Raw genomic sequence first — 143,753 nt, 5'->3', positions numbered from 1 at the left:
CTTTATGTGTTAGTAAACATGATGACGTTTTTCTAGTGGGCGTGGCTTAGCTGGAGGCAAAACAATCCACAGGAATACGTTAGCTAGTAGTAGTTAGCTGTTGGTGTTGACTAGTTTTTGACAAAGGTGGAAGAAAACGCAACTGGATAAGTAACCTACATCTCGTAATTTGTCAACCATAAAGTTAATTACATACACGTTATTGGATAGTTATACAGGCTAATGAATATGCCATTGGAGGATATCACACAGGCTAATGGCTAAGAGGCTAATGTTGTTAGCGGTTATATGTTTATCGAAATGTGAAGTAAATTGTGAAGCTTGCTATTGAAGTATCACTGTTAATGCTGATGTTCGGTAACTTTCTAGTAGGGGATACAAGCATTTTTGATGATCACCTCACTCCGATCCTTTGGTCTAATCGCGTTTAACCACAGGTTTCTCCAATCTTTTTGACTCGGAGTAGCAGCTGGTATACAATAAAATTTTAGTTTGGAGCTATTAACCTTATTCCTCCGATTGTGGCACCCTACAACACAGCAAGATGGCATGTTGATAAAGGTAGCCTCTGTGGTTTTTGCTTCCACATCACGGCAGTTAGCTGGAGTAAAGACTTGAAACTGGGAAAACAGCTGGCCTGGTTCTGTGCAAAGTCAATAAAATCTACCTATCAGCACCTCTAAAACCCACTAATTTACATGTTAAATGTGTAAAAACACCAAGGTGCTGATCTGCAGTTGACTATGTGCCAGACTATCACTTACTGGAGTTTCTGCAGGTTGCCTGGCAACTATGGCTTACTTAAATACATACGGTAGTCTCAAACCCTGTGCAGCTATACATCAGGGTGTGAACGAGATGCAAGCTCACAGAACAGAATACTGGGCACATACATGCACACGGGGGGGGACCCCCTGAACACCCGAGCACCAGCCCTGCCATCACACTGCACACTAAACCTGCACTGGTCAGGTGTAACATTATGACCTTATATTGTGTAGGTCTCCTTGTGCCTCCGAAGCAGTTGTGACTCATCAGAGAATGGACATGGGCCTTCTGAGGGTGTCCTATGGCCCGTGGTGTCTGGTAACAAATTGTTGTCAGTGGGGGCCTTTGTGTGGATCAGGCTTGTTCCAGTGCATCCCACAGATACTTGATCAGTTTGGGATGCAGGGAATTTTGAGGCCAGGTCAACACCTTGTGCTGTTTTTGTGCGTGTGCCTGTGTCAGGCTGCATCCTGCTGGGGATGGCTGCTGCCATCAAGGAGTGTCATTGCTATGGGGTGGGGGTGCCTGGTCTGGTCTAGGTGGGTGCTACATGTCTAAGTAACATCCACATGAATACCAGGTCCAAAAGTTTCCCAGCAGAATACAGAATTGTCACAAGATGGTCAATGTTATTCTTTTCTCCTGTCAGTGGTTTTAATGTTGTGTCTGATTTCCCTATTTTGACTGATAGTGACTAGTGTTCATAGACCACCAATTTAAAATCTGAACAGCACCTTTCCACTACTCAGAAGGCCCAGTGTTGTGACATAATGTGCCGTCCAGTGGTGATACTATTTGTTAAGGACTGAAACATGCGAGTGTTTTCGTCTCAGTCTGGCCTCAACTCCTTTGCATCCACGTCACCTTGATGTGTACCCCATGGCACTCCATTCATATTGTCATGTCTGCCAGTGTAGTTAACAAATGCCAACAGGCTGCTTCAGTGTTCTTCAAAGTAAGTGACAAGAGAACATCTTGAATGTCCTTAAAGAGGCTTGTTCGGCGAGACACACAGCGTGATCAGCCGCTAATGTCCTCAGGTTTCCTTTCAGCGTTGCGCCTGATAAATGTCAACCACTCCGTGCTGGAAAGCAGCATTGTGCTGGGTTAAATAGTCCTCTATCCATCTCTCAGTGTTTCTGTCTTCTATCAGAATGATATATGAATTTCTTATACTTTCACACTTGCGTTCTCATTGCCACGTCCTCCCTTTCCTCTCTCCCGTGGACAAACTTTGTTCTTCCTCTGCCGCTGCCATCCCTCTCTGTCACCAGACTCCCCCTCTCGCACTCTGTTTATCTCTGTTTCCCCTCATTGTTCTTTATCTTTTCATTGCTCTCCATCTGCTGCAGAGTCCATCTTTTCCCCGTACTGCTTGGTTCTTCCACTTAGTCGCGTTCATTTTTCGCCCATTTATTTTTTCCTCGCCGTTTCTCCAGTCGGCGTTTCCTCCTAGTTGCGCTCCATATTGATGTTCTCCCTGACAGTATCCGTATTTAGAGCTATTAGATATTAGCTCAGTCAGCTCAGTTACAGAGAAGCTTGTTTTTAACTCGATTTAAAAAAAGCACCAGTCACACTCTAGGCGTTTGTGCTGTCACGCCGTATATTATGCATAAGATAATGTCTTATCACAGCTAATTTTGCCACGGTGTACTGAAAACAGTCTGAATATTTTATTAGCAGAGTTAAAGTTGCAGGCTTTACAGAATGCGTGTGAGATAAAATGTTAAACACCAAAAATCGGCTGTAATTTCCAAACATACGCCTCCTAAAGTGAGAACATTACAAACAACCCCTGCTGTTGACGCAATGAAATAGAGGCGATAATCTGAGCTGGATACAGAATACATCATGACGCAGCTTGATACAACACCTCTCCAAGTACTTTCTCGGTCTTGCTATGAGGCGTGTCTCTGTGGCACATTCGGTTAGCGTGTTTGGCTGTTAACCAAAAGGTTGGTGATTCAAGCCCACGTTTGAAATTAAAAATGCAAAAGTGAAAGTCTAGAGCAAAGGCATGGCTGTCATGGGAACTAACTATAGGGTTGCGTCCCTCTAGACAAATATAAAAATTCTAATGACACATAACTATAGGGTTGCGTCCCTTTATGTCCATGGCTGAGGTTGACTGAACAAGTACCCAACCCCCAAAACACTCCACAGGTGATGCACATGTGGCAGCACACTGCAGGCAGTAGGGTTAAATGTAGGGAAAGAATGTCCCCATGAGAGATAAACAAAGGACATCAGACACCATGCAACTTTATTAAGTGGCATTTGTTTGCAGCACATGTGACAAAATCTTCCAGTCCTCGCTAAGCTAATGTGCCGTTACTGTTACAAACAAGTGAGTCACTTGCAATAACTGCTTGACTAACTTTTGCTCGTTAGCGTCATTCCCTGGTCTTGGCTGCTGTAGAGTGTAGGTGTAGTCTTTTCTACAACCTGATTTCATGATAGGAGCTTACATCGTGGCCCCGGTGTGTTCAATAGGTAGTTAAACTATAACTTCTGTTTTTTATGGAAAATAGCTAACATGGTTCCTCAGGTTAGTTATATTACCATTGTGGGTTTACTGGCCTCCCTTTTCGTGCTGAAGTAGTTTATCCAGCTAGCCCAAACAATAGAGTATGCCCAGAAAAGACTCACAGACCAGACAGGTGGCATTGTCTCTGACCTTTACTGAAGAACATATCTTGACTGTGAAACTGCAATACAAAATATCCACAAATACAGGTTTTTAAATATATAGGAAAATAATAATCACAGTGACTGAAGTAAGTACAGACAACATACGCACAAACAGAGAAAAGGTGTAGTACAACACTTCACAATGAATGAACACGCAAAACAGCACAAGGTGTTGACCTGGCCTCCAAATTCCCTGCATCCCAAGCTACATGGCTAACACATTAACAGATGAGCAAGTCTGCACTATTGCGCCTTATTAAAATGTCAGTTAGCTTGATAGTTCAATATATGGCCATCAGAGGCCATGACAGTGTTTTTGTTTTTGTTTTTTTTTGTTTTTTATGACACAATTCCCCTACGGTCACTGCATTTTTTGTGCTTCCCAATAAGTTCATACAATCTGCTGTGCCCAGATGCCTGCCTTTAAAATCCACGTTGTGTTTCCAATCTCTACTTTCTCTGTCATAGCTTGGTTAGCTTGGTTAGCGTCTATAGCATGTGAAAGCCAAGCCAACGTTCACTGCAAAGCCGAATGCTACGTGGCTCCTGGGTGTTGTTTTTGTCTTTACAACTTGTGTGAAGTGACGTCATTAACATAGTTCTTCAACATTATTGTATTACTGTGTTATTTAAGTCCAGTTTGTGCATCCCAGTAAGTTCATAAAATCAAAAATGGGTATGGTTTTAACTACTTTGTGCCAAACGCTACTTCCTCCACCATATCTGGCATAGCATTATCAGTGATCATAGACTATACATGTGAACGTTGGTGCACAATTCAAAGCAACGTTGCTCCTGAAAATCAACTTTAATCAAGCTATAACTACTTGTGTTCTGTCACTGCATCCATGCAGAATCATTCACATCCACGTTAAGATACATATTAAAAATGTCCATACCTCATTTGTTAGTCTGCTAATATACAGCCTCACAGTGCCATTATCTCTGTTTTCTATACTTAAATCTATTCTTAAGGTTCTGGGTATGTGAACCTCTTATGAGAAAAGATTCCTGCCACCTCAGAAACCACCTGATTCCATCATGTTTGTAGGTGGCCCAGTTTAGCCCCCATCATCAGTCTTTGCCACTGGTTAATGTGAAAATTAGTGACACAGATGAGCCACAATCTATTACAAAGGATCCTTTATGCACTCCTTCCTCCTCAGCTCTGTAACTAATCTCTGTGTCTCAGTACAGATGATAGAAGTTTTTCAAGGCCATACCTCTTGAAAGACACTTTTCAAAAAAAAAAAAAAAAAAAAAAAGTGCGAGGCTGCAATAGATCATTCCGTGTCCTGTTCGGTGTAATTTGTCTTGACCTGTCTTGTACCATTAGACAGCTACTGTACCCTGCCGCGACCTGTGTTTTGTCATTTTCTCTGCCTTGTCTACTTCAAAGTTCCCCTGCACAGTTTTTAGCGAACGCTGACGTGACATGATAAACATGTTTGTGTGTGTAAAATATAAAAATTCTAATGACACATTTGTCAAAGCTGATATCCGGGAGTTCTGCGTCACCGTTTATGTAAGTACCCTTCAGAATTAGAAAAGGAAAAATAATCTAGTAATGATAGCTGGACTGAAAGCAAAAGACAAAATTAGAAATGTTTGTCACTGATGCGTCATTTGTGGTAAAACCTCGGTAATTATGTCTGTATTTGTTCCTGAGGTGACACTCAAACCAAAGCTGGTCCTGTCCTGTTTAATTACAGACTGTGACAGCACAGCAGAGAAAAGGGCAGGTTATACGAGGTTGGGACATATAGCTGCAGACAGAACATGCAGGAGACAGCGCCATCTCAAACTGGCGGGTTTATTAAAATTATAATCAAGCCAGCGTCACACGGATAAATACTGTAAAATGATACTGATGTAAACAGTGGTCCAAAAGACAAAGGAACCTATACACCCGATTGCATTTTTCCCCAAACGCATGAATAAATCAGATTGCCTTTTAAAGGTTGAGCAGTTCTCCCGTTCAACAATTTGCATACGGTTCCGAAGTTTAATAGTTATTTCAAAATCTGCATTTTCAACAGCTTAGGGTCTGAGGTTGTGGAATTCAATCCCCAGTAATTTTGTGAACTTTTCCCTCTGAGCTTTCTGAAAAGCATTTTAAAAGGTTGGTTTACACTTCTGCATCAAATCTACGCAGAGCCTTGTGCTTGTGTGTGTCAGCGTTGCTCGGTAATTGTGCCTCCTCACCGTTGATTTCCATGCCGCTGTGCCTAAACTTCAGCTGATGGTGGCTGGATCTGAGTGGCTCATATTGAACTGATAAAGTACAACGGATACTTTTGCTGAAATTACTGCAACTGTGCTTGTCCATTGTTGGCCACACGTAAACCTTAAATTTTTGAGGATGTGTAAGTCAGGCTAGGGTGTAGGGCAGTGGTTGGCAAACTACGGCCTGTGGGCTGTTTAATCTGGCTCGTGAACGCATTTATAAAATTCATTTTGCCTTTTTTCTGCAATACGTGCTTTTCAAGTGATTCCACAAGATGCCGTATTCCAAATACTACGGCCTTTGTAAAACCCAAGTCTGTCGTCTGTGTCACAGACTGTATATAAATATGGACAAGCGTATCCACTTCGTTCCATTAGTCAGACTGACGCTAGAATTCCAGGGATACGGACAGGTCCATCTTGCGAGTATGGAGCCAGAGTCTGCGCAGTACTCAACTTATTTTTCCAACTCTCACGGCCCTACAGGACCACTTCATGGAGGGCTTCACTTTTAAAGGGGCTGTCCCGTTGTCTCTACTCACATGTAACTTAGATGAATTTATTAATATATAGCCCCCCCATTATTAAGAAATGGTCATTAATTTACATTTTTAACAGTACTGTAATTTTGGGTTTGACAAGATACTTGCATGAGCCTCCAAATATGAGAAGTGATGGTGCATGCCTGCTTAAATGCATCACTCCAGTTTAATCATATTCAACTCGATAACCTCAGTCCTTTGACATATTTGTAAAACCTACCTTGTTGTCCTCTTTTCAGCACTCCGGTTCAAACATCTGTTTAACAGTCTGCTTTCTTATTGCGACCACTAACTCTGGACCCATAAATGTAACCACTCTACCTTTTATTAGTCGTCCTTAATAATTGAGCCCTTTCATACGTTGCACAGCAGTTTGGTCTTTGTTTGCAGATGAATTCTCGTTGAAACACACTGAATGGAACCTCCCAAACAGAGCAGACACAATGAATCGAGACTGGCAGGTCGCGGGTGAACGATAATTGCTCACAGCTCGTTTTAACATCTTGTAGCAAAGAGTACCAGACAGCCACACAACATCTGATTGCTGGGGCATCAAATTTGAACTGCAGGCAACACAAAGCACCAGTGTGAGGGAGGTTTGATTCCGTAGTTGACATTAGTATCATCAGAGGACACAAAATAGAAAGTTGTGTTTTAGGGTGCAACAACTGCGGGGTTACTTGTGCAGTAGGAAAAAAAAAAAGCATTTCATGTTTTTTTTGTTTTGTTTTTTTGACAGTCCAATGGTCCAAGTTATTAAGATATCATCCTCCTGTAGTAGTGACATTGTATTACTTGTGTTTTATCAAACCAGAGGGATACATTTATGCTCAGATGTCAGTAGTGTCACAATTCACTTCATAGACAGAGGTGGAAGAGTACAACTGGCTGAATACTATGTGTATTTTCTCTTTTTTCTCCATGAAGGACTTTACAGCCTCAAGTAGAAACGTCAAACAGAGCAAAGCCCCATTGTCAGCTCACTATAAACAGTAATCATGTTATGACAAAACAATGCATCCATCTGCATGATTTTTATTTCGATACTCTGGTTTCAGCAGATCATAATGGTCTCTTGTATGTTCTGAATCTTCAGCTCGGTGTCTGGCGCTGATCATATCGGGAGATGTGAAGCACAGGAAGAGGCGGGATGTAGAAATCCTCAGCGGGTCGATACACAAGCCACTGAATTACCTCAATGGTGCTCCCTTTTGAAATTGAATAGGCTTCCTGAATGATTTAAGGGCCGGCTTTATGGGAATAATGGTGAGCAAGTGCGGTAACACAGTGCACACGGGGCAACTAGCACCAGACGATAAACAGAGACGCAGAAAAACATAATGGCAAAACTTATAAATGGATATATCCACACGTAAGCATATGTACTAAATCTTATAAATGGATGTGCATGCACATGTGTTGTTTGTACATTTGTGTTTGCATTCATTTAAGGCTTACGATGGGATCATGGCATGCAATCACTCTTGCGACATGAAGTGTTTATGCTGCTCCAAATTCGACTCATTCTTCATTTACTACGTCGGTTTTACATGAAGAGCGGGATTTCCTGTTTTCTGATCTGACAACCCCTGGCAACAAGTGCGTCCTTACATCGTCCCAAATGTTTCCAGCAGTATTCTAACCCACAGAAATCCATCATTTCATTCACCGTAGTGGTGCATTTTATTGTGGTCATCCTTTACTTTATCTAGTTTCTACAATTTCCAGGAAAGCTAATGTGTATGCTAACACACTTAACATTACAATAACATTCAACACGGAACCTTATCATGATTGTTGTGACCATGCATAATACCGCAGGGCTACCCCACAAATTTGTGGCATGACATTAGTTATATTAGCTACATAAGTAGCAAACTCTAATGGGAAGTTAGCAAGTAACACAACATTAGCTAACATGACTTGTGGCCACTTAAGAAAGAAATTACATAATAAAACTAAGGTGATAAAATTTCAATACATTAAAGGGGAATTACCATTTTTTACAACCTGGACCTTATTTCTGGCATAAAATACCATCGTTTACTCACCCATATAACTTTGACGTCATTTTGAGTCGTTAGGACGATATTTAGATCCTATAGTGGGAGTGACTGGGGCACCGAAACGCAGCCTCTAAATAACGCATTATTGTTGTTCTTTGGCCAGCCGTTCCTCTCTCTGCCTCTGAATCCTCCTTTCAACGAGCTCCTTTCCCCTTTAACTCTTATCATTGTCAATGGTGATAAAGGCTGCTCGAATGCTAATTCTCAAAGTCATCAATCCAAATATCTTGTTATTGGTTTAACTGAGAGACACCGAGCAGCAGTATTTTTCCAATCACCGAAACGTATTAGGGTGGATTTTCCCCATTTATTTTTGCACAAAGATATTTTTTTAATGTTGGATGCAATGTTTTTAAAAATGTCCTGTTAGTATGCTCAAATTTTGTCATCGACGCCTTTATGAAATATTTCTAGCTTCAATACGGGATGGTGAGATTTTAAAGTAATATTTTTTAAGCTCCCACTACATCAGCTAAAAGTACTTGATTAATGTTAGAAAAAGATGAAGGAGACCGGACACAAGCATAATTTATTTTTCGACCCGTCTATCCACCCCAACATCCTCTCCTCCTTAAGAGCCTTCAAGGCGTAACAACATATTTGGAAGATTATAGTAAACAAAGATGAATTGCTTTTAGTTGTCTAAACACTAATATTGTCATTGCTATTTGAAGACCAGTGCCATGTGATGTATGAGTATGCAACACTCATACAGTATGCAGCACATCTTAAGTAAAAGTAAGCTTTTATTGCTATCAAGGGTATCAGGAATCATATTAGCAAAATGTATTCAGACCATAACTGGAGATTTTTCATTAGTTTTAAATGCTTTGGTTTTTAATGTAAAATTTAAAACTGACATGTGAGCACTTTATATATATGTTGTGCTTTTAGGAAACTGTTCTTATAATCAACTGTTATTGTATACAGGAGACCCATCCATCAGCCCTGATCTCCTCCCTCAGAGGTGTTAAAGCATTGGCACATTAACAGCTTAAGGAAAATGTTCTAATAGTTGCCTGTTAGCAGCATTCATTTGGATATGTTTCTGACAAAAATAACCTTCCTTTTAGCTCTGCTTTGGTCTCTGCCAGTGCCTCCAGGAGATATTTAGCTATTTAGCCTCTAAATACGTGTTTGCTTGTCGGTTGTTGGCTGCCAAACAGGTGCCAATACAGTGAGTGCCTCATTGCTTTTTCACTGCAAGCGGCTGCCTGCTACGAACAGTGATGAGACTGACCTTTAAGTGGCAGGCCCAACAACCACAACAGTAATTAAATAAACCAGTGAGACACTCAACAGAGCTTAGTAGAACTCAACAGCAAGGCGATAATCTTCTATTTCTGGTACTGCTATGAGCAACAGCCATCGCTTCACACAAAGTTATTTGACCAAATATCCATATGACATAATACTCAGAGCGACTTCAAGTACAAAAGGGGCAAAAGCAGATGACATTCATGTCAGTTAAAGACAAAACGTCAGGAAAACTAACTTTTTGAGCAACTCTTTAAAATGCAATTTCATTTCATACAGTTTGATACAAAATCCCTTCTCATGTGTGATAAGGCTGATCTAAGGTCATGGTATACCATATACTATGTTTACAACACTGTGTCATTGAGCCAACCAGAGCAGTTTTACAAATATGGTCACTGTGGTGCTGAATATATAGCTATATAGCTGTGGAGACAGCCTTGAAGAAAAGTAAGGCAGAGCAGCTTTTTGACCTCTTTGTTCCAGTTACGTTTTTCTACCATTAACCTGCAGTCAGTCTGATCTTAGACCCATTCTTCCCTGTATTCACCTCTTTTATAGTTCACACTCTTTCAGCTTAAATTTTGAAACAGGCTCTTAACTCCGGAAAGGTAATTTGACATTTACAATGGTTTCCATTAATGTCTTGCTTTGTCAAAAGCCCATTCTTCATCTTGTTTCTCATCATTCATTCCCACCTTCCGCCTGTCTTCACCCTTTTACCACAAAACCTTCCCAAGTTTCTTTTTTCTTCTTTAAGGCTTTAACTTTTAAGAAACACCACCGCTCAAGCCCATCGCCGCTTTACATTTTTCTCCCCTTGCACTTTTCCCTTTTGTCTTTCAAACCGCTCTCATCCTCTTTCGTCCTCCTCCCGTTCTCTGTCTTCACTGAAGGGTGCACGGACGGACCATGTAGCAGCTGTATTTTTGACAGGACTAATAAGGCTGATATTTTACCTTGAACGAGGGCCGAGGCTGTGTTATACCTACGTTGCTCTACAGCTGCTGAGCAAGTGTAGAGACACTGACACCCAACTGTGAAAGCCTTACATGTATTACTGCTGTTTCAGAGAAGATTCACTACACAAACCATTTGGTAGCTGCTTTCATCGCCTCTTGCTGCCATGTGGGTGTACAATTTTATCGCACTCGGCCACAGAGGGAATCAAACCACTAACCCCGCTAGTGTTACTGTCACGCTTTACCAAGTGAGCTATACAGAGAGCTTTCTACTTGCATGGGATTATTCAAAGATATTCTGCAGCGCAGGGCCCGGTGCCGACACGAAATTCCTCGACTGCCTTGCCACTTCACGAGTTCATAAAAAGTTGAGCACTTTCCCCATTTGTCACGCCGCCTTCAAGTGCGGCGCAGCCTTTTGGAGCGACCAGCACCCAATCACGGCCCAGTCAAAGGAAATGCTAAACCTGATGATTGGTCAGGAGTGGTGTGTTTTCAGTGGAACATTTTTCACTTCACAGGCCGGGGTGAGGAGTTATGATTCGTGTGAGCGGTGATAATTTTCAGGTGTGCACCGTGGAAAATACAGGTGTGTACTCAGAGGCACACAAGGAAAGCTTAGAATGCCAAAATGTAGCTTTGAACAGTAAACACTTGAGAAAGCCAGAGTAAGAGGGCAGTCTGTGTGTGTTTGTAGAACTAGAGTTTTAGTGTCTAATCATTGTTATTTAAGCACTTAAAGTTTTAAAGGGTCACTCCATCAATTTTACACATGGACTCAGTTTACTTATCACAAGGACCACTGCAGCTTGTGTAGAGAGTTATGGGGTGGAAGGAACTATTTTCTTGTTTTGTAGCACCATAATCCATTTGCCCCATTGACAAAGTAATGGAAATTGTTATGAGCACTTTCATAAGCACTTGGGTTTGGATCGCCACGAAGCAAAACGCCTTGATTTAAAAAAAAAAAAAAAAAAGTAGACGCATAAAGCACATGTGCATGTAACGCTTGTGGTGGACGTCCACTTAAAATTCTGCCACCACGCTAAGAGCAAGTGGAAGCACTAACGGGGCTTAAGTGAAACACAAACTGCATTTAAGAACAATTCGCTTTTCAATTCTCTGTCACTTTTGGATGAATTCAGCAATTACGGTAGCAACTATCAAAGATGGGTACAGAACACCTAATTCATGCCTTTAATCGGCTTTTTCGCTACTACAACGGTACAACGAATACTGTAGCATTGTGAGGTGCTGTCAAATCGATTTCAGAACATGAATCACACTGGGGACCAAAAGTCATGATCGTTCTTCATCTGCTGTTTCAATTTTGATTTAGTTGGTTACCCAATTTCGTAGAGGGGCCATACTAAATTGCTGAAGTGCATCTTTAACTTCGCTCAAAGGCACATTAAATCTCATCTTGGTATTGTAGTTTCTAATACTTTTGTCTTTCACCTGTTGGGTACTGTATAAATGAAAATCAGTGTTAAAAAAAAATAATGTGAAGCCTTTTTGTTTACTCCCATAGCATCTCTGGCACTTAGTCTGGTCACCTTATCACTGGGATGATTGGATTTGTGCCAAGCGTGTGACTTTACTTGATTCGATGGTGTTGTATTTATCAGAAACGCTGAGCTGCGAAGTCATTACAAAAGGCAAAAAGACGAGTCTCCAAGTTTTATAAAAGAGGACAAACGCTCACAAAATAGCACTCAATGAAATAATATCAACAAAAAACATTTAGGTAATTGCCGTTGAGGACAATTTTCAAGCTGCATTCAGGTTCTATTAATCCTACTCTGTTGTCTGGTACGCCTGGCCTCAAAAATAAATACCACACACAAGAAAACATTCATCTCTTTTGAGTATCCCTCCTTTCTTTTTTGTATTGTCTTTCCTGACATACACACATATTTATTGTGGATATAGTCAGACATACAGACATATGTGAGGGTGGAGCTGGTTCTCTTTGCCTGGATGCCTCCATAGGGTAAGTCTGCCATCTACTGAGAAACTTATTTTACATCTCAACCTATGCATATAGGAATTTCTTCTTGTCAATTAAAGTTGTATTGTTTTACCTGTAGGCTACAGTTGGTGGGTTAACAGCACACATTTTTAAATAAATGGTTCGAATTAGTTAGCATGACTAACACCTGTAACGAATTATATATTTTATTTTCTGGTTATTTTGAAGCATCAAAGTTGTGTTAACCCCTTTAAACTCAAATTCTAGAGTGTTTTCTCCATACTAACAGAATGCTAACCATTTTCTGTTGCTATGGTAACAGAATGCTAACTAGCTTTTTGTTGTTAGATGAAGAGAATGCTAACCAGCTTTCTGTTGGCGTCATTTATTCTGGTACTGAAGTTCTACAGAATGCTAATGGAATGCTAACCACCTTTATGTTCCTATGCTAGCAGAATGCTAACCGGCGTTCTGTTAGCATCATTTATTCTGGTACCTAAATTCTGCAGAATGCTAACCAGCTTTCTGTTGGCTATGCTAACAGAATCCTAAACAGTTTTCAGTTAGAATCATTTACTGCGATGCTGAAGTCTGTCATATATAATAATGTTTTATTACGTTACAAATATTGATACATGTTTTGAAAGGTAGCTGAATCAATACACTGTTAGCTTTCGTTTAACATAGTTTAATCATTGGTTCAATATTTAATATATTAGATGAGATTTTTAAGAATCCTTTAATTCCGCTTGATATGAATATTAACTATTTATATGGATATTATTAAACTAGCTGCTCGGAGGGGGTTCATGTCCAGTGGCGCTACAAGCAGGAGCTACAATACATGCTAATCTTAGCCTGCTAAGATTCCAACAGTGGTAGCATGCTAAAATATTCAGTAAGTGTTCACATGTTTGCATTTTAGTTTAGCGTTCTAGGATGCTAACATTTGCTAATTAGCAATGAACACAAACGGCCGCTATAGGCCATGTTAAAGCACATAATGAAGCCAGTGCAAAGGTCAGAAGTTACCGCACCTATTCCAAAGGAGATAATAATCTGTCTAATCTAATCAATATGAGAAATGTCAGGGGGGAAAAATCAGTGGATCACCAAACTCTGAAGGATTGTAGGATTTATCCTCTAGCAGATGTCTTTCATGACAATCCGTCAAGTGACAGATCTTGCCATCGCTGTAACCCTATAGCTAACTCTGGGAAGTGATTACACCAAGAGACAATATTTATTATTACAATGTTTAAATGTGTAAAAGGAGTTCACACTCCAAACACAGACACTTTCAAAGTGTGATGGTGTTAATTGGTGCTTGTACTCCTTGTCTTGTAAAGCGGAGACGTGGAACAGAGAGATAGTGTAACTGCCTAGTTCAGCTGTCAAGGGAAAGACTGACCACAAAGGTCTTTAACTGGGATCAAGCACATTTTATCTTCAGTCAAGCGAGGGCGTTGTAATGTTTTCTATATCCAATTTGGGTTTTGTTCACATAAATAACTATAATGGAATTTAAAATAATATAAATATAGTTACAAATTATTACAAATGTGTAGACTAAGGAATGATGGAAGGAGGAAATTAAAGATGATCTCTTTACATAGTCGTTACAGTAAATTAGATTTGCAGGTAATAAAGATCCCTTTGTGCTTAGGTGAAAATTTGTACCTTGCCACTAGTTCCTGAGATTGGCACATCCTGTATAAAAGCATGTGTAAGCCTTCACCTTTGTATAGTGGTGTGAGGAATTATTTATCCAGGTTTGTTCTGGCTGCCTGATGCTGACAGGTCAACTTGATTTCTTTTTAATGTGGAGACTCGCCTGGCTGCTGACAGTGAACTACATTTACATGGACAATGTTTCTTCAACCGTACTGGAATGATTCCAACTCAACGGTTTACACTGACACTTACTAAAATGACCTGGTTGTGTATACAGAATTGGTTTACATGTCCCCAGAACAGCAATCGGAATTAAACTTGTTTTTTGCAGACAGAAGAAGAAGACTCCCTCCTGCTTTATTGACAACACCGAATTCATTCAATAGAAGAAGATGACCAAGACAAAAATGAGTTTTAAACAGCCTTGCCCACACTGGTTCCAGCTCTTGCTGCTTCCATGTTTCTGTCCCAGCTGGAAACTTGTCACCTGATTGGTACCCCGTGTGGGGCAAATTATCACAATGAATTTTGAACAATAGAGAAACAATCAAATCACAAATCAATCTGACTCAAAATCACCTTTGTTCGGTCCAGACTGTTCTGATTGTTGTGGTTACATGAAGCATTTTTATTCCGATTATTACGTTAACCTGTCAAAAAGGTGATCATTCTTACCTGGCATTAAAGGATTCAGATGTATAATCCAGGCAGTTTATCAGTTATGTACATTTAACTACATTAAATGGGGACTGTTTGCATTTATACCTGAGAGTTTCTGTAAAACCTAATGTTTTTGCTGTTTTACACGTGTGTCGACTTCCTCACATCAACCTCCTAGCTCTGTGACATCCGGTGAAGCCTGAGGAGCTTACAAATAATAGTTTCGACAGACTGCAGGAGAATAAGCGCAGAAGAGATCCGGTGAGAATATGATTTTATTACCTCTTCCTTTGGCTTAGAAGCAACTTGACCACCTACGGTAAAGCCGCTCTGATGCTGTAAGTGCGCTACAGTGACATTAAAGAGAAAAAAAAAGTCTTCTGCTGCTTTCAAAGCTGCTAATTCCACTTCTGACTGATAACTTTAAAAAGAATTAAACCTCATTTAATTTACTAATTCGATCCCACAGCAGCATTAAATGTCACACGTAGTCTCAAATCACAGTGAGCCTGCAAGTGAAACTGTGGATTAAGGGAGAATGTATATCTTGTATAACTCCCACACAGTCTTCTTAATCCCCCACATATCCAATTTTTGCACAATTGGAGGGATTTACACAAGTTGTACATGACAGAAATTGAAGATCGACTCTCTTTATTCTTTCTGTTTTTCTTTTCCACCGTGTGCGATGCATCATTCATCAAAAAGCTGATCTAAAGTCAATCTCCTTCGCCGTGTCCGCGTGTTGCACCTACCTCTATATCTCCAGCGTTTGTGCAGTTATCTCCCCCCGTAGCCAAAGCTGAAGATATACAGTAGAAACTTCATCTTTTCTGTTTCATCCTGCGCAGGGGTTCCTATACTGTGTCACCACCGAGCTCAAAGGGGGAATCTGTGACTTGATAAGTCCGGGTAACATCAAGGAGAAGAAATGTTTTATTCATCGCCGCAAAGCTCCTGAATTCACTCAAATCAAATTCGCCCGCCTTTGTTTGAGAGATCAAGCTAGAGGTTTGACACATATAGAAATGATTGGATTTCTTGGAGTTATAAAAAAATAAAATAAAAAAAAAAAAAAGGAGGGGAGAGAGGAGAAAGTTGTGATTGCAGGAGAGAAGAAGAAGAGAGGAGAGGGTGATGTTTTGTTAAAGTTTAACGCAAGTATTTTTTATTTCACCAACTCATGGCCATTATTTTAGTATCCAAATTTTTCAGCTTTCGCGTCGTCTTTTAGTTCTGTCACTTTTCTCGCACTGCGGCAAGTCAGCCTCTCTCAAATTCAGGTGACCTTGGCCTCCCGCTGCTTCACTTGTTTTGTTGCCGTTCTTTCATCCCCGCGCGTTCCCCGCTCGCGCCGCTCCCCCTTTCAGATTCCATTTCCCTCTCCCGCCTCTCTGTCCCACTCTGATCTCCCGCTGTCAGAGAAATTCAAATACTTTTTTTTTTTGGAGTGGCGCGCACCGGGGTCAGATGAGATTTGCAAAAAAAAAATAAAAAAATGTAAAATTTGTTTTAGTTTCAGAGTGGGCGGCCGCCAGAAAAGCCCCATCTCTCGATAAGTGCACGATAAACCCAAGCAGAGCCCTGCAGGAATTTAAAGTGATTAAGAGTGAATTTTTATTAAGCACTTTTAGGTTTTTATCTTTTTTTTTAAGTTTTTTTCTTTTGTTCCAGTTTTATCCTTTGCCTTGTTTCACCGTGTTTCATCAACTTAAGTAAACTGAAGTTAAACCCAACCCCTACCCCCCCAGACTCACTTCACGTCGAGTGTCATCTCGGCTCATGGCGGGATCCAGGTCACCGTAGCGATGCCACACAGTTAAAGTGCAGCCGGTTCCTATGCCAGGTTTAAGCCGCCTCGCATTGCGCCACACTTCAAACTACAGATCTGTGTCGGTATTAACCTAAAAATCCTTTTTATTTCTTTTTTTTCAGTGAGACCTGGAAAAACGCGGGACACCAAAGCGATGAGCTGCTCCTTTGGATGTTTTATTAATAGCTTTTGCAGTTATAATTCATACCGAGGAAAACACAAACCATGACAGAAAACGGTGGAAACTTTAATTTGGTATTCAAAAAACTTGAAACGTGTCTAAAAGTTTGGATCTGTAGAGCATATTTCCTTATTTTAGAGACTGAGCCAGTATCTACAGGATTAATAGCATGCCATAATTTGAAACAATGCTTTTATTTATTTTTTGAAAGTCTTGAAATCTAGTCCTCCAGGATACATACTTTTATGTTTTTGTTTTTTAAAAAAATTGAGATTATGATTCAGAATTTTAAACCGGAGCTCCCAGAAATCGCCTGTCAGCTCAACAACTGAACGTGGGTGTTGTTAAAGTCAGCTCTGAGAGAGAAGGGCGATACGAACGCTGGCAGTCTTTTCAGGTTCCACATCCTCAGCAGTTTACAGATCAGACCTGACGAATGATGCCCAAACTGAAAACGTGAAGAGATTTGGATTTTTTTTTTTCCAGACATTCCAAACATTGCTCAAAACTTAGTTCAGACAAGCAGCAACTTATCGGATCTGAAGTTTTCAAACACCTAATTTCAACCTTTCAACTTTTTTTTCAGCGAGCAGTGCAGAAAATGATTGAAACAAGTGGATCTCGGCGCTGTCAGAGCTTTCATTTTCTCAAAGAAAATGAAATTCGGGCTTTTCAATTCGGGCTCACGTTCTCATTACTGGACCCAGACAAGTATCCTTTTTATTAAAGTCAATATTCAGCACTGAGGAGTAAATCTGAGTGAAAACAAGGGATGCCTTAAACACTTCATTCTAAACTCAGTAATGGGTATTTACAAAGGCCTCTTTGTTTGACTTCCAGACTGAGCGACCGCCAGAAAGGTCCTGTCTCTCGATAAGTGCACAATTGACCCAAGCGGGAATTTAAAGTGATTAAGAGTGAATTTCTATTAGTGCTTTTTTATTTTTATTTTATTTTGTTTTTCCCTTTTTCTGGTTTTATCTTTTGCCTCATTTCATTGCGTTTCATCAGCTTTAGTAAGCTTAACTGTGAAAATGTGTTGGAGAAACTGTTAAAAGAAGAAAGGAAAACTTTTAATATGAAATAATATTTGAAGAGATTTTTTTTTAAGACATAAATTCTAGTGGAGAAAAATTGTTTCCTTCAATTCAAGCTCACGTTACTGGACCCAGAGAAGTATGCTTTTTAATAAGAGTTATATTCAGCACTGAGGAGAAGATGCATCACACTAAGTTGTTTTTACTGCATGTAATGTGCATCAGCTAGTTTCTTTATATCGTGGATATATATGCTGCATGTTTTCTTCCTCCAGATGTGTCATTTCCCTCTTTTATTCTGTCTCTCTATTCGTCCGACCTCAAAGCAGGTGGGTCGTCCCATATGAGATCCCTCTCGTTCCTTCTTGTAAAAAGGGAGCTTTTTCTCGCCACGGTCGCCTTAGTGCTTTCTGCATTGTAATTAAACAAAATTGACACGTGTTGAAGCGTGACATTTTTTAACCTCAGGTCAGTTTGGGGAAAAAAAAAAATAAAGAATGAGCCTCTAAATGCTCAACAAAGTGGGAGCACAGAGTAAAGTTCCCTTAAGACTGGCCTCTGAAGGCAGCGTCCGCTTGCATCCTTTCAAAGCCTCCCGGGGAGACGCTGCGCTTCCCTCTAAGTGGAACTGTCCTCGTTAATCTAATAGGTGCCGCAGTCACTCATCGGCATGTCACATCTGTTGGCCCTCAGCGTGGCTCAACGCTAAGTCTGTTTGGACTCCCTGTCCTCTGACACAGTGTTGACAATAACAACAAGGTAATTGCGCCGGAAAAGATCTTGACGCCTATTAGAATACTCTCCCTTGCTAGCAGCTGTTTTTTTTTTTTCTCTCTCATTCTTGCTCGAGGCTTTTTTTCTGTAACTCGTGGTGTCACTTAAAGAGCTTGACTGTAACTATCAAACGTAATTTAAGGTGACAAGGGAAAAAAAAGGGCTTCAATCAGGAATGTGAGTCATCAGTGGGAGCACCGCAGTGGGTCTAAACGGGTGTGCACAGCAGCAACTCTGATACTAACCGGTTTTCTGTGTCATATAAAAGAGTTTTAAATACTATTATTAATGAATAAAGCGATAATTGGTTTAGGCTAATTTGATTCCCTCTTTCAAATGTTACTTGTACATTTCTATATCGAGTTTTAATGGTCTTCATGTTATTTTTGCCCTAATCTTAAAATATTTCATCTTACTGTCGACCCACTCTTAACTCTCCGGCTTTTAAATTGTGTATTTTGGGGTCACATGTGGCTGGACAGGCAGGGCAGTTTAATTCACATTAAATATGGACACACTCATAATCCTGAAATGGGTTTGGGGTAAAACTGCCCCGCCTTTGTCCTTACAAGTGATTCAGGAAGTCTGCCCACTGCGTAAATCTTTAGAGCCGTGTGCACGTTGTAAATTAGAAATAACAGAGGGAGAGGAGCCTCTAACGTTCATCTGATGTGATCGCTGTGATCACCTGCGCAAATCTGATTAAGCCCCGTTTAATCGCGGCGAATCAATCAGAGCGGTGTCATTCACGTCGGAAGGCGTTTTAGACGATTCCCAACAAACATTTTTGCCACTTGTTCATTTATATTAATGAGGTCTTTGATCTATTTCGGATGCTTTAGGGGCCAACAAATTAAACTCCTAACTGCTTCATAAAAGGATGCGCGCGGCGCTCCAGTGTGGCGATATTATTTTTAGAAAGGCTTTTAATCAGGCCTACCTTTGCTGGAAATTGAAACTGAGAATTTGTTCACACTTCAGTGTGGCAGAACAAAATGTGCAGCAGTATGTGTTAGATACTGAATGTCGTATGTGTCGCCCTGATAAAGTAGCTAATTTGATGAAAAGATGACTTTTGGTCACAGGACTGAGATGAGACTGTATCAGCTTGAACCATCTTTTGAAGCTACAAATATATTTTTGGTACTTATACCAGATTCTTTTATCGCCTGGCATCTTTTCTAAAGATACATTTTTCCCAGCTTTGTCCAGTTAAGCCGTGTTAGCATGATTGTCTTATATTTCTGTTTCATTTGTTTGATGGGTGTCTACTTTAAGGACTTTAAGGATGTTTTGAGTCATTTTTATGTAGAAATGTAGAAAATTCTTATTTCAAGTACATCAGCATTTTAAAGTGTCAATATTTGTTGCTTCTGGCGCCCCCTATGTCATTAAGTAGTAATTGCAGGTGTACTTTTGAACCGCACATCTACAATATCCAAACATTCATTCATTCATTCATCTTCTGTAACCGCTTATTCCTGTTAAGGGTCGCGGGGTCTGCTGGAGCCTATCCTAGCTGTCATCAGGCGAGAGGCGGGGTACACCCTGGACAGGTCTCCAGTCTATCGCAGGGCTAACACAGTGAGACAGACAACCATTCACATTCACACCTACAGCCAATTTAGAATCACCAATTAACCTAATGAGCATGTCTTTGGACAGTGGGAGAAAGCCGGAGTACCCGGAGAGAACCCACGCAGACACGGGGAGAATATCCAAACAATGTTAGCAATATCTCTTCAACCAGATTGAATTCATTCATTCGTTTACACAGACACTAAATAAAATGATATGCGTATGAAAAAGGTATGCCCAAGTTAGGAAGAACTTTTGTTATTTTGCACTAAGTGGTTCAACCCACTGTAACCTTATAAATCTGACATGTTAGCAGACATGAAAGAAATGTTAGAATTTATTTGGGGTCATATATTTTGACAACTGGTGAATTAAAAACCAATATTAACTGTTTGTTTGCTCTATTTTGGTCTCCACCACCAACTGAAGGAAGTATCTTGCTTATTTATTTAAAATAGCTCATTAAAAGTATTCCTCTTAGTTAATCGCTGGTAACTATGGCTTCTGTTTTGGCGGGAAAAAGTTGCCTGTTGCAGGAAACAGTCATGATGAGAGTGTAGAGAGTCAACCAAAAAAAATAAAGGGCTGTTTTATTTTTTGGTTGACTCTCTACACTCTCATCATGACTGTTTCCAGCAACAGGCAACTTTTTCCCGCCAAAATACAATATATGCCATCCTCTTATACACCAAACAGAAGCCATAGTTTGCAGCGATTAACTAAGAGGGGCTGTAAAACCAAAACTATGAGCTAAAAAATAGTCTGTAGAGCTCACATTGCAGATTTGGGTGATCATTTTCTGTATGTTTGTGACTATATGCGAAATCTTTCGCATTGCAAATAGTAAATTTCTTGATTGCTAATGTGAAACTATTTCTTGGCGCAGCTTTAAGTCTTCACTGTTTATCTACAGTCAAACTCTAAAGATGCGCTCCGATGGCTGTCATTGTTCAAACCCGAACGCCGCTCCCTAAATCTCTGGTTTGGCTGAGCTCTTGCAGACAGAGGAACACCACGGTCCCGGCTGAAATGCCTTCATTATACCACAGACTGGCTGCAGGTCTCGCTGGCAGAGTTTTCGAGCAGAAACGTTCATTTGCACCGAGCACGTCTGGTTCCAAAGCTGACTTTGTTCGTCCCAATCTGGGTAAACATGGCAGCTATCGACTCTGACTGTCCCAGGCTGTTTGGGGTTGACTCTCTGCTGCTGTTTGTTATAATGGTTGTCAGTGTCTGCATCTGCTCTGGCAGTCCATCGTTCTGAATTTGGCAGGGCGATCGAGCATTTCCTCCTTTATTGTGTCTTCATTTGCTTCATGCTTTAATTATAATTTCGTTCCTGAAATTGACGCACCCCCATTCGTTACTGCTGCCCCTTTATACCTCGTTCCTGTTCTACTTCCCTTTTAAAAACATTCCATCTTTTTTCTTTTTTTCTTTTTTTTTCGTGGATGAAAAAGGTAGACTGCAAGCCCCAGTAGGTCACAGTGCATTAAGCACACTAATAAACCCATTACACTGCCATGGAATGGGATCCAAACGAGAGGGAGAGGGAGAGTTGAGTGATGGGGATAAAGAAAGGAGAGATTTTGGCAGAGTGGAGTGGTAGACTGAGAAGGGGGAGATGAAGCGCAATGGCAGGTCGGGTAAAAGCCTCACTGATACGCAATCACTTTGCGTATGTGTGCCTTTAAGCCCTCTATCTATTCATTACCTTTTCTAGCAGCATTCATTAAGGGGAGGATCTGCCATCTTCTGCTCGCATACGCCGCTCCTCTTTCTGAGCATTAGTGTCATTGTGGGGCCAATTACGACACTGCAGTGCCGTTCGGGGGCCATAAATATCCGCAACGGGTCCCCAACCTGCAATGTTCCTGTGAGGATAGAGAGGAAGCAGAGAAGAGGAAAGTAGGAGGAGAATATGGGACAGAGTCTGAATGCAGCTGAAAGCAGTTGCTCTAGAATCAATTCATGTTTTGTTGCGCATTAAATCAATTTATCTACCCACCCACCCACCCACCCACCCATCCATCCATCCACCCATCCATCCATCCATCTATCTATCTACATACAGTATATTGTCCACATACTTTTGGTCATAAATATAAAATTATACATGTACCCAAACATGAATGTAAATCCAGTTTGCTGGAAAATTGTGGGCTTAAAGTGTTCAAAAGTATGTGGACGTGTATGTTATTCTTCTCCACTATATATATTAATATACTGTCCACATACTTTTGGACATAAATGCGGCCAAAATTTTACATGATACACAATCATTACTCACATTTATGAATATTATGTTTGAAAATGAAAATCTGTGCTTCATATAGCAAGAAACGCCATGTGGCCAAAAGTATGTGGACAGTTGACGCTGTATTCTTAAACTGCTACTGTTACAGGCTCAGCTATTCTGAAAAGCTATAATATCCAGGGCATGCCCTTCATATTGCTGCAAGAGTGGATGCACACTACTGTATGTTATGGCAATATGATTTACCATAAACTGTCCCAGACCAGACACACAAATTGTTTGTCTATTGTGCGTACGTTTGTCGAGTTTCTGGTTTGTACATAAAGTAAACCTGAGCAGTAAAGAAGTAAAATGCCAAGTTACCAGCACACAGAACAAATACTAAGATAAGCTGCAGTACTGAGCACATTCCTTTGGTTGTGGACCTCCAGTGTGTCCATCACCAACATGCAGCCTCTCAGCACATTTCCTCATCAGGGAGTGGCCAGCGAGGCCGTTTCCTCTGATGCTCTGCTGACACCATGCGGCCACGCGCAGAAACTGCACCTTCCAGCGTGAGCCAATGAGGCCGGTGTGAAAGGTTGGGGATTTGTTGCTGTGTACAGAGGTGCCCAAACAACATTCATCACCAGCAGATGCCCCCACCCCTCCTCCCCCACCTCCCACTCCTCACCCGGTGCGCCGAATTGATGAACCATCAACACAACTTTCATCACTTCATATTGATAAAGCAATCGTGCATGCTTCTCTCCTGTGTTTCACCGTGTCCCAGCTCCGGAGACGAATGGGGTGTCAGAGTGATATTCTTCCCGGCACTTAATCTGCTGTGAGGAGGGTCAGGGTGGTTTGCTCTTTCAACTCGGCTGGATTGCTTTCACAATGTGGGTGCGGTTCGGTTCAGAAACACTTTGGGTGATTAAGATGTGTTAAGAGAAAAATGCTCCATGACGCACCTTTTATTGATTTGAATATCAATTGTAAATGTTTAATCTTTAGCTGTGGTCTAAGACATGTCCTATTTTTAAAGGGGATTGTTGTGATATAGTAAACAAATGGTATTAACTGCAGTGGTTGAGATATTCTGACTTTCAGTTCTTTATAATGCAGCTTAAGTCATTTATTTAGGCCAGTCCCACCAGGAAAACCTTATAGAACCAGCTTGTTGAGCAGGTTTGCTGTTGTAACAGTTCTATTCTCCGACCTCGAGGATCTAAATTTCTCAAGTTTGCAGAGATGGCCTAGATCAGGGTTACTGTTCCAAACTTTATTTACCTGCAGAGCCACAGCTATAGCGCTAACACGCTAACAACGAACTAAAACACGGTGCTGCAAACACGACTCTGAAACGTCTCGGGTGCTTCCATTTTTTTCTTTTTTATTAATTCTTCTACAGTATACAAATATTCACACACAAATGTTCTCAAAAAAAAAAAAAAAAAACCCTAATGTCTCGTAAACATTCATGTTCTCCTTGGAGTTCCGTCCTCCGCTTCCTTCATTGTCCACAACCTTCCTAATATATTATTATATATATATATAATCTTTTTTTTTCCTGTTTAAAAACAGAGGCCCGTCCTCATCATGTCCTCCCAGACACACCTCGTACACGGCATCACCCCTCCCCCCCCCCAGGATCCAGATGAAGGGAAGAAGCTGGAAATCACAGTGTGAAGCAGGAGCTCTTGACATCAGTGCGCTCGGTGCGGGCCCAGAGGTGAGGATCGGGACCGTATTGCATGGGTCGGCTTCGAGCGTAGTGTGTGTGGGGGTGGGAGGGGGTGATGGTGGCGGTGGGAAGAGGGGGGAAGGTCTTGGTGTACCGGTCAGATCTGGATCAAATGGTTTCTGAACAGATAATTCTTAGTGTTTATCTCACAATTGTCTCATTCTTCCTGGCACCGTGGAGTACGGGACCCCGGCCTCCGCTCGTTCTCAAGACAGTTTGATCAAAATCTGGTGGTGACACCGCAGTTTTTTTTTTTGTTTTTGTTTTTAGGAGGGGAGCACAAGACAAAAACTGTAAAATGGAAATGGTTTATGTATGGCTACAGGATGCAGTTAATCAAGTAATAAGGGGCAGTTAGAACACAGGGAGAGTGACAGGTGTGGGTTAAATCTGCATAATCCGTAAACTTTCTTCAGTTCAGAGGAACCCTCACCGCTTATTTCAAAACATCTACAAGAACATAATAATGTGAAAACAAAAGTATATATATATATATATTTATATATATCGAGAAATCCATTAGCAGCGGCAGTGAAGACGCATCAGATCATTTTGGCTCTAGCGTTAGGTGCTGCGTCTTCACTGCGGCTGCCCATGCGTCCCTCTCATCTCTGTATCTTTATTCAATATTTACTCCGCAAGCAGCGGCTCTCTTTCCCACAATACCAGGAAAGCAGTAGTGCAACGAACTTTAGCAGGATTAATTCATCAAGTACATGAGTTCAGGACTCGCAACACTTCACAAGATGCAGTCCGCCACCGTCCGATGGGGGAGAAGCAGCTCAGACACTTGAGAAAGAAACTGTTGAAAATATGTTTTACAAAAATCTTCTTTTTTTTTTTTTTTTTTTCCGCTGCTGTTGCGACTGAAAGACTTCAACGCGTTCAGCAGGAACAGCAAACCTCAGCAGTGGAACACTTGACGTCGTGTGCTTACAACTAAACGTACGGACTGCACCTTTTAGACCCTTTGACATTAGTGGCTTTTTGGTTCAAAATTAAATTAAGAGAAGACAGTGACCTTTTGTTGACTTTTTCCTTGACCTGTGCAGGTTTTCCCTTCGAGGCTGTGAGTGAACTAAATAAAAAGGCATTATTGAAAAATAAGGCTACCAGCGTGGAGGGCGTTTAAAGGCTCCCACGCTGAGCTACATTCCATCTGTGATGACAAAAAGAAGAAATTAAGAGAGAAAATGAAATGTTTTAGCTTACAGTGACATCCTTTTTTTTTCATTTTTTTTTAGTATTCAGGCTAAAACCACTCTTTATATTTTATTTCTCTCTCTCTCTCTCTCACACACGCACGCATCTCACTCTGGAAGTTTTATTTTTTCTTCTTAAATAAGCTTTTGATTTTCGAGGAGGAGCGCTTGATTTTCTCCCCATTGTCGCTGGAGTCCTGGGAGGACGTGCTCTGGAGCTTGGACTCCCTTCCCACGCTCCGGCCCTCCGAGTCCAGGGAGGTGAGAGACGGGTAGCGCCCCACCTTGGGGAGCATGCTCGCCGGCAGCTGGCCAAAGCTGTACGACTTCTCCAGGATGCCGTTGTACATGCCTTTGCCCGTCGGGGACGTGGCGCTCCCCTGCGAGAACGGCGCGCTCTGGGACTCGGGCATGATGCGGGTGAGGTCGGGCGAGCCTCTCTGTGCGAACGGGTGGTGCTCCAGGGCCGGGGAGGGCGAGGTGGAGGGCGGGCCCGACGGGGTGGTGGCCGGGGTGGGAGGCAGAGGGGGCGGCGTGGAGTCCCTGAGACTGCTGCTGCTGCTGCTGCTGGTGGTGAGGGCGGTGGAGGCGGGAGCCTCCGGGCTCTGGCTGAACAGCAGCAGCTCCTCGCGGGAGATCTTGCGGTAGGGGGTCTCCGAGCCCGAGCTCTGCAGCTGCTTGCGCCCCATGGACGAGCTGAGGGAGTCTGTGTCGGAGCTGCCCTCCTGAGGCGCCTCCCTGAGGAAGAAGAGCACGAGATCTCAGACATTGAAAACATTTGCGTAGATATGACGGCGTTAGCCAAGCAGCTAGTTTTCTAATGATGAATTGTTACTGTGATGTTAGCTGCAGTAGAATAAGAGTTGTTAGTGTTGTTGCCATGGTGATGCGGATCTGTGAATTTGGGGGTACGAGCTTCTGATTGAGAATTGAGAGAAGTCGTACAGCTTCAAGGTTCAAGAAATGAATGACTCCACCTTTAATCAGTCACTTTAGTCAAATAAACATATTTGATTATTCTGGAGCTGGGTTGTAAACCATCAGCTGATGTAGCTGGGGGTGTGGGCTGTGCTCACTTTCATCCAAATTCGGCAGTGACTGCAGTTTTTTTATTTTGCTAAAGGCTTAAGTGTTGAGTTTTTACCGCTACACTAATAAAGCACTTCAGGGACTGAGATTTGATCATGTGAAGTGATTATCTTATTATCTTGTGCTCTCTTCAGTGGAGCCCAGATACCGGCGCGTCCTCCACAGACTGCAGCAGTCGACACCCAGTCAGAAAAGTTACCGTTTAGCCCCAAGGTTAGTGCATCAGTGTGAATGTCTGGATAAAACACCTGTGAGTCCAAACTGTAAAACCATTCCGCGGCGTTCCGGCCACCGCTACATACCCCCTCCTATCCGAGCTGAACATGATATGTTCGTCGTCTGCCTCGGGGTGATAGGAGAGGGACGAGCCGGCCATGGACAGCAGGTCCGGGTCCGGGGACATCAGCGTGGACTGCGGGGAGCTCAGCAGGCTCCGGCGGGAGCGGCACAGGCTGCTGTTGCGCGTCAGCGAGGGCCGGATCAGCGTAGCCGCTGGGAGGAAGAAGAGGAACACAAAAAAAAAAGAACACGAAGATGTTACTTTTTATCTCAGGAATGCAAAGAATGAAAACCGTCCGGTTCCTTACTCACTTGTGAACTGTGGAATGATGGGAGGCGTGTCCTCGTCCAGGTCGTCCACTCCTCCTGCGATGGGGTAGGGAGGGACCGAGACCCGAGGCATCACCACCCAGCTGTGGTCTGAGTAGAGGCTGGCCGTCAGGCTCGGCAGACCCGAATTATTGACGACGGGGAAGCCGCAGAGCTTCTCGATCTGCTGCCAGCGGTGGAGCCGCTCCCTCAGGCACGCCGTCACCTCTGACAGGGATTTCCTAAAAAAAAAAAAAAAAGGCTAATATTAATCTGATACCGCTTTTGAATACGATTCCAATTTTTGTCAGCGCCTTTACAAAGCCAGCTTTGCTTTGATTCGTCAGTTTTGGCTCACGAGCCTAGGTTTGATATTGGACTTGTGCCTAACAAGTGGTCACACAAGATTTTACTTCAGTTCTCGCTTTCACGTAATATCCTTGGCTTTTGAATACAAAGACGTTCAAAACCTCAGTACCTGGATTATACAAGAGCTCAGAAAGTACTACATGCCCCGATCAGGCATAACATTATGACCCATGACCATCAGAGAATGGACACGGGCCTTCTGAGGGTGCCCTGTGGTGTCTGGCAACAGGATGTTGTTGTTGGGGGCCTTTTGGTCCTATGGGTTGAGGGGAGGGGCCTCTGTGGATCATCCCACAGATACTTGATCAGTTTGGGATCTAGTGAATTTGGAGGCCAGGTCAACACCTTGTGCTGTTCTTCATGTTTTTTTTTAGTTGTTCCTAAACTGTTTTTGTGTGTGTGTCTGTGTCAGGCTGCATCCTGCTGGGGATGGCTGCTGCCATCAAGGAGTGTCATTGCTATGGGGTGGAGGTGCCTGGTCTGGTCTAGGTGGGGGGTACATGTCTAAGTAACATCCACATGAATGCCAGGAACAAAAGTTTCCAAGCAGAACATTGAATTGTCCCAAGATGGTCAATGTTATTTCAGTGGTTTTAATGTTGTGGCTGATCGGTGTAGATATTCTGGTGTTTACATAGAAATATAAAAGCATTAAGTGCGAGTATTGTTCCCAATATGCAGCGAGCTCTCTGCTGGCTTGAGCAAAATATTTGATATCCCTGACAAATCAAACTGATCCAAAAAAAAAGCTACTATCTATCTATACATGCAGTTCTCAGTTCATTAGGTACTCATGGCTGAAACCAATGCAGTCTAATAAAAGAGTCCTGCAATAAATCTATCATTCATTCATGAAGATTCCTGGCTGCACTTTTCGTCGAAGCGGTCTCAGAGAGGTGTTGAATCAACTTTATGATCTCTTTGGAGAATCCAGTTTATGTTGCTGTGCAGAGAGGTATGTCTGTACCACAGAAATACCTTGAACAACAACCCAACAACACAAAGTTCTTTTTTCAAAATACCACCTCTCTCAAATGGTTCTTTCAAGGATCCTGATGGGTGTACGGGGACGGATAAAACGGTGTCAAAATTCACTCATTTCAAGCTCAGTGAGTTGACCTTCTAGCCGCAGAGCTGAGGTTTTCTTACTTTGCTTCTAGTATCTTGTGGTCCACCTCGTCCAGTGATGAACTGTGGGCTACGTGAAGAGTTCCAAACACAGAACTCCTCTTCTTTTTTATTTTCTCGGCCTGAAATACAAAAAAAAAAAATAAGTAGATAAATAACATGTTAAAAAAAACTGTTTAGAGTTGGAGATATATTTACATAATGGTTCTTGTTCTTGTTCTCGGGAAAACCCGCTGCACCGTCGTCATTAAAATGTCCGACTTAAATTAATGAAAGGTTTGTTAGCCAGCTTCAGACGGGACTGGCTGAGAGTACACAGCAATGAGTCTGATGTCAACTCATTAATCAAACGGCCGTTTCATGTCCGTTTTAGGCGGAGGCTGCCATCAGTGGGTGCACCAGCCAAACAATCACAGGCCTGCCAGGCTGGCAACGCACTGCTTTTAAATAATACTGGCTTGTCCACATGAGAGCAGTGTGACGCTCTGAGCGTCCTCTGTAGCGGCAGTAAACACGATTTACTGCTCTTTTACAAGCCAGGGAGAAAAAGACTGGAGCTCTGTGCCAGGGAGAAAAGGGTGCTTTTGATTTGAATGCCTGCCAGTCAACGCTCAGGGATTAAAGCCTCAATGACAAAAATCTGAAGTCAAAACTTGATTTATTTTTATTTTTTATGTGTGTTTAGAACAAAATTAGAATAAAATGTACCTATTTAAAGTTTTAAAATAATAATCAGTTCAAATACTGTACAAGCAAAATGTCCCAGGCTGCCTCGCCAGACCGGTTACCTCGTCTTTGGCGACGCACAGCTGAAACTCGGCGCTCTGCTTCTTGATGTTGTAGTACTGAACTTCCACTTCGTGCGTGAGCTGCAGCCACTTCTGAAGAGCTTCCGGCACCGAGCGCTCCGTCTGCATCTCCTTCTCCGCTCGCTTCAGAGCCTTCCGCACCTAGAGGAACGGAGTGCATCAGGGTCCAGATTCGGGTGCCTGCCAAATGTTTAAGAGCTTTCCCCCCTCGCAAGACCGTAGATCAAACGCTTTACAGTAAGTGAGGCCTAATGCTCGCTGAATCCCAAATGAACTGCGTTTACTGTTAAAATTCTGAATTTGCAAAAAAATGAGTCCACTCCTGCCTCGTCTGCGAGGAGAGAACTCATTACCGAGAGGAGCCCTTAGATATATTAGCGCTGTATTTTTATGTGAGGGCAAATCTTGAAGATATGCAAAGTAGGTATTTTGTGGAAGGAATGAAAATTTAATGTGGAAAATATGAGATGTATCTTTTCATTTCAAGGTGTTTGAGCCAGACTAATGAATACATTTACATCCAGACACTAGCCCCTTTTGAATAATGAAGTTTTGAAGAGAATATTTAATTGTATATTTTACATAATGATAATCTAAGATGACTTTACGAACATATGAATGCATCTAATATTTGTCATATCTTCATTGAAGCTGAAATTAAATCCCGGGCAGCGACTCAGACATTTCATTCTCTTATCTGACTGATAAATTGCGTGGGCAAGGAACGTTCTGGGGATCTCTACCTGCACGAGCTCCTCCTCTGCATATTTGAGCCGGCTGAGCTCACATTCGGCTCCCTCTCGCAGCTCTCGGAGCCTGTGAGCCTCCTTCTTGGCCCCGGTGATCTCGTCCCTCATCTTCTGCTCGAGGTTCTGCTTCTCGACGGCCACCGTCCGGTTCTCCTCCTGAGCCTTTTCCAGTCTGAGAGAAGACGGGAAAGGGACAAGATGAGGCCACAGCCAGTTTTGACGCAGTGTACATTAAGCCTAATCTGGTTTTTGGACTGTAGGAGGTGGCCGGAGCAGAGAGAAGATCTCATGTCTGTACATAAAGGCCTCATCTTCTGTGTGCAGTACCTCAATATGCCACTAGGGGGCTCCAAAAACGACTCAATCCCCCTTGACCTCCAAAATGTCCAACTTCACAGCAGAAATAAACATGTTTACATCCAGGTACAAACTCTACTACTAATTGCCCCGTGTGTTAATTATAAATACTTAAGGGTGTGGCTTCTTTCGGAGTCACGCACTGATTTGATGCAACGAGCCACTACGCTGAACAAAACTGCTCTTCAGAAATTCTACGGCTGATGTCAGGTCTGTGTTTGTGTACTGTCAATGTTTTGAGCACTGAGGCAACACCGTTGAACCCTGCTCCGCCGAGCCACCCTCCTTCCACTTCTCCCATTCTTACCGACTCTGCAGGTCGAACAGGCTTTGCTCGGCGTGCTGCAGGCTCTCCAGGTCCTTCATCATCTGAGAAATGTGCACCTTGCTGGACTTGTTCTGCACATAAGCAAACCAGCAGCCTCCGACGCCGATCACTATGGAAACCATCAGGACGAAGTCTTTCATCCAGTTGTGTTGGGGGCCTGAGGAGGAGAAGATTAGTGGTTTACATACGGGTGATTTATTTTTTTGGACAATCTGCATCGGCTTTGTTTTAAAAGTCCGTGCATACTTACGGAGAGGAGGCCCAAACAGCACCGCATCTAGCGCCTTTAGGTTTAACTTCTGTTTATGCCGCTGGTCTAATATCTTTAGCTGCATCGACATAAACGACGGTTCATTTGCCGCTATTCTAAAACAGAGAAGGAAAGCAAAATAAAAATCATGAGACACTCAGTGCACATTAACACAAACTCTCTGTGTTCAGTTTACTCAACATGTGAACCTGTCCTTCAACTCTCACATTCAGAGTAACACACACTAGGGCTTGTGTGGATCACTGCGCCCACTTTAACCTTTGAGACACCATCATCTCATCTCAAGGGGCGTACGCCGCGTACCCCCACCATCTTAACCGGCTCAGACAACATGGCTGCAAGGGGAAACTGTAACCCCCTTGGTGTGACATCACCTCGTGAGTCAGGGCCGATTAGCTCCGCGACGAAATATGAAACCCCTCAACGACCCGCCGCCCTCCCTCCCCTCCGGTCTGCTCATGCAGCACAAGCAGTTTGCGGCCGGTCACATTCCACCGACGTCTTGAATTTCTTCCGTAATGGCGGCACTCATATGACAATTTCACATTCAACAACTCTCATTTCTTGAATTTAACAAGCTGCACGTTAGAACATGTAATTAAAAGACATTTGGCCTAGAAAAAATTCCTACTAGTCCTTTGAAACTTCTCAACTGACTCTGGAGTCCCCCCGTGCTGCCTTTTACAACCACCAGTGGGCAGCATTGAACAGAGTAATGAGAACTAAAGGTACCACTGGGTACTGTAACAAAGATCCTAATTATGGCACTCTTCATAAACACACCTCGCTGGTTTAAGCAAGACCAAGATCTTATGTGCTTTCATTATTTTTGTCTTAGTGAAGCCCTGCACAATCACACTCTTGTTTGTGTTGATATGCAGCAGTGATCTTGGGAGAGATGACTTGACGCTGTACTAACCGAGGTAAAGTGTTCCCCGTCACCCGGAAGTCCCGGAAGTTCTTCTCGTACTGCGGCAGCTCCACGGACTCCTTCAGCCACTGCACCGTGTGCTCAACTGTCCAGTTATGGACTGATAGAGGGGAACAGACAAGGGATGTTGTTATCTCTTTTTTATCATTATTCAGAGCAAAACAGAAAATAACAGAAGAATAAACAGGAAACACTATTCTCTATCAGATTCTATTGTAAAGTGACAGTCCAGAAGTACTGTGATACTAATATCTGGTGGATGTGGGGATTGTTTAGGCAGTTTTATGCAGTCGCTCCAAAGAGTGGATAAATATGAGGTTTAGTGGTGATTTATTAGCATGAAAGAGGCCGGTTTATGCAGCGTTTTTGTGCAGACTCCCGAACTGAAAAGCCACCAGAGGTTTTAATTAAATGTGGCTGACTGAAAAGTACTCGACAGGCCGACTGTGAACACTGCGGGGGACCGCTTTCAGTGGAATTCAGTGCAAACTTCCCCCGATCAAAAAACGCTAACCGGCCACAAAATAAATAGTTAATGTGTGAATGTTTAAGTGTTCTAACGGTTTGATTTATCAGCTTTGCCGCCACTTCGAGTGCTTACTTTAGCTTGGAAGTGTCGCAGGACGAGCAAACGATTTCACCGCGCTACACCTAAACCGAAAGCCGGGATGTTTATTTTGTGCAGCGTGCGCTCTTGTTTGAGATGCATGTGAAGGACTTGTTCTAAAACCACTTCGCTCCACAGATAAACAAACACTGGCACGTACATGCTGACAGATTGGGTGTACGTGTAGAAAGAGCGGAGGAAAAAAAAATAACTATTTAAGGATGAAGTAATTAGGCTTTACAAACTTCGCCGTTTACAAGGATTTTTTTTTTTCCCCTTTCCCAACTTGCTCTCAAGCAGCTTAATAATTAAGATATTCCCTGTGAACGATTGAAACTGCTCAGAATTACAGAGGGCTTTCGTGAGAGAGAGAGAGAAAAAAAGATCTGTTTACTTTGATTTCACTTGATATTCTGAAGTGTTGGTTTTACAAGCACGTGAACGTGCAGACTCACGAGGCGGTGAAAACGATGTCGGACCTGTCCAACGCTTAAGTAGAAGCCACACCTGTGTCATGTGATGTGTTGAAGTTAAACTGTAAAGTGTGCAACGTCTACGCAGCCTGAGGGAGGACGGTGAACGAGCAAGTTGTTGTCAAGCAGTTTCATTTTTCCTGGTCTGTTTTGTGTTCTGTAATAAACCAAAAATGTTAAGCGATAATGCTACTCTGTATAAACAACATTAATATTTTACAAGGATTTTAACTGTGACGGCACGCAGCGTGTCTTCCAGTGGTATTGCCAGTCTACTGAGATGATTGTGAGAACAGAAGCCTTCTCCCTTATATTCTTTCTGTTATCTCAGATGTAAATAGTTAATGTTACCTTCAGACGTCTTCCAGCCCCTCCACAGCTCCTCCACAGTGATGTGCTGGTCTTCACGGTGCAGGTTGCTGTGTTTGTTGGTTTGCTGCTGCTTCATGTCTTCTATTATGAACTGGGGAAACAAGAGAGACACGTACACATGTTAGTTAAAAAATTAGCAGTTTTTACGAATGATTTTAGGGGAGGTGCAGGGTGCCTGTGTGCATGTCCATGTGTGGGTCTGACTGAGAGAGTTGGCTTTTCCTCAAAGTCTGGCACCGGATCACACGCACACACACACTTTCTTTTTGCTCCACTTTCTTCCTTTTAGGGACTTTGAAAAGAGAAAGAGACACATGGCAGAGGCACCACTTCCACCTTTGTGTAACTGTGCATGTGTGTGTGTGTGTTCAGCTTCCGGCCGTCCCTCTTTGCCCCTGCAGAGAAAGCCATCGCCAACAAACCCGCCAAAGAATTGCCAGGACAAAAGCAGCATCAACAAGGGCCGTGGCTGGACACCAAACACCTCAAAGCATTCATCTCAGGGCACTGTGGCTGCGTATGTCTGTGTGAGTGTGTGTGGCCTTGGCATACAGTAAAAACATTTGTCTAATTCGTACACCTTACCTGTTTTTGATAACTAATAAGTCTTTGATATTGCCGCAGTATGTTTTCCTGCAAGCATGCACTAGATCGCTGAACGGCTGCTGTGTTCAGTCAGTCAGTGTTTTCCCATGTGAAGCTATAATTAGCTGAGTATTAGCTTTGTGTGTAGATTTAAGATGGGCATTAGGAGAAGCACTAAAGTTGCATTTAGGATAGCTATATAATAAACTGCATGTCACTAAAACCTGAAAATTAAAACAAGACTTCCCTTCAAAGTGTGTTTTTTTTTGTTTCAAAAAGAAAATATGCATGTCCTTGAATTCCTGATATACCATGGTCTGGGGGAATACTTCACACTGACTGGCTGCAGAATGTGCAATTAATCCTTGATTTTGGACACATACTGTTCTATTGAAACAGCCTGTTCCCCGTTCTAAATGAATGCCATTGGCTCAGCCATGGTCTAAAAATGTGAGTTATAGCACCAGGAATGCAGTCAACGCCTCCATTGACTATTTACTGAATAGCGTTAACAAGCTAACATTTAATTTTTCAGATCCTCGCTGTCCCTCTGGATCTATTGATGGTTTGAATACGACATAGACGATGAGCTTGCATCCCATTCACTATTCAACTCGCTACTTCGGGCTGCAGCCGACAGAACAAGAGCTAGGTGTACTTGTGTTCAATATACGGTAAAATTATATTTAATGTTTGTCAACTGCAAGCAATGTTTATGGCTCTGAATCGTCTTAGCGTAACGTTAGCTCGGCTAACGGTGGTGTCAGAAGGTTCTGGCCTCTGTATTGCCCATTTATTCCTGCTGCTATTATTCATGCTGGTGTATAAAACCAATTTACTTTATGGATGCAGGTAGCACATGTTCATATTCTTGTAATCCTCACCTTAGCAGCTATCCTAAATCCAGTCCTAATTTTGTGCAAGGAAAGAAGCTGCTACCAGAATTAGCTTAGCATGGACACTTTACGCGGCAACTTTATGTAAAACTACCCTGTAAAACTAAAGGTTGCTCGTAGTTACAACAAACAAGTTTGAAGTTAGCTAGGCTAACTGTTCCCCCTCATTTCCTGTCTTATGTTGTAAAGCTAGGCTAATCACTTCAAGCTAGCAAGAGAGTTAAAGTACAGTAACAAGCGTATTTCCAAAATGTCTACCTCTTCCTTAAATTCAATTCCTGGTCCACTTTAGAAAGCCTATATTAAGGCTCCAATACACTTGTAAAAGGTAAGACATCTCACTACGTATTGAGTAAACATGCCTCAGTGATTTTTGTATATGCATGCGAAAATCTTATACGAGTATGTAGGTTAGCAGAAACTGGCCAGTGTGAAACCAGGCGGTTTTAATTGAGGTTAAGGGACAGATAAAGAGGAGTAAGGATGCCTCAGCAAAATTATAAATGTAATGTTTTCAACCTCGGTGTGGTCAGTGGTGAACTCTGTGAATAACAGTTACTTCTAGCATGAACTGTTTGTGCCCGAAAGCAGCGAATAAATGTGCTAAAGACTCTCCTTTGGACTGATATTCAGGAGAAAATTCATCAGTGTTGCAGCCACAGCTGAGAGTGTTTGACATTTCACACTGTTATGAATCATAGTTACAGATCAATGAGCTTCACATCTGATTTGATAAGGGATAAAACGGCACAACCAGATTCTAACGCAGCTTGGAAAATATCATATCCTCGCTATAAGACAGACGTTATCATCAATGCATGAATGCACCGAGCTCCTTTGAGATGGCCCTAAAAGCTTTGGATACATCTATGAGCGACTGTCTTTATCATGACACATACGTATGCTTGACACGGCAGCCATCAACCGAATCTACCAGCGCTTTAACACATCTGTGTTGTGTGCTCAGACAGCCTGAATGAGTGCCGTGAGGTTGACATTGAATACACAATGGCTGTCTGGTAGATGTCGACTACAAAGAACGAGAGAACTTGAGGCATTTCTCCTGTCATACAAACACAAAATACTGCATCTCGGCATAAAGGTACAGAGACTGTGAGTGCTCTTCCTCTATTTGGCTTAATTTAAAACTCTAGGTTGTGTCAACACCAGTGAGATTAGGGTGTGCCAGCCGCTGTTGTAAAGTGTGTTTATCAGCAGTCCACCTTCACACGCAAGCCCAGTGTATCAAAGGATATTAAACGCAGACTTGCATGTGATTAATGACGACAAAACATAGCCAGCTCAGTCCAGACAACGGTCCACAACTGGGGTTCTTCATTTACAGCTAAAACGTAGAAAGTGGCCACGATGTAATACATGTCAATACAAGTGCACAGTTGTAACTGATAAATATGTACATTGTTAGTCAATATACTCAAAACCCTGTTTACCATGCTTGGTTTTTAATGTATCCTGGGGTTGGATCACAAGTGAACAGCGCTAAATACAAGTAAGCAATCACTAAAACAGGAACGTCACCCGATTGTTCCAGCTACTTCCCGAGGTAGCTTTGGTGATGAACGTTTTCTTAGCTAGCGTTTGCAACTGTACATTGGATCCTTTGAGCTTCTAGTGGAAGGCACGTAGGCAGTAACACGGTATGAACACAAGTGGCGAGCTCAGCACGTTAAAAACACATAACAAAAGGCGTGGATGGCAACGTGACTCTGCTGACCGCTTGTGTTTGGATCAGAGAAATGCAAGCGTGAACAGGATCTTAAAGGGTTAGCTGCTCCGAGAGGCTGCACCTAGGGATGACGCTAATGCTGCGGGTGTTTAGTACATGCCATGTCCATTAGAATCCATGATAAACACAAACAACTCGTGGAAATGTCAAAGTTCCACATGTATTCGGGTCATAAACAGAAGTATTGGGCACAATTTGAATTAAAAGATCTGAAAGACATCACTAGCATTGAAGAGACCAGAATCTAGCCTAAGGACTCAATATGAGAGGTACAAGAGAAAGTTTATGCCATGGTAAAACCAAAAAAAAAAAGCCTGGATTTGTATCTGAGTACAATAATCCTAGAGTGGCGTAGTTTACTTGTTGAAGCCTGTTTTGTTTTTCTAGGATTACCATTCGGTCCATGAACAGCTCTTTCACCACATCAGCAGTGGCCAAAAATCCTCCGAGAGGTCTAAAAAACTTTGCACGGCGGTTCCTTCTCTTCCTGTTCTTCTTTCACAATACAAATGCAAATTGTTTTTTTTCTCAGTGACGTAAAAACCGGGCACCAAATAAGGGAACCAACCGCCTGCTGAGTCACTGGAGGGACCGCAATGTGTGCAGTGCTCGTACGAACAAATGTCTTGCAGAGCCTTTAATGCCGACTGCTTTATGGGACAGAAGAAGAAGAAAAGAAGCACTGCTGGCAAAGACGCCGACTTAGAAAGAGACCGTTGAATGGGCAAATATACTTTCAGTAAAATTTATGGCCCTGAGAGATGGTCACAGTTGTCACTACTGGTTTTCTTCTTTAGAATTCAACACCACATGCTGCAAGGTCAAAAAGCTGCTTAATCACCATATTGAGTTGGTTCCAATGCTACGTCATGAACCTATTTGCAGAGAGACTGGCAGAGCAGCTTTGCATATGGTGAAAGGCAGCTTTACAATCTTTGGGACGAATATACAGTAAAGATAAGTCTTTGCGTGGGAACCTTGTGGCTTCCGTGGTTGAGAGTTAAGTTAGCCTGATAGCTGTGACAACTAAAGCCATGGCAGCCGGTTAAAAATGTGAAAGGAGAAGACACTTTGGCAAGAAAAAAAAAATGATCAAATAGTCTTTATGTTTACAGTTGATGACAACATGATGGGATTGAAAGCCTCGACTCTCCCCGAGGCTCAACAGTCAGTCCCGAAGAGACAGTAATGTGTGTGCACACAGAGGCCTAGCACAGACACAGTGACACATGGTCATACTGCAGCAAACAAAGACGTATTTGTTATCCACTTTGGAGGGAGTTGAGTTGGAGTCTTCCCATGAGCCTCTGCTCTCTCGAAACAGCGCCGACTCACCCCTGCTATCTACTCTATCAGCCCATCTGTCCACATCTAATTTACTGAAAGTTATTACAGCCATCGCTTATCCATCATCATAACCCTAAGTGATGATATTTCTACTCAACGACATACCTCAACATTAATCTAAGCCATCAACCCTGCAGAGGGAGGATAATTAATCTAATTGTTATTAATATGTCAGAAATTTGGGACAAAAAGTATGGTGGCTGTGATTTATTAAAACGGGCAGCACAGCTCGTTCATCACCGCTGACAGCCGGGCAGACTCAATCCATCACTCACATGATAAAATCATCCTTCGTTTTTGGCTCATTGAGGCCTGTTAAAGATAACCTGCGAGTCTTTGCCTAACAAAGTGCTCTGTAGTCGTTATTAATTTCTAATGTAGTGTTTTTCTGGGAGCATGTGACACATGATCTCTGGCTTTCGTCTCACCACAGTAGAGGCTGGTACTTTTTTCACTTTCGAGGATGAAAACTGTCATTAGCAGAAGGTTTTTTTTTTTTTTTTTTTTACACATAGCAAAATAAAACATTTTGGTGATCTGGAGGGTATTAAGGACATTACTACAACTTCCTTCTTTGGTACGAAGAGGAGACGTTTTCCTTCATCTCTACAACCAAAGTCTTACCACTAATAGACGGTTAAACTTCTGCGTGAAGTTGGCTAGAGCGACAGCGCAGAAACCTACGCAGAGCTTAACGCCATAGCTGACATGCACCTACAGAAATGTAACTATGCTTTGCGGCGACGCACACTGCAAGAGCTGTGATTGGTCTGTTTGGTTGTCGCGTGTTTCCGCTTTAGTATTTCCGGAAGCTTCTCCATCTCCGCAATTTCAGTCAAAGTTTCAGTCGCCACTGTTGAAAGTGAAGCAGGAAGCAGGAACAAAAATTAATCTGTGCCAAAAAAGACACAGCGCCGACTAGTGTTTGGGTGGTGTTGTTACAGAGCGAGCCAGACCGACGAGCGCACAAGTATAATTGGCTCGCATCGGCATTGGCTACGTGCGTAGGTTAGGGCGTCTAGGTCCCGCCATATTTTAAAAGAGCCTTTACCCTAACCCTCTTCCTTCCCAGTCAAAATACAAAGTGGACCCAGTGTTTTTCCACTGCTACCTTTCTTGGGTCTGTGCATTAAGGATGCAGCTAGAAGTAGCTTTGCTTAGCATAACGCCAGGAAGCAGAGGGAAGGTTTTCACATGACTTTGTCCCAAGTTCAAGAAATACACCGGTTCATCTCATTTGTTTAATCCTTGCACAAACAAAACCCAATGTACTGCCGGGCTACTAGGACTACTTTAGGCAAAGCCACGGTGTCATCAAAACTCCTGGAAGTGAACATCTAATCTGATGAGATGTGAGTTACTGCACTTGAGAGGTGTTTGTAGGAGTGCTGAACCACGCACAAAAATGAGAACAGTATCAAACTCTAACCGTGGCAAGAGATTAGATAAGATATTTAGCCAACCATTGAACACACTGAACACTTTGTCTTTTCTGATGTTTAGGTTGTAAATAAACTCTAGAACATTCTCAGACACATCAACAAACAAAGTCAAGAACCTTCTTTATATAGATATTCCACAGCCTCCTTGAGTTTCCTCCTTTCATAACAGGCTGAACGCAAGTACGACGTATATATCCACGGATGCAGAACTCGCATGCAGGCCTAATTTTTTTTCAACGATATGTTATGCATGGCCTGTCAAGTACTAATAAAGTACACACAGCAGAACCATTGGCCCTTGCTGTGACTTGAGTTGGCTTCACGCAATTTCAAAGTGATGCAACACGATCCAGCTGAACATCTCTTTGGCAGACGGGCAGCGCGCAGCTCAGCACCCCGAGGCGAGGACGTGCACCTGCCGTCCCCTGTGGCTGTGCTCAGGAACAGACGCCCGGACGTCACTCAAAACCCCCCGACAACACCCAGACTCAGAGTAACGAGAGACGGGATTATGTTTAACCGGGTTGGATTCATTACAAAATTCATCCCCAGGAGTCATCTTTCACATACTCCTGGAGGAGCGTAAAATAAGTGATTACTTAGACATTCTATGTGCACGTCATATGTGAGCACATGTGAAATAAGAGTCAAGTTAAGGCTAAAGGGACAGCTTGCTTCTAGGAGATATGTGGGAACAGATTACAGACATGTTTTATTTGTACCCAGCTTCAAATATCACATAACCATGACAGGGCAATCAACGCTAGTACGCCTGTAGTTTGCAATGTACTCTCATCATGCCAAGTGATTCTGACAAAAATCTGCTTCCTGGAGAGCTATTTGTGTTCTGCGACCACTCTCCGCTCCAAATATGAACTTCAAAAGCTGCCAGAGCCTTTCTTGTTCATCATCCTGACTGATACCTCAGTGACGTGAAACACGGGAACTGACATACTTGTTGACCTCACCGCTTCCTTGATTGCTCTCAAAGCTTCACTACTCCACAGCCACTGTCAATATGTTTAAGTACACCTGGCAAAGGGAACTTGACATTAGTAAAAAATCATGGGAAAGAGAAGAGGAGTTACTGTAGGTTTTACTATACATCGACTAATATAGGCAGGATTTCGTTTTCAACTGATCGATTGTCTGTACGTTTTATGTCGGTAATAGTGTTGAGTTGTTAAGTTACCAAGGAATTTTACAGCTAAAGCCAATCTTGCTTTCCAGCTCTCCCAGGTAACCCACGAGTGACTGATAAGGCCACCTTCTGTTCGGTTACCGTCTTTCAAAATTATATTGCATCTCCTGTGAGCTAAAACGAATTTTATGACATGATGAGACGCCGAGGCATAGATTCTAAACACATTTTCGAACATTGACTTATGATAGATCAACATGCCGGTGTCTGGTTCTTGAGTCACTTGAAGGTCGACGAGCCGAGCTGCCTACCTAGAATACCACAAATAAGTGTGAAACCACGTAGTTTGAGGCCAAAATACCTGCGTAAGCTGAAGCTGTGTGCAACTGTGAAACAAAGCGGCTACATTAACACATGAATAGTCCATCTAAACCATGGGGATATGAGGGATTGTAGAAAAGAGCTATGTCTGTGCAGACCCAGTTTGCAATATCATGAAATGGCGAGAAATTTTTCTATAAACTTGCTTCAGTTTCCCAAGAGCATTCGCTGAACCATTTACTGTGATTGTTTTCTGACACCAACGGTCCAAAATCCAAAAGGAAACCTAGGTAAAAAAACAGCTGATATTCACATTTGAGAATCTTAACATAACATTTTTGCTTAAACCTGCAATGGCAGATTTTTTTGGCCTCTTAGATATATCAGTCTTTTTAGCCAACAGTCGCTTATTTACACAAACTGGGAGAAAAGTCTATGAAACAGATTTGGCTAAAAATTCTCTGCAGGTTCATCTGTAAGATTTTCTTATTGAGGATTAATTTTCTGTCTGGACCATTGGGCCTTTATAGCATCGTCTTTGCCTCTTACCCTAAACCTAACCCTGCGCAACAGCTTTGTGCAAAATATTCCGAAATGATTCCCGTAATTGATCAGCACGTCTACAAAAACCTAAGCAGGTAAATACCGTTCCCATATAACGCTGCTGCCCCCAATCAGATTTCATGTCATCTTTATTGCCTCATAAGAATCTCTGAAATGCATGTCATGAAAAACAAGTATGCTGACCACGGCTGTGACATTGCAGATATGCCCGCCTTGCCCGCCTTCTCGTGTTAGTCATCCTCTCAAATTTTGGGATAAAGGTAGCGGGGGGTGGGGAGAGAGTGGCGGGAAGTGCCGCGGGGATATTTGTCGGAGGTGTGGGGTTTCAGCCAGGTGGCAAAGGGGCGGGGGGGTGATGATGAGGTCTGCGCAAAGGCCAGATGCGGACTGACATCCTCCGACCCCACACTCGTCGGCCTCCCTCGCGGCTCTGTCACTCCTTTCAACTCGTCGCTGCCAGGAAGAGCCTCACACGAAATTATAAAACCGATGCCACAAAAATCCCAAACCAAACTCGATCAGATCAAATACAGGCACCTGATTTATGATGCCCATGTTTTTCAGTAGGGCAAATATTCCTGAGTCAGTACAATCTAGCAGTGCTTTAGCTGGTCCTGATTGTATCCAAACTACCCACAAAATCTAAAATCAGAATGTACAGCAGCTGCCTGTACGATTAAAATAGATTGATAACTTCTATTGCATATATGGGATTAGCCAAAGATTAGTACATGTCTGACCCATATGATCCTGAGACCCTTCACTAGTGGCCTGTTTGTAAAATCCAAGAGGAGACTGTACTCGTCGTCTTCCGCTTATCCGGGTCCGGGTCGCGGGGGCAACAGCTTCAGCAGGGAAGCCCAGACAGCCCTCTCCCCAGCCACTTCAGCCAGCTCCTCCGGAGGAACCCCCAGGCGTTCCCAGGCCAGACGAGAGATATAATCCCTCCATCGTGTCCTGGGTCGGCCTCGAGGTCTCCTACCGGTGGGACATGCCCGAAACACCTCTCCCGGGAGGCGTCCGGGAGGCATCCTTACCAGATGCCCTAGCCACCTCAACTGACTCCTCTCGACGTGGAGGAGCAGCGGCTCTACTCTGAGCTCCTCCCGTATGTCCGAGATCCTAACCCTATCTCTAAGGCTGAGCCCGGGAACCCTACGAAGGAAACTCATTTCGGCCGCTTGTATTCGCGATCTTGTTCTTTCGGTCATTACCCAAAGTTCATGACCATAGGTGAGAGTTGGAATGTAGATCGACCGATAAATTGAGAGCTTCGCCTTTCGGCTTAGCTCTCTCTTCACCACGACCGACCGGTTAAGCATTCGCATCACTGCAGATGCCGCTCCGATCCGTCTGTCGATCTCTCGCTCCCTTTTACCCTCACTCGTGAACAAGACCCCGAGATACTTGAACTCCTCCACTTGAAGAGGAGACTGGATTTTAACAAATGTTCTAGTCCTGTGATTTTAATAACTGTGCATTATTTCTAGCCCACTGTCATCTGGTATTTCTTTGTAAAGCTCCTATAACCTTGTCTGGGGTATCTCTTTCTCAGTTTGAATGATCTAGTACACTGATCATGCATAACATTATGTAGATGCTAGTATTGTCTAGGTCTCCAAAACAGTTGTGACTCCTCAGAGAATGGACATGGGCCTTCTGAGGGTGTCCTGTGGTGTCTGGCAACAGAATGTTGTTAGTGGGGGCCTTTGGGTCCTATGGGTTGAGGGGAGGGGCCTCTGTGGATCATCCCACAGATACTTGATCAGTTTGGGATCTGGTGAATTTGGAGGCCAGGTCAACACCTTGTGCTGTTTTTCATGTTTTTTTGAGTTGTTCCTAAATATGAATGAAATGCCAGGTCCAAACGTTTCCCAGCAGAACATTGTACTGTTGCAAGATAGTCAATGTTAAGTAACACATGAATGCGGCAACTAGGCTTTAAAAAAAATCCTCCATTAGCAAACAGTAGCCTCAGAACAAAACATGGGACTAGTCTGCATGCAATGTTGTTATAACCACAGAACTGTGTGGTGTAGCTATACCAACAGGTGGCCGGATAGTACATCAATTCAGCGTTGCTACTGGTGGTGCGAATGCAAACCCTTGAAGGTATATAGCTCCCGGGAGGTGCCAAATGGGTATTTGCCTTCAGAGAGTCCACAAATCTGTCTGGTCCTAGTGACTTATACGACCCGGTACCCGCTATATTCTGACACTGAAGAAAGAAATTACAAAACATTATGTTCACTAGTTATTTTATCTTAGGTCACATACTGTACAACATGTCAGGTGGATATTTTGGGGAGAAATTCGATTCACCGTGCGAGAAGCGTGAAGTCACTGAGTTTTTCATGACCTCCTGGTATCACATGAAAAAGTCACTTTTGAAATGCACATCCATCATGTTACAAAATGCAACTCCGCCTGCTACCAAAGCCCAGAGAAGAGGACTGTGAAGGGCATTGTAAAGTGCAAAAACAGACGAGAGGGCAGTTTGCTACATAGTCTTAAACTGTACATCAAGGCACCATGAGCCATGCACATCCACCTCTTAATGCGGGCCGGAATCCAGTTCTGACAGTCCATCAGGCTTCCTCAGACGAGACTCAAAACACTGTCCGAGTATTCACTGAGGCGCCACCGCAGGGCTGAGGGGTATAACTGTTTCTCACACCGGCCAGTTAAAAATGACTCCTGCCAACATACACACAGAAAACGTGACCGTGGTCCCAACTGGTTTCTTTTGAACGTAAGAGGTCGTTCATTACCAAGAGACGTACAGGGCACGGCGGGTCAGAGCGCTCTCGGGTGTCAGTCGTGCCCCTCTAGTCACTCACAGAAACATGTGGCCTCTTTGCCCACATACACAGTACTTTCACCTCTTTAACTGCATTATTTGCTTATTTACTCACAAGCAAAGATAAAATATCACTAAGTTAGGAACAATGACTCAACCGTCTCCTCCGACAAAGAGAATAAGTGCTAAATATTAAAATGATTTGACTCTGAAGAGCAGCCACAAAGCCTGACCCACAAGCATAAGCTGTTACCCACTATTAGCACTGTAAGCTAAATATTTACTTGCATGTGGCGATCCACTTTCAGACGTGAGTGTCCTTGTATCAACACTTGAAACACTTACAAGCAGTTCCGTTTAGCTAACCTAGCAACCTACAAAATACAGGATTTCAGCTTGAGTATTGAAAATATGAGAACCACGGCATGAAAACCAGAGACTTTCCCACAACGACGGTTTTGCTGCTTTGTTGTCTTCCGGTATCTTCTGCCCGGTCCTATTACCTTAGGACCGGGCTATTTAATTGGCGGCCCCCGGGCCGGGTCCGGCCCCTGAGGAATGTTGTACCGGCCCTTACAGTGTCGTGTAGTTATTACATATGGATAGTCTAATACAGCGCATGACTATGGCTAATTGTACATTCTCACGTGCAGTAGGAGATGGACCTATATTTATATTTTGAGGGACCGCACATGACCAATCACAGTCGCCGTTCGCCGCTCGCGCTCGAGTGCAACGCTCTGAGCGCTGACTGTATAAAGGACTGGCTGTGACCGCTCTGACTTCTTTCTTTCAAGCACGAAGGTTGGCTAACAAGACAAAATATCTCTCTCTACTTTCAAAAAAAATTAGTTCAGTAGTTGTCCATATGAATCGTCACGTATTGAGCTGAAACGGGACGCACTTTTCCCATATTACCGTGAGAATCAAAAATAGTGTGTTAAATGTCAATGGAATGAATGAACAACAGGGCGCTTTATATGAACATTTACGGTAAACTTATTCCCAGGCGTCTCCTGCTCTGTGACCTGACAGCGGGAATCCCGCTCATCTCATTGGTCGAGGTACTGTTGTTTGCGAAGAAGATACCGGAAGACAACAAAGCAACAACTTTTCCTCACACTTTCTCTTTGAACTTTTCTTATTGCACTATTACAAGAGGAATGTTCTGCTTTCTGTTGTTTTATATTAATTTATACAGTTTTAAGTTAAGCAGGACAGGTTTCTGTAAAATTTTTTATTTTGTATCAAAAATAAATGTTTGAATAATAATTTGTTTTGCATGTGTTCATATCACTCAAACATATGAATCTAATTCAATTCAGGTTTGAGTCAAATAGTTCAAAAATCGTTTCACACACACAAAAAAGCTAAAAAAAATTCACCATTCTGGGAAGGGCTGGCCCTGCCAATGAGGTGTCCCTTATTTATTTTTCAGGGAGTTGGCAACCCTTTGTGCATATGTTGTTCTGCATTTACAAAATAGAACACACTGACTCCTTCGGTATGTTGTTGTAATTTCTTTATTTGTTACCGTGATTACTTTTATTCTCTGGCCCCTTAGTTTGCCTCAGTTTCATGAGCTGGCCCCTATTCCCCATTAACTGAATAGCCCTGCCTTAGGAGATAGAGAGGCCATTTTGCTTTTAACCACTTGAAAAGAAGCAGTCTCAACCCTTCAACACAAAGTACAGCCTAGTGTGAACTAAGGGTTGCACGACTTCATTATTTAAACTCGACCGTTACGCAATGAAAGTGAAGTTGGAACCGACTAGTCGCTGACAACGTCACTAAGAAAAACACAGTAGAAAGTAATGTTGCTGATATGTACAGCCTGTATAAAAACAGGCTGCTACTCAGCACCATCAATATCATTTAATAGTACTCCACAACGGGTTGTAAGATGGGATCGTGGGTTTCTCCGTGTGCCGCAGCTAAAGGTCTAATATCTTTGACAATTAAATTCACCAACAAATTGTTGATCTGCAGCCTCCTTCTCTCTCTTACCACAGGACGTTTGGTGAAGTCATTAATTGACTGCTGTGGAGAGGGTTTGGACTGTTCCTCTGCTAACGTTAGAGAAAGCCCTTGCAGGTGATTGTGCATTGCAGTAGTACTTTTGATGTATTTCAGGACTGACTTACATATTTTGTATGTCACGGTTGTATGGGAAGCTTTCCCACACACTTGATGAACCGCTGCTGGCGTGCTGCAACGACCCACTGGGCTCCTCACCCGTCTTCTCGGACATGATGTTTTAAGTGGAGTGGACAAACTGACTAACCTGTACAACCCTTAGTGTGAACATGTCAATGGAATGCCGTTAGAGCAGCTAAAACTAATTTTCCTGGGCGAAACGTTGAAATAAAAAACAAAACAAAAAAAGGATATCCTGACTGTCCTGGCTAAAAAAACTTAAACACTTTTTGCCCCTGGTGTTGTTTGAACTCATCCGCCTGGTCCCATTTCCTCAAGCGTCGCTCTGCACTTACCTCCACACTCTCGTTGACCTCTATCCCCCCGTCGTTGTCGTCGTCCAGCTGCTTGTGGATGTGTCGCAGCGCCTCCAGGCTGAAGCGGTCGTCGTCGCCAATGCACGGCGGCATCACTATGAGACAGGGGTCTGCGGGGGAACAAAGACTTAGACTTAGTCGGGCACACCTTCCTCACGTGGGCCGGTTTTCGTGCGGCCTATTGAACGAACCAGCTGTTAGTTCAAGATACTTTCAAGGAATTGCTGCTATGCGATTCATTAGAAATGGCAGACTTGGCACACGGGTACGCCACTGAATGGTGATTGCATTCCAGACCAAACTAAATAAAGCATGCTGACGCAACTTCTATTTCAGTAGAATGAAATTACAGCAGCTTCAAAGAATGATAATGATTAAAGAATATCTGTTTGTATTGTTTGTTACTCGGCTGACACACCGAACAACAATGTTGGCATTCACTCAACCGAGACTGGGTTTAGGTACATCTAAATGCCGGGTGTCTCCACCGGCAAGATATGTTTCAGGGAACAAGCAGTTTTGGCACAAAAATGTGTGATAATAATGTCTCTTGTGTGGCTTTTACGCACAAAATTATGAAGACAAATATTAAGTGGACAAATATTAGGTAAAAAAACATATTTGTCCTCCTGCCTGCAGCCATGAACATGGTTCAGCCTGCCCTCAGGGCCTGACCACACCCAGCCACTTAAAATTTAAATGCACTCTTCTTTCTTGTTTGACCTGCAATAAGAAATATTTAAGCATATGGTTACGCACTAATGGCAAGTTAGGCTTCAAGTTTGATCCCAGAACACTTTACAATCATCCCTGCAGCTCAGCCTTGAAATTTGTTGTTTGCGAGACGCGGTCGTGATCGATAACTATCCCAAACGCTGAGCTGACGACAACGCGCGAAGCCGCTCGGCCGTCCAGCAGCAGCAGCAGCAGCAGCAGCAGCGCACAGACAAATCGGCGCTGCTGCTGCTGGACTCGTGTGCCGCTGTCATTCCTGCGGCGTCCCCAGGCATCCCCCCCTCTTGTTTTTATTCAGCCCCCACTGGGGAAATGAGCCCATTACTTCCAGCCTTCCAAGCGATGGACAGTCGGAGCTGGCCGGAAGCCAAACTGTCTCAGCGGAGCCACAGAACACACACACACACACAGGGCCAGATTTAAACGGCCGCACAGACAGCGGCCCGTGTACAAACACACACACGTAAACAGATAAATTATCAAATTCAATCCCCGGTCCTAACGACGTCCATCAATACACTACGTACGCGTGGGTGGTTTTTAAACTGAAAGCTGTCAGTCTAAGTCAAGCGCTTTGTCCAGGCCCAACAAATAATGATGTGGCCTGTTGGCAGCGGTTCCAGACCAAACAGACCACACAGCAACCGAGACCAACACAACAACAACGAGGCGGTAACGCACACCAAAGCCCATATATCAGATAGAGTTTTGGCAACAGATAGAGTTTCAGATTATGGAAAACAAGCTACCAGAATATTCCAAAAATGCAAAGAAGAGATGGTTAAAAATAGACACTGGTGGGCCGGTGATGGCCCAGATGATAGAGAAGGCTGGCGGTTCAATCCCGGCCCCCTGCACATACTAACTGCCCGGACAGCAGGCACCTTGCTAATGTGAATTAGCTGCACAAAATGTAACTGCATATACGAACAAGGAAATGATGTGACTTTTATTTAATGAATTTTTTTGCAGAAGCATTAAGTAAAGTTACAAATAATCTTGTGACATTAGATAAAGAGTCTGTAAGCTTGACATCTCGGGAAATGTATTCTTTAAGTTTAGCATAAAGAACACTACTTCCACCGTCAACCATGTGGCTGCTCCTCCAGCTGTGTAGATACTGTAGGACAGAGTGCAACTTAGCCATAATAAAGTCACCTATTTTGGACGAACATTCAAAGAATAGCACGTATGCGGCGTCCTCTGTTGGTTTTTGATGTAGGATCTGTTTAAAGACTATGGAATTGCCACTTGGCAATCGGCTAGACGAGGCAAAAGGAGACATTTGATTGGACGCGTGCCCGTGCTAAGTTTGGACCAGACCGCTCCGGGGAGGGACCAATGTGTCAGAATGAGGAACCAGCCCTGGACTTGGCCTCGGCCTCACGGCTACTGAATCTCAGAGGCAAAACGATGCGGCGGCAGAGGTTAGGTAACACGGCGCTCATTTGTTCTCATGTAAATAGACGCATTAGTTCAGAGGGGAAGAGGGGAACCACAATGCACCGAAACACAACATTTAACTTGTGTTTACACTGAGCGGCTGCCCTCACCAGCTACTTCCTGGTGAGTGCACCGACCAAGTCTGAGCAAAGTGTTTGTATGTGGACATGCACTGACAAGAACAGGAACAAAACAAACAGAAAACACTACTTCCGTCAACAATGTGAAGACATCAGGTTAGACAGCATCTACCAGTATCAGGAAGTTGCATTCAGAAGTGTCTCTGTTCTGTTCAAAAAGATCTGATGCTTGAGAACAAGGTTACATAATTCATTTGCTTAGCTCGCCGGGGAAGTTTACATAGTCTCTTGTTTGCATAGCATGCATACCTATTTGGCTGTTTGGTTATTTAAAGAGGCACAAAACGACTTGGTTTTTACATAGACACACACACACACACACAGCTGCGCGGCTTATTGTTTTTGAGTCCCACTTTTAATTTTCTTTGTTTGCAGGAATGTCAGCACACTTTCACAAATAACTTCCTAAGATCTTTTTCGTCTGTCACTTCCCTCTATACACCTCCCGTGGCCTAATTCTGTTCCGCATGAGAGGATGGATTTATCTTCTGAAGCTCACGAAGGATAAGATAACTGCCGAGACGGGACAAATAAAACCGCTGTCACACACAGACGGGCGTTTGGCCCGGGACACCTGGTGGGGTGTGTTTGATTCGGAGATGTGACAGCGCAGGCCTTTCCGTCCCAGGTGTCCTATTTTTGACTACTACGTTTAGGGAGAGTTTTTAGCGCTACAATGAGGAAGCATGCGACGGGAAGCGGCCGTCTGCGAGCCAGAGCGTTCCTGCGCGTGGAATCAAAACAGCTGGGACAAGCGGTCCCGAAAGACGGCAAAATTGGAAAGCACTGGGCTATTTTTAACCTCTCGGGCTCCCAGTTGTCAGGATGTGAACGCTTAACAATGGCAGAGGTCCCCCTTCCTCAAACGCGTGCAGAGGTTATGTACAAACACAAGTAGGAATGCGGTTGTACAGTAACTCACAAACTCACGTGCGAGCTGTCAGAGGACGGCACGTTTGCTTCAAAAGAATTTTGATAACAAAAGCATTTAGCTGTCAGCTGCTTCCTACAAAGTGAACGCCGCAACTTAAAAACAGTTTTTTTTTTTGTTCACTGTATGCATATCATTAAGAGGCTCTCGTCTTTGTCTTCACAAAAAGCCGTTAAGTAAGTGACAGGTTAAGCAGACGGGGAGGGCTGTGTGGTGTGTCTTTGATGTGTTCATGGTGACTTTTTTGGCGACTTCCTCGAACTCGGCCTCTGTGGCGTTTGTCAGTTGTGTTTGCACGACTGAGCCGATGCAACGCTTCTTGTCTCAGATAATTATTTTCATACGCAGGTTTGCTCGCTGCTCTTTGGCCCCTGCAGTGGTTTGATGTGTTAATATGACAGAACTGACAGGCTTTCTATGCTCCTGTGCTTTTAAACCTCGAAAGTCTGCGTTGAGACAGAACTTTATCCTTTGCTAATGCAACTGATCTGAGAAGATTCCCACAGAATAATTCTCTTTTCACTTCCTGTGTGTGCCCCCGGCCTGGAGCTGCATGCTTCTGATCTGTGATCCTGGTCCCCCCAACCTGCCCAGTGTTCATTGCATCAGTCTCTACCTAAATGTTATGCAAAACGGCCTATGACACTTAAAATATGCATTCATGACACCAGCCTATTTTTACCGGAATGACTATAACTGGCATAGTGTGCTGCCTCAGACTTGTCTTCATAGCCTGGCTGCCTCAGTTAGTAGAGCATGATACTCTTGATCCGTGGGTCGTGGGTTCTACCTGGCCAGCTTGAATAGATGGATTCCTCCACACTAGCTGATCAAGTTTTTTTCTTGTTCCAAGGGAGTTTTTCCTTGGTACTGGTGCCTCATAGGCGGTTTAGGCTTCTGCGTCAATTAGCTACGGCGACAGCACAGAGCGTACGCAGACCCTAACGCCGTAGCTGATGTGCACCTCCCCAAAAATGTAAGTACTCGCTATGGCGTCGCAGACCGCAAGAGCTGTGATTGGTCCGCTTGGTTGTCGCGTATTTCCGCTTTACTATTTCCGGCTGCTTCTCCATCTCCGCAATTTTCCAATTGATTGTTTTGGATCAATAAAGAAAGAACACATCAAGGAAAGGTTAACTGAGGAGGATCGGCGACACAAACATTGGTACGACTCGTCTTCGGCGAAGTTTCGGCGACAATTTCAGTCGCCGTTGTCGAAAGCGAGGCAGGAAGTGGAAACAAAAATTAACCCGACTCGCAAAAAAAGACACAGCGACGACTAGCGTTTGGGTGGCGTTGTACAGTATAAATGGCTCGCAACGCCGTAGGTTACAGCGTCTATGTCCCGCAGAACCCAAAATGAGCCTTTAGTTCTCGCTCTGGGTGTTTCAGGCTTCAGTCTCTGGGTTCTGTAGAGCGCCTCGAGACATTTTGGATCGTAATTGGCGCAATATAAATACAATTGAATTGACTGAATTGAACTAAATCCTGCATTGTAAAAACGTACTGATATTCATTTGTATCCAAAGGAGTATTAATTTGCAGCTGAAAATGCTCCCCGACAAATGCATTATATGAATGCAGCTCATTTGAAAAGGTTTAGATCTTGTGGCCAGCATTGCTTTGGTGCACTGACATAAAGTCGAGGAGGAGAAGTAAAGAAGAGGAACCGGTGGATGTTGTCTAGCCGAGTTACAGGAACCATTTTACCTGATGGATACAACACAACGAACTAAAGGTCTACACATACAGAAAATCATGCAGAAAAATACTGGCTCAACTATTTCAGCAGTGTGGTTTGGTCTCATAGAAGGAGCCAGCATCTTTTTCTCAGAGCACCATCAAGTCAGCACCCCGCAGCCCGCAGAGTGAGATCTCCACCTGAGAGACAAACCCCGTCCCCAGCCCCGTCTCGCTTCAAATCCGACGGTGGACGAGGGCCCACATTCAGTGTAAGAGTATCTGGGAGCTAGCTGGGTGTGTGCACAGGCAACATGGAATTAAGATAGCAGGATATGATGGGTTTGACATGTGACTCCGCTCCAGATTTCTCAGTGTCCTCAGCTATTTCCTGCTCTCACACACAACAGACACCCGCGCGTCGCCTCCCTCCCTCTTGTAGAGCACAGATGCGGCAGGCACACGCATCAAAGGCACACGCGTCAAAGACACACACACACACACACACACCTTGCAGACACATGCAACACACAGACCGTGAGGCGTCTGAACGGCAGACTCAAAGAACAGACCAGGATAAGGTAATGAGGATACAGATCAGAGAGCAAACACGCTACAATGGATGACGGTGAGCCTCCAGGCAAACACTAAAAGGGGGTCAAAGAGTCTCTCATGTGAAAACCTAATTAGGTAACACTTAGTTAAGGCTTGGCCTCTTCGGTGAAAGACTGCAAATTGCTGCTGATCAGGACTGAACTTGGCATGTTAGCCCGTTGCCATCATCTTGACAGCGATTGAGAATTTACTGTCGTATAAGCAACGTGTCAAGGAATTAAAGTTCACCACCTCGCAAACATGGATGCAAACATTCAGATTGTTTCTCCGCCTCCCCCCGAGAATGTCCGATGGAAAACTTTGAATCTAAACACGTCAGGACAAGTTGGGACAGTTTGCAGGAAATCTCCACGGTGCTCCTCGAGGCCACTGAATTACAATCTAGATAACATTTACAATAGCTTCCGCTGGATGAGACAGATAAGCTCGCTGCCAAAGTTGGCCAGCGCTAGCTTGCAGGAGAAATCTCGGGATCTCGCAGCTGGTGGAAGGCTTGATTTCAACTTCATCCAAAGTGAGGAGCAGTGTTTTTTTTTAAGCCACCGCGATGAAGAAGATGTCAGGAATAAATTGCAGCACACTTAACCTAACTCCAGTCTTGCTTACGGACAGTTCAGCAATGCAGGCCCCGTCTTCTTGAACACGATACTTCCACTCCCATGATTCGCTACGTGCACAGTACGTGACTCAGCTACACAAGGAGTTCAGGTGACCTCCTGCCTGGGTGTCACTCAGCTCCCTCCTGCCACTCTGCACACCTTTCTCCTTACAGTATATTAGCACAGTGTCAGCCGTGTCAGCAGTTCATTAGATGCACTGGCGCTGCACCAAGCTCCTCTCAGCTTTCACACATTAACACACGCATGTACCGCGTGGATGATGAACGACGCGTTGCGCTTATTCTTATAAATTCCTGCATTTTATTGACGCCCTGACGGGATGCGAGTGGCGGCTGACGCCCTTTGAGGCACTGTTCGCACCGAACAATCCCACGTCCCTGCGCATGTCTCGTGAGCGCGACAAACAAAACGCATTCACTGCACAGATTACATGCTGCAAATTGTGTGAAAGTGAGGGCAGGAATGCGACGTCAGAGTGTACCAGACTCGTCCTCTGGAACCGGTGTCCATATGGCAGTGTCATAAGTCAAGCTGACGGGTCAGTATTAAAGGCGAGTAAATAAAGCTTCTGGAGAGTCTTCCATTTCAGCTCATCAGCAGCCATTAATAAGACACAAATATCATTAGCTGCCTACAAATGCCACCAGCGAGTGCAGCGAGAGCGAGAGAAGAAGAAGAAGAAGAAGAAGAAGAAGAAGAGAGGTTAAAGAGGAAGGAACAGGACATGCAAAGTGTCTGTTGGTTACTCTCAGCTTGCACAAGTTGTTAAAATGGACACGTCAAGAGTGCATTTTTGGTCTTCATGCCCTTGCAAAATAACATCTTAGTTTTTTTTTTATTTGTTTGAGCTAATCCTGTGCAAACACACAACATGATTCAGATTTCTCAAGAACCACTAACGCAGAGAGTCACGCATCTCTCGCCCTAGCCCTAGCAACACCACACACTAAGCTGCATGGGTCCAGGCCCCACGCATTTCAACAAGTCTGAACTGAATCCGACCCACCCTGAACTGGATTATCTTCGTTGGAACTGCTGAACGTGAGAACATAGATGTTGCAAACGGTTCAGGCGGAGGTGGATGAGCTCAGGCAACCACACACTCCATAAAGTCTAAAGGTTTTTGACCGGAGTTGCATTGTTTTTATGAGAGGAGCCCAGTTTTGTTCATGGAAAAGGCTGAATATGAACACAACCTTTGTTTGTTTACAAGGAATCTCCATAAAGCACATTTAAGTTTGCATGAGTAGCCTCCAAAACGGTTCAAGTTCAAGTACCTGCTGACCACAGTGAAGTCCAATGAAGCTGGGATATAGAATACTCATATAAATCACCTTAAGGGGTATCAGTAATCCTCGGCTTAGGCCACGGCTTTAAAGAAAAAAGAAAAAAGAGGCCATATAAAGCAGGGGGAGAACTAGAGCAAAACGTGTGAAGGCTCACTAAGTCCGATCTAAAAACTTCCAGAAAAGGAGACGCTCCTTGTGCCTGGGCAGCCCAGGAATGTTTCAGCGCCGAACACGAGACGTGTGATGTATGCGGCCCCGGCCCGAGGAAGGAAAAGCAGGAGAGAATGAAAAGCACCCCTCTAATTAGCCGGCTCTGCCTCCGACACGCTCCTCTGGATGTTAAGGTTAATGGACTGGATGTCTATAGAAAGCGAGACAGGCAGAGCAGATGGAGACTGAGCGAGAGATCGCATTCAAAATTAACAACGAGCAATGAATAACGTGATGAGAATTCAGCACGCATTAGCCTTGCACATGAGCCTCTTGTTGCACAACGGCTGGAGAATCTGATCGGCAGAAATGACTTGTGGAGTCACGCACGCAAGTTTACGGAAGATGGACAACCCTAATGGGGATTAAGTGTTCCTCTGCTGTGACATGGCCCCGGGGTTGGAAAAACTGAAGGTTCAGACTTCTCCGTCAGCAGTGGACTTCTGAGAAGCTGTTCTGTTCTTGGACCTTTGCAAAATGGCTAAAAAAAAAGGCAGTAATCATTTGAACCTAAGAAAGAGCTCAAAACTCAATTGGAAAATTTAGACAATACTGATTATTCCCAATTTGTAAAACATTTACAGAAGAAATTCAAAGGTCCAACATATTGTTCTCAAATTCTGAATTAAAAGTCTATGTCAGGCACATATTGGACTGGTTAAATCCGTTTCCAGGCTATAAGTTATACTGCATTTTCAGGCCGTGGCCACTGGTTAGCTGTTTACCAGATTTTATGTTTGCGAGCCTAGTTTCTTCCCCAACTCCACTAGTTGGGCCACTGACGGCGGCTTTCCGGGTGATTCAGCATGTTGAATTGGCGGCAAAACGAGGCGGTCGGAGAGACCTCCTTGATTGGCTGGTCGGCTTAGAAACCACAAGAAGTGAATCTGAAATGACGGAAGTAAGAAATCTACAACGTTCAAAGGGCAAACAGCTCTAGCCTTTCATCTTTATCTCATCTAAACATTTAAATACACAAATATGTTCTTAAGGACATTATCATCTGGGATTTATAAACTGTATATGAACTGAAGAGGCTTTGTAGCTCTTCCTAGCGTCCTAGCTAATAGTAGGTCTTCCGGTTTCCCCTTTTGATTGATGAATACAGACTACAGTCTCCTGTTGGTAGAGTTATTTCCTTTCACACAGGTGCAAACTTAGGTACCAGCTGCCCGCGGGCAGTAGTCTTCGCGGTGTGTTCAAGTGCAACTTTACGGCCAAGACACAGCGGACTTCAGGCAACATTAGTGTTGACCTTCGTTGCCGGTAATTTACAGTTTGGTGAGTTCGTACACAAGGCAATGTGAAATTTTCAATTAGGTGAGTTTTGAGATTTGAACATACATGCATTTAGTTTTAAATTGAGTCAAGTCATTCAACGCTATTTCAATTTTCACATTAACCTTTCAGTGTGAACCAGATGATCCGAGTTCAGTGTTGCATCTGACACCTGAATGTAGCCCCAACCAGGCAGGCCTCATTGTTTCTCTTTCTGTTAATTCCCTCAACAGGAAGGATCGTATTGCTGGTAACTGTAAAGGAAGCCTGCAAATCTGAGGTGAAAAACAGCATCCTGCAAGCTCCTTCTCCTCGGCGTGTGATTTATTGTCTGTAATGTTTACATTCTCCCAGAATCGTTCAAACTATAAACGCCCCCAGCTCAGACTCCTCTGCACAGCCTTTGGACATTTATGTGAAGGAAAGGAGCTTTGAGAACATCCTGTTCAAAACTTTGCCACTATCTTTAAATCTACAAAAAATAAATAAATAAATTAAAAACAACAAAACAACAAAAACCTGTGCGCTCATATCAGTAGTTTCATTTTACGGCTCAGCGGTTTCAGACAGTTTTGTCATCACGTTCAGCGTGGGAATGCCTCAGTTTGTGACCTGTAGCTGACAGCAGACAGCAGGCCTGGCTCTGTGCCACCATCCTGTGAGCGTCCTTTACCTTCCTGCTCGACAGGATTCTGTTGTTGTTGTTTTAATGTGGCGCTTCCAAATGCGGAGGCTGCTACTGAAGCTAAGCTAAGCGACACACTGCAGGCAATAGCAAAGTAATTAAATACAATTTGAAAAAGGGAAAATCACTGACTTCCACATGCGCTGAAATACCAATGCTCAGGATAAACAGGTAAAGCACGAAGATATCGCAGTTCTCAGTGGCACGATTCATTCATTACTGGCAATAAGGTACGACTAAAGGCTACACTGTCTGCTAAAAAATAAATAAATAAAGATACTGTCTACCAAACAAAGGAATATCAAACCAGGTGCAGACAGAAGGCCCAAACCTTTAACTGACTTTTGACTTTTCTTTTAAAAAAATAAAAAAATAAAAAAATAAATAAGCCAGAAGTAGAAAACGCATGTCAATATACCAGGTCACAGAAAGGTCAAATGGGCTCCTGAGACGGCATGCTACTGTTAGAGATGCTAAGATTAGCAGCTTGGTTTCTACTTCCTCTACGGATCCACGCAGAACACATATTGTAGCCTGCACTTCAAACTACAGTGTATAAAACTCATCAAATTATGTTGTTGTTATGACCACTGAATTAACTGAGGGAAAAGGAGAGCGAATTTTCTGTTGTTGTCTGCACGTTCAAGAAACTAGGAAATACATTTTGACCGATCACAGTTGTTATGGGCTATGAGACCGTGACACGTATTTATATTGCTGGGGAGTTGCACGCCAGGTAGCAGAGCAAGCTAGAGTACCTAGCTACCGTTAGCTAGCAATTATGCTATGAGGCTAACGACAGCTAACTTGCCTAAGTCATTTTTTGGCCACTGTTAGAATATCCAATTAAAAAAAAACACCAATGTGCTTGCAACAACAGAGATAGGTGACCGTATGAGGTAATTTGACCTATTATTAATGTAAAAATATTGAAGATCACATATTTACTAGCTTAGAAAATGTTAAAATGTAGTCTCTGCGCATGTTAACGTACTCGCAAGCAGGTGGGGGACAAAAAAAAAAAAAAAAAGGCAGGCGAAAAGTACGTGCATGTTGTTTTCTCCACTTCAACCTCATTGATTATATTTACATCTGAGTCTCCCTGTTGCGCCTGGTCTCCACTTGTAAATTATTTTGCTCTGAGCGCAGGTCGGGGCATGAATGTCGGTGGAGACAGACTTGAGAAGGGACGGCATACCAAAGAAATCCACACCGCTCTTTGCCCCTCTTGCCCAGGCCACCACATCACGTGCCCTCCGCCGAGGGGAAAGTCCCTGAAATCAGAGGGGACTGCTCTTCACGTCCAACATCTAACTTTAATTCCCACTCACATATATATATATATATATATATATATGTATATATAGACGCATTTGGCTGAATTTGAATGAGGAATCGGCTGCAGATGTAAAATGCTGTGTTGCCTGTATATGAAATTTGTTCGCCTTTTAAATTGGAATTTCCATCCACTTTAGTCTTGACGTTGAAGAGTCTGAAATAAACCTTTGGGCGACACATTTACAACATCAAATAAAACATAAGAGCAGAAGATATGGTGTGAAAACAAAAAGTTCAATAAATAAATTGAACAGGAAATGGCATGCAAAGCGAGAAAGCCACAGTGACAATTTCAGGCTTGGGTGAAGGACACAGCGCTGGCTTCTTCCTGTGTTAAGGCGACGAGCATTATCACAGCAGGATCCCACTCTCGTAACAGGACCAGGCTGTGACCTCTGTCGGCCCTTCCTTCTGTCACAACTAACACTGCTTTTTTGTGTTGAATCGATTTATTGTTGCTGTCGCTCGTCCAACCAGAGCTCAACAAATCTTTTCAAACGTCCAGCAACTCACAAACGGTTGAATTTAACAACTACTGTTTGTACTTCACAAGCTAAACAACACAGGGGAAGCGAGAAATGAAAAAGGAACCTCTACAAATGTGTTTGCATATGTGCATGAGCGTATATTTTTGGCCTTTTTTTTTTTTTCCTTCTGCATATTAACATGCAGTGTCGCTCAAGTCTGTCGTGAAGGGTTCACCCAGCCAAGCAGCTCCGTGCGTTGCCAGCTAGGGGATCAACACCTTCGAGTGCGCCGGGGAGCGACAACAATAGCGTCCTCCGGGAGGGCTGAGGGCAGACAGTTGTGCTACTGTAGGCCACTCGCGGCAGCAAGCACTGTACAGCTGAGTACAGTTGACCTACATCTCCTACTGAAGCGCTCTCTGCACCAGTGAATCAGCTTACTGGCTGCCAGTGTTGTCTGCGTATGAATTAATTATCTAGAACGCCACGCTGGTCTGTGCATCGGAGATTCAAGAACGTAAATGAAGCCTTTGTCTCAGGCTAGTTTTTAACTTATTTGACAGCGATGCAGCATTTGAAGGAAAACATTGCGGTTTTCCTCGTGAGGTATTTTAACAAACTACTCGAAACAACAGGGTAACTTAGTAACTTCACGATGCCTACATACCGGTGAATCAGGTCATTGATTGTTTAAGCACTTAGTTGGTGACTTCAAATCCAGTCTCTGATGTCTGCCACGGTTGGTGAATGTGGGCCCAGCCATTAAATAAAGCCCCTTTTGTCTCGCTGCAGGGCTCGCTGCAGGGCCCAGCTTAAAGTCGGACCGGTTCAGACATCGTCCGACTTCGGTAACAATAAGGAACACTCTGAGCCCTTCAGTGTCAGGACTGGGTTAGCCGCTAGCCGCCACCACAACGGGGGAGCGCGGTGGAAAATGCACACAGGAAGCCTTTCCGTTTCGCTTTATAAATACACTCGAGGGGTCTGCCATGTTTGGTGACAGGCCTCATTAAGCTGGATCACATCTCTAAAGCCACAGATTGAGATGGGCGGCAGCTGTCCACATTCGGGGGAAGCTGAACGGGGGAATGGACCGGTGTCAGAGCAGTGATGCTCACTGTCACATGCAGATAGGAATCTTAAGCAGTGGAAACACAATGATACACAGACGATTGCACACCCATTACCCTAACCCTCATAAATACTATATTCACAATAGCATTTTAAATAGTTGATTTGAGGAATCTCTATAGGTAAATGAAACAGAGAAGCCATAAATTTAACACCAAAACAGGAACTATATATTTAAAAATATAACTTGTTTCCGCTTTTACATATTTTAAGCATCAACTATTTTCCCATATTGCAGATACATTATCACCTATTCTTTTTGCTCTGTTTTGGTCTCCACCAACTCCTGAGGAAATTATATATTAAAACATTTTTAATGCAGCTATAAACCTGTAATAAATAATTTTGCTTTTAAACTCTTGACCACTTCCACATACCGCAAATACATTATCACTTATTCTGAGTTGTGTTTCTGGACACCTTATGACAGCAAATCCAACAAATACCACAAATCTTTGCTCCGTTTTTGGTCTCCACCAATTTCTGAAGAAATTATCTACGTTACGTTTAGCTTTTATTGTTAATGTTCCACTACAACCAGCTACTTGCTAGCCTCGTCTTCCTGCCACCCATCCTGGTGCCCACTGACATGGCTGTAAACACCGACACAATAAGCTGAAAGACACTAAATTGCTCTATTAAGCTAACGCGAACTCCAGAGTTAGTGCAGCTTTACGTAGGGAAATGGTTTTATTTTTTACATATTTTTAACTTTCGTAGAAAAGTTTTAGTTAGCCGTTACAGTGTGAGCCGTGGCCTGGTTGCTGAGTATTATTCAAGTTCTTTTTTTTTTTCCTCTTTTGGCCCATGTGAAACTTTTAAGAACAGTGTGTTCTCATCGGGAGAAAGGAAACGACTTTGCTTCCACAGAACCAGGACATTATGACTTGATTCACGTTCGCGCTGACACTCTATCACCATTAGCCTCCACAGCAAACCCCACAAACTCTCTCCGAGTCTCCGACGCCAGCGTGAGAGAGAAAGCCTGTTTTTCCTCAAGTGTTCCTGAGTGTTAGTTTGATAGAGCGGAGGCCAGCCGGCAGCGATGGGAGCATCACTAAAGTATCGCGCTCCCCGCAACAGTTAAGCCAGCACCGGTGAGATAGGCAAATGTTGAACCTCCCTTCCAAACAAACCAGTTCATTAATGTCGTTGCCGAGATAGACAATGTCACCTCTACTTTAGCTGGACAAACAAAGTAATATTCATTGAACTCTGTTAGAAACTTGGACAAAATATTTGAATATGTATGCCAGTATCTACATGTGTAAGTTACATAAATCTTATATTCAACGGGAGGCCTTGTATCTCAGACAGCTATCATCCAGCAGACACGTTACATCAGAACTGGATGTTCCTTGCAGACAGAGGGAAGGGCTTTGTTTGTTGAAACGCCAAACAACTCCATTAAAACAGGGGAAGACCACGTTCGCATTGCCACTCAGCAGACCCCCTCCATAGATTCCCCGTTCTGTTGTTTTGCATCTTCTGCTGACAGGCAAAACAAATGTTAGCCCTGTTTGCTTCCTCGAGGAGCACAGTGAAGATTTATGCTCGCTGTTGTTAGGACTTAATGTGGATTTGGCGCATTTTTGATGCATTGCCGCGCATAAACCAGGAACTCTGCATCGCTGAAAAGGCTTACGATCAGGAAAACGTCTCGTTGGTAAGGACAAAGCAGTGAAAGATGCTACATGACTGAGACTCAGACAGACTGTAAAATGCGTTTAACGCCAGCAGAAAAACAACTCTACGCCGCAGCCTTCGATTTAAATTTACAACAGAAACATCAGCTCAGCTCTTGATTCATCTTTGTCTTTTTTCTTGATAAAAAGGGAGATGCGCAAAGACAAAAGTCGATCAGTTCACAGTCATTTTCTATTTTAAGATCACATGCCTAATCACAGACGCCAATAAAGATGATGGCTGATGCTCAATATAATGATAGCTGGCTGCCAGCTTTTAACTACAACATGATTATCCATGATGATTATTAACCTACACCAGGATCTACACTTTTCATATTCATTTTATTTAATACAGAACAGACACAATCTACTTTTTGCAAGAGGACATGAATGACTAACTGCAACCATTCTCCTCTTTTGTCCCTTAAATCCATTTCCAGCCCTGTGGACGTCTGGTCTGGCCTTTGAAGATCCGAAACCACGAGGGAACTGCCTGACCCACCAAATGTTAAACCCCAACCCTGCAGTTATACCACCTAACTGCTCCCAGCTTGCTAAATGGCAGCTTTGAACCTTGAACCGCTTCAATAACAACAGCCTTGTCTGCAAAGTCAATTACCAGAGCAAGGAATTCCTCCAGTTCTGCTGAATGTGTGCATCAGTTACAGGCAAAAACGGATGTGTGCGCATGCAAATACATGTGCAGCCAGAAATATTCATTATTAACTTGGAACTATAACCGCATATCTGCATGGGCAAACATATTAAGTGTTAGTAGTCTTAGATAAAACGAATCATTTCCTCCAAGGGACACTATTTTACTTCTGTTTTGTGGTAATGGTACATTGCCAAAATTAACCAAGTACATAAAAGGCTAATGGGCTTAGCAAGTCAAGTACAAATGTATGCTTCCGTCTCAAATCTACGCAACAGGTATGCCATAGGTGCAACGCAGCTCCATACCCTACAGTGTACACTTTTTAGTGTAGGCCCTACACTGCAGATGAATGTGCAAACAGAAGTATTCATTCCCAACTCAGAAGTGAAATCTAATATCTAAATGTGAAAACATTGTAGAGTAAGTGTGTAAATGTGGCAGTGCTATATGCCACACTACATTTTAGCTGTACTACTGTATAGCATTTAGCCAAATTGCTAACAGTAACACAAGTGTACAATAGGCTTAAATTTAGTTAGCTAACTCATTAACGCCATGAACTGAAGGTGAGCTAACATTAGCCATCATAATGGCTGGGTCAAACCAACTAAAGCCTGATTTGCAGTGTGTCTCTGCATCAGATCTATAAAGGTAAAGAGTAGCACGGTACCATGGCCCATAGTCTGATGTGCCCTTTCTACAGTCTAGTCCACTTGGAAGTGGTGTCCTTGCAGTGTAGAGGGCACAACAAATTGCAAAGTACACAGAAGTCGCAAATAGCCTTGCATACACTCTATGAAGAGAAACTTTACTGGTACACTAGCAGATCCTTCAAGTACCCAGGAATACTGGAAGTATTTCAACTGTACAATGTGTTATTTCTTTTGTTAAAAGTTACACGGTCTTCTTTGAAAGCCTGAAGATGGTCTGTTTTAATAAAAATTTGTGAAAAATATCACATTTAAAAGCATGAACACACACATACAGACTCGTGTTTTCCTCGTCTGACGCCAAGGCCGACGCAGCTGACCTTTCCCCGGGGCCGGGCGGGAAATGGGTAACACTGCGTTCATGTTTACTGACATTGTATTAATTCAGCACTATCGCTGCATCCACTGCGCTTCATTGTTCGCGGGGAGAGAGGGCTGACATCGTTCCCCGGGCCCATTTTTACTCTGCCGGGCTGTTGTTGTGGAAAAGGGCAAGTGCGCTTTTGCCTTATTAATCAATAGACGGTTTATTTTCAGGAGCTGCTTAACACTTGTAAACACACTGTCATGAATGCTTAACAGCTGCCTGGGACAGGGTTTATTACCTTCCCCAGCAGCTTCGACAGACGTGGTGGATGTGTTGGATGAGCATGAATATTTAAATGAGTCCATAGGCTTTCATTTACAAGGCCTCATGTGTGTCTATATTTGCAGCAGAAAACTGTGTTCTGTCAATGTTGGAAGTACAGCACAGACCTAATATTGTACTTGTACAAACAGCCCAAAGTGAAGAATAGTCAGATAATAAACACTTGACATTGACATTATAAATTTACCTTCATTAAACTTGGAATAGCACAAAAGATGACTGCTAATATTTACATCAGTATTTGAAACGTCCCTGAAGTTTTGCCTACAAGTAAGGCAAAGCAAGTGAAAAATGTGCAAATGTGTGGTTTGAGCTTGAAGGTTCGTCAGTGACCTTAGAAATAAAGAAAAATAAAAAGGCAGCTTGCTCAGCTGTCAAGTAGATCAATAGTTATGACATGTATTAACGTTTGGTCATATGGTAATAGATCATAATGCATATGTAGTGGATCATAACCTCTGTCATCTCAACCATCTCACTGACAACTTGGGAAACTTCATCTTCAGATGGAGGCCATTAAATGTGGCTGAAGCTCCAGACGTGTCTCAATAAGTAGACCTTGTTCGAATGCTGGTTTTGTCAAAGTTTGATTAAAAAGAACAGTATCTTGCTGAGAGTTAGGCACAAATACCAATACTACTCTACAAACGTAGGGGCACACCAAACTGATTTCAAAGAACAACCATCAGTGGATGACGTAGCCTCAAGTTGCATTTGTTTGAGCAAAGGTTGCACATAAACACAGTGCAAAGACTACAGCTAACAGCCAATGGGCAGGTACGTTCTGTTCCTGCACAAAAGACCATGAAACCCGAAGAGCTACTATTAGCTGGGTGGATAGGAAGCTAAGAGGACCTACAAACTGTTGTATACAGAGTTGGCCTCTAATGAATTTTGCTGATTAGTTGCAGTTTGTTTTTGTGGAAATATTTGTGTATTTTAACTTAGATAAAGTTGTAAAATGAGAATAGCTTTTTGTGCGTCCTTTGAGCTTTGTCATATTGTTTCCTTCCTTCTTTCAAGGCTCATTTAAAATACTGCGGAAGGTAGACGGCGTAACCGACACGCGTAGCCTACGATGATGCAAGCCATTTATACTTGCGCACTCGTCAGTCTGGCTCGCTCTGTAAAATGCCACCCAAGCGCTAGTCGGCGCTGTGTCTTTTTGGCCAGTCGGATTAATTATTGTTTCTATTTCCTACTACTAAGCGGACTAGCACTTGTTGTCTGTGTCGCCGTGACGTATAGTTACACTTCTGGGAAGGTGCATGTCAGCTACGTCGCTAGGGTCTGTGTAGGGTTTGGGCCTACAGCTTCAAATTGTCGCAGATGTATAAACCACGCATTACATCTCGTGCGCTGGTTCTCTAAGATGAACAGCCAATCAGAGTGAGCTCTCTCACCAACTCTGTCCCAAATCAACATGGCTATCGAAAAAGCGTCCAACTGTCGAGTTGGGGTTTCTCTCTGTGCAAAGGTTACATAATCCACCCACCAGCACCTCTAGATCTTATTAAAGCATATTATATCTTGCTTGTTTAAATGTGCACTAAAGTGGAGAGTAGAAGCACCAATGTCCAGTCTTAAAGGGGCTTTTGTGTTGGGCTATTTCATGGCTAGAACAATTACTTCCTGGACTTTCCCATTGGTTGCCCGGCAACTGATCTAGGTCAAAAAAAAACCAGCCTCTTGAAAAGAAGTGAAAAAGCATATTTCCCCAAAATGTCTGGAGCCCGCCTTTAAATGGTTTAGTTTGGAGCAGAGTTAACAGAGAGAGCAGACTTTTAATGAGTACTTGAAAAGGAAGAAAGGGGCTCAGTGCGCAGGCATAAACAAATCTATGCACGGCTGTCAAAGTGCATTAGCACGGATGTGACGCTGAAAATATTTATATGAAGCTCCGGTTACATATCCACTTCGTGCCTTGAGTATTGTTTGACCCTAGTCTATCAGTCTGTGGTCACTTTCAATTACACAGTCGGTGTTGGCGGCGGAGACAGAGACAGTCTCTATAGATGAAAGGCAGGACACGGGGAGGGAGCATAAAAAGTAAATGCAAAATGACACAAAACTATCACATATAGACTAAAACTCTAGCTTATTTAACTTGCGTAAAATTATATCAGACAAGACTGACATAATTTACCAATATATAACATTTTGAACTGAACCCCAGGCCACATTCTGTCTGCACACAGAACATACAGCATAAGCTTATACACACACACTCACATACAGGCCTGTGTCTATATGTCAGTGCAAACACATGTAACGAGGGATGTATTTGCACAGCCCATTTTTTTTGGCGTTTCAGCCTGAATATGGAAGCCTGTAAATTAGCTTATTTCATGTGTAAAAATATTCATCTGGGGGCGACGACCCTGAGCAAAAGCCTGCAAAAAACGAGCGACCGATCAATATTGTCTAGTTAAAAACAGATGCAAATAGATGGAGATCCTGCTCTCATTAGGTTATGTCAATAGGGCAGTTTAAGCGGAGGTGGTGGTGGTGGGATGGGAGGTGGGGGTCACCTGTAACCTTCTTGTAATGATCACGATGACTACTGGAACAAATGTGATGCCGCTTCCTTATATAATTGATGCACGGAAGGGTTTGTCAGTGTCAGCCTCCCTGGAAACACCTCAGCGCATCCTGCATTCCTGTCATGGCATGCATTCCTCGTGTAATGTACAGAGAGGGAGAGGAGGGGGGAAAAAAAGAAGGAAGGTGACATAAAGATGCATCACTTTCCATTAAAGCTCCTGCGTAGGGCATTCCTCGGCTTTCCCGGAGAAAGGAGAGAGTGTGTGTGTGTGAGAGAGGGAGAGAGGGAGAGAGAGGGAGAGGGGGGGGGGGGGGCGAAACAGTACATGCGTAAATAAATTGGAGGACACTTGTATCCGACATGGATTGTGTTTACCTGTGATGGCTAGATTTTCAGCATCAGACGAGTGGCTGCCGGGTAGATCATTCGAGTAAGTGCACTCCAAGCCCAGTACCGCATAGATGACGAGTCCACGTAGCAATACATTCACCACCTTGTGGATGTAACTCATGGTGGAGATGGTTGGAGAAGGGGGGGGGGGAAGAAAGCCTAGTATATATATATATATTTATATCCGAGTAGAGATTAAAAGCGCAGCGCCGATCCCAAGAAGAGATGGCAAGCTGTAAATATATATATAACCTGTCTATATGGTGGCACAGGTAAAATGCACCAACTTCAGGAGAAGGAAGAATTTAAAAAAAATCCCGCAGTGTTTGCAAAGCTACCGGCTAACAGGCAAAACCGGAGAAGAGAACCTCACAGGAGCGTGGAAAATGCCTCTAAAATAACAGTTCATGGTGGGTCAGCGACGAGACAAACTACGACCCTCTTTAAAAAAAAAAAAAAAAAAAAAACTCTAACAGCCTCTAATGGCTCTGCTGAATGTTTCGGAGGGGGCACTGCTCTGTGATACCACCAGCGAGCACCCCATATCTAATTTTATAAATTCAAATACACCAGCTAAGAGACGCACATGCAGCCTAACTGAAGTAATTCCTTGTTCGGAAAAAAAAATAATAAAATATATATATATATATATAAAAAAAAAAATGGAGGGTATCCGTGAGCTAATGATAATGTCAAGAGCCGTGTTAAATCCTTAGCTTGGAAGAAAACAGTCTGTGTACTTCCACGTACAGTGTACAAACGCCGGCGACAGATTCAGCATATTGAACTCGCAGAGTCTCGTGGGTCCGCCTCTTCACGCGAAAGTAGCAAATCCCATTGCATTGAAATAAAAATTTAGAAAAAAAAAAAAAAAGAAAGAAAAAAAAAAAAAGGTAGGTGTTTTTTCGTCCTGGTTTCTGGAGCAAGTTTCTTTTAAGTCAAAGCCCTTCGTGCCTCGACGTGATCCTGTATCCTCATGTCATATCAGCTGCTCGCCGGCTGATGCGGAGCAGCAGGGAAGAGAAGCCGAGCAGGAGCGGGCAGGGGCGGAAGTCAGTATGCAAAAATGGTTTGACATCAGGAGGAGGAGGAGGAGGAGGAGGAGGAGGGAGGAAGGAAAGACTGGTGGTGGGGGGGGGGCTGGACTTTCATTTAGCCCCGAGTGATAGAGAGCTAAAGCGTGCGGGATGACACCACCAGAGGGATTTGTTTTTGTTTTTAGGGAAATTCAGTGGGGCTCGTTAAGCTGCGGGACGCCGCTTCCCCTTTCTCTCTCTCTCTCCACCCCCCTCCCTCCCCGAACTTCACGCACCGGTAATGGGCGTCCCACGAGCGGTTCGAGTTTTTTTTCTTTTTTTTTAGTCCAGCCTCAGCCAAAGTAGAGACGCCCTCTGAAGAAACTTCGAGTGTTTTTCCCAGCAGGTTGACGCGGAGGATGAGGCTGATACCCTCCTCATTGTTCCTTCCTCGCCAGCCCACTCACACACACACACATCCAAGTTTTCCTCCAGACTGAGCGCTCTGATTGGCTGGACTGTCCCAACATGGCAGAACCTGATTGGCTGCCTCAGACAGCACTTTTTTTTTAATCTCTTTTGAAGATGCTAAGCGCGGTTAAAAATATATAAATATAAATGTGTTAAAGGATAATACCGGTATTTTTTTACTTAGAAGGAATGTTTTGTCATTTATTTGTCTGTATTAATCGGTAATGTAGAAAATGTGGCTCAAGTATGGCCTCCTACTTCTAATACTATATTAATAAATTAAAAAAATCTAATTCAGAAAAAAAAACTTTATTGATCCTGACAAGGAAATTAGACTCAAGATTCAAGGTGTGTTATAATATAGAAATAAAAATACAGTTATGTATACAAAGTAATAATAAGTAGGTGAATACAGTATAATTAAAATATAATATTAATAAAAGAAAATTAAATCAGAAAAATAAAACTTTATTGATACTGACATGGGAATTACTGAATATAATGCTAATATAGAGCCTTAATAATATGGTTATATTAATGGGTAAATAGAAAATGCATGTTACATGGATGATGGTGGATGATTGTATACTGTTAAGTTATTTTATTATCAAAGACACCATCAAAAGTATTAAAAAATAACAATATAATCTTTACGTTTGTGTCTTTGTAATACTAAACTGTGTTTTAAGGTATGTTTTACAGTGTGCATTTTGAAGAAGTAGAGAGCTACTCATGTAAACATGATTTTTGACCTGTTTAAAAGTATAAAAGTCAAGGTGCACTTCTATATCACGTCCTTGATGTTTAGTAAATTCAGTAAGTGAACCTTAACTTTTGGTTTCTCCGATCACTGTTTAAAAAAAGGTGGCTTTCCCATAGTAGGTCTCTGGGAAACACCAGGATCATCGCATGCAAATAGGCCAAGTTTAGAGAGTCATTTCAATATTAGACAGTATGTTTCCTTGTGTGTCTATAAATGGCAGGGTGGACAGGTATTTGTTTATTGGAGGTGTTTTGGTAGATAGTCTAAACTACACAGCCATTTTGAGAGTCCAACTATTTAGCCAGGTTTAGAGTATCATATAAAGTAAAAGACAGGCAAATTGGTGGAGGCTGTGTGCCAACACCAGCTTTTATGAAAACTGTTTCTACATCCAACATCATTCCTGTTTTACAACTTCTGGGATTACTTCATGAAAGAACCAGTCCAAGGTTTGGACTTTTTTTTTTCTAATACATTTTTCAATGGCTTTTCAAGGTCGGTAATGTTTCCCAGAACATGATACTGCGTATTTAAACCAATGCATTTTGTTTAATTTAATGCTGCGCAATCTTCAAAGGGCCATGGCTAAATCTAAATTTTCCTTGATCAGGTCATTTTCATAAGTTAGTTTTAATTTTAGTTTATGTCGTAAGACTAATAAGTCTTTCAATGCAGGACAGGCAGTTTAGTTTTACACTGTGAGGAAGGCTGTTTTAGGAGTTATGGTGTGAGAGCTGTTAAGACATTTTATATCATCAGTGGGGTCAAAACATCAAACAACACGCTGCCGTCCAAACAGTTATTAAGCTGACTGTACTTGATACGGCTTTCAGCAAGACCTCTTTCAGCGATGGCCAGCCTCAGAGTGTTGATGGACAGGAGGCACATTGCCCTGCGTTGCCACACATCAGCCACCAGGAGGGACTGCTGTATGAGCGAATTACGCAGCAGGTAATACTTGTCTCAGGAGAAACAGACTTGCGGGGGCCAAAGGAGGTGCACGGCTGATAAAACAGTCATGCCGTGGGAGTCCTAGTAAACAGGTGGCAGATGCAGCAGAAACGAGGAGAGGGAGAGACGAAAGAGAAGAACAGCATAATTCGATACGAGCCCGCGGAGGGGGCACCGGGGAGGAAGGCAGCCAACAACGAAAGGAGGAATAGAGCAGATGCTTGGTGTAGGAGGAGGACTGGGGGAGTCAGTCAAGTCGCTGAATGCTGCCTCCTGTCACTTACCCATTCTGCTTTTCTCTAGAAATGACTGTGGTGAGCTTCCAGAGTACAGTACGCCCTGTCCAAATATTTACCCTGTCACACAACGTGAGAAAAACAGTCAGTTAAAGGAGAAGGAAAGATCAGCAACAAATATGCTGAGGAAACAGGGACTAAAAATGTCTCTACATGCAAAGGTCAAAGTCATTAATGCAACAAAACTTTATTTCATTTCATTATTTAATTTAGCAGAAAAACACTATTGACGCTCAAAGAATACTATTATTAATGAGGTATTTAAAAAAAAAACGACATTACAGAATAGGTGAATACATTCGAAGTGCATGATTTGAAATTGAAAATACATATTGGCACTGAAGGCGCTAAATGTCCCTTAAGGGTGCAGTAATATGTGATTCCTTCATAAATACATTATGTGAGTAACAGTGTCTGAAGACGCTGGCACAGACCAGTGCCTCCAATCTCCTCATTCATCAGCAGTAGCATTATCTAATGGCATTATAATGCGATGGAGTCACAGAGCAGAATAAATTGCAAGAGCTAATTAACACTTAATTTAGCCAAGCTTGGAGACGTTACTGTTGTTCTGTCGCAACACAATTACTGCTTGGTGCAACCCATCTCCTAATCAGCTGATCCGAGCACTGCTGTGCAGATCGTCTTCCCTGCAGAGCGTATGGCTTAAGGAGGCTAGCTTAGCCCCACTGGCGTGTTCGCTATACTGACATACTGTATAATATCTTCAAACACGATACTGAGTGTTGACTATTTGTGGTGCACACATGCTAAAGATGGGTTTGGCTTTTCGCTTGAACCAGCGCGCGGCTTCGGTTTCTCGGTGGACGTCGCGTCGGTGCGTTTGTGGCGGAGCAAAGTGGCGTTCTTCTAGCTTCATCGTCCGAGCGGTACGCACCACCCGTACAAGTTCCCCCGGCGTTCTTCAGATGGCAGTGGCAAAGAGAAAGATCTGGATGAGTGGCATGACCTTCAGCGTTGACAGGTCAGCGAGGACAGCCTGCGGTCGAAGTGTTTGTCGGAGACAGAAAAAAAGAAAAACACAAATGAGACTTGTCATCGAAATTTTTCCGCCCCTCCTGACCAGTCTCACCTCAGCTCAACAAGCCCATGGGAAGCTATGAAGCGCGCCCTCCCCCTTCCCAAGAGACATAGTTCAGCATTTAAAAAAAGAAGCACACAGGGCGGCGTGCATAATGATGATGCAGGATCCTTGGGAAGCGACAATCCACGCTTAAGAGCACACCGCTCCCCACCCTGTCCTTTTGGGATCGGTGGGAGATTAAATTTAGGGACCCTATCGTGTTTAGAGAGAGGGTTTAATATTTCAACGCTGGGCCCGAGGTTCTAAATATAAGATAAGGAGCAGTGTGTTATGGTAGCTTCTCTCTACTGGGGGCAGGTGGTAAATGAGCAAGCAAACAGTGCCGGCCACCATCTTAAAGCAGCAGATGTGCGTGTCGACCTCATGCGTCACATCGTAGTTTAACCCCCTCACCCTCGGGGGAAGAGGGGGGTGACAGCGAGGCGAGTCATCTTATGGCATAGTCTTGGTTTCAGTCATATGATAGCGGGCCCACTGTATCAGAGCGGGTGATGTATACAGGACAGGCATGTACAGGAATTGCGTTTCTGATTACTGTAACAACGCAACATGAGTGAAGAAGAAGCCATCAGCGGCTAGACTCACTTTTAGGGCTATAGAGACGCTTATTATGGATTCTCCTGGATGGAATTGACACAAGTTTTAAGCCAGCTTTTAAGCGGTGTTGGGAAATGGAGGCTACGGCGGTGGTGGGCCGGTTGCGCAGGGGCGGGGTGAGAAGGTGAGGGTTCTTAGGTGTCGGGTTTTTTCAGACATTCGGAAGACCGGGTTACTGGTCCTGGCCGGTCATTAGCGGCTATTTACAGCCCTCCAGGAGTATGTGGGGGGACAGGGAGAGGGCTGGAGCCCAAGTTTCAAACACATACAGGAGTCGTACGTGAGACGGACATACCTCGGCTGAGGCCAGCGACGTCACCTCCATCAGGTTCTCGGCTCGAAAGGCAAACACGGCAGCTGCTAGAACTGGAGGAGGAGGAGGAAGAACATGTAGGAAGAGATTAAACTGGTGTCAGTGCAAATATCAAGATCTAGATTTACTCCGTAGTTTGTCAGTGAGGGTTATATTTGCCTACCTGCGACTACCTCCAGCGAATCGTACCCGAGGATTCGATCCCAAAGAAGCAGCAGCTGATCAGTGGAGAGGTAGCCAGAAAAGGCCCGCACCATCCACTTGAAGGCTATACGCAACCTGGAGCCAGAAACATCACATCTGTTAGAAAAGAAAGGAAATCTACAAAGATCTAATTAGATTTCTTTCAAATGTAACTTGTTGGCACGTAAAAGCAGATAAAACGACACCATTTTGCGCAATATTAATTATTTAAGCTTCCATGAAATATTCAATGAAAATGTGGTTCCAGCCTTTCAACACAAGATGGCAGTAGCTCATTAGTAGAGGACGGCAACAAGCCCGTGACCTTCCAAGAACGAAATCTTTGTGCATGGTGCATGATGATGTACGGTAAGAAATAAACAGGAAGATAATTTAATCGTATGTCAACATCGCCCATAACATTATGACACAACAGTCAAGTGAATAATACGGATTGTCTGGTTATCACGGCACCCGTGAGTGGGTGGGAAATACTCGGCAGGAACTGAACATTTTGTCCTTAAAGATGACGCTAGAAGCAGGAGAAGGAATTTGAGCGACTTTGACGAGGGCCAGATTGTGACGGCTAGACGACTGAGTCAGAGTTCCCAGTCTGCTTTGGTCAGTACCTATCAGATGTGGTCCATGGAAGGAATGAAGCAGCGACGGGGTCTTGAGGCTCACTGCCGAAGGAGGGGTCTGAACGAATACATGAGCTACTGAAGCTTTTGTGTGTTGCTGCGTAGCCAGTTGGGGCACCCATACCGACCCCTGTCCAGTGGACACCAGAACTCAACTACACAGCAACGGGAAGAAGTGGCTTGGTCTGATGTATTATCACATTTAGGTTGTTTGGATGGACAGTTGAGTGTGAATCTAGGGAACGTATGGTACCAGGATGCAAGATCACCCCTTTTCTGTTCTGCTAGCAATGTTCAGGTGGTGGTATATATCAAAGCAGCATCCATATAAATGTCAGGAAGCAGGTTTCCTTGAAGAAAAATTCATCATAAATGTAATGAGACGTCATTGTTATTCGCTTCGTGGGTCATAATGTTACGGCTGATCGGTGTGCACGAATATGAAGTGGAAATGCTGAGCCGCATCCATGAAACTGATGTCTTTATCACTGCAAAATGCACCACTGGAGACAGGTTTACTCGGAGGAAGAAGAAAGTGTTATTCAGGATACCACGGTTTCCATGGCAATATCAAATTTTACCAGTGCAGTGTGCGAGGTTTCTGTTTAGCTTCAGTGATATTCTGCACGTGTTGGTGAAGATTTCAGACAAAGGATGTTTGGGAGAGATGTCCAAAATAGAACTAACGACCGCTAGTTGTTGATTTATATAAATAATTCACTGGTGGTGAATTACTCTTCAAGCCCATCATTCAGCACTGCTGAGGCCAAACAAAAGGCAGCAGGATAAAGCGGCGTGCAGGCAACTCACGGCTGCGCCCCGATCTGTCGAAGGTGATAGAAGAGCTGAGGGAGGTGGGTCTGGAGCAGCCGCTCGAACTGCAGGCACAGAGACACTATACCCTGCGGGAGCACACGTGCGACAGCGTGAGGTCCACGCGCGGAGGCGGGAGAGCAGAATATTTAAGAGGTTCCTCTGGAAAAACTTACAGAGGGGGAGGACGAGATGGAGTGCAGCCTGAAGAAGTAGCGGATGTACATCTCCCTGAATACGCTGTACAGTTTAGACGGCTCGTTGTACAGGAAGCACAACGGCGCCACTGTGGGGATAAACACGCACAAACTTCCTGTTACATCCTGATCAATGTGTTCTCTACCTGGAAGGGGAGCACGATGAAGCAGCGGAACGCACTCACCGTACATGGAAAACCCGTGAAAGGGGATGACACCTGTTCAAATGAGATTTTCAAGTAAGTGCATTGAAGGCAGTGCATTTTGTACGCATCAGAACAATAAATATCTGCTGCACCTACGCAGCTCATTGTCAGAACATAAAGTAATTTGATGCAGGCTCACCGTTGGGCGGATAAACAACAGCACACTCCTCATCTCCCACTTTCCCTGCGGGACAGACACACAAAGACGCTGATAAGTAAGATTCGGAGCGCCGTGTCTGGCTCCCTAATTCCCATAATACCCATCTACGCGCAAAGACGCCTGCGCGGGCGAACGCGTAAGGTCATCGGAGTGAAGTGGCACTCCTCAGAGCTCCTGCTACGATGCGGCGTGTGTCTACGAGGAGTACGTGTCCTGTGGGCTGAAAGAAGAGCACATCATCTCACCCTGGATGTAGGATTTGGGAGGAGTGGCACTGTTGTACTTGAAGTGATCCAAGACGGCGGTGTCACGGGAGAAGCAGAGCAGCACCTGGGAACAGGAGGACTCACACTTTACGTGGAAAATGTAGGGAGGGTTTTTTTTTTTTTAAACACAAAAAACATCATCTTTCACTCTTTTTTTTTTTCCATCTCTGTCCGACACCCACGTGCTCAACATGTAATCGTACCCTCGCCTGACGACAGGGGATAAGGGAGACAGTAGTTAATAATCTTTTATTTGCTCTGGCGCTGGTGATGTGGCCTTGAGCGGCCTCGTTTCCTCTTGGGTAAGGCCTCTATTAAGGCAGCGCACCTGGAGCCAGCGTTTCAGGGCGGACTGAGGCAGGCGGAAACCGAGCCCCCGAGTGGATGCTTGCTCCACAGAACGGCCGAATAAGTGGGAGCTCTTTCCGCTACAGTCCCAATTTCTGCGTCTTTTTGAGAGCAGATTTCATTTCCGACCGCCACTCGAGACAAATTACATTACAGAGAAGAATCATCTTTCAGCTGATTAAAAGTGGAATACTTAAAATGATGGCAGATGAGGGCTACAGGAGAAAATGTTTTCATTTGACCTTTAGGATTATTTGCCGAGTATAAGATCAGGGTGGTCTATAACTTTTTGTCTGTTAGATAGGTTATATACTGTGAGGCATTCTCCATCAATTCCCCATGTTTCCGTAGAAAGAAAGAAAGAAAGATATTCAAAATGACCCCATCCCCAAGTCCAATCCCCGGTTCTTAGAAGCTTCTTCTAACTCTCGAACGACCCCGAACGCAGGCTCTCACGCCACCGAGTGGATTCTTTCACTGCCTAGCGAGTTGACCATTAGTCAATATTGACAGGGACAGAGGAGCTTTGTTCTTGATACACCTGTGTAATCATTGGTTAGCCGCCAAGGAGCAGGACAGGCTAATAGGTGCTGAATAAACCGGTTGCTGGCGTATTTGAGTGGTTATCAGCCGAGCACCAAATGCAAACAGAGCATTGCCTACCGGAGGGGCTAATAAGACGAGGTCACAGCCATGTCTGGGCCGAAATATGTAACTGTAGATAAGGAGGAAAGCAGTCGTACAGCAACTGTCGTTAGGCGACGGTGAACGGAGTTCAAATGTTTGAGGGGGAGATGAGCGCTTTACGATACTCAGCATCGGTACTGGACAAAATCTTTGGGTCGGATAATGCATCGGTTAGATCCGTAAGCCTAAACTTTGAATGAACTTGTGTCACGTGAACAGTAGTGGAACATGAGTGAGACCTGTCATCAGCTCTGAGGTGACATTTAAAGACCAGTCAAAGCTGTTGGGTGTTTCGAGGTCGGAAGCAAGTGAGTCAGAAACACTTGATGAATCATCACAGAAAGGAGAACACCAAGACAAACTTAATATTGACTGTATCAGCTGATTCTCCAGGTTGCAGTATCAGTATCGGACGTGAAAAAGTGGTGTTGACCCGTGTCAAGTTTGGAGCAGTCGAATCCCGGCTGACGTTTAAGCACATGCATATCCAGCAGAAAACGGAAGACAATATTTTTACGATTATTTTGTTATGACATGCACAGTACCACTCTATTCGCACTAGATTAGTAGTGCCTGGAGGCGTCATGTGATTTAGAAATGACTCCTCTATGTCTGTGCTCTCTCTAAAAAACTCTGTGTTTTATTCAAAGCTACTGACATCCACCTGGATGTGATATCAAGGCTCTGCTTCGGTCTGCTTCCACCCGTTACACCACAACCAGCTCATCACCCTTAGGGATTTTGCTCTTCCAATGGTCCAAGCGTTCATATATAATTGCCAACACAACCTATAATCTATAATCCTAGGACTAAGAACTCTAAGATCACAGACAAACTCCTACAATTAATAAAAATAACTAGAGGTAATACTAGTCCCGTTTGGATACGGATTTATTTGAACTGTAAAATAAAGTCAGTGTTTGTATTTCATTGTTTTGAGACTCTATGTAGACAACACTTACAACCCATAACTTCAACAAAAATGTGAAGGAGTATCTATTAACAGCTATGTCTTCCTAAATGTGATTCACAAAAACCCTAATGAGAACAATTAAACCATGCTGATGTCAAGGTTGTGTCATTTCTAGGGAAAACTGCTGATGTGGGAAAGAGAGAACCGACCTGATAGAGGAAGTCTTCAAACACAAAGTAGTAGTCATCATTACTGGCGGTGAGCTTCACATCCTGTTGGCCCAGGCATTTCGGAAAAGGAGCAGCAATATTAATATTTTATAGCTGAAAGCGAAGAGCTGAACATTTAAAGTAACATCTGATATTTGTGTTAAAAACGGAGGTATGATTCAACAGTGTGACTCCAAAGGTTACCAGAAAAGGTGTTCATTTACTGTAACTGCACGTGCAGACGAGCTTACCTTATAGATGAGGTTGTCCACTAGCAGGTCGTGTTGTATGACTCCAGCCTTCAGCTGTTCATAATGCATCACATCCTGAAAAGAACCAGCATGCTATATGAGAGCAGAAACAGCACGCCATTTATCAAACGTGTGACAAAACATTTGTTTACGAAGTTAATGTTAATCCTGTTGTCACTCATTTACATTTTTTTTTTTTTTTTTTTTAAAAACCCTCTTCACCCTCTTAACGGATGCTGCTAAATCAACCCGATGTGTTCTCCCCGACTGTGATGACAGCAGGAGAAGTTTAACGGAGCGGTGTCGCGTTTCCGACCACATGGTTAAACTCAAACTCGCCTCCGGTTTGGGACAGGTTATCATAAATGAACCAGAGAACAGGGGGAGCAATAAAAATGTCCTGTGTGACGGCTGTGAAGCACCTTGGCAGTGATCTGCGGTGCGGATGTAAGAGCAGAAACAGACATGGCGAGTTTGAGACATTCGCGGCGACATGGACAGCATCAGGGGAAGACGTTCGGCGAAAAATACTTAGAGCTGATCGTACGTCTTGCCGGGTTTTAAAGTTGAAACGTGGGTCACGGCGGTTCACTTTCTAGGCCAGAGAGTAAAAGAGTCAGCGGTAGGACACACAGGCTAGGCACTATGACAAAACCTCTACATATTTATCAATGAATATAAATTGATAAACCTCGGCAAAGTAAAATCCATGATATAGCTGAGGAGATGCAGACTGCTTGTCACTCGCCAACAGTGACTGTTTAATGTGTTTGCCCCGAGTTGCCCAGAGCCATGCTAACACTCTCCAGACCTCACTATGCTCCCTGTAAGTCTCCCCAGCAAATCAATCTCCCAATCACAAGCACTGTTTTATCGACCTGGACCCAACGTAAGCCTCTGGTGGATCCCGGCGTTTACACAGGCCCTTGCCACACAGGCAGGCAGCCGCACTGTTTGGGCTTACTGAGCAAAAGCATTCGATTATCTCAACATTTGCGCGCGCGGGACAAGCCGGGCTAAGATAAATAGCACGGCTGCGAGAATGCAGATCGTGTAGGAATAATAGGTCAGTGGGTGTTTTGTGTCACACGTTGTTGTTTTTTTTTTCTGTCCACAATGTAAACGCTACGGTATAAAACGAAAAGCGCTGGCAGGAGCCTCCACTGAAACATATACACAAAGGCCCAGATAACTGAAAAGAGCTGAAGCCTGTAGTAAACACGCAGTTTGGGAATCGCTGCAGCTGTGTGTGCGCGGCTGCTTTATAGCAAACACTGACAGCAGCCGTCGGAGTCAAACTCAGCCGTGTGTGTGTGTGTGTGTCTGTACGCTACTGTACCTGTGGCTGGTTTGTGGAATTGAGGATGAGGGCCCACAGGTCTGCACGGAGCCCGGTGGGGCAGCCCTGCCTGCTGTACTGCTGCGCTGCGGCGCTGTCCTGCTCCACAAGCACTACACAAGAAAAAGGACGGTGAGAGGAACGTGCACGAAATAACTGTCCCACCTGCCCCCCCTCGTCCAGTATTTATGCTAAGCTAAGTGGCTCCATCCTTGTAAAATGTTTTAAACACAAAAACAAATAAGAAGTATATTTACGAGCAAAATTATATTACACCCTGTGAAGCAAAAATGTAAAAAGCAATGACTTTCTCAGTTTCATCATTTCAAATGAAATATTATTAAATATAATATTTATAATGATGATGGAAAATAAAATTTTATTTATTAAAAAACTGAGCAAAAAAATGATCATTCATCCATAAAAATACATACAATACAATACAGTATGCTAAAGCCTCTAACATCTTCTCATGATTTGAGATCAATGTTTTATTAGTTTTACTTCTATTTTGTGCATTAAGTCAGTCGGTTGAAGTCCAGCGACAGGAGTTAACCCACAGTTCGCAGGACATCAGCACCCCTAATGTTGAGGCAGGTACAAGCACTGAGGCAGACAGAGAGGCCAGCCAGCCAAAAAGGGAGAAAATTAGCGGTCAGAAAGCAAGGATCAAATGGCCAGGTGCATCAGATATTAGGCAGTGGGAGGACATCAATAGTGATTTGGGTAGTGTACTAGGTAGACTTAAAGGGACGGCGGAGAGTAAGTTGGAGAAAATGGGAGATATTATTTATGGTTATGGTAAGGAAAGATTTGGTGTGGTTGAGAAACAGAAGAAACAAGAGGGACAGGTGGTTAGATCGAGGCGTCAGCAAGAGATCGATAGGCTCGTACAGGAGAGGAGACTCCTTAAGAAGCAGTGGAGGAAAGCTACAGCTGAAGAGAAGGAAGGTATTGATTGTTTACAGGCAGATGTTAGGAAGCGATTGGCAGCGTTAAGAAGGGCGGAGAACATTAGGAAAACTAGGAAAAGGAAAGAGCGAGCTAGATTAGCATTTTATAAGGACCCATTTAGGTTTGTGAAGTCACTATTTAGTAAGGAAAAGAATGGTAGCCTCACGGTACCAAAAGAGAGGCTTGAGGAGTACTTGGAGGAGGTGCATAAAGATACGGACAGGTTTAGAAAGTTGGCACTACCCTCTGATATTCCACCTATTGGTGAAATAGTTAGCCAGTGTGATGACAGCCCATTAAGGTGGAAAGAGGTTCAAGAAGTGGTAAGACGTGCAAGAGCCTCTTCAGCCCCGGGACCTAATGGGGTCCCCTACCGGCTGTGTATAAGAGTGCACCAGATGTGCTGAGGTTCCTGTGGAAATTGATGAAAGTAGTATGGAAGAAACAGGTTATTCCCAAGGCATGGCGCAGGGCAGGGGGGATTTTTATTCCCAAAGAGAGGGACTCATTGGAAATAAGCCAGTTTAGACTAATTAGTCTGCTTAATGTTGAGGGGAAGATTTTCTTCAGTGTTGTGGCACAGAGGTTGTCTAGTTACTTGGTTAAAAACAGACTAGTTGATACGTCGGTGCAAAAGGCTGAGGGGGGTGACTCCAGGACGCTGGAAGTCACGGTTAAGCCTTCTCGAGGTGTCGTAGGCCTAACTTAACGAAACATCGGTGAAGGGAGGTGCCCACTCGAAAACCCCAATGACATGCTGCATACTGCTGTTGTCTTCTTGTTACGTGGTAGCTATGGTTAGCTGCTGAGCGGGCCATACAAGCCAGCAGCGTTTAGTTAATGTTTTACAATGTCTGAACTATGCTGCTCAATGGGCTTACAAGCCAGCAGCTTTTACTTAGTTTATGTAGATTATAGGTTAATTGTCATATTATATGACCATAGGTTTGGTAGGGTCTCTTAGCTGAACAGGGCCTCTAAATGTGTTTTGCCTGGGATTTTGGCACAAGGGATTATAACATCTTATCCTGTGTATTACTGAATGTTACTCCTTTGTGCTGGAAGGCAACCTCCACGTATGAGACCCGTTGTTACTTGTGAAACACAGAAAGTCGTTTTCAATGGAATCTGGGGATAAGAGGCTACAAACCAATGGTGGACGCCGGTCGGCGCGTGATGGATGTGACTCGCTATAAATGGAAGCTGAGTTGGCTTCAACTTCCTTCAACGTGTCAACCAATCACGCGTCTGTTTCAACCGTATTTAAACAGAATGACGGCGTAACAACTGGAAGGAGCGTTAAAGCAACGCTTCAGCAGCGGCTCGCCAACGATGTAACTGGCTCCCCTCGGCTGTTCTTCAACTTTTGCTGCTCATAGTGTTAAGATCCCATACTAATCTCTTAAACATTGCATTACCTTTAAGTCAAGCTATGAAGCTAAAACTAAAGAGCAACAATAGGAGCAGGAAATCCTTAAATTTGAAATGCTAACCTGCAAGAAACAAGCTGGGAAAATGCAGGCGGTTCAGCCCTAAGACTGTTAAGAGCTTTGTCATCTCCAAGAAAAACCTAGAAATCTCCCCATTAGTACATGAAATAGAGCTTTTTCTTTCAAAGCAATGCGTCCAAAAAACAGAGAGACAAACGAAATTAGCACAAATGTGTTATATAAACATCTAAATCCACAGCCCTCAAAGAACGCATAAACAGTAAAAATCCTAACACAGGCCTTTCTATCACGGTGACTACAACACGACTTTCCAAAGAACGCTCAGGCGCGCGCTCTATTCGACCCTAAATCTCCGCTTTGACAGTAGCCGAAAACACGTGGCCTTAGGCTTAAGGTGCTGGCCAGCCATAACATAAACCAACACACTCCTTGCCTCTTAAATTTCCGATTTGAGTGCACTTAAGACTTGGCCTAGAAAAGTGGCAGCCCGGGAGCTGACCTGGGATTGAAACAGTAGGCCGAGGCCACATGGATATGTATATACAATATCAGGCTGTGTTTTTAAGATTCCTGACGTTTGATGTTTGAACAGGGTCTATAATAAGGTTGGTGTTTATTCCGAGCTGATAGCAGAGCAATGAATTATTAGTTAAAGTGACCCTCTTACCGATTACAACACCTGAGAGGGCAAAGCATTTATTAAAGGCAGCAGATGAGGTCGTGTGCGGTTGTCAGTCAGACAAATGCGTTCTCTGCACTAAATGGGTCAATGTGGATATAATCACCCTTTTGTCATTATAAGGCCTTCCAGATAAAAGACTCTTTAATGTAAAAATAAAACCAAAATGTCTAAATTTAGTAGGATCGAGACTGTAGCCTTAAGTTTCTCTAATTATTCTGAGATGGCGGATTGAGAAATTGAAGGAATTGTGTAAAAGGTGTATTAACGTGCATTTACATGCAATATCTCATTTAAATAATAACCTTTTTTTTCTTTTTTTTTTTAACAAAAGGATAAATATAAAAACCAAACAGCGAGCACTGACCTTTTTTCCCGATTTGAACATAGTCGTTTTCAAACAAGTCTGCACAGGGACAAGAAGGACAGAATGTAACTGATTCATGGTGGTGTTATCTGTTTGATTTACAAACACAGAGATGGTGGATACAATTCTATTTAAAGCCTGAACTGCAACAAAGTCAATATCTGGACTTCGCTGAGATACCGTTTGAGAAATCCCAGACAGCCGCGTGGATCAGGAGAGGAACGGGAGCTGATACGGGGCCGGCGCGGTTTATAGACCATTAAAACACCTCTGTTCATTAGGTAAACAGTCATTACGGAGCAGTTCTGATTATTCACTACTAGAAAAGGGGTTAAGCCGGGTATGGAGAAGCTGTTGAATGACCCAGGCTCGTCGACAAACGTGTTTAATAGGAAATATTTTATACCACCTTAGTCTGAACAGACCGGCCCAATCAGAAGGAATGTTGTACTAAATTAAGAAGGATGGTGTTAACGTTTGGTAACCCATTCAATAGGAAAATATTAGCGCTTAATATGTAAACACTTGATCTGGTTGTTTCTCTCTGGTTGAAACAAATCCGTTCTTTCTGTGTATGCTCCCCTGACATGGGGTAAACATCGGGCGACATGAGTTTCTGTAGCAAAAAAGATTCTGATTTGCTGATTAGAGCTTCGAGTTCAAAAGATTAACAGAATCGCAGATGATGCCGACAGCGCTGCTGAGAACGTGGGTCTGTCTTGGTCATGAATGACTTCAGCGTTGTCAAATCGCGCGGCACGACGCACTGGGCAGGTCCAAAACGCAGCACTTCCATTGACGTTGTCAGGTTGGGGTTATGTAACACAGATTTTATCAGATTAATTTTATTTAGCGTCCATGTAAGCAGATGATTTTGATTTTTTTTCATCCATGTAAACATAGCCACAGTCGCCAATGGGACTTTGCTCTGATGGTGATTTTGCACAGACTCCCAGTTGTAAATATTGTAAATTCAATAACTTTTGTAATTTCAACAGTGCGTCAATTTGCGGTATTATGTGAGAGAGAATGATTTATTGAGACTACCCCCTTTTAGTGCAGCGCAAAAAGCTAAAAAGAGCCTTGACTGGTACCACAAGGAAGCTACTGCAGGTTTAGCTCTGTAAAGCTACCAACGCGTCATTCTAGTATTACTTCAGTGGCACAGAGAGCAGAGGATTCTCAACCTTTTCCCTGTCTTGGCTGGAAAGCAAATATAATAGTTTCTTTAATTCGCATGGAGGTCTATTTGCACTTTCTGTGAATACCTGGATGAATGTGTGCATGGTCATCAATCCCCAGCTGCCCAGTGGTCAGGCTGAGCTCAGAGTAGGCCCGCCTCTGAAAGAGTGACACAAAAGAACCCACACATTTTAAATCAATTGTACCATTCCTTGGATCAGCTTGATGTACATTTAAGGGTAATCACGGAAAACTTGATAGCACCACAGATACCTACCAGCTGTGGGATGTCCCTGACGTTGAGGGGGACCTGGATGAGGCCCCAGTGGCTTCGGACGCCGATGTCCTCGCTGCCGTCGTGGTTGGGATTCCGCAAACTGATTAACACCTGTTTAGACAGCAACGGTTTAGTTTTGATCTGGCTCTTTATTGAAATAGTTTTTACAAATAAGCCGAGCAGGAAGGAATGTGCTTACCTCCAGAAAGTCTTTGGGGGCATAGACGGGCCTAACGCGAGCCAATTCTGCAGCAACACAAACACATGACAGTCTTTACCTTGCTTTTCTTAATGCTGCCACTTACAAAGACAAATTCTCCACATGCAAATAGTGTTTGAACTTCATAACAGGTTGAACGGCTGAAAAACGGCTGAAAAATCTAGAATATCTCCAGCTGTGAGGCTCCACTTCTGTGTTTATGCATTCACATTGGACAAAGTCAAAGGGACAGCACAGGGGAGGTGAGGCAAGCTTCAAGTGGGATTTCCTTCCACTGTCGTCGCAGAGTGGCAGTAAATTCAAGTGCCGTGTCGTCCAACACCAAGGGCATATTAAGGTTTTGAACGGAAGGATCGGCGCTGCTTGTTATCGCCTCCCCCGAACAGGGAGTCTGGACAGCTTCTATATTCACAGTCCAAACTATTTACAGACAGAGAACGGCACATCCTAAATGTTATTGTATGCCAGTGAGCTGAGATAGCTCTGTTAGGACACAGGATTAAAGTGTTCTTTGTAAGCATACAAGCTCGAAGTGACAATGGTTGGTTCATTGATATCTACCAGCTCAGGTTTTCATAGTGACGTATGAGACGTGTCTTCTGACAGTAACCGCTATAGCTAACAACGATCCATTCATAAATGTGTTTTTGCTTGATAATCAAAATAGTCTTGGAGTAGTACGAAATCACAACGATCATGATTTAGACACCTAAAATCATGATTTAAGCAAGCATTTATCTATAAGTAAGAATCAGCGTATAGATAGACACTAAGACAAGCCACTAAGAAAGCATTCCCTGGATAAATACAGCTTAAAAAACAAACATGGAAGTGGCAGATCTGGTTTGAAGATGAGTTAAGCGGATGTTAAATGCTCCAGCGCAAAACATCAACACTAATCTGTCATAAAAGGCGGATTGCCCGGCCGCCAAACCCCTGGGTAATGTCTTGACACCTGGTTCATCCGCGCCCATCTCGTTCCATTTGTTGGTGAGCTCCTTCTGCTCTGCAGCCGGCCTCTGTGGAGTGGGCGGAAAGAGAGGATTTCAGCTTAGAAATGACACGCAGAAGAAAGACAAGCTTGGTAATGTGACATTGGAAAAGCGCTTCTTCGTTAACGAAACAAACTAAATACTAAAACTGATTGGAGACTGCATTGTTTGGTTGGCATCAGCTAGAAAACAGGTGGTCAGGCTGTGAATGAAAATGGCTCGACCAATTCTTGGTTAATGTCAGACGGATAGGCGGTTTAGGCTCCTGCGTCAATTTGACGGCATAGCTGCGGCGACAGAACAGAGCGCACGCAGACCCTAGCACCGTAGCCTGACGTACACCTCTCCAGAAATGTGACTACGTGTTGCGGCGACACAGACCACAAGAGCTGTGATTGGTCCGCTTGGTAGTAGCGTGTTTCCGCTTTAGTATTTCCGGCTGCTTCTCCATCCCCAATTTTCAAATTGATTGTTTTGGATCCATAAAGATAGAACACATCAGGGAAAGGTTAACTGAGGAGGTTCAGCGATACAAACATTATTATGACTCGTCTTAATAATTTCAGTTGCTATTGTTGAAAGTGAAGCAGGAAGTAGATACAAAAATGAATCCAACTGGCAAAAAAGACACAGCACTGACTAGTGTTTGGGTGGCGTTTTACAGAGCAAGCCAGATTGACGAGTGCAAAAGTATAAATGCCTCGCACTGGCGTAGGCTACGTGCGCAGGCTGCGTAGGTTACGTGCGTAGGTTACGTGCGTAGGCTGCGTAGCCTATGTGCGTGGGCTGCGTAGGCTGCGTGCGTGGGCTACGTAGGTTGCGTGCGTGGGCTACGTAGGTTGCGTGCGTAGGCTGCATAGGCTACGTCGTCTATGTCCCGCAGTACCCTAAAAGAGCTCAGAACTTAGTAAATTCAGGCTTAGAAGAACTACGGTATGTTAGAAAATACCGTATTATGAAGGCCCTTTCATGACAACAGCTACTGCAGAGACATGAATTGCAATCTGCTGTGATTAAGCTGCATTAGCAGTGATTGACAATAGCTACCATGCGAGCCAGAGGCAGTCCAAGCTCTGTACTCATGCTGTTCAGGCTTTTGAGGACACGCTTCTCCCAGCTGGCCTGTGGAAGACAGCAAACACATTTAGTTTCAAATACCACTGGACAAACACCTAAGTGATTAAAAAAAGATTTGGATCCAGGATGTGGATTCGGAAGGCAAACTAATAAAGGTCCAGAGAGGCGGAAGAAGCGCGAGCGAGCAGTGACGGAGATAAGAGCAGACAGACTGACCTGTGCCTTGCGCATGTAGGCCAACGGCTCTTTCAGATGCTCTGGAGGAGCCGTGGGATGGCTCGGAGGCAGCTGGCTAGAATAAGCAAATGCAAGAGTGGAGGCAAGGAACGTTACAGTACATTAATGGAAGGGCCGATCAAGTAAATACCTCAAAATGCCGCTGTTTTTTTTTTTGTTTTTTTTTTACAGGAAGACTGACGGCCGTTAGAAGCTGGAGCCAACAAATTCACAAACAACGTTTTATTTCAACAAGAAAAGTGTGTAAAAGAAGGAGGCTGTCAAACAAAGGTGGGCAGATATATTTTTTTGCTGCTAAAACAGGCAGTCGGTGAACATTAATGGCCCGCAAATAGACCACAGATGAGTCAGAGCACATCTCCACCAGATGCACGTCTTTCTCCAGCTGAGCATGCTCATGGGATATTGAATGACTCAAGGTCTCGGTGCGTTAAACAACATTCAACCTAATCTAAACACCTATAAGAGCGCATAGGACTGATTGCTGGCTAGAAGACGGAGGCATTAGTCAGTGCTATATGTCCTTCTTCCAAAGCATTAAGGGGCCAATGTTTCAGTCAGAGCCTAAATAGACCGAGGAGGTCAGGTCACTTCCAATGATAAAAGGGTGCAGTAAAACTTTCCAACGTGTTTATTGAAGACTTACAGATACTGAGCTGGAAAACTCTAATAAGGATCCCAACTAAAATGGCAAATAAATGTAGCCTGGAAGCAAACTTGAACTTCCCCCGCCAACATAACATTTTGTGGAAGAAACTTGGTCCATTGGGAATTGAATATCAGGCTAATCAGATCACTTGGGCAGGGTTTATGCAGCGGTGGACAGATGAGTAACAACCGCATAGTCACGCTGGTCATCTGAGTGCTGTGGCAAGATGGCTCTGCGTGCCGTCTGCATCTGTTCAAAGCTGTCTATAATGAAATCCAAACTGTGTGCTACCTGACTCAAATACCGGTAAGGACTGAGTCTGACTATGCCAGGCTAACATAACATAACACAACATAACTCTGGATTATGGTCATTATCAGTGTTTAAAGGCAAAATAACTTGCAAAGCCAGTACATACAACAGTACGTACAGAGGGATATTGAAGTTGTGTTTTAGTCAATGAACTCTGCTATGAAAATTAATGATAGTTCAGTGGTACGATAAGCAGAAGAACCGGTCTACAAAGATGTGTGGAATGTGTTTTGAACACACTGATGGGAACTACATGGCACTGGATAATTAACTAAGTATGAAAACGATGTGAATCGCACGCTGCAGCCTTTGCGGACGCCAGATCTCAAGTCAAAAGAACACCTGCGAGAGATTTTGGACGAAAATCTTACAACGGTGAGTGGGAAGGAAGCAGGAATCATTTCTCTGTAAGGGCAACAACTACGCATGCGAATGTAAATGGTTTTGATGATGGTGGCGCCCTCCATCGTGTCAATTAAAACGCAGAGTTGGGGAATGTCTTTTGGAGGAATGGTTTCATCCCTACTGTAAAGTTTCACAGATCTGTAGGGTCAATACCAAGACTGTTCTGGCCACACGTGACAGCCCATCACCTTACTACACAATTGTGAGCGTTTATACTTCTGTCCGTGTCGCTCTGCAATTTCTGCACAGCTCCAAAACACTAGTAGACAGCTGGGCGTCTACGCCACAGCTGGGCTTATTCATCTACTTCAAACAACGGTGACTGAAACCAAGCGGATGATGTTAGAGTTGTAGCTAATAAATTGCAGCAATTACTTTAAGTGCAACTCAGGAAAGAGAGGAGACATCAGAGGAGATTGTGTTTATGAGCTCTGAACAGAATGAGGCGGACAGGCGGCGAACTGAGAGATGTGGACAAGGAAACGTCGGGCGGAGCAATCACTGTCGCTGCGACATTTAACTCATTAAGTTTATTATTATTATTAAAAAAGTTATCCAGTGAATTCTGATGTTTTGTGTGTTCTGTGTTTTTGGTAAGTGAGAAAACATAAATTCAACAGCAGTAAGATAGGAGTATGGCAAAAAAAAGTCAGCTAGAAAGCTGAAGAGCTGCAGGGCAGAGCAACAGGCTGGGCCTGTACTGGCATATCTTTACATACTGCACATTTCTCCGCCCGTGTATGAGATCAGTGTGACTGAAAACACTTATCTACATGTTGGAGTCAAAGCGTTCTGAATGATAATCAGTATGATACAGATAACACAACCACCTGGCGCGTAACGGCATCAGAAGACTTGTTCTTACATGCATCTTGTTCACTGGGACGGAGACTCTCAGTGCCAGAGTGGGCATAAGACTACAGCACCTGACATGTCTGTGCAGATTTCTTAATCGTCTAGTTCATTGCATAACACTCGAGACAAAGACCTGTACTGTGAATGGGGCACCTCTCACAGATGTTGTTTTAGAACTGCAAAAGCAACGTGTTGGGTGCGTTCAGCTGCCTGGGTTTCAGCTTGGTTTTTGGCATCTCTGCGCTCAGATCGGGTACTTGTCGAGTAAAATGCACACGGTTACACGCACATGACAAGCAATTCCACAAAATAAAAACAAAAATACAAATCAAAAAGCGCTTTTTAGTAGGCCTCAAAGATCTTTACAATGAGTGTGCCTCGTACGAGAAATGGTTTGTGTTTCAAGTGTTTTCGAGTGTTTGGCGTTAATAAGATAAGATGATCACACACGTCACAGTCTGAAGCAAGACGAATCTTGAAAGTTGCTCTGGTGAATAAGTTTTGCAATCAAACATTGTGTTAGCTGAGACGGGACAATAACAGGGAGATGCTTGATACAGAACATCTACAAAACACACGAAACATCTGCACGCTAGAACCGTAGGAGGTTTCACTCGTGGTAGTGTGTAGTGGCTTTAAGGGTGCTGTTGCGTGGGTGCGTACAACTCCATTGAGTCTGGGAGTAAAAAAAAACGACTAATTTGTTATTTTGTGGATTGCAATGTGACTAATACTAATAATCACAGATGATCTATGCATCTCAACATACACACGTGTAATAATACATGTGACTATAACAAGCCTTTCACACCTGATAAATAAATCACAGGCTATATAACTGGAGTCAACATACAAACATTTCATGAAAGACACAGGGGACAATACGGACGGTATTTACATATCTAAGAGATTCTGCAGAATAGAACTTGTAATGCTTGCTGAAAGGACAGGGCAAACCACAGGAATTAAAACTGAACAGGATCCTGATAGGTGGATGGAGTGTGGGAAAACGTGTGCAGATACATTATCACTTTAGACTGAGTTTCACTTACATGTGCAGTTCTCTATAGACTGCATTCTGCAGCCTTTTTTCCCAGCCTGTAAGACATGTAAACACGTTATTGGCACTGCACAGAAAGAAAAATAATATGAGTGTAACACATTAGCACATTAATACGGCTACCTGATGTTTTGAGAAAACTGCGCACGTCCTCTTTTAAAGACTCCAATTTTATGTCAGGTTGATGTAAACACTCCTAAGAATTTGTGACAGGAGACAAATTCGTTATGTAGCCAGCCATGTAAACAGGAAGTAAACAACTACACATCCCCTCTGAGATTGACAGCTACCTGCTCGGCATCGTTAGCCACATGCTAACTTAACTCACTTTGGCTTGCCTCTCTATCTGAGAGTGTAAATGGCTTCCTTTGAGCCGCTGGACGATGTGAGCGATGGTCAGGGACAAGTCGGCGCCCTCGTCCATCCTCCCGGTCAAGGTTTCGGCGTGTGACGCTGATAAAACCGGCTTGGTTTTGTTTTAGCTACACCAGCATCAGCATCCAGCGACGTGACGACGCAGCCCCTGCAGAGGTTACTTAGCAACTGGTTAGCGCGTGCGTGCCGGGGAAACAAGAACCCGGAAGTATGGTTCCGACCACAGAAACGGTTCCGACGATATTTGAATGGGTTTGAGCATTTAAATTTCTCATATACGAAACTTTTATTTTGGATTTTTAATATGACGTCAATAAAAAATGCAAAACCTAAAAAATATAAAGGCCTATATAAACAGATTTACATCTGATGCTGCATTTGATAGAGAGGAATATCATGCTCAGTAATCTTGTATCAGTCTGATACTCATGATAAAATCTGATTGGGATGTTATATTATTGACATTTGCATTAATAAAAAAGCAATTAAATTAGCTTCATCCCAACTCATTTCCTCCTTAAATTATCAAATTCTGCACAGATGTCCATGCATTTGTATTGACAATGCAACATTTTAATCAAGTTCCTGTAATAAGGATCATTACAGCCATAAGAAGTCTCCTACTTTCGATACTTTGAAGTGCTGCGGCCTACATTTTGCTGATCACAGGTTAACCTTTTTTTCTCACGTGAGAGTGTCTGCAAGTTCATAAAAGGGTTCCAAATCATTTGAATAATAACAGGTTACGGCAAGGTGTAAATCGTCTCTCTCCCCAGGGGTTTTCTCGGAACTTTTTTTCAAGTACTGAAGAAGACACTTGGACGCTCCTGCAAGAAGGTGAGTCAGCCTCCGGTGCCACTGTGAACACGTGACCGATTCCAAAATATTGGCCTTGTTTGCTGGCTAATGGCAGCCTGTCACTCCACCCATCAGCAACAATTACAGCCTGAGTCAGCGAGCGTCCATATTGTTGCTGGCATGCTCTCATGAAGTCGGATATATCGTGGCTGAAATGTGGCAAAGAGTCAGAGTAACGTGGATAACCTGCAGATGGTACAGGTTTAGAAATCTCCATTTAAATTCAGGTCTTTTTGCGCATTGACATTGGCATTTTTGGGGGGCTTTTCATTCTGTGCGCAATCCTGGGGAGGAAAAAAAATTTTTTTATTTTTTTTGGTGTGGCTTAAAATCTTTGTCTATTTTAACGATGCTGAGGACTTAAGAAGGTGGGCGGGGGTGTGTGTACACTACAGGCGGGCTGAGCGCTCAAGAATGCAACCCTTCCACATGTTGCCAGTAGCTGGACACGCAGAGCAAGCAGAGGAGTGCAGCGCGCCACACCGAGAGCGCACGGAGACTTGCGGAGAGCAGCGCGTATTCTTCTCATTTTTCAAATCTCCTCATTTTTTAAAAAAAACAGCTGTTTAATTTATTTATTTTCCTTTGGAGCAAGCTGTTGTTTGCTTTTTATTTTCTTGACAAAAAGCATGCCGGTTCCTGTTCATATGACCGATTTTACTTGAGGTTCTAGGAGTAAAAAAAACAAAACAAAAACGAAATGGAGCCGTTTACAATACAAGACGTGCTCATTAATTCAACCGACCTCAACAAGATCCTGTGCAATTTTGGGATCAAGAATCTTTCGGAGTGCGAGAGCGAACAGGAGCCGTCACCCGAACCTCAAGGTAAAGTGAAACTGGCTATTTTTTATTATTATTATTGTAACTAAAAGTCAATAGAACTTCATCAAATCCAATTTGGGATTTTATTTTTTTTTTTTAATTATTATTAAATAACATCATTTTAGTCCAGACAGATCCGTTTGACTCAAGCTTGTGCCAGATGCTTTGGGCATTTTTCTTGAGTCAGTGCGCATTACGCATACGGCTCAGGTCTTCCACAGAGATACTCTGCTATATGTTAGTTGTGACACATGCAGTATGTTATCACTGAGGGCTAGTTCTCTACATGACAAGTGAGTGGAACTATTATATGCTTCAGTGACGCAAAACAGAGGACATTTTTGAGTATAATCCAAGAAGCGCAAGTAATTCCGTTTGGTCTTTTTGTAGTAGCACAGCAAAAGATAAAAATGCGCATACTGAACACTGGTTGCTGTATGTGAGTCACTGGTTTATGAATATTGGAGCGTTTTTTTGTTGTTGTTGTTTTTGTTTTTTGCTTCAAGTGAGAGGAGAGAGGGTGAGTCAGTTTTACGAGTGACATTTGAATGTGTGCATCCATGTGTCTCCTCACGCTGCGTCTCGCTCAGACATCAACCAGACAGTGCGGATCGTCCTCTACAGCCTCATCTTCCTCCTCAGCGTCCTGGGCAACGGCCTCATCATCGCCGTGCTGGTGAGGAACAAGCGCATGAGGACCGTCACCAACCTGTTCCTGCTGTCCCTGTCCGTCAGCGACCTGATGGTCTCCCTGGTGTGCATCCCCTTCACCCTCATCCCCAACCTCATGAGGGACTTCATCTTCGGCATCGGGATATGCAAGCTGGTCATGTACTTCATGGGTAGGTGGATGTGTGAGGGTGGCCTTTCAGCTCTGATCTCTATACCCTCAACTTCTATAGTTTGTTAAATATTGCTGCACGCACTTTTTAATTGATATATTGAGTCTCAGATGTAGTTAAGGATAGCTGGAGCCCATCTAGAGTTTCCCCATGTCTAAATTATGTTTATATATTTATTTTTTTTGTCTCAGTAATTGCACTGTACATCAGCTAGAGGATAATTGAAGTCATCTGGGGCTGTGTCTTTTGCAAGGTTCATTTCCCTGCCTGTTCAGATGCTCCTGGAGGTTTAATGAGCTCGAGCTAAAAACAGCCAAAGGAGACGTGTTGTGTCTGAAAGCGCAGGTTTACCTGAAGGAACATGTGCAGCACAAGTTCAGTTTTCTATTCTTTTCTTTTTTCCCCCCAGCTGTTAAGTTTGTGATTTTTCTTTGCAGGTTAGGTTGTTGCTGCCTGATTTATGAGGCCGCATTTGCGAATAATTGCAGGGTTTGTTGGGGGGCTTGAGAAATAAAGTTTGGATTCCTGACAGCTTACGAAACTCCTGCACCAAAAGAATATTTGCCTGGAGTTCAATATTTGACCTTTTCTTCACTATGAAGAATAAGATTCGCACCTTTAAGACATGTACAAACAGAATGTCACAGGTGGTTTGGAAACTAAACTCCAAACTTTGCATAGTCATGGGTGAATGAGGAATAAGGAGGAGATCATTTTTTATTTATTTTTTAATAATTACACACTAATGAGATCATTGAACCTTTTAAAGCCGGAACCAGCACAGATGCAAGTTGTATATAACACGTTTTTTGTTAAACTTTAGAGGCACACTGTTGTACTGTTATTGATGTGCCAAAAAAAAAAAAAAAAAAGTTAATTAAACACAGTTAGTCCAAATTTGTACAAAAGGAAAGGCTTGATTTTAGTTTAAACAACATTCAGCCACAACCTTGCCCACATACGGAGGACCAGAGCTGCCAAATTTAAACAGAAGGACGGGTTAGGGTTATGTATTCATCAGTTTATTATTTTTCTATTGGATTTTTCCCAAAATTAATTATTTATGTATCTCTGCTTCTTAATGGGAGCCATCATTATAAGGTGTGTCAAGATTCCTTGGTAAACCAGACTTGCTCTTCCACATTAATACTTTGTTTCATTTTCTTTTCCATTTGTTAAAGTTTTTGTTGGACGTTCCTCTATTTGAATTCAGTGTCTAGTGACAGGAAGTGTCACAATAAGTCTACAGACTTTTATTTGTGGAGAATAAGAGTAAATAAAACAAAATAAATTTAAAATAGATGTGGCTGAATTTTGGCGGTACAGTGGGAAGACCTGTTATTTCATTCACAAATTTTTGAGAAACATCCAACTTTGAAACAATTACAAATTTAAAGCTTTTCTGAATTATTTTAGCATGAACCACATTCTATGAAGGATTTCAAAGGAAGTAATTCAAAGAAAATATTTTATTGTCACAATAACTACCTTTCATTCAGTTACTTAAGGCTAAAAGCCAAATAACTTTCACTTTATTAAGACACAGAACAGCTCATACTGTATGTCACTTTATTTCCTTGTTTCATTTATTTTTAAATAGGCATATTAAGTCCTCCATACGGACAGACAAAAGATGCGTTAATGTGTTCAGGGATGTGAATCAGCTCTTCCCTGGCTTTAATTTGCTCCTGATTATGTTAAATTCCCTCAGGTTTCTTCTTCTCCCCGTCAGAAAGTCCCTTCTAGGAGCTTTGTGATAAGGTGCAGCCATAATCGATGCCGCACATAATGCAAATATTTCATTTGTTATCCAATTACAGGCCGGCTAGGAAATGTGATTTTCATTTCTCTCCTAACTTCCTGTCGCTCCATTTGGCCGCTCGCTGAGATCAGAGTGCTGTCCCCCAGGATTATTACATCATTTGTCCGTGCGTTTATCTGTTTACGTGTCGCTGTTCTCGGATCGGGCAGAGCTATAATTTGAATGTATTTATAGCTGCTCTTGTTATTCTTACTGAGTGTGTTAACGCTGATCTGGTAGCGCAGGGTGTGCTCTGTTAGTGCACGGCAGTTAAATCTAATGTGACAAAACATTAATGTGTCACAGCGTAATGAACATTGCAGGGAGCATACTGATTTTAAACATTCTGGAAGTTAAAAAAGCTCGTTGGGACGTAAAATAAAAATTGATGCATGATAAAATAAGTTTTAAAATCACCAGTAGGACTTTTGATTAAATATGAAGTCACAGCACAGGGCGCAATTAGCATAGCTTAAATAAAAACAAGCTAGCTTGGCTTCATTAAAAAGTTAAAATACATCCCTACGTGTTATGCTAAGCTAAGCTAATGATCCACTAAAAAGTTTGGGAGCGGACTTTTGACAAAATATGAAGTCACAGTACAGGGCGCAATTAGCGCAGCGTAAATAAAAACAAGCTAGCCTGGCTTTGTTAAAAAGTTAGAATACAACAATTAGCACCAGTAAAGTTCAAAATTGAACATACTGTATCCTATGTGTTTAATTTGAACAAACGTAAAAACGACTAATTGTGTCTTTACATGTAGCATTTAAGCTAAGCTAACAATCCAAGCTTTAGCTACATGTTTATCGTACATACAGTCTTCTTCAGTCAGTACTGTTGACATTGATGCATGGTAAATGTGAAGTTACAGCCTGCAGCTAGTTAATTTTTACTGTTCAGTTTTTGTAGCTACGTAATGAACCAACAACAGGGAAACGTCAAAAGCTGTAGTTTCTCAAACACGTACTTTAGGCTCGCTCCAAAAGTGGTAGTAGGCGTCTATATTAAAATGTCCAGTGGAAAATGTCCAAAAGCAGACCATTAGACATTTGCCACACGTTTGCAGCTGTTTACAACAAAAAAATAGTTTGGCCCCTTAATCATAATTTACCTATTCATGACAACTGTGCTGCAGGGAATTTTTATACAACTCAAATATATATTTAAAAAAACATCGCTTCAATTGTTTAAGGCTTGAATTTTCTCTTCCAAGCATTCTTGAATTAGCCGGAAGTTGGGCGGAGTCAGGCACTGCCATGATGCCAGCTTCAAAACGGTTTGTCCATGTTTGTATACAGTAAATAGATGTGACACTTTTTGTCACTTACCAAACATTTTACACGTAATTTATTACAAGGTACTTTTGGACAAGCTAGCTCTTTCCTTACATTTTATGTTAAGCTAATGGTCCACTAGCTATAGCTTCATTATTACAGCTAACAGGTGATTCCAGACAATATAAATTCCGTGCAAATGTGGTCAGATCATTCATATTTTACGGATCAATCAGAACTCACCGATCAGCAATACTCATTCTATGATCTATTTTTGTGTTTTCTGGTCTGTGTAGGTGTCTCAGTAAGTGTTTCCACCTTCAACCTGGTGGCCATCTCTCTGGAGCGCTACAGTGCCATTTGCAACCCGCTGACCTCCAGGGTGTGGCAGACAAAATCCCACGCCGCCAAGGTCATCACTGCCACCTGGGTGGCGTCCTTCATACTGATGCTGCCCTACCCCATCTCCAGCACCCTCAAGCCCTTCACCCGCCTCAACAACAGCACCGGGCACATGTGCCGCCTGGTGTGGCCCAACGACACCATCCAGCAGTCCTGGTGAGGAAACAGGAAACAAGTGCATTAGGGAGCGGCATCCTTCCTTCACTGGCGAGCCTGGGTGTCTTCACACTCACATGAACTCACATGAAACAAAAGAAGAAGTCCATTTCTATTTTCACATGGGGACTGTATTGATTTTCTCAGCCTGGTACTGTTGGTGAGAGACAACCACTTCTGTCGACTCTGGCACAAATCTGGCCCTTCAAAGTAAAAGCATTTAAAAACGGCATATCAAACAAAATTCAAACAAAATGGAGAATGTAAATTACATAATTAACAAGATAAAAAAAACACCATAAAAGTCAGAAGTTTCTGATATCCATACAACATACAGCAATTTGTCTTTGGTGTTACTTACTCGCCTAAATCTGCTCTTTCAGGTATGTGTCTCTGTTGTTACTGCTCTTTCTGATCCCTGGGATCGTCATGATGACAGCCTATGGACTCATCTCCTTGGAGCTTTACCGGGGCATCAGGTTTGAGTTGTCCAGCAGGAAATCTAGCAGAGGTGAGCATTGTTTTTTATCTGGTATATCTGGTCCAAAAGTCAGATGTAGTTGTCGGCAAATGTTACTCAAACAATGGCTTTGGGACTATTTTCGGCTGTGGATTAATACGCATTTGATGCTACGGCAAATATTTTGCACAGGATGGTGTGATTTGGAATGATTTAAAATATACTGAGGTGCACGCGTAAATTGTGTTTGAGGAGCATGCCACTAAGAGCAATGACGTGACTCACTTAAGTGTTTAATAGTGTTTAGACAAGTAGCACTCAGGCTTGGTTACACAAACTTGTTGGGTACATTTATTAACTTTTTTAGCATGGGCTTTTTTGCAAAAATAAACCGAAAAATAAATATGTCATCAGATTCAACCCTTTACATTGCATCAATTCATAATCTGCCTTGGCTTTTAGATGTCAACCATTTCTAGAGACTGACAGATGCCTTCTTTTTCTAGGTCCTGACCGATGCCTACCTTTTCTAAGTCCTGACAAATGACTACCTTTTCTAGGTCATGACAGATGCCTACCTTTCCTAGGTCCTGACAGATGCCTACCTTTTCTAGGTCATGACAGATGCCTACCTTTTCTAGGTCCTGACAGATGCCTACCTTGTCTAGGTGCTGACATATGCCTACCTTGTCTAGGTCCAGACAGATGCCTACCTTGTCTAGGTACGGATAGATGCCTACCTTTCCTAGGTCCTGACAGATGCCTACCTTTTCTAGGTCATGACAGATGCCTACCTTTTCTAAGTCCTGACAGATGCCTACCTTTTCTAGATCACGACAGATGCCTACCTTTTCTAGGTCACGACAGATGCCTACCTTTTCTAGGTCATGACAGATGCCTACCTTTTCTAGGTTCTGACAGATGCCTACCTTGTCTAGGTCCGGACAGATGCCTACCTTTTCTAGGTTCGGACAGATGCCTACCTTGTCTAGGTGCAGACAGATGCCTACCTTTTCTAGGTCCTGACAGATGCCTACCTTGTCTAGGTGCGGACAGATGCCTACCTTTTCTAGGTCCTGACAGATGCCTACCTTTTCTAGGTCATGACAGATGCCTACCTTTTCTAGGTCCTGACAGATGCCTACCTTTTCTAGGTCCTGACATATGCCTACCTTGTCTAGGTCCAGACAGATGCCTACCTTGTCTAGGTCCAGACAGATGCCTACCTTGTCTAGGTCCAGACAGATGCCTACCTTGTCTAGGTACGGATAGATGCCTACCTTTCCTAGGTCTTGACAGATGCCTTCTTTTTCTAGGTCCTGACAGATACTTACCATGTCTAGGTCTTAACAGATGGTTACCTTTTCTAGGCCCTGAAAGACAACTTCTAAGGCCACAAAGTTTTTGCTTTTCAATTTTTTATGCTGCTGATAAAAATGCTCCTTCTTTTCATATTCTCTTCCCTGACAGACAGACAGTCCAGCACTGGCAGCATCAAACCAGGCGACAGTGATGGCTGTTACCTGCAACCCTCCAAAAGGAGGAGCACAATTAATGCAGGCAAACCCGCAGACAGCAGCAAACCCATGGTGGGCCGTGTGTGTGGTGCCAGCTCTAATTCCAACCTGATTGCCAAGAAGCGTGTGATCCGCATGCTGCTGGTCATCGTCTTTCTGTTTTTCCTGTGCTGGACGCCCGTCTTCGTGGTCAACGCGTGGCAGGCTTTCGACCGGCGCTCTGCCTACCGTCTGACTGGTGCGCCCATCTCCTTCATCCACCTGCTGTCCTACACATCGGCCTGTGTCAACCCCATCATTTACTGCTTCATGAACAAGCGCTTCCGTCAGGGCATGCTGGCCACCTTCACCTGCTGCAGCTGCTTCAGGAAGAGCAGTGGAAGGAGCAGCAGCAGCTTAGGGAAGTCAGCTGGAAGCAGGATGACTAAAGGAGAAACTGTCAGATCGAGAGTGGAAGCACAGGCCCCTGAGCAGAATGGTCATACCCCGCCAAGCGGAGACAGCACACGCTTCACCTACACAGGCATCCGAGCATCAGCTTGGAGTGAGCTGACGTAACCTGGACTGATACGTCTGCGTGCAAGAGTGCTGACCTGAGTGCAAACACATGAGAGGAATCTGTGGTGTGTCGTGTTAACATAAAGCCCTCACAGTGCATATAGGACTAGTTTATGAGCAGCTATGTTGCTTTAGCTCGGAGTACAACATGAGTGCAGCATTTATGGCCGTGGAGCAGAAGTGGTGTACATTTGGTGCTGTCACAGCAGATTAACATGGCCAAGTGTTTCCTTAATGCTTGCAGCGTCAGAGTGGCTGACTGGTGCCTGATTATATTAAGCTACAGGGGCCAAAAGTCTGACAGAGAAAGGGAGTGACAACCTATTAGTGTCCGACTCTCCATATAATCGCTTTTCATACTGCATAGGTAAATGTACGTCAATTTTCGAAGTAACAGTCATGGCCAAAAAGAGCAAAAGTACAAGTTCTCGCTTACATCTCATAAAAAGAGTTCACTACAAGTACTGATGCTTTAAGCTCCACCCATCTGGTGCTTCAGGAAAGGTAAAAAAAACAAACAGTAATGACGATTTGGAAAAAAGAAGTCTCAGTTTGAGGTCCTTTTAGTATGTGACATAAAGATTTGAGGTTTCCCAGTTAAATTGTCAAAGAATCAAGTTTGAAACTAGCTAATGTGTCCTTACAGTTCCCAGAAAGCAGAAAAAAGCAATGTGAGAAAAGCTCCTTAACAGCTATGAAGCAGGCCTTGTTTATTTTGTCTTTTATTTTCTTCCATCGAGGCAGCCATTGTTTTCCAGTCATTTTTGCAAGGTTTGAAAATGTGTCATGAGACTTCAGAAACTTTCTTGACTTGTTGAACCATCTGTTGTGTTTCAGGAGCCCTGCGTTAACTCTCAACTCTAACGTTTTTTTAAACAAGTAGTTTGACCTGGATTGGATCTAGAGCTGGGAGCTAGTTAGCTTAGCAGTTAGCAAGACTGTACAATGCTCAAAAATGCCAGTTAAATGTCTTGACTCACATTTGTTGGCTTTAACTGCCCTCAAACAGTAATGCAAAGCACAATATTTTTGCTTGTGTAATTAGCTTAACTTCTATGGCAATGCTAACTGCCTCCCGACTCCAGCTCTATCATTTATGCAGGAAAGGTGAGCCTATATTCCAAAATATCAAACTAAATATTAACTCTCGTGAATTGCACAAATTCAAACCAAAATGTCAAAACATTACGTTGTTTCTCTCTCATTATGGAGCAGTTAGCTTAGCTTTTGTGCTAAGCTAACTGCTAAGTGTGACAAACATTTGGCTTTTTCTCCATTTATAGTTTTTAAACATGCAACCTGTGACAATTTTTATGGGCAGCAAACTCTCACATTTGTAAACAGGATTTTTATTTGTCTCCATCTCCATCTTCAGCAGCGGCGGCCTCATCACCGAACAGTGCTTCAAAACAAAATCCCCCCCACCCCACTGCACAAATAGTCCTGCTCTCGTCCTTGACCCACTGTGAGTGTATGTGTATACCTAAGGGGCATACTGTAGCGCTGTGTGCACTATGGGAACTGGATAGGCCTTATCGTTGGGACTTAAAACACCTGGAGCGCCTCTTCAAAGAGCGAACTGCCGGCACTACCCACCTCATGTCCGATTCCTTAGCGTTAAATATAGCAGCAGTGATGTAGCAACTTATTCCCATTTTATTTGTTTGTATTACAATCTCCTTGTTAATAACACAGTGTTGTTGTTGTTGTTTTTTTGTTATTCTTTTACGTTTGAAGGAACGGATTTTGAAGAATTTTTGGACAAATAACTGAATGTATAAACATGATCTGAGTGTGGCTCTGTGAATAAGGATATAGTGTACTCTTAGAAATCAATGACTAATTCACTGAAAACTCACCATTAAGACTCTGGGAAGAAGAAAGGAAAGAGGGGAATCTGCGGTGACTTCTTCACAGAGATAAGAGCTCCCGCAGAACACTGGTAGATGTTTACCCGTCACTGGGGGAAAAAAAAGAAAAAATATGAAATGTCTTAGAAAAAAATCACCTACGATTATTCGGCATTTATAAATGTTCATGCTTAAGCTTCAGACAACAATTAAAAATTGTACACAAAGTAAGATTTTATATCACTTTTTTATTTCTCATTTTTATGCCAATATTGCAAGTTTTTTTTCCACTTTTTTTCTTCTTTTAATGACATACAGATTTGAGCATGATCTGGAGCTGCAATATGTACAAAAACAAACTAACGTATGTTATCAAAAAAAACAAACAAAAAAAAACAAAAAGAAAAACAAAAAAACCGTCCCCTTTGTTTTGACGTTATTGCTAAATGTTACAAACGGCACAGGTTTCTACCATCAGCAACCCTTTGAGCACTGAGTATACTACCACAATGACACCTCTGCTTACCATTTACTAGAATAATACACAGATACAGTGAGAAAAGTGAGAGATAGTGAAAGGACGCGAAGAAGAGGAGGGGAAAAATGACGAGAAAAGAAGAGTGATCCGACTGCAGCGAAGCTAAGCGTGACAGGCTGCGTGTTAAAAAAAAAAAAAAAAAAAAGAAAGAGAGAAAAGGCGAGAAAATTCCAAATGTACACACACACAAAAAAAAATAAAAATAAAAAAAAACATGACAAAGAGCGAGGATGAAGTGAGAATAGAAAGGTTAGCGCTCTGTAGTGCAAACAGCCAAATAGTCTTAAGGAGAAGTAAGGCTGAGTGCGACAGAGAAGGGCTCCACACTCCTATTTTTTTTTTTTCTTATTTGTTTAAAGCTGCCTCTCACTCTGCCCTGTTTTGTTTAGCAGTGCATGAAAACTACATTATAAAAGACATTTGGCATATTAGAGGATACATACATTGTTCAGAGCTCATTATAAAACAAACACAAGAACAGCTGCTTTTGGAGGTGTAAAACAACCAGACACACAAAAAGTATAGTAATGATGGCGTTCTTTTTTTTTTTTTCTCCCTCTCAAAGCTTTATCGCCCGGGTTAATACAGCGTGCATCTTTAAGAAGGCATGTAACATTTTTCTTCCTTTTTTTTTTTTTCTTTTGACCCCTTTTGACAGCTCGTCCCCTTTGCGTATACGTTCTGCATCCTCCCTATCCCTTAAAACCGCTCTAAAGAGGAACATAAACCAGCTCGGATTGTCAAGGCGACACATTTATTGTCGAAAAGCGTGCATCACCCCTTTTATTAGTTTGTGGCGAAGCTGCTCTGTTCGCGGGAAGAGACGAGCCAGGGGTGGTTTGGCCTAAAGAGGCGACACAACATGTAAACAAAAAAAGGAGAAGACCCCAAAAATATCCAAGCTCGAGGGGGAGAAGGCGGGAGGGTGGGGGGGCGGCGGAAGTGTGATGCTAATGCAGAGGCTGTGTTAAAAAACTGGCTGAATTTAGAGCTAGAAGACATAGAAAAAACATTAAAAATCTACAGTTAAGATTCTGTCAGCTCCATCCTGCAGAGTAAAGGGTTCAGGTTGACCTGCAGCTCGAAGAAGCGCCGATATATATATATATTTTTTTGTTTGTTTGTTTTCCGATGCTACACTGCCGCTTGCAGCACCTTTCAGCTCCTCCGCGGGTTCCAGGACGCACAGGAAGTGGCCTCTTTTAAAAAGAAAATATAAAATAACAGGCCAACCTAGGCAGCGAGGGCAATAATGCACTTTTCTTTTTTTCTTTTTGACATAAGACAAGGGGAAACTTTGTACCAATAATTTAAAAAATATCAATATTACAATATAAAACATTTAACATTAATGACAAACAGAAGGGCAAAGATGGCAAAAACGGGGGCATAACTTATCTTTTTTTTTTTACACCGAAACGGGGCGAATCCTTTTTTAGTTCCTATTTTTGTGTGTAAGAAAGTTTTGAAATACTTCATCAAGCAGACATTCAAGTTTTTTTTTGTTGTTGTTTTTTTTCCCCCAGAAGTGTATACAGTTGTACTGTAATGCTATAATCACACGTATTGCCTCTGAATGTTCGTCCACGGTTATCAGGCGTCTGGATCCTGGCGGAAGACAGATTTCTTATTTTTTTTTTTTTTTTAAAAAGACCCAATGACAGTTTGTTTTCTTGGAGAGGAGTCTGAAATGGAGCGAGTCTGACTCAATATTCCATTACATACACACACAGACATACACACACACGCGCGCACACAGATTTGCTGGCTGGTGAACTAGTGCTCAGGCGGACAAAATACGACGAAATGACCTGTACAATATTGCTGTTATGTTTGGAAAAACGCACATATTTTTCGATAATACACACTTAGAAGGCCTTTATACTCCTACAGGAGACGCGGTCGCCATGAACATGTATGAGTGCACGGGCGGTATGTACACACGCTTTTGTTCTGCAGAGAGACAACACACACACGGCACACGACGCTAAAAAAGGAAGAAGGCCGAGAAGAGCTTTACAGCGCTCGTGAGACGTTGTACCAAAAGTGAGATAGGGTGCCGCGCACCGCATGAGAATAAAAAACAGGGGGAGGGGGGGGTTAATAATTGTACTTGTACACCGAGGATGAAGGAGATCCTTCAGAAGGCTGCTTTGCATGTAAAGGTGGTTCTAGAGCCGCAGCAATGAGCTCAGATCAGCGGAGCTCCTGTGATAAGAAGCGAAGAATCAGCTTGCGTTTGTGCTATGCACAGGTTCTTCCAAGGTGAGTAAACAGCAGTTAAACGTTTTTTTTTTTTTTTTTTTTTATGTGTGTGTGTGTGTTGGTGTGTGTAATTGAAGTTTTCAGTAAGGCCACATCAAATTGAAAAGTGTTTTTTTTTTTTTGTTGTTTTTTTTTTTGGAAAGATAAATGCCAGCAGAACTACAGCACACACTGGAAGACACCACGCTAGGTGCAGTTTTTGACTTTTCACTACGTTATTTGATACGTTAGCAGTGACCGATACAGATATGTGACAGGTTTGTACACAGTAAGAATATACAGTACTAAGGCTATCCTTTAAGTCGATGACTACGCTTATTACATTAGTTTGAAAATGGCAAACTGACTTGTTTTTTTCGTAACCATGGAAGTCTAGTTGTTTTTTTTTTTTGTTCTGCAAACGTTGCTATGGCTCCATGTGAGATGTACTGATGTGTATACTTTCCAGGAGACTTAGCGCACATAGAGTATTGCAGGCAAGGCAGAGGCGTTGCTTAAAGCTTTTCTTTTTAAAGACTTCATAAAAACCAAAGATAAAAAATAGGCCCTCTGAGGTTATTCCCCAATTAAAAAAAAACAAACAAAAGAAACAACCTTCGCTTATGTAAATAAACAACCCAGACTTCAGATTTTTTTCCCCCAACAGAAGAAGTATCAAAAGAAATCAATCCAAAGACTGAAAAGCAGGCGTTTGTAGTAAGGTCGCAATAACATACAGGTTGGGATTTTGGACCTCAAAAAGGGGGAAAACAAAGCCCAAGCTCAGAGGAAGAATAGAAACTATTTGGTAACAAAAGTGTACTATATGTTTAATACAAAAAAGGTATGGAGAAAAATGTACCTTTACTAAAGCTTATACAAGATCCTTGGTCCATAAAAACTATGTTATCGTCACGTTTTATGTGTGTCCCTCGGCATCCTTGCGCTCCCTCCAACAACAATACATCCATTGGGATTCCGCAAACGAACGCAAAACGGCACAGGAACAAAAGGAATAATTATAAAACGAGTGGTGGGAGGCCGGGGCGGGAGGCGCAAAAATACGCTTTCCTTCCAATTTTTGATTTTTTTGTTTTGTGTTTTTGTACATGGTGGATGTATTGTTGTTGTGGTTTCCATTCTCACAGCTGTAGAAAGGTGCTGGTGCTCTGAGCCTGCAGGAACTTCACTCATTCCAAACACCAGGACTGGATAGGCAGGTCCCTAAAGTAACCACAGGAGAGGGGGGCGTGTCAAGGAGCACTGTTATTCCCGTCGGCTGACAACTCTGCGGCGTCACCCCTTCAAGATTTCCCCCGCGTTAGCTCCTCTGTCCCGCCGGTTTATCCACTTCAGCTTCTTTGTATCCAAAATTAATACGCAGCACTTTAGAGTGAGTCAGTTTTGTTTATTTCCTATAGTCTTTATATACCTTATGGTATATTTGCTCTCAAGGCATATCGTATGAGTGGCCCCCGGTGTGCGTTAGGAGACCACAGCTGCGGCGGTGGAGGATGAGGATGTGACTCCTGCGTTGGAGGTGCTGTTGGGGCCGTAGACGGCGGAGCCGGGCTCCTGGCTGCTGCTGCTGAGCAGGCTGGAGTTGCCGGCCCGCAGGATGGCCCCGGCGGCGCTGCAGTGTGGCCTCGGCCCGGGCTCCGGCGTGTAGGTGAAGGTCAGTGTGGTGGAGTAGATGATGCCGTCGTTCCTCACCAACGTGACGGGCACCTGGACGGGCTGCCGCACCCAGCGCCAGCCCTCGCGGAAGGCGGAGATGTCGGGCACCACGCACAGCATGCTCTCCGCACACCTGCAGACACAACACGAGGAACGATGTTACTGAGAGTAGAGTTCGTCCCAGAATAACGCAGCTTTAATTGTTGAAATCTGGCTCACAGGATATGAAGTCAAAGTAACGCTTCAAAGCAAGTTGAACAGAAACTATTCAACACATTTGTTGGGAGGATTTGCTTCGCTGTGAAGAGCTGGCTGATTCCCAGGCACTGACCACCAACCAAGACTCGGACAAAACTCACTGTAACAGTCCAAATATGGACGCCACTGTGTCATTGACACTGAAAGCAAGAGATCGTCTCCGTTGCGCTACAGTAAGTAGTGAGTACAGTGAGTAGTTGGACCTATTCTTGGCTATTCTAACTACCTTAACATCTGTTAGTAGCTGCGGTACACATCAAGATATCAATAAAAAATATATAAAAATCCAATATGGACATATAGCCATGTTGTTTATCAATTAGTATTGGTGACAAACAGGAATCGAATTTTCCACAACTGCTAAAAGTTACATTAATATTATATCATTAATAGACGATAAAACGATAACGATATATATCGCGATAACAATAGAAAATACGTTCGATAGAATGTTCGATAATTTCACTCGAACTCCGTTAGAAAAAAATAGGAAGAAAACCCCGAGCCAGAACTGTAACTCATTCTGGGGGATGTAGGCAGAGGAAGGGCTTTAGCCTCTCGACCTCTTGCTGCCCAGCTAAGCCAGGTTGGTGGCATCAACAACAACAAAAAAAAAAGAACGGCGTGGAGTGAAAGGAGAATATGTGTGCGACAGCGCGAGAGGAAATTGTAGATAAAAAAGGAAAGGTCACGTCACCAGTTTGGCAATATTTTGGTTATTTTAAGGCAGACAAGAGTCAGACCGATGTTGTCTGCTAACTCGGTGGCGAGTGAACATATTAATTGTCTCTTGTCTCTTGATTAGTAGTCGGTTAAGTTTCGTTTATCTGCCGGCCGAGCGAGTGGCTGCTGACTCTCGGTTGAGCAGGGATCCACGAGCAGCGGTTATGACTCGGTTAAGTTTCGTTTCTCTGCGCATTGTGCTTAAGTGAGTGAGGGAGTGTCTGAGTGCCTTAGTTTGCCGGTTATATGAGCCAAATCTTTTTTTCCACGGCTGCTGAATATTAATTAAAAATGAATGAAGATTAAATGCTATTGAATTTGTCATTGTTATCATTTTTAAAAAATTAAAGTGACGGGTAAAAATGGGTTATGACGGGATTTTTATGACCCTGTCAGTCAAAATGACAGACAACGAAAAAGTCTAGCGCGACATCTGATCTGGAGGTACACGGCAGCAGTGCCATACGACAAAACATCAAAGCGATATAAAGAAATAACGGATGCAGTTCAGCACAGTTGAGAAGTCTGGGTAGAAGGTTAAAAAAAACGAATCAATAATTATCGATATCGACTGATATGAAACACTTATATCGTGATACATTTTTCAGCCATATCGCCCAGCCCTATAATATTCCTATTATTACTATACTATGCGTGGATCAAGCTCCACCTTCAGTAGAGATTCTGCATGTTCTTCCACCATGTCTCCAGCTTAATGCTTGGTGGGTGGCGCTAGTAAACACATAAACCCTAATCACTCTGTAAAACTAAGGATAAGGGTTTTACAAGGGGGCAACACTAGTAATATGATGGCTTTTAAAAACTGAAAGTAGCGCTGCACGGAGGGAGAATGGGCAGATTACACCACATGTTCATGTAACAAGAGATAAATCACTGAAGCCGAGTGTTTGTGTCTTGATGCCTTTCCTGTGTTTCCCAAGAGCTGTGATTGTTCCACTTGGCAGTCGAGTGTTTCCACTTTAGTGTTTCTGGCTGCTTCTCCATCACCACAATTTTCGAATTGATTGTTTTGGATCGATAAATGATGGAACACATCGAGGAAAGGTTAACTGAGGAGGCTTGGAGATAGCAGTGGCACGCCGTCAGGGCCAGGAAAAGGCTTCTCTGGTAGTTTAAACTTTATCAGAATCACACTGTAATGACGTTGTTCCTTTAACCAGTCACATTTCAAGTTCGCATTCTTAGGCCTTCTCTGTGGCCTACGGTAACGTCAGCGTTTTCACGTCCTCTGACTGGACGGTCAGAGAGCTGCTCCGTTTAAGCCAAGCTAGCGGTTCATGTTCATGTGTTGCAAGCTGCACAAGCAAGTCGTCCCTGTTGACGTTTTGATAGCTATTTTTTTAATCCGAGATGGCGGAAGGAGGAGAGGCTATCAGTTTGGTTGGAGATCTTCTTAGAAAGACATTTTCATGGTGGACTTTGAAGGAAAAGCTGGATACTGTGAGGAAAGACCACCCAATCCTGGAGCTAGCTAGCCTGACTCTAACTTGTTTAAGTTATGGCGAGTAAAACGAATTATATTTAATTCCATTTCTGTATATTTTTGCCATTTTATTGGGTCGACATTGATGCGTCTGCTGGATTTGACGTATGTGGTGCAGCTGTAGCACAGCGGTGGCTGCAATGAGTGAGAGGGGACTTTTTGAATTGTTCCAAGTGAGTTTCTTGCTTTAGTAGTGGCATTCATCTCGCTACGAGACAAAACGTCCTATTTTATTGTGTATCTGTATGATGTTGATGGTTTCTATAGCAGCGGCGTCATAACGATCATATTAAGAGCTGTTTTGAATAAGGTTGGAGGTCATTGAAAGTCTATGTGGAAAATCCACAGCCCGTCATTAGGAGATAAAAGCATTTGTATGACTCGTCTTAGTTTCAGTCGGCATCGTTGAAAGTGGCAGGAAGTGGAAACAAAAATGAACCTGAATTGCGACTAGTGGTTTTCACGTGGCGAGCCAGACTGATGAGTGCGCAAGTACAAATGGCTCGCACCGGCGTAGGCTGCGCGCGTACGTTATGGCGTCCCGCGGCCCCCTAAATGAGCCTTAGATTAGATTCGATAAGTCAGACCCACCTGTACATGGTCTCAGCCTCGACGTCTCCGAACCAGACCCGCAGATTTGGAGTGAAGTTCTGTCCTGTCAGCTCCAGCATGGCCACATCCCCACCACCGTTTAGCTGCAGGTTAAGAACACAATCCAGTAAGCTCGGTTAAATAAACACCAAAAGAAACCCACACTGCGGTGCGGCTCCGACAGAGCCGAGGTCTCCCGCCTCCTCTGCGTACCTGTAAGCTCTCTACCACAGGCACAGGGGTGACAGGTGAGTGGACGGGGCCCATGCCCTCGTAGAAAGTGTATTCAGCTTTGTCCGTGCTGATGATTGTCCAGGAGGCGCCGTCGTTGATCATCTCCTTGTTTGGTTCCTTTGGGCATGGAGTGGCCTGACAGAGGAGGAGGGGGGAGACAGGAGGTATTTTTTAGTGAAACAAAGCACAGATGAAAGATTACTCACAGCCTGCTCACAGATATTCCTGTCTCTTTCTAACACTGTGATCCTCAATCAGCTGTGAATAAAAGCAGTGACTTAATCCGTGGGTGACATGAATGTGAAATGATGTGCAGAGATTACAAAGAGACACTGACTTGAAACTGGATGATCCTTTCTTGGGAAAGGCACAGGTACATGCGTTCTGTGTCCTTCAGGTAGAAGGCACACTTGTGGAGCTGGGAGACCGGGTCGTCTGCGTCCAGCAGCGCCGTCTGCTTGTCCACCTTCCTGATGATCTGAGAGGAAGAGAAAAGAGAGAGGGATTAGGACGGACTAACGGAGAGCCGGTACAGAGATGCTAATGTAGCTTAGCACACAGACTGAAAGCAAGGGGAAATAAGGACAACCAGTACCTCTAAATATGCTCAACTAACATTTAATTTTATGTCAGATGCTTAACATTTCCAAAAAAACTGTTGCACTATTCCTTTAACTTCTACCCATTTGCTGTGATTTCTAATCTTGTTTCCCCCCGCCTCCCCACTGGGCTCATTGATTTTATTTTCCGATTTGAAACGGTGCGATCGTTACCAGTCTGGGCAGGGCCATGCCGGTGACAGAGCACACCAGCTTGACCGTCTGGCCGTAGTGGATGTAACCGTCTCTCACAGTGAACTCCTCTCCTTCTGACTCCTCGTCATCCACTGGAAACGCAAGAAGCAAGAGTGTAAGCGCCGCCCCCGAGCTTTGGTTTTCACACACACACACACACTAAAAAAACCCACGTTCAATCAATCAGACACTTTCTTTGTCTGCGATGAATCAGCTGTGTTATTACCGCAACGCAGCGTGGGTTTAAACGAACAGAGAGACGTGAAGAGAGAGTGACAAGCTGTCAAACAACGCCACATTTTTCTCGCTGACCCTCTGTATGAATGGGAGCATTTTTTTTTTTTTTTTGCAAAGCCGCTCCAGATTGAAAACTGTAACTTCACGGAGACTCACACAGGTGGATGTAAAAAGCGCCCCACTGCTGGGAGCTGGCGTGAAAGTTGCCGCCCTCCACATGCAGATAGCGCGTGCTGACGGTTTGGGACCGCAGTCGGTTGAATAGTGCCACCTTGGTCCCCGACGCGATGCACACTGAGGACAGAGAACATAGAGATGCTGGCCTGTTACATAATGACCTGAAAATGACATGTTGAGTGCAGGTCAGTTGTATTTACAGTGTGATAAGAGGTGGGAAAACAGGCATGAAGCAGTGGCGGTGTGCTATAGGTGACATAAATAGGTTACTGGACTAACGTTTGCTGCTACACTGCCCTCTAGTGGCTGGAAAGAACACTGACAATAATAAAGTATAAAGCTGCTTGTTTTACAGAAACATCCAGACAGAATTGATGTAAATCCATAGCACACATTTAGTAAAAACAAAACAACACTTTATACTTTCTGTTCAAGGTTTTTCCTTCTTTTTAAGTTTCGTTCTTGCTCCAACTTTGGCAAACTTTGTTAAAAATGTGCTCCTATCGATACTGAAAGCTTAGCGTCTTAGCTTAAACAACCAAACAATGTCTTCAAGTGGAGTCGGGTTTCCCCACATTCAAGACTCCACATCAACACACGCCACTTGCGGTACTCACAAACTCAGAACGGAGGTTTTCCCGAAAGCCTCGAGTTCCCTGACGTGTTCAGGAATGTTTCCTTTAAATGCAATTTAGCGGTGAAGAGTTGTTTTCTTTGCGATTTCCTACGTGTGTGCGTGAGGAACATTTCCAGCAGCCTCATCCTTTATTTATGCCTCTGCATTTCCTACATTAAGTTATCTGCCGTTTGCTTTGGGTGGCTTCGAGACTGCAACAGTTTCCTAGCAACGAAACTGATGCTATGCCAGTCATTTCATTTATACGTGTCAAGATCTATTTGAAGACAGTGATAACAAAACTTGCGCCTAAACTGTTCTTTCATTTTGGGGGAGTACAGATTTTCTTTTTAGCTAGCTTGCTTTAGGATCAATCTTTAACATCTGTGGAAAGGGGATTTCCATTTTCTATCAGCAGTAATTTGAATGTCTGAAACTAAGAAACGGCACACGGCAAAATAAACTACAAAAGAACTGGGAGATTCACAGAGAGACTTTCCAGACGAGCGGTTGAGGTGCTGAGGACACGGGGAGAGGCTGCAATCACAACACACAGGCCAAACACGGAAAAAAAATAAAACATCTGTATAATGCACATGAATGTGTGGCACACAACAGTCATGAAACTCACAATCAGCATTTTTGAGGGACTGCTTCTTTTTGGAGGGTTTGGAGATGACTTTGATCCTCTTGCTGAGGAAGACACCGATGTCAGCGCTGTTGCCGTAGAACATCTTGACGGACAACATGAAGTGCTTTCTCTTGTCGGAGTCGGATATGTACAAGGTTTTGGCTGTGCAATAATTCTGGAGAGGAAGATGTGGAAGAAGAGAGAGGCGGGGGAGAAAATCAGAAAAACGTCAACCGCGGTCCTGTTTAGTTACAGATGCAGCTTCAGTCAAGACATTTTCGAGAGATTAATACTCTTCAAACACACTGGGGGTATATGAAAGACTTCCCGCAAACGCCCGGAGGCGAGGCGAGTGACTACATGTTCCCGTGTGAAAGTAAACGACAGAGCGACAGCACGGTACCTTTCCCTCTAAGTTGAGCTGCTGCATTTCTTGGTCGCTGTTGCCGATGCCGATGAAGGCGCAAGGCTGCGACTCCTGCTCGGAGCAGCCGTCCCGCTCCATCTGCTCCTTCTTTTTCTTCCAGCCGCTGCCCATCAGGTACACACAGGGAGGAGGGCAGAAGAACCTGGACACACGCGCGTGGATTTATTATTTACTGGCGCGCATGGACGGAAACAATCACTGAAGTCTTCAGATTTAGGACAAATCTTTAAATATGATTTTAGTTTAGAAGCACGACAAAGACGCATGTTCAAGGAAACAACTACTAGACAGCTATTCTGACAATAAGAAACTACATATTACTCTCATAAAATCATGTGCATCTCTTAATTTCCACCAGTAGGGGGCAGACATGTACTGAGCTTCAGCTACGGTCAAAAACCTGCAACAACATGCTGTTACAAACAACTGAACTAAATCATCTATCTTGCGGCTGTCTAATTTAACTCAACAGATGTTGCCACAATCAGACCAGAACAAAAGCGATCTGTTGAGATGTATAAACCAGTATTTTAAACTTTTGTTTTTTATTCATTTCAGAAGTCATTCTTCTTCTCCTCCTCCTCCTCCTCCTCCTCCTCCTCCTCTCTTGAAACACCATCTCTAAATGTCAGGAAAAGAAATTTGATTAAGATAAGTGGCGGCTTCATCTTCAAACGTGAAATCGACTCATTACTGAACACTTCAAGTAAATTCGTGTGCGTCAGTGTGGAACTGGAAAGCGACCTATTTCGCAACACCAGTGTCTGTCTCTGTGGGTGTTTGTCTACTTTCACCTCCTATAAAAAGCGCAGACAGCAAGAGGCAGCTAGAAAGAGGGAGACGGCACATTAACATTCTCCATGCACCCACTTTCTGGGGTTTCTTGGGCTCCCTTGTCACAATGCAGGAAGAAATAATCAAGAGGTGTTGAGGGCGGACGCGCACGAACCATGAACACCATGGGTTTGAAAGCGGAAGAGTGTTAGCAGACTCATTCTGAGTCTTCATTGTGGCCCGTCTTTTGGTCACAGAGGCTGTGATTTTAGCAAATTTAACTCCTGAATGAGCATGTCAAAAAGACACACACCAACCAGCAACACTGGCAGCTGCTCCTTTGCATGCAGGCATATGCGACGAGCGAGTTTGAATGGTTCCTCTTTCCGTCGGCGGTGTCACTTTAACTGGACAGGGGAGGTGAAACGTATCTGAAGAATTCATCTCCTCTCACTCTCGCTCTCTCGCTCGCTCTCCTGTTGCGCTCCAACTCTCAGAGGTGCCTCTGAGTTGGCGTGCAACAGCTGATTTACCAAGAGATAGGCCTGATGAGATCGCAAGCAGCGCTGCAGCTTGGCCCGCCGCAGGATGGAGAGCTGAAGAGAGTTGCAAAACGAGCAAGAGATAGAGGGGGAGGCAGAACGCTATATAAAAAAAAAAATAATAATTTGAATGTGAGAGGTAAAAAGTTGAGAGGCGAGCTACAGGAAGGGTTTGAGGAAGAAAAGACGGGTTCAAGAGAGCAGAGGAGATATAAAAAGAGGTGTTGCCACAGCCAGTGTACGCTGCAGAATCAGACGTTGCACGAAAATGACAAGAAAACAGGGCAGCTGCAGGTTTACGTGACCTCGCACACCTCCGAGGCCTGCACGCTCTCGCTCTGAAACCCTTACACCCCTGCTGTGCTCCCTGGAGAATTTTATCTCCCTTATTCTCGCAGCGCCACATAACTCCACTCTTCCTGCTCCCTTTCCTTCCGGCTCTCCGTGGCCTTCACCTGAACATGGCCTCGAGCAAAAGGTCGCCGGCTCATTTCCTCCTCTGACCTCTGCTGATATGGAGGTCAGGGAGGTCAAGATACCCACTCGGCACACAGACGAGCTGGAATGTGCGTTTTCCATCCACTCCTTAGCCCCATCCCATCCCCATGAGTCATGTACCTGCCTATAAATCCTTGCTTTAAAGAGGTCCACTTCTCGAAGGCAGACAAGGATCAGAGGACAAGGCCAAGTTGTGTTTATACTTAATGCTAATAATCCCCCTGAGAGCTCAGCTGTTTGCTACCACTGTGCCACGCACCACCAACAACAGTTGATGTGTAACGGTCAGTATTTGTTAATTTTATTTGAACTGGAAGGAGCCGTTTGTCATTCAGGACTTTAATGGATACCTTTTTTATATCTGTATTGACAAAGTGGGAACAGTCAAGAACGACACGCATCACCACACATAAAACCCTTTAGCATATACAGCATGCTAACAGGTGAGCTTAAGAGATGCAGCGGGGGGAAAATTAGCTTGGACACATCAAGGCTAGCTACTGTCCTCTGTTTGCAGTCTTTATGCTAAGCTAATCTAAGCAACGGTAGCCGGCAATCGCTATAAGTTTCACCAACGTTTTCTCCATGATCTGTCGGTAAAATAGTTTCACATGTCTGGAGAGTGCTTGACAAAGATTAGACTATAGTTATAATTCATTATTTCATTAATAAACCAGACAAATTTTCAAAAGACAAGCTTCAAAGAATTATTAAGCCTCCATTTATATACAGCAGGTAGTAATGTTCCTTTTATTTCGTTAAAATGCGGCGACAACTTATTCATTTTCTGCTTTAGCACATATAACATGCTGACCAGTGAGCTTTTGCTGGCATTTTGTTCGCACACAGTCTAGACGGCGTCTTTTATGCTAAGCTAATCTGAAGAACTGTAGCCGACAGCCGCTAAGGCTTTCCTCAATGGATTTTCCAAAAATGAAGCGCTGTTCCTTTAAGACTGACAATAACTGATTTTACAGGTGCAGTGTTTTAATCCTGGAGTGGAGACTGGTTGACAGAGATAACAGGTGAGCCTTACAGAGCCGGGGCAGAGCCAGACTGGCTATTGTCCCGTTGTCCAAGCTAATCTAAGCAACCGTAGCCAACAGTCGCAAAAGGAATAACAAACAAAAGGAATAACAAAGACGCTGTTGCTTCAACTCACCTTTTCTCATTGCCATAGGATTTCTGTGCAACTTTAGCGTGCAGGATCATGACTGTTTGGTCACCTCGCTCCTTCAAATAATTCCTCATCGCTTCTCTGCGAAAAAAAAGAGAGAAAGCAGAAAAAGAGAGACTCGTTAACGGACTAGGTAAGAGATGTGGCAGATGACGTGAACCGACACTGGGTGTGACAAGATGTAACGGGGGGGGGGCCCTCTTGTACGAACATGCACAGTCTACTCGCTTTGACCTCTGGAAAGACTCGGCGCGCACAATCCGCTCGCCAAAAAGCTATGTTCTCCCCCAGCTGGGTGGATTTGAGGTGGGGGGGGGGTGGACTGAACCGTTAATGACCGGCTCAGGGGGACAGTGAGGAACATGGGGGGAGAAGAGAAGGCAAGAGAAGGGGAGACGAAGACACAGAGAGAGAGAGAAGGGACTGGGGGGAGGGAGGTAAAGAAAGAAAGAAAAGAAAGGGGAAAAAGAAAACACGAGGGCTGAAAAAACAAAAACAACAGAGCTGAGCTCACCAGCAAAGATTCCGCATCTCGTGTCAAAATGTTGCAAGGTCCGTGCTCCAATTACCCCTGTCAGTCCTGCCCCCCCCCCCCCCCAACACACACACACACCTCCCCGCCTCCTTTACATACACGAGATTATTTTAATATTTGGGAGCGTGTGGGCTGAGGTGAGGGGAGAGATCGGGCTTAGACGCACAATTAAAACACATCAGACACATGGACAGTAACACACCCTGACCCAGTCCGCGCGCAGATGTCAGTGACACCTGACACCCCGCGGTGCTCAGAGGGCTTCCCACTCAGACGCACACAGCTTTCCACTCTGCCACGCAATACTAGGCCGCACGCTCGGGTTAGACGGGGCCTTTGTTATGAAAAGCAAGGGGCCCCTCATAGTGTGTGTGTGCGTGTGTGTGTGCGTGTGGGAGGGGGTTACAGAAGAGGAGGAGAAGGGGGAGGAAGGCCAAGAGGAATTGTGGTTTATCCATTTCATAATAGAACTGGAAATGTTTTATTTCATGAATATATCAGTCTCACGATACAGTTAAATTATCTTTGTTGAACACCGGCAGCTACAACCAGAAAAAAAAAAAAAAAAAAGATGAAGGTACAATCCTGGGATTCCGAACATTTGAGGCCATTTGACTGATCCGACGCTGCCTGATATTATTTAAACACCACATGGAGAAAATTAAATCAAGCCAGGGAAAAGGTGCCTCAGCCAGAGGCCGAGAGCAGAGGTTTGATTAAAACGTTTTGCTCATTCCCATGGACGTGCTCAAGATTACGTTAGAGGACGCAATCCCTTTCTGGGAAGCGAACAATACACTCACCCGAATCAAACACTGATTCATGCACTCTAACCCCAGGGGGGGGCTCCTCTGTTCACAGCTCTGATTGATTATATAGAGAACACACGGTCCAGACCTGCTGATGCGAGGCCTGCAGGGCACATGTCACCCACCCTGCACGGACACATCGTACGCACAGCGTGTATCAATCGCGTCATATTCTCCACTTTGCATACAGTCAAGGTAGCTAACATTCTGTATACTGAGAATTAAAACACACAGCTGGTATGTGTTGTAGAGTATAATAATTTATTTTGACTCTATTATTACCCAGCAGATATGTCTGGTTGTGGAAAATTTTAACTAAGAGCTGCAGTTCCTCATACGGCCACTTGAGGGCCTCCATGTTAAAATGTCAAAATTTACAGCAGGAAAAAAAAAAAAACATGTTCACAGTCTGGTCTAACAAGTGTTTTCGAATCTATGACTAGTTTTTTCCATTTATGACTGTACACAGGTGAGGGGTGCATTTTAATATATATTTTAATATATATCACCCATTTAAATTATATGACGTCTTGAATTTATGCATTTAAAAAAAAAGGGCGCGGCCGCTTTTAGGAGACATGTGGATGCTGTCACAGGTTGCTAGTTGTCTGCCTCGGCATCGACCAACCCACCCACCTCAGGTCCACTTACTGTCTATTAAATGGAGCGCCCACACTGAGCTTCAAAAACCTCCCCTAAGGAAACTGGTTGGCAGTCCATGATTATTACTGTCGATAATCTTCTAAAAATACAAGAAGTCATACAAAATGCAGAAAAGTTAATGACAGTGGCAAATCTGTTCTACGTTCCGAGATAAGACCGTCAGAAAGCACAAAAAGGGCCTTTATCAGTCTATAAAACTACTATTGACAGACGCTGGCATTGGTTAAAGTGGATGAATATGATACTTTATATTATGGTTAAGATTTGAAATTGCATTGAGCGCTATGCTGAACAAGTGAGAGCTCAGTTTCATCAATGAAGTCTGAGTGGAGGTATGAAGCGGCTCAGCTCCAGGCCTTTTTCGACGTCAAGGAAGTGAAGGGGCAAATAGATCAGACACAGTCTGCTGGCTCATACAATTAAGGAAACAGTCTTACCAAATATTCAGATAAGTCACCACATAGTTACATCAAGACACCAGACTCAAACACGAGCGTTACGCGCGACAACCTTGGCTTGTGGTTAACTGTGTGTCACTGATCACCGAACCATTCCAGACCACTTTCGGTGAGACGGAGAGAGACCTTTCCTTTTGACGTAAGATTACATCGTCGGTACCGCCCCCTGCAATGCCCTCATTATCACTAATATTCTGTATACTGAATAGATAACACCACATGTGGCAACAATCAAGTGAATCAGAATGATCAAATACAACGCAGCAGTGGGTCCGTCTCTGCAAACTCGCGTTGTGGAGCCAAGCATTGTTCAGACCCAGAGTAATTCACATTAAGTTCTGGCGGGGGAAAACAATGTTTACAAAGACACAATATATGTCAAGCTGAATTTTGGGAGATACGTGGACAAAATTATCCCCAAGACATGTTATATGCATCAACCTGATGTAATGGTGGAGCAAGAGGATTCCTGAGATGTAGGGTTTGAATATTTTACGAAGTGCACACATTATTTAAAGAGTAAAACAGTCATTAAGGAGGAATTAATGACAATGGAGAGTACATGTGTCCAAATAAACTGTAGGCACAGCTCAAGAGTGTATCAACAAATACGTGACAACAGCCCGTTCGTCTTCTGTGCAGAAGTAGCAGCATTTTATGCGCAACTAACAGCTACACCCAAGTACGTCAAGATACAACAAGAGAATGGAGACAGGAAAGGATCCCAGCCAAAGCTGTGGTAAAAAATGTTTCCAGGTGACTTCAGGTGAAACATGAGTCACACTGGGGACAATAATTATGGCTCTTCAGGCCAAAAACCTTTGCGACTCTCTTTTGGATATCTGTAAAGACGTGACCCAGCTGACTGGCCATACCGGGGGAAGATGTATAGACTGACGCTTACGAAAAGTGAAGGGAAAAGTGACGCTCAGGGACAACTGAGTAATCACTCATCTCTTACACATAATGAAACACACACAGGATAGCGATTCAGTCTCTTCCTGAGTGCTAAAGACGGAAGGAGAAGTGAGAGAGACAGTGACCAGGGCACAGCTTAACTTCCTGTGCAAGAGTAGCGTGCAGACACACAGAATGTGAAAACGGGGGAACTCTTAAAGCAGGCCTGCACGAATTAAAAAACAACGAAACACAAATGAACCGATTGCGGAAGTAAATAAACATGACTAAAAACTCGGGGCTATTTCATCAGTGACAGGAGGCGAGGGCACAGGCTGCGTCAATTTAAAGTGAACCTGCAACCAGGGACTGGCAATGTCAACGCAGGAGGAGGAGGAGGAGGAGGAGGAGGAGGTGAACCATCACAGCAGCAACGCTGGCAACCACACAGGAAAGAGACAGAGGAACAGGTTGAATTTTCTTCTGGCCTACGCGCTGAGGGAATTAACAAGCAAAATAGAAGAAGATAGGGGCAAGGAGTGAGGGAGAGGTGAGGCTGAGAGAGAGAGAGAGAGAGAGAGACAGAGAAACGGAACAGGAAGTGCTTGTGAAGCGAGGCAAAAAATGTGCTACACAGATTTACAAAAAAACACTGATATATTCAACAGCCGGCGCTATGAGGGGTGGGTGTGTGTGTGTGTTTGTGTGTGTGTGTGTGTGTGTGTGTGTGTGAGGAGGGGCTAGGTTAAGCCAGGCTACAGATGCAGTGGAGCAGACGGGCATCTGTCCTGTACATCTGCCACAGCGTCCAAAGCAGAGTGGGACTGTCACAAGACCCCCTGTGAACACACACAAACACACACACACACACACACAGAGAGCGGAGGGGTATACGAACACACTCGTACACTTTGAAATGGCTCAATTAAGATGATCAGACTGCAATTAGCGCGCGCTCTTATGCATCACAAAAGGTGGATTACATTATCTGTAGCCCGCATTATTTAACGTCCGCTCCGTTTGAGAACTGAGAAGAAGTGACCTAAGGAAAAGAGCCTGCCTCTGTGTTTGATGTCTGGTCCACAGAAGACCCTTGTGAGCCTCTGAAACGCTGACACAAAACTGCTTAAAGCAGCGTAATCATGTGCTAAATCTTGATGTTTTATAATCAAAAGACACTAGAAATAGCGGCTGGCATATCTTCTCATCGTGACACTTTAGCCCTCAGCATCAAGAGCGAACGCGGCGGAGGAGACCACATATTTCTAATTTACATACAGCGAAAACTCAACGCAACACTCGGCTGATCTTGCGAGGGTGAAACAGGAAAGTCACACGTGAATCAACCTCAAGCATCACACAGAAAATGGAAACAAATATATACAAATAAATCCAGCGACGGAAACATTAAAGCGTCAGCGAGCAATTCCACATTAAATAACGACCACAGCAAACGTGCGGTCGCTGTTAATAGTTCCCGAGAAAACTAAATAGTGGTTTGGGCGAGGGGTTTCCATGTGCGGCGATGGCTTCTTCCTCTTTTGTTTGGGAGGATCAGGCCTCGAAGGGAAGGGGAGACTCCCCCAGCAGAGGCAGCGGCTTATCCAGGCTGTGCGCTCGCGCCGTACGTGCGAGTGGATCCGCGCATCTGTCTGAGATGTGTGCGCACGTGCATGTCATGTATTGTATTTCCAGTCGAGCAGCCTTCCTGACAGTGCGGCCCTGCTGGACCTGGAGCTGGAGCTTTCGCTCTCCAAAAAAAAAAAAAAAAAGCCCCTGCAGGATGCTGCTAAAAAATCATCCAGCTACAGCTGCTCACACAGGGACAAGTGGGTGTGAGTGAACCTGCGCGCATGAGGACACCGAGGCAGATTCATTGACGGACACAAGGAACGGAGCATCGCGATACCAAAGGGTACAACCACCACACACACACACACACACACACACACACACCAGAGGAGTTCTGTTTTGTGCCTCGGGCTGCTGGTTAAAGAGCGTTTTGTGTCCGTCATATTTCTGGCCATCAAAAGCCATCAGGCGAATCGAAGGGCCGGCGCAAGCCAGCGGACTGGCAGCACATGAATGAAGAGGGGGGACACATCAAAAGGTGCTGGGGCCCCCTTTTTTCCCCAAAAACCATGCTTGGCTGTTCCAGGCAATATGCAACCCCTCATTTTCCCCGCTGCGAGCCACGCGCAAAGCCCAAGCACGTCATGCGCACACAACACACACAGGCAAACCGACGCCCGCTCTCTGTAACAAACACCAATAAGCAAAAAACAAGTGCGCGCGCGCACACCCACGCAGAGACGCGCGCAAAGCTCCATAAGCAAGCCACAACATCCATCAACATTCTGTGTTCCCCCGAATGTTGCTTCAAATGACTTGGAACAAACTTATGAGGAGCAGAGTAATCAAAAACTTGCAGCGTGGCTATTTAAAGCGGTGCTCAGCGCGACGCACGGTGCGGCGCACAGAGGGCACGATTACACTGCAAGTCCCTGGATGAGGCGAATTATTGATTCGCGTTTCCTCGCAAACAACTGCGAGAAATACAGTTCGCTTCAACACAAGCGCAGCGTTTCCAATTAATTACCCAGACTACAGCGGCCCGCCACAGTCTCACAACAAACAAATAGTTCTGTGCGAATCAAATAACTTAAACAATGTGGTGGTGGTGGTGGTGTTGTGTTTGGCCCCGACGCTCCTGCAAAGCATCTCCCTCCACCAGTTCGTCTCCCTAAAGCTCATTATGCATTGTTAAGAGCTGAAGCTGATGTAAAGGCCACGTGGGCCGAGAAAATATGCGACTGCAGAAGTTATCAGCAATCAGTGTGAAGAGAGTCGTCTGACTCTCTGTGCTTTTAAAAGATTGTGCCGTTGCTTTTACGGCTTTTTACTTGTGTCTGCATTGGACGTGCAATCAAAGCTGCCATCACCTCCTGTACGTGAGTGTGTTTTTGTCACGAGACAGACCTGAGACTTAAGAGCCACAGCTGCACAAAATTCTGTGGGAAACAAGTGTCTCAAAAATGACCCGAGTGCTAACTGATACACAATCAAAGGCAGCTCAGGTCAGATTTCACAGTGAAACACCCTGGTGTGAAAAGGTGGTAAAAGATGACTACTACTTTAGGGAAGGGCGTGTCTTCTCGAGTAGGCACAAGCGAATACGGCTATGACAACACAACAGGGTCTTAGGGGAACACATGTATGCACACTCACCTCGTTAGGCGCTGTGGCTGAGGGCGCTCCCCGAACTTCCTGCAGAGACACAGAGTGAGAAGAAAACATGAGTGAGCCGGTTATCACCCACAAACACACACACACACACACACACACACACGCACACACACACACACACACACACACAGAGAGTAAACACCGCGTTGCAAAATGGCACAAACGCACGCACGCCGCGGCCTTGACAGCGTTCGCCGCGGCGCAAACCGAGGCGAAGCGCCAGTGTGCTTTTATGCTTTCGTGGCAGCAGGCAGGTTAAAGCAGGTGAATCCGACTAATACCTTGCGTGTCGAAACAAGTCACGCACCGTCTGGGGGAAAATGTCTCCCAGTTTCAGATTAACCAATTATCATTTTCATCGTTGCTGTCAAATTTATGAAACGTGAAACTCCTGGACGGGCAACAGATACGTGAAGCTCTGCGCTGAGGAGCGGGCAGCTCGAGATTGCACCGACTTCTACGTGCGCTCAGAGCCTTATCTGGGTTTTTTTTTTACAAACTATAGCTTTAAATATCCTAAATGTTGCAGATGTGGCGGTGATGCAGCCCTTGATGTTTGTCTAGATAAAAGCAAACCCATGAAAACCTCAGCGAAAAGGCATTTAACTTGATAAACGATCATTTCTTGATGACGCTTTCAGTTCAACAGCACACGAGAGCCCCGGGCAAATTTCATTTGGTCTGATTTAACATCTAATTTAGCATTTTGTAAACTAGAGGGCACTGAAATATAACAGGGAAAATCGTTCCATTATTCTAAAAGATGTCATCATTACGTACAAATGAGCCCCGGGTGGTGTAGGTCTCACTTAAGAAGACTGATTAACCTCTTTTGCAAATTCGCAGATAAAATATGCAGAGTAAAAATATTTGAAAATCATGATTAGGAAGAATTTCAAGTAAACAGAGAGGCTATAACGGACTGATGACAGCATGCAATTATGTTGGTGCGCGGCCAGTTGCACCGTTTTTAGAGGAGAACGTGAAGATGCTTTTTAGATTTTCCCTTACCCAATCATTTTCGAAAGTAATGATTCAGCCGTTTTCAAAATTCATTTGTCCGTGGTGTACAGCTATTCCTGTATGACACACAGGAAACACAGCTCAGCTTTCCCCAAAGCACTTAAATCAAACTTTTCGACAACAGTCACAGCGTTGATTGTGCAACGATGCAAGTTGCGGGGCCGCTCCAAGACCCCCCTCGACGCGCTAAACTTTAGACCCACACGAAAGGCAAAGCAGGGTGTGCTCTACGCATGTCAAGTAAAAAAACAAACTGGGAGAGTGACACATGCCCAGTCGGTGTCACATTTCAAGCATTTCCATGTCGTTTCCCCTCAGCGTGATGTGGTATTGTTGGTTACAGGTCATGATACCACCTTCAGTGAAGCACTAATTTCCATGATTACGACAGCGGCGCAGCCCCTTAATGTGGAAAGCTGACTTCAAGTAAAATTCAGCCCGCTGAAAGGCTGATGAATCAGTAACCTGAGGTTGAGTCATATCTGAAAACTCTTAAGTCATCCATCGCATGTAGCAAGGAAACCACTATCGACACCGCACGTACAAAAAAAAAAAGGGCCGTAAGCTTGCGACATATCACGGCTCTGGGTGGCTGTTTTATGGTTCGCTTCTTGTTTTGTTGTTGGTAAAACGTGTTTCAGCATGTTAAGGTTTTTTTCTTTCTTTTTTTTTTTTTAAGGGGGAGACATCACTAAATCTGCAAGGATGTAGAAATACGCATCAAAACATGATTTATTACGTTTTTGCAACAGGGACACAAAAGCAGAGGCAAAGCTCAACGGCGCAGTCTTGACGCCATTGCCGATCAAGTCGAAGCACCTGGAATAAAATTTTAAACCATTAAATTTAATTTCAAATATGCAAAATAAGCATATATGAGCACTGAAGTCTTCACAAATGTCTACGATCTACAGACAAGAGGAGTGAAAAGTTCTTTTCATCTTTGGGTTTTTACAGCACAGGTGTTTGCGACGGGCCACGCGCTACATGCTCTATGAACCTGATAATTAGCGCGTTATTAGTGGCTGTAATCAAATTACAGCACGCAGGTCCTAGTCAGTGTGAAAGTGTAAACTCCACCTGCATCGCTAGCACACTTGAGCCTACAGCAAACATCAAAGGAGAACCATGAGGTCTTAGGGCCGTGACCCACCAAGCCAACTCTTGGCCATTTTCTAGCGTTGTGCCATCGATGAGCAACGGTGACTATCAATTTTCCAGCGTGTCTCACGTTACTGCCGCAAGCCTGACCCCTGGCGCTGGCTTTTCCGCCCGACTCAGCAAGTCGAAACCCGGAAGTGACGAGCTCAAAGGACACACAGAAGGCGTTTCCACATTCAAACACACAAATCTCTCCACGACAACCTATACTGCTGACCTCCCGGCTAATAGCAGCCCTTCCGGTTTCACGGCCTTTCGCGCATATGCAGAACACGTGTGTCTGCAAGCCGTACGCCGTGTTCTCTGTGGTGTGCTCGAATGCAACTTTGTGGCCCAGACGCAGGCGGTGTGGCGCAAAGTCGTAGTCTGCTTTTGTTGCTGACGTCCTTTAACATTTAACAATATTAGTGGTGAGGAAATTACACTTTTGTTTTTTCTGTCATCAGACACATGAGCTTTTCAGCTTCCAAATTACTGAAGCTTTATCAAAGCAAACAAGCTACACTGGCAGTCAGTTTCTTTTTATTTAGTCTGACACATCTTTATCAAGACCGGTTAGCTTCACTGTAAATTGTGTTACATACAGTAGTACGGTGGTTTGGAAGTTTATTTTGCTTGGTACGCGGTGATTAAGAGCTTTAACACAATGTACGTTCTCTATTTATTGAATAGAGACTTGATTTTCTTGTTTTCAAACAGGAATCTACCGCATTAGGGCCGCAACCAATTTCCCACAGACCAAGGTCATATCTTTATACCGGCTCACTTTGTCTGACCAAGAGTCAATAATCCAAAAGAGTCGCAGAAAGGAGTATGAGGGCAAAAAGCATCAAATCCTCCAGAAAATGCAAATGTGTTGGCTTTTAAAAAAAATGTTAGTTTCCAATGAATTTCCTGTCAGACGACTAAAACGCCAACTTGCTAATTGTTGGAGCGGTAGATCCAACAATCTAACCAAAGATTTCCACCCCTATCCAATATACTCTACAAATACAGGCGCATACGTCTACAATGCACTGCCGTTTAGTTTTGGTGTTTATTTAAACAAACATTGTAACTACTCAGCTGTGGATTAGAAACGCCATCACCTAAACACATCCGTCTCTTGAGTCACTACAGTAACGTGGAACTTCTGGCATCTGCCAGGAATAAAGAGCAGGTAAGGTTATGCAGTATACATGTGGAGGTGACTGCATATAGGAGTGCTCGCGTAAGTGAAGTAAGTGATTCAGTTTTTATTTGTTGCGTAGGATGTGGTAGCTTTGCGTGCTGATGATAAGTATGTCAATACATCTTAAATGCCATCGACAGGCACAGAGATAGTGTGTCACTGGTTAAGAGTTTTGGCACGCAGGCACAGTGGGGAAATTTTCTTTAAAGAAGCATGACACCACAAAAAAGAGGGATGAAAACAGAGAAAGAGAAAGGAAGGAAAGAGGGAGAGGGAAGAACTGAAAGGCTGATTGGTGCCAGAGACAGAAGGAGGGGAATGGAGGTGGAATAATTATAAAGGAGGGCAATCAATAAGGTTCCCACAGTGAAACTCTGATGCCTCAACTGGCTAATGGATTCCAGACGGCTCTCTTCTCTCTCTCTCTCCCCTCCTCCTGCTTCTAAACCTCACCCCAACCACTGCGAGCGGGGAGTGATGGAGGAAGGAACACTGCAGGGAAAGTGTGGGGTGAGATTAAAGGCGAGGCCAGAAGAAGTGGATGGTGCATTGTGGAAAGAGGAAGAGCGGGATCGACGGAGAGATAAAAATTAAGGGATTTAGAGGCGGATATAGAGAGAGAAAGGGAAGATGAAATGGGGAGAGACTCTGCAAGAAGCCATGCTTTCACACAAGTCATGTGGATTTACCGCCGCTGCATTTACTCACTAGTTCTTGATTTATTACTTAAATAAAAGCTGAACCCATTAGCAAACATAATGGATAAGATTTAATGTGTATTTACAGTTGTGCATGCATCACAATGCAAGCCTCTAATGAGGTTCCATGAAAATATTGGTGACAGTAAGAGAGGTTTTACTGTGAAGTCTGCATCTTCTGTGAAAAACCACAGTCCGCATTTCCATTCACCTCCACGAACGCACTGACTCAAGAAACAAACACCAACAAAAAAAAAAAAGACCAAGTGCAGGAAACCACAAAAGGTGAAGTTGCAAAGGCAACGAAGGCGCATGCTGACTGTTGCATCTGCAGTTTTTAGGTAGGCTTGCCTCCAGTGAAACGCCACAGTTCACCCCCGGTTCAAGGTCACAATTTTGCAACTTTGAACTTTGTTGAAATAAACGGGGGCGGAGTTATTTTGTCATAAGCTGCAAAACAAAATCTTTGGTGGTTTTAGCTTTTGGTTCTGTGTTTTAATTGGTTTAATGCTCTTGACGAGTGGTTACTAAATACGAAAATGTGTCTATTTTTTTTTTTTTTTTTACTTCGTATGAACATGACGCCGAGAGAAAGAAGGGTTTTGTCTGATTTGCTCACTCCTTCCTTCCTTCTTTCTCCTCCTCCTCACCAATTCCTCTGAATATAATGTGGGTGATGTGACTGATGGCATGGAGAATTACTCAGAAGGGACCTCTTGAGTCAACTCTGACTCCAAGTCACTTTAATGTCAAAAATAAACTAGTAAATAATAATAATAATAATAATAATAAATCTGCAATGTGCCATAACAGTTTTAATACTGCTATAATGAAGCTACTGGGAATGCTGAAGTGTGCCCACACTTCCTTACGCGCGAGGTAACGCCACTACCAACTCAACACTAATTAATCTGAGGGGAGCTGAAGGCCAGCTGATGATTAATCTGATTGACCAAATAGCGTCAATGCATTGCCCATTTATCCAGGGCTCTATTTGATAGGTCAAACACGGGGCTGCTGTTCCAGGCCGTTTTCTCTCTTGCTCAACCAAATTCTCATCGGTCTCGTTGGCGCTCTGGAAAAGCTGTGCAAATAAACATTTCTTTGATAACTATAACTTCCTCCAAGAGAAACAATTGCCATTAATGTCACCAAAGGATAAAGCATGTAGACTCCACAAATCTCTGCGGAGTCCATCTGCTTTCACAACTTGTAAACTGTTAAACTGATCTCCCCTGCTTTTCTCTTCCTTCCCACGTCTGTTTATGAACTCCGTAACAAGCCTCTCTACACTGGCAATATCCTATTAAACAGGAACCTGATAGGCCCATTAAACCGCTAAGCCAACTTGATGGTAGCTTACCCTGGCATGGTTACCAATGGGTAAGTGTGCCAAGGGCAGTGAACTGGTATGAGACAGGACAAACAGTCTTTCCGTTTACAGGTGAGAGGTGGATTACAATGCCCCGAGTCTGTACTTCAATAGTGTTTGTGTCCATCAGTCCAAAACAGTAGAGTAGAAGGCTTAAGGAGCTCTAATGCCATGTCTTTGAATATACAACTGCAGAAAGAATGATTTCAAAAGATCGGTGTTCTGAGAAATTGCTTAATTTTTATCCATTGTACGTGTCAGTTAATGCGTAAATATGACTAATTACTTTAACTAAATGTAGACGACAATAATATGAAAGAGTTCATGTGTAAACTGTGTCGGTATTAAAAACTAGTACAGCGTTTTTCTCAAAATAAAGCCACACTTGATGTAACTGGACATTTAAACAGCAACTGTCTGAAGTCAGCATTTCCTCTCTATTTAATTTTACGGGCCGTGACTAGCAGAAGCACTCCGCTTTGCTTCGTCTACTGGCTCGACTGGCTTGTAACTGACAGACTGAGGGTCCTCACAGAGCCACACAGAGCGTTTAGCGCCTGGCTGAAACTTTCAGACGCGGAAAATCAGAGAAGTAGAAAGTAACACTTCTGTCTTGTCACCTGCTTGTATGTCTGAAGGCATATATTTAAGTGTAGCGCCCGATATTTCCATTCTGATGCAACTTTGCAAACCGAGACAGTCAGCTTCTCCTTTACAGTGATTGATTGTTCACCAAACAAATTGTTCACATCGCTTTCTGGAACAAAACTGATGCCTGGGAATCATGGGTAAATTGTTAAATGCTCATCCGTGCCGCCAACAATGATATTCTATGGCAGAAAAAAAAAAATGATATGTCAAGCATATGGGTGCTAAAATGTTAAAGAACCAGTGTGCGGTTAGAATTTATTACAGATGCAAAATACCACTTTTTGTCTGACTAGTATAAGTTTATCCTTTGAGGGAAGAGGAAGAGTTTGCCATGTTACACCACCATGATTCTACGGTAGCCCAGAATGGACAAACAAAACAATATCTCTAGAGAGCACCTTGCATTTTTATGCTCAAGTGGTATATCCTATTACATGCCTGGACAAAGAGGGTGAGGGTGTAGGATTGACTTGGTTGCAATCTGCAACCTCACCACTAGATGTCCCTAAATCCTACACACAGGACCTTTAAGATAAGACAACAATATTTTGATATATTGTCATCCAAAAAATGTAATTCATAGATATATACTAATTTCAAAAGTATACTAAAAAGATGCATTTGTACAAATGAGAGCCAATATGTTGTTTACACCATTAATTCTAAAAAGCATTTTCTATCATTCGGGCTGCTTTGAAGTTCACACAGATGGCCACAAACATTCAGAAACCGACACCAGACTGACACTTTAATTTCTCCGAAGCTGAACACAAAAGCAGTCAGAGGGTGACAGACCATATTTTTGTGGTAGCTTAATAAACCCCAACACCTCTAACCAACAGATACGACTAAGATACAAAGTGAAACTTGTCACTAACCCTCCCCTCAGGCCTGTTTCACAGAGCACATACGCAACCGCAAGTCATAGTGAGCATCTCTTAAAACAGTGTTTTTAAAGAAAAGTCAAATCTGGACCAAAGACACAGATCCAGTCATCTAGAAATCAGACAGTTCACGCAGTAAAACGAGGTAAAGTCATTTTCTCTCTATATTTTATCAGCAATAATAATAAATAAAAAGTTGTTATCAAAGTAGGACATCTTTATGTTAATATGTTATTTTTCAAGTTGGTTGTGTGTTAATTGCGGCTGACAATGTAATGCGGCCGTAATTGCGGTGCAAATAAAGATATCACTTTACAGCGAAAACTCATATAAATGTAGGCCCACCATAAAACACGTTTTATTCATTTAAACATCGATTTATCTGTAATTAAAATTAGAGCTAATAGAATCACTTTTGAGCTCGAAACTATGGCCACCTATATTCTGGTTATACCGTTTAGGATTAAAAAATTTTGCTCATATCGTCACATACAATATAAGACTGACTTCTCACAGCCGGCTAAGATTAAACTTTAAATCTAATGCGTTTAAATTTTTTTGGACAAATTATAAAAAAAATATTACAAAAACACAATCAGCGAACTAGTGAATTATGAGAATAAATATTTGTCTAGACTCTGCATTAGACTTTCAAAAACATTAACTGAACAAAAAAATGGACACTCTAGATCAAGCCTGTGTTTGAAAAAGAAAATTGTATCCATGGCAGGTATCCAAATTTTATTATATTTTATTTGTCCAGCCATTTGTTATTAAATGCATTAAACTCTAGCTTTCACCGATGACTCACTTGTTAGGTGTCTGTTCAATCCAGACATACTACAGATGTACATCTGCAATGCACTGACACGATGGTAATAGAATAAAATGAACCTCTGGATGGAGCGTGGCGGGGGAGCAGTGAGGTTTCTCTCACCGTTCTTTTGACAGGTAGCATGACATACGAGGCACGGCAGTTGCTATGAATAGAGAATCGACCACCCGCCTCCACACGCTAACACGCAAACATGCTAACACACGTCAACACATGCGCACGCAACGGGGGGTTGATTGAGAGTGTGTGAACTCGGCCTGCCGTTCGTACGGGGATGTGCTTGACAGCTGTGACTGACAGTCCAAACAGTGCAGAGGAAGAAACGCGCATCAACACCCGTAGGCTCAGAAAAAGCCCGAAATACACACCATGACACGTCCTCAGTGTGTGCTGTGTGCCAGAAGAGACACATACACTGATACAAAGGTGCACAGGCGCACATGCTTTTTGCTCTGTTGCTCAGGCATGTATCTGGTGCATCGCTAATAAATCAAACTGCAGCAAAGTTAAGTTTTCTGTTCACAACGTTTTCCGTTCCACGTAAGGTAAGGCCCATTTTAAAACCGGTGCTTTATAGAACATAAATTGGGCGTTTTGCAATAATAAGGACAAATTGATGATCTCTCAATGACAATATTCTGCACGCCAGATAATTTGTTTGATGTAGCAAATTCTCGAGAAAGGGCTTAAAATATCCCAGGTAGGAATTGACCTACGTTTCGACAGAAGTCGAAATTTCACAGAAGTGCTGCAACACTTGATGATGCAGGCGCTGCAAATGATCGAGCCGTTCAGCCGCTACGTTACATATACCAGAGGTACACTTTGGCACATTTAACTCTGAAGTGGAGTGATATGTGTGGTGTGGAAAAGCGCTGAGAATAACTTTTTGCTGAATTGCATGATTAAAAAATTTCCAACAGCTCGCTTCAAGCACCAGAAACAAGCACAAATCACCCCATATTTTCTAGTCACGTCCGCATACACAACCGTCCTATTCGCAGGAACTCGGAAAAACGACTTAGAACTCATTTCTATGCTTACAGGAACTGAGATACTGTGACATGACTGAAAACATCAGCATGGAGACGGGCAGGCTACAAGCAAATTTGACTGACTGCAGCATCAGGCTGTGTATACCAGAATTTATTTAGCCGGGTTGAAACGACCGTAAAGGCGAGTCTGATCGATCGTGGTAGAACATGGAGATATTCAAATCAACTGGATCTGGTGCATTTATCCAAAATGATGAGGAGTTGTTGGGGCTTTTTCTGTGCTGCTCAAGAATATGCGCTTTTTAATGAACCCACTATGTGCGTTACTAATAGCATAAACGTGTTTGTGAAATCTACACGTGTTAGATTACAAACTCAGAGGAAATGCTGACCAGAGATAGATGAAAATCTACGCTTAACTTGTGACAGACGTTTTCCTTGCAGAGTAATATCAAACAGCTCATAGGAGCTCACCAAAATATGTATTTGTGCCTTCTAAAACACTTCTTTCACACGATCGCCGATAAAACTTGACGAAACGTTTCAGCGGCACCGTTCAAACCTGAACCCCGACGCCGTGGAAATGATAATGTGCGACATCTCTGGCTGAGCACTTTCATGTTTTGTCTAGGTTTCAGATAGACAAATATACACGGAAACACACGCGCGCGCGCACGCACACACAACATATCCATCTTTCACTGACCCTCCCAGGAGACCAAAACACAACACAGAGACGCCAGACTCCATCATTCATACGCGCATGGTCAAGGGTTAGGGTGTAGCCTCTGGGGTCAGCTAGCAGGCAAAGCGTGCATGCGCTAATGTGCACGTCAACGTCCCCTGATCCAGGATATACAACTATAAAGTGATGAGTCTTTCTGATTTGAGAACATGCAAGATGCTTCGTCTCTTAATAAAAGCACCTGTTGTAATAACACGAATCATATATATATATATATATATATATATATATACACATAAATGTATCCTTACAAATTAACGATAACACAGATATAAAACACAGATATAAAATGTGTGAACGTCTCTATCTGCACGTAAATAAACAGCTTTTCGCACGTAGTCACTCTCGCACAGCAGGATGGTCAAGAGCACCCCGGCACAGGCCACTAACGTATCGATTTGCATTTACACCTTTCGTGCGCAGACACACAGAGCTCGAGGACAGTGCACACAAACAGCGGTGTGAAGGAAAGAGGAGGGAAGGGATGAGGGATTAGGCCTATAAAAAAGGTGTCTGGTTTCCCCGCCTGAGGGCCGATAGCAGATATCACAACTCCTCGGAGTGGCTGTACACCTCATTATCAGCACCACTCTGCCTCGCAGCCTCCTCCAGCCTCCGTAGCCACGGGCCTCTTCAGTGACACCAAATATATAAGATAGCTGAAAAAAAAAGGTACTTGCACAACGTTACAAGGAAACATTGAATTTCGTACGAAACTTCTTGAAATGAGCATACGCGGTAAGTGACTTCAAAGAACTCTGGATACATCCAAGCAGCATATACAGTGACTTTGTAATTACGTGTTCCCTAATGACTGCCCGCTGTCTTACAGGTATGCAACAACTACTGACAAATTTGCTTGATTTTTTTAAGATGTGTCAAGTCATTCTGTGTGTGCACAGTCTTAATGCGTGGGCTCTCTGCCCTGGTAACACTGTTCCCCTTTTTTTTCATAATGCTCAGTGGAAAAACCAAAAAAAAAAAAAAAGAGACAATAAAAAAGAGAACAAGATTAGTGTCAACAGCAGTTTTATAAATAGATGAAGCGTCAACACTTTTACTTTTTCAACTTTATCAAGAATCTCTTGCTTTATTTGTTCCTCAAATACAACTAAACACTGCACGCAGGATCCAAATGAAGCGGATAATTGCCCTCGCAAACACCATTCACTGCGGCTCTCCCTGTTATTCCGTTGTAAAATGTTGTTTAAAAGTGTATAATGACTGATGTCTATTCGTAAATGCGCCGTGTTCGCTCACAAATCGACAGACTCTTGCCAGACTCATTTGCAACGCCTAGATCCCATTAAAACACAAGGTAGAGAAACAACTAAAAGTAAACGCTCCCTTAGATTGTGTGCCGTTAATTATCACGTCTTAACATCAGGTATAAATACACACAGCCCTGATACAGCTGTGAAACCACCAAATACTGATGATCTCATTACAAGGTAATGTTCTTCTGAGAAAAACGGATCCTGGCATTTACGTGGATGTTACTCTGACACGTTCCACCACCTGAACATTTCTGCAGACCAAGCACGCCCCGACTGGCAACAGCAAGGGTTACTGCATCCCAGCGCCCCAGATCATCCACGTAAAAGAAAATATGAGTCAACGGACCAGGCCACCGTTACTCCATAGTCCAGTTCTGATGCTCGTGCGTCCATTGAGACGTTCTGGCACCTTTCTATCAGAATCAGCATTAACTTTTTCAGATCAAATCCTTCCACTGCTTCCAACTTTGAGGGGAAAACGCTCACTCACTGCCACTGACCATGATAACAAGCTAATCGTGTGATTCACCTGACCAATCTGATCCTACCACGCTTAAAGTTTTCAGATGACAATCCTCTCTAGAATTTCTCAGAATCTGAGTGCTGAAAACACGTAAACCTACAAAAAGACTTATATATATATAAAAAAAAAAGACGTGTGAGGAGTTCATACACGCCCCGAAGTCTTACTTAGCAGCCCGGCCAAAAAAGATCTGCACCATTTGAAAGACGAGAACAGCCTGAGATTGAGACACTGTGCTCCTTGTTACACTTACCTGCGCATTACGTGTTCAAAACTTCAAGATGGGACAAAGAGAGAAATGGGTGGAATTAACATGTCTCACCAAGCAAGTGAATGTGTGTTGGGGGGAGTCGAGCTAAGTGAGAGAAATTTGGAAATTCAAGCCCGCTGGCTGCATTAGCCCTGGCAGCCCATTGAAAAATACCTGCATACTGATGTCACCGCTCCAACACACGCTGCTGCACAGTTATAACACACAGCAAGAGTAAACATCGGCCTTTTCCTTTAATACACACTCACTTCCTCAGCAGCGCTGTGCTATTCTGTGTGTGTGTGTGTGACCCTCCGCGTGAGTATTACACACACATCTTTCAGGCACGTATTTAATCATTGAGGGAAAAAATAAAAAAAATAAAAAATGTCACAGTTGAAGCGGCCAAGTTTGGGCACTAAATCTGTAGTCTAATTCAAACCTGGACAAATGTTTGAAAGAATGGGTGGAAGGAATGAAGGATATTACGAAATGGGGGGGGAGTGGACAGAAAGTCTTGGATGCAGAAACGGAGACAACAGAGAGACGCGCCCGGAGCCGGGGGGGCTCGCTCTGGGCCTGGCGCTGCTGCCCGGCGTGCGTTACCGCACACGCCAGCAACTGCGGCGGAGGGCAGAGTCACAACAAATATTGTCACAATCTGGCCTCTCAGCAACGTCCAAAACAATCAAACAGAAAAAGAGGAAGATCTGTTAAAAAGTAACACGGAGGCTCTGACTTTTCTCAGTTTTTCAAGACGGTGTTTTGAGCTGCCCTAACGCTAAGAGTTGAGCAAATGCTCAAAAAGGTGAAAACACTGTTTATATGCAAAGCTGCGACAAACGATGCAGGAACTTTTCTGTTTTTTCCGATGTAATATAATATCTAACTGACATCGCATTAAAAGCGGCGCAGCAAACCACTAACCAAATATTTGTCATGTGTCATCACGTCAAGAGGAAAAACAAACAAGAAATTATTTTGTTCAGATGCTACAAGAGAACAGTGGCGCAATTTAGCGTTTGAGCACCTGATGCCGGTACGACAAACCCAGCCGTGTGTTACTTCTTCACGTCAGGAAAGGGGTGTGATGTAGTGTTGTTTTTGGCGGCCTGTTTTAATTTTAGTTTTAGTCTAGTCTTTGTGTCAAGCTGTCATTTTAGTTTTTATTAGTTTTAGTCATGTTCATACTCTTTTTAGTCTAGTCAAGTTTCAGTCAACTAAAAGTCTGAGCATTTTAGTCTTATTTTAGTCAGAATTATCCATGACTATTTTCGTCTAGTTTTAGTCGACGAAAACTGATGACATTTAGTCTAGTTTTAGTCAATGAAAATTGTATTTTAGTCTCTTTTTAGTAATGCAATTCTATTTAACCCAGTCAATATAGTATAAGTACCTTGTAGTATAGACAAAACCAAAATTTTCTTTTAGCCAAACCTATTTCAAACAAGGTTCTTATTATCTTATCTCCCTATCTTTCACCACAAGACATTCGGTTTTATTTTCCACTTCGATGTATTTAAAGTTTTTCCAAATGTCTTCTCTTCTTCTTCTACCAAAGACCCCCGGCTGGCCGGCCATCGTTCCCTTTCTCTGTCGCGCTACTTCTAACTAATGCCGCGAGTGGAGCTTGAGGAAGTGACGTCGCCTGCGAGAGAAACGGGCTCTGGACACAGGAAACAGAAAAACGACAAAATAATAATAATAACGCGACTAAACAAGACAAAATTACGTTGTAACATTTCGTCTCTCGTCTCGTTTTGGTCAACGAAAATGGAGAGACATTTTAGCATAGTTTTTATTTTGTAAACCACATTTAGTCTCGTTTTTATTCGTCAACGATATTGCATTATACATTTAATTATAGTCATCGTCGCATGACCAGCATTTACGTTACGTCTCGTCTCGTTTTAGTCACGTGATAAAGGTTCGTTGACGACAATATTTAGTCATAGTTTTCATTGACGAAAGCAACACTAGTGTGATGGAGCTAAAAAAAAAAGAACAGAAAAAGGCCTAAAACTGACCCGTGTCTGTGTTACATGAGCAGATAGAAGCAGAAACGGCAAGAAGTGACTAAGTTAACCGACTGCTGATGAGCCGTCTGACCCTCCAGGCTGACTGACTGCAGATGGCAGAGGTCTGGTAGCTGCCCTGATACGCCCCGCTGGGGGCAGAATCAAGGGCAGGGCTCTGTGTGTGTGTGTGTGTGTGTGTGTGTGTGTGGGTGGGTCACCTCGGTCTCCACTTGCAAGTACTTGCATACACATATACACACAAGGCACCAGCTCCATCTGTCTTTGACATGGGAGAGCTTAATGACAGAGGCAGAAAAGCCAAAGAAAAGGCCTCCTCGTTCTGTCTCTCTCTCTCTCTCTCTCTCCCTCCCTTCATTTTCTTTCCCTCCATCTCTCCCCTTCTTAACCACACTCCCTGACATCAATGCTCCATATGGAGCCCTCTGGACAGACTTTTTGAAAACCGCTCTCGGTCTGGCACACAATCAATAAGACATCTAGATGTACACTTACTTGCACACCAAACTATACACTTTAACAAGTGCAATTTGGCGCACGGGCTGGAACATACTGAGCGAGTACATGCTCCAGTATTTGTGCACATGTCATTTTGTCCTGAAAACAAAGTAATGAAATTTCCAGCGTGCAGCGGGGAGCCAAGCTGGACTCACGTGCGCACACACACACACTATCCCTTAATGCTTGTTCTATCTTTAATGAAGCCTCCATTGTGAGTCCTGCAGCTCTGACTCCGTCTCCTCTCCACTGCCTGCCACCTGCCTCCATTCAGTCCTCAGATAACGTGTGTCCTAAATCGAGGCTCCTGACCAGTCGCACTGGTATCTAAAAAAGATCTCGTCAAAGAATCCAACCGGGGACGTAGAAGCACTGAGGACAAGGTTAAATCACTTCATTCAGGGCTGATGACAGGACACAGCTCTGGGTTTTGAAGTGAATTGTGTAGCTGGCAAAGCTAAAGAGATGTGGTCTACACACATTTTATGGTTTAAAGTCTGACGTGTTGCTCTAGAGAGTTGATACAGGAAACACAAGAGCCGTGCAGCACTGCACTATCAGTCTTCAGGCATCCTATGCAGACAGACGGCAAAGTCAGATACCAAATTTAGCATAAAGACGTGTGGTCAATGTGTGAGTGAATTTTTCATCTATCTTCACCTGCATCTGTGACAGGAAACCAAATTCTTCAGAGGTCTTACTCTAATTTGGTGGTTAGCAAAACTGAAATATTGGTGCAACTACAAAGATGTGTGGGTTAGAGAGAAGACTGCTTCCTACTCGCAATTTATCTAATAAGACTGATCATTTTAACATGACTTTCGCTTACCAGTGTTGCACATACTGAAGTGAAAGTGTATTGGGCTGAGCGTGTACATAATCAGGTGGTAGGCCAGCCTCAACAGTATTTAGTCCAGGGTTAAATCAAACAACAGTGGTGGTGGAAAACAAAGTTCTCTCACAGATATCCAGGACAACACGCTGCACAGTTTTCTAAAAAAAAAAAAAAACGCTGGACATTCGTGATGTAAAAAAACTCAAACTGCAGCCTAAGAACGGCACAGAACTGCTGGGGCTTAGGGTTGAGGCAGGTCATGTGCTTGGGGGGGAAACTGTCAGAAAAGAGAAGAGAGGGGACGAGGCAAGGGAGCCTTGAACCCTGAGTGAACCACCCATTCCTGCTCCCCCTCTCACTCTCTGCTGAGTTGATGACTCACTGCTGGAACGAGAGGGAACCCAGGGGGAAGTGTTGCGAGGAGTCTACACGGACCACCGCCACTCTGCCGCAGCTTAGCATCGGCGCGAGAGCAGGTAACGGATCCGGTAAAGGAGATGCCGTTAGTCTGGCACAATGCTGGCTTTCCCGATGCAAGATGTAGCTGTTTGGACTTCTACGATAATAATTTGGATTTTCTTGGGTTTCTTTTTGATTGTTTATTCGGAGAGTGCTGCTAAATGGTGACAGAAAACTACATGGTCATTTCCGCGATATTGACTAACACCGAGTAAACAAAAGTCAATCAAGAAAAGAACTGGAAGATTAATTTAAAAGTAACTGTTAACTGCGGCCCAGTTTGACAAATATGATAGATGAGTGTTATGCGGCTAACTCCTAAGAAATACAGGTTAAATAAATATTGTTCAGTCTTGAATTTCTCTCATATTAACAATCGTAAGTATATAAACAATAAGACTTTCTTCCACAGATCTCAAAGCTCAGAATCAAGAGTTTCAGTGTTGCAGCAGATGCTTCCTATCACAGGTCTCCTTGCTGAAAGGTGGTCTCCTTCCTAACTATGCCGTCCTTACCGAATTTCGTTCTCATTTATCTTCACTGGGCATTGATCACACTTTACTGAAAAACTCTTCGGTGCCTGCCTTTCTCATTAAAGCCCAAAAACCTCAAACGGCCAGGTGTTTCATAACATGAACTGAATGTGTTTTTTCTTGTCTGAGAAGCAGGAACGTTCAGCCTGACAATATAAACCGCGGGATGGCCTTGTGATTGAAACGTTTGGGGAAAATATCACAGGCCTGATCTGCACTACAGCTCGCTAAGGGGTTTAGGACATAAGGAGTTTTAATATGAAGTACTTGTACTGACAAAGACCTGGTTGTGACAAACAATTTTTCCTACAACTAACAAGTACACTATCCATTAATTTGTTGACTCTTGACTCCACTTGATTCACTGTTTACACTACAGTCTCAGAGGTTAAAGCAGCATGCACAAAAGTCTTGTTTTGTCCAACCAAGAGCCCCATAATAAAATCCAAATGACGTGTTAAGCCAGGCTAGCACTGGGGTTAATAATAAGAAAGAATACCAGAAAAGTCAGCCTTCAAGTATCTTGTTTTGTTTAACAAAAACATCTAAAACCCCAAACTATTTCAGTTGCTCTAACCAGGAAGAGTAGCTAGCTCTGACATTCACAGAGCTGGAATGAAAAGTTTTGAATTTTGTGTCAAAACAGCTAGAAATGATTTTTTTCTACGCTCAAAACAAATAGTCAGCGCTCGTCGCTGATCGATGATCGAAACAGTCCTACGACACATTGTGACTGCACCTCTCCAGTGCTCATGCCAGTCTTGTTCTTTCTGGGCATTTATCAGCTCAGGCCAACTAACCACCGTCTTGCCCTGCCCTTGCCTCAAAACCACCCAAAGGACCGACTGCGCTGCGACAAGAGAAAAAATAGAATTCCTGGCAGAAACAGAGAGAGAGAGAGGGAGAATGAGACATGACCTTTAGCTCACATGCAGCGAGATGATCCTCAGCAAACCAAACCAAATGTACAGACCGCAGCACGCTTGTGTGTATGTGTGTGTGTGTGTATATGTATGCGCAGTTTAGCGAGGACTTTGTCAGCTCAAGACTGCCGTCTGGTTTCAGTGTTGTTGTCATGACGGGGAAGAGGGACGTTGTTCCTGCTACTTGTTCCTCTTCAGAACATGCCATCTTTCCAAATAGGCAACAATTAACAAGATGTGACACCAAAGATGTTTCCTGAATCTTAACCGCAAGGATCTACTCCAAACCCCAAATAAGAGACCAAATATTCAAGTCTGTATTTAAAATAAAACAAAGCGGAATGTATCATGTCTTATGCAGGGTGATAAATAATGAACACTAGTTGAATGATGGTAAATGAACGCTTTGTAAAGCGAACAGCAAGAAACTTTGCTGATTTTTATTTTTTTTTTTTAAGGATAAACGAGGATAAAAAACAAGTTAGTCTCCTTCCATGAGCTCATCATGTGAAACCTCACACATTCTTCAGCAGTGCTTCCAAATGCTCGCAACTGTAGAAAACATCAAACTGCAGCCACAAGTGCAAGATGATCAACCACAACATGAACAACCCTGCCTTGAAGGGGGAAAAAAAAAAAGCATTGTTTCCTAAACCACAATCAATAGACCGTTCCACAAAACGCCACACATGTCCATTACTTCATTGTGACTCTAAGCAAAGGCCAAAACCTCCTGACGTCAACAGCCACAGGAATGCCACCAGGCGGATTCTTCAGTACAACTCTCCGTCAGCCTTAGTTAAACAAGCAGACAATGCAAAGAAGCATTTGGAGATAACAGCTCGCCTTTCCTGGAATCCTAACCCCTCTCTCTCTCTCTCTCGTCTTTGTTCTTTTCCTTCAATATTTTCCTGACACTTGATAACGCCTTTCTGCGCCCATCTCGCTCTTTCCCTTGCAGAGGGTGGTGCAGACTGCTCGTCTCACCAGCGCGGCCTCTGCTTGCCTGGGCAAATGCCGGCAGTGGTCCCCCAGGAGGAAGGCTTGGTGAACGCTGAAATACATTTGAGTTGAAAAATGTGTGAAATACATATTCAACGGAGCAATATAGGCTTAATTATTCAGTAGAGTACCACCGACAACCATGTTATCTTATTCCTTAACTAGCAGTGATACGCTTAGATTTAGAAAAGTCAACACGACGGCAGGATCGGCCAACATCAAAACCAATGTTTTCATCACGAACTATTTACCCAGAGAAAATAGGAATGAGATAATGCCCTTGGTCAATCAGTAGACCTTATATGATCCCACTAACAGCCCCAAGGCTATAACAACATTTGTTTGTGGAAGGGTTACTACAGACAATCTCAATGTTTGCCACTCCCTCCTTATCAAATACAGCAATAGTGGCAGTTGCTTACAGCTGTGGGAGGTGGCGTCGTTACGGGGCTTTCCCAACACGGGAGATCCTGTGTATATTTGCAGCCTTCCTCTGAATGGATGAGCTGGGGCAGCGTGTTTGCCGGAGAACAAGACGCGGCGCTCCGACGACACGGAGGCGCCTGAACAATGCTTCAAAACCCGTGGCTGAGAATCCAGCGCAAATCATCTGAAGCCGATTAAATGAAAGAAATAATGGTTCACGTCGTAGTCGGTGAAGTCTCCTGACATCTTAAAGCATTCGATGCTTAGGTGATGCATCAGAGGGCCGACGTGACATTCCTATTCAAATAGAAGTTACACATCCTCTTCTTTCAGTAACAAACACAAAGTGTCAGTGTTCGGTGCGATATTTTTTTTTTCCCCTTTCAATTTCAGCTGCTCCAACATAGGAAGTAGGTAAGAGTTTGCTCACTGGAGCGCAGCGAAAGCAAACAGGAGTCAGACGGGGAGGGGGATCGGCTCATGTTTTCTGAATGAAACATCCTGAATGCGGAGGGACAGCGGGGGGAAAAACCGCTGACACAGGAGAAACCGCCGTTCCCTCGGCGAAGCTGCAATCACTACGAACGGTAAAGGAACAGGGGCAGGGAAAGGCAGATTCCGAGGAAATTCTCTCAGAAGAAGGAGGGAGAACGCGAGAAGGCGAGGAAGACAAAGAGTCGGCGGGGAGACGTGCGCACTTCCACCGCCCGTCGCATTTGCCTCGTGTTAGCTCTCGGTCTCTCCCGTCCGCTCGCCTGTCTTAGCTAAGCGGCGAGGCCCATGCCAACAACAACACCAAGAGAACTTGGGCCCCTATCAAACATGACGCCAGGGTTGTTTTCAAAACCACACTGGCTCTAGATTTACATCAGAATGTTCCGTCCCATCTTCGCCGGAGCAAACGGCAGCAAGATTTTTTTGGAAGAGCCGGAGATAAAAAACGCTCTGACCTTAAACTAACGCATTCCGAGCCTTGCACAAGCAAATGAATGCCCCCGTCTCCTTGTCGTGGTTTTGTTTGAGAAATCGAACCGTGTTATCAAACCCCAGGGCTTGGCTTTCTTCAGCTACCTATATGAAAAAGGTCCCTCAAAAGCATCATCAATAGAGAGAGCCCTTGTGTTATGAAAATGCATGGTTATGCTATGAGGCCGTGGCTGGAGCAGGTGGTTCAAGACTAAGAATGAGAAATGGCAAACTGGTGGTGACCCAAGACAAATTACGCAAAATTGCACGCGTCTATTCCCTTGGGTGTCTGCTGTGGTTGTTCCCCCAAGACAAACAGACACGAACTGTCTGAATAAGGAAACAAGAAAACGAAGCGTCAACTGCAGGCGTGCGGTGCTCCGAGACGCCCATCGTCACTCCACCAAACGAGCTGAATCCGAACCCTCAACGAAACTACAGGCTTCGGGGGATATTTCAGTCAGTCATGTGAAGTAATGGATACGTATGAACTTCCAAAACAATAGGCTACTGTACGCGCGAGGATAAATCCCCCTAAAGATGTCTGGCGGTGGCACGTTTGCTTCGCCTGTGACTTTCTGCACAGCTCCCTCCTGGCTTGTAAACCCCAAAATGCCACACACTTTGAAGATTTTCACAGCTTCAGGTGGATAGAGGGCAGCTTTGGAGGCTGCGGGATCCCGAGGTGACACACACACAGCTCAGGTAGCTTGTATCGCCTCCATCGTTAACCTATCCATCAGCGCTGCAGCTAAGGTAGCAGGGCGGGCGCGTGTGTGTGCGTGCGCGCGGGTGGACGTGGGGCGGCTGCTTTGAGGGGCGGGGGGGGGGGGGGTGGGGGTGGGGGTGACTCGGCATGTCTTTTAACTCCAGCCTGAGCCATCGCCACCATAAAGGTCAGCGCTTCGACATCTGCTGCTCTCTCTGAATCTCTCCTTTTATAAAAGGAAGCAGGGAAGAGGAGAGGACCCGGGGGAATGGATGCACGTGCGCACACACACACACATATCAACTTTTATGTCCAGTTACACTCACTCTTTCTTCCACACACACACACACACACACACACACACACACACACACACACACACACACACACACACACACATCCACTTGATCAGATCACCACAGCCCCAGAGCTCGAACCACACGCTCATGCTAACAAACACAAGAAAACAAGTTTGTGTCTCAAAGAAAGGCTCAGTGGTATCATTACACCAACACTGAGACGCTTGGCTTTCGGCCTGAAAGACTCCATCGTTCTTTTTTTTTTTTTTTTTTTTCTGGCAGGGGGACAGAGGGGGGGGGGGGTGAGCTAAATGGAATCCCATCCCCCAGGGGCACAGCAAAGGCGGAGCAGTGTTGAAATAAGTGATTCATGCTTTTATCATCCCAGGTGAACAGTGCTGCTCTTTCAGCTAGCACAATCAGTTTCTGTAGCAAAGGAGGAGGAAAATGACTAAAAAACAAAACAACAGTTTTTGTTTCGACTTTTGTTTTTTTGCTCCTTGCGTACATGAAGTTAGGAGATCCGGAGGGTTTTTGCCAGTGTCGCGGTCAGACATTAGGCCCTCTATTACAATTTTCCGACAGTCCATATATAAAATGGTCCCCTATTTCAACGAGAAATTTGTCAACAATGGAAATAACTGTATGCTAAAACCCCAGGGTCATCTATCTTAACATTTTAAATCATCAGAGCGCTGTTGACTCAACTGTGTTTTCATTTTAAAGGCAGCGGTTTGTAGCACTACTGAATTGTATTGCGTTACACCGATTATCTTTTATTATTTTGGCAGGTCCGTTTTAGTCAGGGGACAGGGCTAAAAAACAGAAACACTTTTGTGTTTATTTCAATAAAGTTTAACAGCACCACAAACTGCATCCTTCAAAATGATCAGTTAAATTACCACCTTTCTGATGAATCAGCTGCAAGCGACAAAAAAAATTCAAGTTAACCGCAGCTCCTCTTCTTAGTGAAGGAACAAACTGTTGTCACTCTAAGCGAATGAGCGACGGCTGAAATGCAGATTTTGTGTAGTGTATCATAGTATTTTCGGTCAGTCCTCCAAAGCTCTAGCTGTTTGGCAATCACTAGAGTCGAACGTCACAGAAGTAAAAGTTCATCGCCAGTTGACAGATTAATTAGCAGCTGCCACCTGCTGTCCAAACACAATGAGAATACCCAGACACAGAAAATCTATTTAATGATTTGTTGACAAATTACATTCTAGCAGTAAACAAAAACTGGCTGAAATAAAACAAAAATGACCACATGAAATGCAATACAAGCTAAAAGACAAGCCTACACCCCGACTATTCAGCTCCTGGCTTTGTGACAGTGACGTCAGCAGAAGCTGCAACTTTCAAAGACAGAACTATTTGACTGCAGCCTTTCTGTAGAGCTGTAGTAGAGAGCTGTAACACCATTAACAAGCCTGTGGTTATGAAGCCCCTCCCAGTATGAAGCCACAACCATTCACACACTATGTGGGGGCTCTCTTGATGTCTCCAACCGTTACTGTGAACGAGGTCTGCCACCAGATAAAAAGAAAGACCCTTATGTCACTTTTCTGCTAAACCTCTCTCGAGCAAGCACGCAACCAACCAGCCCATCGTCGCGACCCCCCCCACTCCCTCGTCCCCAATGGCAGAAAAACACGCAAATCTGCAGATATCATCTGGACAGGTGGCCAGCCACCCAGACCTGACCCGCCTGCCCTTTTGCCTGCTCCCTCCCTCCCTCCCTCCAGCAGCCTCCTCCTCCTCCCCCTACACCCCCCAACTGAAATCAGTTCAGGTCTGCTGGAAAGCCCCAGATGAACATGCACGGCAAGGCCCCCCTCCACTCTTTTCCCAATCCACCAGCTCCCCTTCCTCTACCATCACACACACACACACACACACCTCCAACAAGCCCTGCAAATGTCTGTCACCCACTGAGCTGTCTGTGGGGATTATTGCCTCGGCAGTGCAAAAAAAAAAAAACAACAAAAAAATAAAATAGTGTCTAGCTAATGTGCAGGCAAATAATCAGGGTGCAGAAAAGCCAGTCGGCTCATTTTAACCAGACTACAAGATAATTCTTTGACTGCTGATAAGGAACGAGCAACAAAACACAGCAGCACATTTCTACTTTTAAAACAAACACATCCTTGAGAATCTATTAATTCTGTGGACAGTTTGTTAAAGGAGAAAGCTGCACTGGATCTGTGATCTAGCAGCAATTACTAAAGGGAGCACTAAGTACAGTTAAGTACTTTTAAATTGGGAAAATGTACACTTGACTCACACAAAAAAAAACACACGGTGGCATTTAAGAGGCTGGATATTAAAGATTTAGAGCTCCTCCGGGAAGATATCTCCACATTGTTCAAAAGTCGCAGTAATTACACTGAGGCGTGTGTAGATGAGACACTAAAGCATCAAAAGGGAGACGTCGGCTATTTATCAGCGGTGTTGGGATAGGGTCAAGAACACATGGCTACGGGTGCTTATCTGTGAATTTTGTCCTTAGGTGCACTCAGCATAGGGAAACTAGCATCAGGATGGGGGGTTTCATTAGATCAAGATCGCTGTTTACGTTGTAAAACACTATTTCCCAGCACTACTTAGAGCCGAAGTCGTAAAAGTGCACGCTATTGGCAACGGGCGTCAGCTTTAAGGTTAAATATTCACAGCTAGCACGCCGTGTAAAGCGTAATTATCATAACCACAGTGCATACTTTTAAAAACATCACCAAATGGACACCTTGGTCACAAAGCCACAACGTGTTTCAGTCAAACACCGCTAGCTAACGTCCATTATCGGACAGCTAGCTGTGTTGTCGTGGGTCCAGTTCGGTAAACGTGCTGCCCCGGCTAGCTGCTGAGCACGTTTCGAAAAAATGACTGGGATTTCTGCTGAGTGCTCTCAGTGTGCGCCAGTGGAAGAGAAAGCGAGACGGCGTGTTTCGCGTTGAGCTGTTTTCACAAACATGCTTCACTGGTTGTGTTTAGCTCGCTGGTTAGCCTTCGAAGCTAGCAGCTCGCCGTTGTCTGGGAGAAAAAAGACCACCGGGGGTGAAGTATCGCTTAGCTGGGGCTAGCTCACAAAAACACACTGCAGCAACAGTCAGCTCAGGCAAGTAACGTTAACTGGTCAAAGAAAAAAAAAAAAAAAACACTCGCACGCAAAACACACTGGGACAAAGAAACGACTTCTGGCGACTAAACCGCTGGTCGAAAGGCAGCACGGTGCCCGGGCTACATAATATGAACTAATATTAAGCAATTTCATGGCAATAAGTTATATTCTCTTCAACTCCGCTCCCCACCGCCAGCCCCGAATCTCAGACTCACCCTGTCACAACAGGCGCCATCTTCCACAAACTCTCACCAAAACTCCAATACTCGCGATATCCTTCCTCTCTCCCACAGCCCAACAATCCGCCGAGACAACAGAAGCAGACTGGAGGTGTAGGGACGAGGGAGACGGAGAGAAAGGGGGTGGGTGAGGAAGACAGAGAAAAAGGGGAGGCGGCGGGTAACAGCGACTCAGAGAGAGAGAGAGGGAGGGAGAGAGAGAGAGAGAGAGAGAGAGGGAGGGAGGGAGAGAGAGAGAGAGAGCGAAAAGGGCAGACGCCACAACAACAGGCGTGGGAAACTTCGAAGCTCGCGCGAGAGTTGGAAAACTCTCACAATAGGCGAGCACAGAGGGAGCGCCCCTTATCGCGAGACGTGCGCGAAGTAGAGTAGTTGTTTATCTTGTGGCGCTGAAATACTATTCCCACGTGTTTACCGGGTAATAAATTACAGCACCGATCGGTTTGTGGGGGGGAAACCGCCTAGCGGCGAGGAAAAACCCTCGATTTTCCCAGG

The 143,753-nt window shown here is 43.6% G+C and overlaps 4 protein-coding genes across 14 annotated transcripts; 1 reads left to right on the top strand and 3 right to left on the bottom strand.

Moving 5' to 3' along the window:
* Nucleotides 1–23,909: 23,909 nt before the first annotated feature.
* Nucleotides 23,910–47,198, bottom strand: stim2b (stromal interaction molecule 2b). 4 transcript variants are annotated; one of them, XM_084552109.1, is made up of 11 exons: nucleotides 46,796–47,198; nucleotides 33,440–33,551; nucleotides 31,997–32,108; nucleotides 31,057–31,172; nucleotides 30,786–30,963; nucleotides 30,116–30,293; nucleotides 29,352–29,513; nucleotides 28,585–28,685; nucleotides 27,070–27,308; nucleotides 26,727–26,970; nucleotides 23,910–26,127 (listed from the first exon to the last, which is right to left on the bottom strand). In XM_084552109.1, the coding sequence occupies exons 1-11, from the start codon at nucleotides 46,907–46,909 to the stop codon at nucleotides 25,512–25,514; spliced, it is 2,172 nt and encodes a 723-aa protein (XP_084408235.1). In that variant the 5' UTR covers nucleotides 46,910–47,198; the 3' UTR covers nucleotides 23,910–25,511. The 4 variants fall into 4 exon arrangements, with proteins under 4 accessions (XP_084408235.1, XP_084408236.1, XP_084408233.1 ...); XM_084552110.1 differs by having other exon boundaries at nucleotides 26,781–26,970; XM_084552107.1 differs by having other exon boundaries at nucleotides 30,786–31,172.
* Nucleotides 47,199–69,723: 22,525 nt separating this feature from the next.
* On the bottom strand, nucleotides 69,724–89,147 carry tbc1d19 (TBC1 domain family, member 19). 4 transcript variants are annotated; one of them, XM_084550394.1, is made up of 21 exons: nucleotides 88,789–89,138; nucleotides 88,584–88,656; nucleotides 88,453–88,498; nucleotides 85,159–85,234; nucleotides 84,913–84,987; nucleotides 83,829–83,892; nucleotides 82,853–82,899; nucleotides 82,654–82,764; nucleotides 82,463–82,535; nucleotides 81,195–81,233; nucleotides 77,744–77,856; nucleotides 76,405–76,479; nucleotides 76,154–76,216; nucleotides 73,976–74,060; nucleotides 73,710–73,754; nucleotides 73,550–73,582; nucleotides 73,344–73,453; nucleotides 73,165–73,256; nucleotides 71,694–71,809; nucleotides 71,513–71,583; nucleotides 69,724–70,515 (listed from the first exon to the last, which is right to left on the bottom strand). In XM_084550394.1, the coding sequence occupies exons 1-21, from the start codon at nucleotides 88,882–88,884 to the stop codon at nucleotides 70,441–70,443; spliced, it is 1,578 nt and encodes a 525-aa protein (XP_084406520.1). In that variant the 5' UTR covers nucleotides 88,885–89,138; the 3' UTR covers nucleotides 69,724–70,440. The 4 variants fall into 4 exon arrangements, with proteins under 4 accessions (XP_084406520.1, XP_084406519.1, XP_084406518.1 ...); XM_084550393.1 differs by having other exon boundaries at nucleotides 73,344–73,582; nucleotides 88,789–89,144; XM_084550392.1 differs by having other exon boundaries at nucleotides 84,913–85,234; nucleotides 88,789–89,143.
* Nucleotides 89,148–89,751: 604 nt separating this feature from the next.
* On the top strand, nucleotides 89,752–99,508 carry cckar (cholecystokinin A receptor). Of its 3 annotated transcripts, XR_014699218.1 has the most exons (7): nucleotides 89,752–90,520; nucleotides 91,108–91,359; nucleotides 94,734–94,995; nucleotides 95,379–95,506; nucleotides 96,637–96,717; nucleotides 96,926–97,595; nucleotides 98,906–99,508. XR_014699218.1 is itself a non-coding variant. In XM_084551022.1 (6 exons), exons 1-6 carry the CDS (start codon nucleotides 90,394–90,396, stop codon nucleotides 97,528–97,530), a joined length of 1,455 nt encoding a protein of 484 aa, XP_084407148.1. In that variant the 5' UTR covers nucleotides 89,752–90,393; the 3' UTR covers nucleotides 97,531–99,508. The 3 variants fall into 3 exon arrangements, 2 of the variants coding, with proteins under 2 accessions (XP_084407148.1, XP_084407149.1); XM_084551022.1 differs by having other exon boundaries at nucleotides 96,926–99,508; XM_084551023.1 differs by lacking the exon at nucleotides 96,637–96,717 and having other exon boundaries at nucleotides 89,794–90,520; nucleotides 96,926–99,508.
* A 3,051-nt stretch (nucleotides 99,509–102,559) lies between these two features.
* Nucleotides 102,560–143,356, bottom strand: rbpjb (recombination signal binding protein for immunoglobulin kappa J region b). Of its 3 annotated transcripts, none has more exons than XM_084550751.1 (11): nucleotides 143,235–143,356; nucleotides 119,613–119,651; nucleotides 113,008–113,103; nucleotides 110,008–110,173; nucleotides 109,605–109,779; nucleotides 108,337–108,498; nucleotides 107,923–108,035; nucleotides 107,487–107,627; nucleotides 107,129–107,284; nucleotides 106,916–107,019; nucleotides 102,560–103,972 (listed from the first exon to the last, which is right to left on the bottom strand). In XM_084550751.1, exons 1-11 carry the CDS (start codon nucleotides 143,252–143,254, stop codon nucleotides 103,648–103,650), a joined length of 1,497 nt encoding a protein of 498 aa, XP_084406877.1. In that variant the 5' UTR covers nucleotides 143,255–143,356; the 3' UTR covers nucleotides 102,560–103,647. The 3 variants fall into 3 exon arrangements, with proteins under 3 accessions (XP_084406877.1, XP_084406878.1, XP_084406879.1); XM_084550752.1 differs by having other exon boundaries at nucleotides 108,337–108,474; XM_084550753.1 differs by having other exon boundaries at nucleotides 143,272–143,293.
* Nucleotides 143,357–143,753: the final 397 nt, after the last annotated feature.

Source organism: Chelon labrosus, assembly GCF_963514085.1.
Source record: "Chelon labrosus genome assembly, chromosome: 1".
Taxonomy (NCBI): Eukaryota; Metazoa; Chordata; class Actinopteri; order Mugiliformes; family Mugilidae; genus Chelon; species Chelon labrosus.
Note: the sequence above shows the minus strand (reverse complement) of the source record. Positions and strands in the feature narration are given on the sequence as shown.

What these genes read in the sequence shown, in the direction of transcription:
- rbpjb (XM_084550751.1), bottom strand. Translation starts at nt 143,254, where the DNA reads ATGGCGCCTGTTGTGACAGG. An exon ending in GTCCCTCAAAAATGCTGATT is followed by an intron (nt 108,499 to 109,604) that starts GTGAGTTTCATG and finishes GTAACAGGCCAG; the next exon opens with CATCTCTATGTTCTCTGTCC. An exon ending in CTGTGGTAGAGAGCTTACAG is followed by an intron (nt 107,020 to 107,128) that starts GTACGCAGAGGA and finishes CTTAACCTGCAG; the next exon opens with CTAAACGGTGGTGGGGATGT.
- cckar (XM_084551022.1), top strand. Translation starts at nt 90,394, where the DNA reads ATGGAGCCGTTTACAATACAAGACGTGCTCATTAATTCAACCGACCTC. An exon ending in GCTGGTCATGTACTTCATGG is followed by an intron (nt 91,360 to 94,733) that starts GTAGGTGGATGT and finishes TGGTCTGTGTAG; the next exon opens with GTGTCTCAGTAAGTGTTTCC. An exon ending in CAGCAGGAAATCTAGCAGAG is followed by an intron (nt 95,507 to 96,636) that starts GTGAGCATTGTT and finishes TACCTTGTCTAG; the next exon opens with GTCCAGACAGATGCCTACCT.
- tbc1d19 (XM_084550391.1), bottom strand. Translation starts at nt 88,884, where the DNA reads ATGGACGAGGGCGCCGACTTGTCCCTGACCATCGCTCACATCGTCCAG. An exon ending in AGATAGAGAGGCAAGCCAAA is followed by an intron (nt 88,657 to 88,788) that starts GTGAGTTAAGTT and finishes ACAAATTCTTAG; the next exon opens with GAGTGTTTACATCAACCTGA. An exon ending in CAGTTTTCTCAAAACATCAG is followed by an intron (nt 88,499 to 88,583) that starts GTAGCCGTATTA and finishes CATGTCTTACAG; the next exon opens with GCTGGGAAAAAAGGCTGCAG.
- stim2b (XM_084552107.1), bottom strand. Translation starts at nt 46,909, where the DNA reads ATGCCGCCGTGCATTGGCGACGACGACCGCTTCAGCCTGGAGGCGCTG. An exon ending in CTGTTCGACCTGCAGAGTCG is followed by an intron (nt 30,294 to 30,785) that starts GTAAGAATGGGA and finishes GTCTTCTCTCAG; the next exon opens with ACTGGAAAAGGCTCAGGAGG. An exon ending in CACAAGATACTAGAAGCAAA is followed by an intron (nt 27,309 to 28,584) that starts GTAAGAAAACCT and finishes TTTTTTTTTTAG; the next exon opens with GAAATCCCTGTCAGAGGTGA.